General features: G+C 44.2%; 2 protein-coding genes across 5 annotated transcripts; both read left to right on the forward strand.

Moving 5' to 3' along the window:
* The first annotated feature begins 35,942 nt into the window (after positions 1-35,942).
* Positions 35,943-90,141, forward strand: ELOC (elongin C). Of its 4 annotated transcripts, none has more exons than XM_078687137.1 (4): positions 35,943-36,015; positions 51,441-51,496; positions 60,695-60,838; positions 89,617-90,141. In XM_078687137.1, the coding sequence occupies exons 2-4, from the start codon at positions 51,493-51,495 to the stop codon at positions 89,805-89,807; spliced, it is 339 nt and encodes a 112-aa protein (XP_078543263.1). In that variant the 5' UTR covers positions 35,943-36,015; positions 51,441-51,492; the 3' UTR covers positions 89,808-90,141. The 4 variants fall into 4 exon arrangements, with proteins under 4 accessions (XP_078543263.1, XP_078543264.1, XP_078543265.1 ...); XM_078687138.1 differs by having other exon boundaries at positions 35,945-36,015; positions 51,438-51,496; XM_078687139.1 differs by having other exon boundaries at positions 35,992-36,054; positions 51,438-51,496.
* On the forward strand, positions 54,663-56,182 carry LOC144828731 (RNA 3'-terminal phosphate cyclase-like). The gene has a single exon (XM_078687134.1). The coding sequence runs from the start codon at positions 54,778-54,780 to the stop codon at positions 55,873-55,875; it is 1,098 nt and encodes a 365-aa protein (XP_078543260.1). The 5' UTR covers positions 54,663-54,777; the 3' UTR covers positions 55,876-56,182.
* Positions 90,142-144,179: the final 54,038 nt, after the last annotated feature.

Genomic DNA, 144,179 nt, shown 5'->3' on the forward strand with positions numbered 1-144,179 from the left:
ACAAGCACTTTTTACAAATACAAACACATACATATAGAAACAATGCTTGCATACATACACATTGTTAATATATACAGGCAATATCTCACACATACATTACATACCCATAACATCTGCTAATACACACTGAAAATAGTTACACACACATATATTTTTCATACACAAGCACTTCTCATAGACAAGTACATCTTACAAACAGACACTGCACACACACAAACACTGTTTACACACAAGTACTTTGATACATAGACACTACTCACAGACAAGCACTTTTTACACACAAGCACTGTTCACATACATACACTATTTACAAACACATACTATTTACATACAGGTATTTAACACACACAGGTATTGTTCACATATAAGAACTATTCATACATAGGCAGTGTTGACACATAAATGTTGTTAACATACACTAAATGCTAAATAACAGTGAAAGCAAAATAAATACAAAGAAATTGAATGCATAGTAACAATAAGTCCACAATAAATGCAAAGTAACCGTAAATGCAAAGTTAATGCTAACATAGTGACTGTAAAGTGAATGTAAACTTAATGATACTATGTGTAAAGTAAGTACATTGTTACTATGAATGCAGACTGCAACTACAGCAATATGTAATAATAAATGCATTCACAATTAATATGTACATTTACCAGTACTTAATATACTTAAATATATGATTAGTATTTTTACAAAATATATATTTGCAGGTATTGTCTTTAATATTAAAAAAATTATAACTATTGTTTCTACATACATGTTCTATTACATGCTATTGTATAACAAAAAATGTATAAATGCACATATAGACTGAAATATTTATCACACATTACTTTGTCTTACAGGTCCTGCAAAAGAAGAAGAAATCAATAAGGTAAAGATCTCTTCTTATTTCAAAATTATCATTTAAAAGCCAATCTATATATCTGTACTTCCATTGTTATTATTCGTACAAAATTGTAAATATACAATACACCTAGTAAGTACACAACTATTATAAAATATTAACATTTAAATAGTCTTTTCTAAACATAGAAAAATGCATAATATTATACAAGCTCAATACCATCAAGGCCATGAAAAGTTTTCTATACATTCAAGAGGTAAACAATGCCTTCCAAATAGTATCTTTGCTATTATTCACAACCAAAATAAAATAGCGGATATATGGGATGCATAAGATTTACATTATATAATGGATCTTGGAAATGCATTATATTTAGAAATGCATTCTATTAATAAACAAGATTATATGCATCCTGATGATCTGCTTAAATATATTACACATGGAAACAATGTTTATTCAATTAAATTTGGAGAAGTTTATTATGGTAATATATTTACACGTTTTGATTTACTATATCCAGACATACAAGAAGCATTAAATTTAACAATAACAGCTTCTGGAGTATTGCTTTGTATGGATGTTTATGTTATATCTATTTTTAAAAATGAAGATAGCTATTTTGTATTTGATTCACATAGCCGGGATAAGACTGGAATGCCACATCATAATGGCACATGTGTACTACAAAAAAAAAAACTTTTCAAGAAGTGATCCATTATATTAAAAATTTAGCAAATAGCATAAAAGCATTTAATGCAGTAGATGTCCAATTTGAATTAACGCCAATAAATATTCAAAAAATACAAAAAACATCATTTGCACGTGCTTTAAAAATAGAACAGAAAAAATTACAGAAAACAACACATTTTTTTGTACATAAAGCAGACATTTGTGTACAAGAAAATAGCAATAGCAACATAAATGTTGAAGCATCAACATCTATGTTACAAGAAAAACAGACGCACAATAGTACACATACAGAAATAGCAAGTTCATCCTTAAATACATTATCTGAAACTGCTACTTTAATAAAAACACCAACAAAAAGGCATTACACAAAAAATAAAAATTGTAAGCCTTGTAAGAAACAAAAAATTACAACCATTGTTACCGAAGATATAGTACTTACTGAACACTTGCAGAATATTAAAAAAGATAAAAAGAAAATATCAAAAAAGAAAAGTAGTAAACAAGAGTTAATTTTAAAAGAAAAATTGCTATCAAATATATCAACAACTATTAGCAATAGTAAAGTAGAAAATGTTACTGAACAAGATTCTAAAAATACTCAAATACAGCAACTCTCTAACGATGCATTAAATGTTAATGAAATGAGCCTTCTCAATAATGAGCATACAGATAGTAGCAAGTTTATAAAAGTACATAATAGCATTTTAAATACAGAATTTCAAGAAAAAGAAATAAATAGCATATATATTTGCAATCTTGTATTTGTTCTTCTTTACAATAAATTTACATTTATGAAAGACTGGACTCTACAAGACATACATAATGTAATGCAACTTGGAAAAAAAATGTATGAAGACATGCTAACGTTTTATCCTAAACAAAATATAGACATTAAAGACATACCTAATTACATTAAATATAATAATACAACATATTCAATTCATTTTAAAAAATAACAAATACATATAATGTTACAGAATGATAGTTTACAAAAAAGCATAACATTAGCTTTAAAAAATGCATTAACTATACATAAATCTGTCATAATGTACTTGAATAAAATAGTATTTGTTATTGCTAAAACTGATAACAACTATTTTACTTACTATTCATATACAACATCACAGAATAAGAAGACACATGATTGTACAACTATACTTTTACATACTAAAACAATCACACATTTAGTGCAGCATATAACAATGCTTTCGAATAACATTTTACCCCTAAATAATAAATCAATATTACTAAACATTATACCTATTACTATAAATGCAATTCTTACAAGTTCATTTCATAAAGCTCAAAGGAGACTAACTGCACAAAGGAAAAAGAAGGTACTTACACGTATGCCTATACATTATAGTACAATATTAGCCTCTCAAGCTATACCTGTTATATCTGCAGATATTGAACGAAATGTTAGTACCAAGGAATATAATATTAATTTAGAGCAAAAAGATGAAATAGAAAATACCATGAGGCCTAATATTTTAAATAAAAACTCTGAAATAGAAGAACTTACTGTAAGCCAACAAAATATTCATGTTACTTCCATTGAAAATGTTACATTAGATGTAACACAAAATATAAATAGTAATCAATTAAATATAATGTCTATTATAGATCACTTTATGGATCAAATCCATTATGGACCTGAATATATATGCACTATTTGTAACCAAATGTGGCATAAGGAAACAGTTAGAAATATCTGCAATATAATCCACAACAAAACTTTTATATTATGTAATATTAGTAACCAGCAAACTACTTATATATGTAATACATGCAATAAGTACATTATTAAAAATAAAATACCACCATGTTCAGTTTATAATGGCATGAGTTTTCCTGATATACCACCTGAATTACATTTGTATGACTTGGAAGAAAGATTAATATCTCCAAGAATACCTTTTTTGCAAATTAAAACACTGCCACGTGGATTTCAAAAATCATTAACAGGTGCTGTTGTTAATGTTCCAGCCGATGTTATGACCACTATTACAATATTACCAAGACAGATAAGTAATACTATGACAATATCAATTAAATTAAAAAGAAGATTACGCTATAAATCATACACACATTATGAAAATGTGAGACCAAATATAGTTAAAAATGCAGCTTCATGGTTAGCATACAATAGTGATTTGTTTCAAGAATATGGAGTAACTATAAATGCAGATTGGGAATATACTCCAATTGAAACAAGTAGTATACATACATCTGACAGTAGTAATAGTTCAAGTACTACAGATGACATGCCTGTAGGCAATTTAGATACATTATTAAATAATGAAACAATAACAGACGATAACATAAATGTATTAAATTTAGCACCTGCTGAACATAATAAACCACGTGGATTATATGAAGATAAAGATTCTGAATATTTAGCATTTCTCACAATATTTTGTGGCAAACGTAGAACAGCTAATGAAGATAGACATGTATCAGTACATTATAGTACAATATGTAAAGTTGAATTGAGAAGTTATGATAAAAGAGTAGCTAATAATATTACAAATCTGTTTTTCAAATTGAAAAAATTGCAAAGTAAACAAATACAAGATAAAATATTTATATCACTTAGAAAACATTTTACTGATGGTAAAATTATTACAGTGAAAGACATAAAAGAAAATTTACAAACTATATTGCACTTTAATGAGGGATATAAAATATTAAAAACAATATGAAGTTCTCCTCCTTACTGGGAAAACTGCAAACGAGATTTGTTTGCTATGATAAGACAATTAGGAATTCCAACTTTTTTTTTACTTTGTCTGCAGCAGAAACAAAATGGTATCACTTAATTAATATACTTTTACGTATAAAAAAACTTAAAGAATGCACCAAAGAAGAATTCAAAAGTATGTCTTGGGAAAGTAAATGTAGTTTAATTCAACAAGATCCTATAACATGTGCACGACACTTTGATTATCAAGTAAAAAAATTATTTAATTGTATTTTATTGCACAAAAGTAATCCAATAGGTAAAATCGCAGATTTTTTCTACAGAGTTGAATTTCAACAAAGAGGATCACCACATATACATGCATTACTTTGGGTAGATAATGCACCACAGTATGGCATAGATAAAGATGACAAAGTTATTACTTTTATTAACAAGCACATAACATGTCACAAATCAGAAGAAATTTCTTTTGAATGTTTACTTCCACTGCAAAAACATGGGCATACTAAATATTGTCGTATAAAACATTAAAAAAATGCAAATATCAATACCCAAAATATCCTATGCCATGTACTAAAATATTAAAGCCATTACAATTAGATAAAAAAGATACTATTGCAAAGCAACACATAGATATTATCTATTCTACAAAGTCCTCAGAAAGTTTTCCACATTACACATATGAAGAGTTTCTACACAAAATAGAATTAACAGAAGAGCAATATATAAAATGCATACGCTTACACATAAACAAAACAACTATTTTTTTACAAAGAACACCAGCTGAATCTTTTATTAATAATTACAATAGAATAATATTGCAAGCATGGCAAGCTAACATAGATATACAATATGTCTTAGATGCATACGCTTGTGCAGTATATATTGTATCATATATGAGTAAATCTCAGCGGGGATTAAGCAAAATAATAGCACAAGCCGCAAAAGAAGTTTCTCATAATGTAAACATTAAAGAACAATTAAAACATATTGGAAATACATTTTTGAATTGCACTGAAATTAGTGCACAAGAAGCTGCTTATCTTATACTACAAATGCCATTAAGAAAAAGCTCTAGATCATTTTTATTTATCAATACAAGTTTACCAGACAAACAAACTTACTTAATGAAAGACATGAATACAATTAATATGATGCCTGAAACATCAACAAAAGTACAACTTGATAATATAATTAATAAGTATAGCAAACGGCCAATAACATTAGAAAAATGTACTTTAGCTGATTATGCATCCAAATATAATACAGCACCAAAAAGTAACATAAAAAAAGTACAAAACAGTTATGATAATTTACTGTTAGAAACAAACTTTTATAGTTCAGATGATGAAGAACTTATGATAAATGAATTGGTTGGCAGTGAAACAAGTAAAATATACACTTGTCGTAAAAAAACAAAATAATACGATATCGCAAATTTAATAAAGTTAATGAGCCTGAAAACTATTACAGGGAATTATTAATGCTTTATTACCCCTGGAGAATAGAAAGTAATATAATTTCTGACAAAAATACATATTATGAAAGATACCTAGAAGTAAAAATAGAAATTGATAACAACTATTCCTTATATAACAAGCAACATATAATGCCTATTGATGAAGAAGAACATAATGATGACAATATGCTAACATCACCAGCATCACCTACAGCACAAATATCAATAGATGACAAAGAAATACATGCACATAATTATCACCAAGATGCAAACTATGACTTGTCACTAGATTTAGGAGTTAGAAGTATAACAGAAGAAGATTTACTAGTAAATAATTTATTACCAGAAGAAGAGTACAATAACATGATGCAAAATTTAACATCAGAGCAACTAGATTTTGTATATCACCATTTAAATTGGCTGAAAACGCAAACAACAAATTTCTTTACTTTTTGTACTGGTGGTGCAGGAGTAGGTAAAAGTTTTCTTATAACTGCACTTTATCAAACATTACTAAGATACTTCAATACTAAAGCAGGAGAAAATCCAGACAATATTCATATTTTGCTTACAGCACCAACAGGACAAGCAGCACATAATATTAGTGGACAAACGTTACATAGCACATTTAAAATTCCAATCTCACAAACTTTAACATATAAACAATTAACACATGAAAACAGAGCTGCACTACAAAGTAAACTAATGCATTTAAAAGTATTAGTAATAGACGAAATTTCAATGGTAGGTACAAATATGCTCACTTTTATACACAATAGAATGCAAGAAATAAAAGCATCAAACAAGCCTTTTGGAGGAATATCTATATTGGCTATTGGAGACTTTTACCAATTGAAACCAGTTTTCGATTCATATATATTTGAAAACTCTAGGCACATGTATGCACCATTGAGTACAAACTTGTGGCAAACAAATTTCAAATTATATGAACTTACTAAAATAATGCGTCAGATAAATGATTTACCATTTGCAGAAATGCTTAATAGACTAAGAATAGGCGAACATACAAATGATGATGTACAAACATTAAAAACTCGCGAAATAGAACCTGACTCACATATAATAAAATCAATACCATATATATTGGGTACAAATAAAGAAGTTGATGAAGTTAATGATAATGTTTTACAACAACACATACAACACTATCCTATGTACACAACAATAGCAATAGATACAGTAGCAGCAGACCTAAGTGCAATAGCAAAAGAAGCAATAATAGAAAGATTACCTAAAAATGCAACACAAACAATGAACTTGTCAAAAACATTACATATTGCCGTTAAATTGCGTTATGATCTAACTTCAAATATTAATGTTAATGATGGTTTAACTAATGGTGCAACAGGCATAGTTGAATATGTAGATTGTATAGATGATATCCCAATTATTATTTGGATATTTTTTGACAATCACAAAATAGGTACACAAACAAGACAACAAAACAAGCATCTGTACCATACAAATATTTCTAATGCTTGGACACCAATATTACAAATTTCTCGGCAATTTCAATACAGCAAAAAGTGTATAACTATTATACGAAAACAATTTCCACTACGACAATCATCTGCACGTACTATACATAGAACACAAGGACAAACAATAGAACCATTATATATACATTTCAATAACATTAAAACACATCACTTACATTATGTAGCAATTAGCCGAGCAAAATCATTGAAAAGCATATATTTAAAAAATTTCAATGAAAATAAAATAGCAACACACTATAAAGTACATGAAGAAATGCTACGTTTAAAAACATACATGTTATTAGAAATATCTGTGACACAGATAGCACAATATAACCAATATTTCACACTTATAACACATAACATAAGATCATTACAAAAACATTTTAAATCAATGAAAGCTGATAATAACATATTAAGTGCTGACATATTATGCTTAACTAAAATTAATATAACACACAAAACACCTAACAATACATATAATATTGATCATTATAATTGTGCAATATTTGACAATTTTTCCAATAAACAAACAAAACATGGAATTGCAATCTATTACAAAAAACAATTTATAATACATCCAATATTTACAACAACAGAACAAGTTGACATTTTGAAAATAACACAAACAATAAACAACACAAATTACTTAATAGTATTTATATACAAACAACCCAAAGTACCAATAGAAGCCTTTTTAACAATATTGACAACTACATTAAATGCATACCCACATCATACATATATAATAATGGGTGACTTTAATATTGATTTACTAAAAACAACACACAATGCTAAATTGCTTTTGACTTACATGCAAACACATTTCAATTGCGAACAAAAAATAACAACAGCTACAACAGACTACAATTCTTTGTTAGACCACATTTTTACAAATACATGCTTTATAAATTGCGGCACATTAGAATCATATTATAGTGATCACAAACCAATATGGAGAGCTATTTAAATAAATGCATTACATTACTGTCTGTATATATTGTTACCTTTACAACATTATCTACGTTTCTAAAATAATGCATTATATTTTACAGATGATTTCTATTGAAGAACTAAAGAACAACAAAGAAGTTAATGCCAAACCATATCAAAAAGGAGTTCGTGTCAACATTATAAAATGTTCATCAAAGACTTACTATAGAAATGCTAAAAATGAAAATAAAGTATTATACCATATGTCATTAGCAGATGAAACTGGATGTATTAAAGCAACATGTTACAACGAAGAATACTATAATCAAACAAGAGAACAAAATGGATTGATAATTCGAAATTACATTTTCAAAGATGGTATACTATTATTAACAAAAAAAACAAAGATTGCAAGGATGCCTCCACTTTCTATTTCCTCAGCTCATATCCAGGAAGCACAATACATTCTACAGCCAATGGCACCGCCAGTGTCTCCAATAAAGGCTGTACGCGAAGCTGCTGTGAAAACACTACTAAGTGTATCAGGAACAGTAACAGAGGTAAGATGCACTGAATTATTTTGTTAATACTATGACATTTGCCATTTTTAATCCTTTCCAAAAGCAAAAAAAAAGTAACTTAAAACTGAATAACTATACTTAAGTGTTTATTATGCAAATGTACTTAACCATGCTAATATGATACATACCTATAAATAACTTGCACTGTTAAGCTGCTCTTCTGCATGAAATTAATCTATAATATTCACTATGCCTTTTACAACTATTTTTACAAAAAATTCACAAACAAATTATACAAATAGAAGGCAACAATTCACTACCAATTTTAAGGTAAGTAAAGCGCTTTACATATGTTTCTACTTTCTGATAAATATACATTCCAATGAACAAATTGTATTTGCAGTACTCTGCTGCATATATTATTCTACGACGTTCACTATAGCTATTACAACTATTCCTTGCAAAGAATTTTCAAAACAAATTATACAATTCGAGAGCAACAATTCACTGCCAAGTATAAGGTAAGTAAAGCGTTTTACATATGATACTAATTGCTAGTACTATACAATACAATAAACAACTTGCAGTATTCCAGTGCTTTCTGCATAAAATTATTCTATAAAGTACAGAATACCTTTTACAACTATTTTTTACGAACAATTTTCAAAACAAATTATACAAATATACAGCAGCAATTCATTCCAATTATAAGGTAAGTAAAGCTCTTTACATATGATACTACTTGATAATACATATAGAATACAATGAACAACTTGCATTATAACAGTGCTCTCCTATATGAAATTATTCTATACTGTTTACTATAACTATTACACCTACTTTTGCAAACAATTTTAATACGAATTATACAATTAGAAAACAACAATTCACTACCAAGTATAAGGTAAGTAAAATATTTACATATAATACTACTTATTAAAAATTGCTAGCTCAAATATACATGCTATGCTTTTGCAAAAAGTTTAATATTGTACTAATAAACATATGTAAAAACAGTTTTTTTCAATCTAAAAAAAACATATATATGACAGCAATAACACAATAACAAATAATAAATTTTAATATTGCAGGTTGAAGATACAAGAATTATAATCGTCAAAGGACAAGAAACAAAAATAAGGAGCATAACAATAAATGATGCTACTGACTCCGTTAAAATTAGTCTGTGGAGAGAAGCAACAGACTTTACTTTTGAGATTGGAAAGTATGTACAGCTAACGCATCTAACTGTACACGAATTTAGCGAGGAAAAAATATTAAATACGACAAGACATACCATAATGCAAGTAAGTAAAAATTTGTTAATTTATCCATTAAAAAATGCTTTATGTTATAACACTTTATTTAACAGTATAATGTTTTTGAAGCCACCTAAAACAATATCTACAACTGTATTTTTTTTAAGCTACATACAAATTGAAAAACTATGAAAATACAAATATAACAAAAAAAAACAATCGCTTCAAAACAATTAAATATTTACCAATTCAGTAAATACCAATTCAGTAATGCCCATTCATTCCTATAAGCTTTAAAGTACATAAGAATGAATGGGCATTACCAATTCAGTATTTACCAAATCAGTAAATACCAATTTTCAAAAGAGTGCAAGGGGTGTCACTTTGACAACCTTTGGCACCCCCAAAAAAGGCTCAAGTGCCATATGCCAGGCATACATGCCCTAACAGCAAGTCTGCCTGTCACATGGCATAAGTGTGCATGCACACATATGCATGCACACTAGAATCGGTATTTTACAATCAAATTAGATTTAATAGTAAAATACCAATTCCATAAGGCATCTGGGACTCTGAAGACTCCCACCTACATCTGGATGCTTCAGAATCATAAAATTACCTAATTTTTATTTTACCAAATCAATAAAATGACCAAATGAATTTTTACTGATTCAGTAAAATAATGCCCCCTACATACCTGTCACCCATTTACCAATAGATAACAACCAAAAATCGGCCATTACCACTCTGTAAATAACATCAAATGGCCACCTACATGTAGCCCTATGTATAGTAGTAACTTTTCATTTAATGTATGCTGCATAAATATCTAAAATGTATGTAAATGTTTTTTCCTAAGTTAATCTCCTGTATTTATCAATATAATGCATATATTATTAACAAATAACGCAAATGTAATACAATAATTTTTTTTACAACAATTTTTCCATAGGTTGTACAACCTCCAAAAGAAACTATTTTCGTAACATTATATGGAGTTGAAAAAACATTACAAGAAAATACAACAATGACAGCACAAATAGGAACAAATGAAAATTTACAGTCAGTAGACATTGTCAATATAGCTTTAATGGACTATTTAGGAATTGAAACAGATACTGACAACTTTGAAGATGCTTTAATGCCATATCTACCCATCAAATTAAAAGTTTTGTTTTGCAATGGATGCATAACTGATGTCATTGAAGAAATTTAAGTAGAGACCAACAACAAAAAACTTTTCTTGAACTGCAAAGAACTGTTTACTTGCCTGAAAAAAAACCTGACACGTTTTTATTTTGATATTTGTTTTTATTCTTAAAATGTGATTTTATATTACACTAATACTATACAATTAGTGTCTTTAAGCATAACTGTACTTTATATTGTACATTTTATTTAGAGTGTTGTACTTTTACAATCATTTTCTTACAAACCATGTTCTCAAAAAAATACATTGAAAAAACTACAACACTATTGCAATGTTTGCACAATATGTTTGTGATGTTTACAATAATACTATACAATTAGTGTATTTTTACTATGCAGAACTGTACTTTTATATTGTACATTTTATTTAGAGTGTTGTACTTTTACAATCATTTTCTTACAAACCAAGTTCTCAAAAAATACATTGAAAAAACTAAAACACTATTGCAATGTTTGCACAATATATTTGTGATGTTTACAATTACCTCGTTTGCAAATCAAATGTACATATGAAAATTATTTGTATACATCATTAAAATGTTTTTTTTTTATACAAGACATATTTTATATGTACTTTTTTATGCAAAGAAAATTTAAATACTGCATGAATAACTTTTCTACAACACATATTTTATATGTACCTTTTTATGCAAAGAAAATTGAAATACCGTATAAATAAAAACATTGCCATTTACAATACTAATAGCTCAAACTTGACTAATGCGAGACCTATTGCATTGCAAATGCTTGTTTAATAAAGCGTCGGTCTCCTCCCTTTTAAGGAGGAGATTTGAGCACCAAAAACAAATGAAAAACTACAGATTGCAATATTTATGTTAACAGGTTTCCATTGCACACCACATAATTCAACAAGAAACCACATAATACAAATCTACAACACAATTATGTAAAACACCACATATATACAATCCACACCACATAATTCTATATCTCACCACAAAATGCAACAGCACGCAAAATAATTAAACTCAACTACAGAACACTCCACAACACAAAATACCATACCACATAATTACTCTACATAACACACAATCCCACTCCACATAATTCCAATATACTAAATACCATGTAATTACTATCCACATAATTCCACTGCATACCACATACATCCACTCCACAACACATAAGTAAAAAATAATTACATTTACAACGCCAATAGCTCCAACTTTCACAAATTCAAGACTGATTGCATTGCAAATGCTTGTTAAAGGCTGCCACGAGGGCACGAACTTTGATGCACTGATGAGATATACTGCTGCAATTTAATACTGTACGAGATATTTTATCTTTCTAGCTGAGGCATTTTGTGTATTGGTTACATTTTAATTTTAATAGTTATGATGTAAAATGTTCTTATCATTTTCTTTCAGGAATAACTTTTATTGCTGCCACAATGCTACTGAATAAAGTTTTGAATTGATTTTAATTGAATAATGTTGTGTGCAATTAACTGATGGAAGAGTGTGGAATTTTAAAAGAATTGCGAAATGCCCTGTTCCGTTCTATACAAGAAATCATTCTTTGAATAATGAATTGATAATGGATGGTGTGTTGGATGGAAACAGTAGGGACAAGAGGGAAATTGGATACACTGTACCTGAGCATAGTAGCATAGATAAAGAAGATGCACCTATTGTTATTGACTAGGAAATTACTGACAAAGAATTCTCTTTTCAAGAGTGTATTACTTATAAGGCTAGTGAGTCTTCTTCTCAAGAGTGTAACTCTTCTAAGGGAGATTTCAGAGACGAAGATTCTAGAACAAAGAAAGAAACACCACAAGATGAGAGTGTAAAAATACAATGGGATTAGCATGAAGCCAAATATGCGTATCCAATTGAGATGATGTAATATGAATAATTCAATTAATTCAAGATGCAGAATGCAGAGGATCAGAAAGCATGAGTCTAAATGTCCCTGCATCGAAAATTGTTGAAGAAAAAGCATTAATCTATTCCTACACTAACAGTAAGATGGCATCCCTACTTAAGCATCTTCAAGAAGAAAGGTAAAAGATGTTAGCATGTGAAATCTTCCTAAGAAGTCTCTCCACAGTCAATGAGTCATGTAGCATAAAGCTACTGAGACAGATCTGTTCTTAGGTGCTCTCTCTCCGAAGGCAGAAGAAGAAGTGGGCACTTTCCCTACTCCCACCAGCACATTATTCAGAGATAACTTTCCCAAGATTTCTTTGCGGATCGTGGCATCTGCTCTGGGTACAATCCTGAAGGTGTTTTTTCCATGGGACAGCGGTATTCTTTCCATACAACATTTTGTCCTTGGTTTTCAGGCCTTCTCCTGTGTGAAGCACAACGACCTTCCTTTATCGACTCAAGCCACATGATTGTAACTTCTTCTCTCCTTGCCTGACTACCAAACAAAGACATTATTCTAACTAACAAGAGCACTTCTTTCACCTGCAACACAAACATGAGAAAGAACAAATTCCACAATGCACATGATATTTTACTATTAATTCTAAAGCGAGAGTTTCCAGGGAACTGCATTTCAGGCCTACAAGATTCAGCTAAAATGAGAAAGCATCATAAGAACTTTACAAAATTGCATATTTTGTACATGAATAATTGTCCGATTCACAACACAAGTTCTTCACGTTAATGTTTTCTGCTAGTTACATTCACCCTCAACGTTAATTCTCCATGTTACTTTTCAATGGTCTCTCTCTCTGCCTCTCTGTCTCTCAGTCTCTGCCTCTATCTGTCTGTCTGTCTCTGTCTCTGTCTGTCCCTGTCTTCCTCCCTCTGTCTCCCTCTCTGTCTCTGTCTGTCTCTGCCTCTATCAGTCTGCCCCTGTCCCTATCTCTGCCTCTATCTGTCTCTATCTCTATCTCTCTGTCTCCCTCCTTCTCTCTCGCTGTCTCCCTCCCTCTCTCTGTTTCCCTCCCTCTCTCTGTCTCCCTCCCACTCTCTCTATCTCTCTCTCTCTCTCTCTCCCTCTCCCTCTCTGTCTCCCTCGGTCTCACTCACTCTCTCTTTCTGTCTCCCTCTATGTCTCCCTCTCTCACTGTCTCCCTCTCTCTCTGTCTCCCTCTGTCTGTCTATGTGTTCCTTCCTCTGTCTCCCTCCTCCCTCTATCCCCCTCCCTGTCTCCCTCCCACTGTCTCCCTCTGCCTCCCTCTGTCTCTGTCTCCTTCTCTCTGTCTCCCTCTGTTTCCCTCTCTCTCTGTCTCCCTCCCTCTGTCTGTCTCCGTCTGTCTCCCTCTGTCTGTCTTCCTCCCTCTATCTGTCTCCCTCCCTCTATCTGTCTCCCTCCCTCTATCTGTCTCCCTCCTACCTCTGTCTGTCTCCCGCCCTCTGTCTGTCTCCCTGTCTTTTGCCCTCTGTCTCACTCTCTGCCTCCCTCTGTCTCCTTCCCTCTCTCTCCCTCTGTCTCTCTCCCTCTGTTTCTGTCCCTCTGTCTCCCTCTCTGTCTCCCTCTCTCTGTCTCCCTCTCTGTCTCCCTATCTGTCTCCCTCTCTCTCCCTCTCTCTCTCTGTCTCCCTCTGTCTGTCTCTGTCTCCCTCCCTCTGTCTCCCTCCCTCTGTCGGTCACCCTCTGTCACCTCACCCCAGCTTCCCGGGCACACACACAGCCGCACCCGAGTACTTCACAGGTCTTTAAAAGACCATTTACTTGTTAATGAGGCTTCCATTACCGTGTTGTACCCCTCACTGTTTCCTTGCCCCTATCCTTGACAGTATTAGCCTTACATGTAAAGCAGCCCACTTGTCCAGTCCTTACGCTACTCCTGCCCCCTCATACTCCTCATAACCTGCAAAATCATTACTCTGCGCTCATATTTGACATTGCTCCTACTCCCTTGCTCTCTTATGTTGACCCCTCACCTTTCTATACCTCCTCACTGCGCTTATCATTCTGCTTGTATGCTTTACTCATACAAAGTCTGCCAGTACCTTTGTTTTTCCTTTCTCTGCCCCTTCTTGGTACCTCTACCATTTCATTCTGCCTCTGTCCATTCATCTCTATATACACACTGTGCCCCTGTCCTCCCAGCTCTGGCTCTACCTAATGTGTGCCACAACCAATAACTATCTACTGTTCAATTCTGCAGCATAAAAGACCTGATGCTACATCTGTGCAACGACTTAGACTGGTAGAGTTGGTTGACTAAAAAGTAACATACTTTCTAAAGAAATGCACAAAGCAAGCTGAATTGCCTGTAAAAAACGTTAGAAATATTTTCCACAACACAGGCACATAAATGTTTCACTCAGAATCATACAATTTAATAAAGTGGGGAAGCTGGGATTTGTACACAATTATTCTGCTGGGCTGCTTTCGAGGCATGTAACTGTGTATAAACTGCATCTCCCCCAATTTCACCTGTAAACTTTCCGTAGCACCACAGTTGTGAACCGAGAGCCTGTAGCATCCCATTTACCTAAAGTGAAGCCATGCATGAAACAAACGGTTAGGCACAGCCCACGGATCCATGTGAAGACTTTGCTGGATCCTTATTTGATTTATTCTGCTCTGATATCAAGAGGAAGAAAAGTCCGTGCTCGGCGGAAACCATCACCAGGGGCCTTCAAAACATAAATTTAACTACAGAGACTAGCTCTGTTTTAGTGGCACCAATCGAGATATTAAAGAGGCCCCACTGTCTGTGAGCAGTACGTACAAGTAGCACAGCCAAGGTACTCAGTGGCAGGGCGAGCACGTGAAGCCAGAGACGGAGGTGAGGGCGGGGGCTATGGGTGAGCCTGCGAGACACTGTTTATCATCGCATGCCTCTTTTATGCTTTTCTGGGCAAATGCGGCCCCGAGTAATTTCAAGAGGCAGAAATTATGCAATTTCTGTGCCTGCTGATTTCCACGGGGGCCGCATGGAATGGCCTGGCGGGCCGCAAATGGCCCGCGGGCCGTACTTTGAGTACCGCCGGTCTAAGCACATCACATTTCCGAATAATAAATTTCACAATTCTAACATTTCAGGTTAATAAAATGAAGGATTATATGCGGGCGCACTCTACAAGTGTGATTATAATGCAACCCTACAAATCAAATGTGATTTTCGCTACATTATTAGGAATGTAATAGTTTTGAGGGCTATATAAGTATTTAAGAGCCTCCTATATGCATGTTGGATTTCTTGTAGTTTCTCTTCAATTTTTGTTTCATTTTTGTTCCAAGTTTAAAAACAACAACAAAAAACAGGGGAAGGGGGATGTGTTAATAATTAAGTATATAAGTGTATACATTTAATGGACTACTGTAGTAGAATGGGGTGTAAATGCCGACAGATGGTAGAATGTATGACAATGGATGGAATCTGCAGGAGGATGGTTAGTGAGAGGAGTAGATACTTGGAAGATGTTTTAACTGTTTCGTACCTGTCTGCTCCTTATATGATTCAATTCAATTCAATATTTATTAAAGATTTGGAACTCCAAGGAGGTCCACTTAAAAGGATACATACAAAGTATTACATAAAATATAATGAAACATACAGAAATGCATTAATGATATCAACTCCAAGTACAAATTTTTCAACGCGTATCAGTTTCGGGAAATAAAGTTTGGGATCAGCAGCAAGAGGATTGAGATAGCAGAGCATATCCTGAATTGCGCAAAGAGCATTTAGATAGCAGCCAGGTCATGTGCAAAATACAATAAAAAATTCAAGCTTCAGCAGAGAGTTAACTCAGAAAAAACAGTTGTGTTACGGCAGAGTCATATGTAGAAAACAATTCAAAATCCAACTTCAACAGAGAATCAAGTTTCAAAATTTGCAACAAGACAGTGGGCGAAAAACAAAACATATCCCAGTTGTGCAATGAGCAATTAAATAGGAGTCCAAACATGTGCAAAATACATTCGGGAAAAGCAGAGAATACTAAAACTACATAATAGGGCAACAGGCTCAGGGGTAACAGCCCATTTAAAGAATATGTAAAAGCTTAAAATATGTACATGAACTCCTTAAAAAAATTGAATAATTTTACAAAGACTGCTTCATTTTTTGGGCAAAAAAGAAAGTTGCAGGCTGAAGCTACATCCTTAACACCATTTTGTAAAAACATCGGCCGAAGCCAGTGACTTAAGACCAAAGCGGGACAGACAAACAAGACATGATCCAGGTTCTGAATGCTCAGTTCACAAAAATTACAATTTTTTCCATTTTTCATGTTCTGGGACCAGTTTACTGTTAAATCATTTAGAGGTAAAAGAATCATGCGACATAAAGAGAGCCAGCGTCAAATTCCATTTTCTGGGTTCCAGGATAAAAATTTCTGGGAAGTTCTCGGGGAGCTTGTCCTGGCTATTTTCTTTAATCTCTCTTTAGAGTTACAGAACTTAATATCTCTATTAAAGCTGATCTTACCACTTAAGTTTTGTAAGAAGGATTTCAATTCTAATGGTGTGAGGGTAATCACTGATTCTTCCTGTACACAGAAGAGTTTTAGTGCCAGAGAGAAATCACAATATAGGGAATATTCCCCCCCAATACCACCAAAGATTTCTTGACACATGAAACGTCTTAATGAATGGGGTTCGCTACTTTTTTAACTGGTATCCCCAACGTAAAACTCTGGAAACACCTTGGATATAGGTGCTTATCAGGCCAAATTCCAATCTAATAGCAGCTGATGGATCTAACGTGTTAAAATTGCACAATTTACGTAAAATCCGGCCTTCAATCCTATCTAAAAACTCCAGTCCTTTTTCCAGGGATTGATTCAATAGCATAGAGCAGAGTTGGTGGAATTTTTGCTTTAAAACCGTCAGCAGATGGAAAAAGTGCCTTCTGCCCATTGCACTATAAAAAATGTGCAAACCATTAGCGTATGACATAGCTTTACAAGAACTATGTTCGATATGAAGTTTATTCTTCGTATTCCTTGCTATTATTTTTCCTAAATATAGGTATGAATCTACCACCTCCAACTTTTCAGGACCAATTTGCCATTTGAAATTACTTGATTTTCTACTTCTGTTATATTTCATGATTAAAAATTTACTTTTTGATACATTGATCTTCAAGAAATTAGCCATTGTGTAATTCTGTAATGATATCAGCGTTCTATTCAGCCCAATAGGAGTTAGGTCCATCACAACTATATTGTTTGCATAAAGGAGAAATGTGAAAGAACGGCTGCCTATCTTTGGTGCATCTCCCTCTTGCTCAGGTAAATCTGCTATATATAAATAAAATAGTAGCGGTGCTAATAGGCAACCTTGTTTCAGACCATTTTCTATGGGAATTACAGATGTCAAACCTTGGTTTCCTCCCATTAATACCTGGCACCAAGTTTGAGAATGTAATGCGATAATTAAGCATGTCAGGGGAGCAAGCAATCCCATAATATGTAATTTCCTCCATAGTAACAGTCGGTCTACCTTATCAAAGGCCGTTGAAAAATATATTAAGGCCACATAAACATTTGACCTACGAGAAATAGTGTCGTTCTCCTCAATTAGTTTCAACATGGAGATGTTATCCAGAGTGGGATGATTTTTCCTAAAACCTGCTTGTTCTATAGGGAGGACCTTCTTCTCCATCACCCATTCTGTGAGGTGATCGAGAATACTGTGTGGAAATATTTTCCCTGCTGCATCTAATATGGCTATTTGTCGGTTGTTACCCGGATGGGTTCTAGGGCCCTTTTTGTGCAGAGGGATTAAGATGCTTCCAGACCAAGATGGCGGTGTCTTCCCCTGAGAGTAACACAAATTAAACAATGGGGCTAGATAAGTGGCCCACAAACAGGGCCGGACTGGCCGTTGCGGGCACCGGGCAATCCCCCGGTGCGCCGCAAGGGTGGGGCCGGTTTTGGGCCCCTGGGGGCCGTTTTTGTTACAGGGCCGTTTATGCAGCATAGCTGCAAAATCGGCCCTGCAACAAAATCGGCCGAAAACCGGCCCCGGCAAAGAGTTCAGACCTCCTTCCAGGGGGCCGGCCGAGCACTTTGCCGGGGCTGGTTTTAGTTCCCAGTCCGGCCCTGCCCACAAACGTGGCTCCTTTTTGATTACCGTCATGGGGATTTCATCCGGACCCATCGCTCCCGAAGATCTCATTTTTTTAATCCAACCACGTCATTCAATGAATGTACATAGTCGGGTAAACAGTTTCACAGGGGTCAGGTGCAGCGGGGACAAAGCTGGTAGAATTAAAATTTGCAGAGTAGAGTTCTACCAGATGGAGTTTCCAATCCTCTTCTTTAAAAGGAATGGGTAGAGATTTCACTCTTGTACCACAGCAGTCAGACATTATTTCCTAAAACTTTTTGGAATTATTTTTTGAGGTCGCTTCTTTTAACTGCACCCATGCGCCATCTTCCTTTATTTGTTTTAAGGTTCGTTTTTTTCCTCTGCCTTTTCCTCTTTAATAGGTTTATTAAATTACTTCATTCTATAGAGAAATTCAGAAACTGGGCTCTCACTAATTTATTTGTTTCCCTATTTAAGGTGAGCATTGGATTAAAACATGCTCTCCGTTTAATTGGAGCATGCGATTGTAGGAGAGTAGGGTCTGCTTCCTATGGTCACCCCCACTTTTTTGCTTTGCTTTACTGGTTTTAGACTTAGATGTGGCTGTGGGCCTGCTAATCAGACCCACAGCCCAGATGCACTCTCTCTAAATTTACACCATGTACTCTAGGTACATCCACAATTGGTTCACCTTGTCAGCCCCTGTAGAAGTGTAGCCTAGGTACTCAGGGCATAGGTGTAACCAAAGCCTACCAGGGGCTGCAGCATGTATTATGCCACCCCTGACTGGCCACTCAAACTGACACAACTGGCTGATCACTCAGCTGGGGCAAGGTCGTGTAATCACCCCTTGCTTGGGTATAGTATTCCTATATCTACCCTTATACCTAGACACACAGTAACCTATAAGTCACTCCTATGGCAGGCCTTAACAATCCTGGAGTGCTTGGTTATGTGTGAGATGGTGCTCTAGCATGAGCTGAGCCTGTCTGCAGCTTTCGGAACCATGTCCTTATAGCTGTTCTATGATATTGCCATACCATATACTTTTAAGTGCATTATAATCCTTGCGGTTGAATGCTAACTTTGGTTTGGCTTTATCTAAACATGTTGTGTAAGGTGTCATACGCTTTGGAATACTACCCTCTCGCCAATTCTGGCGACGGGGGTAGCATTCCACCCTTCTAGAGGGAAAAGACATGTTGTTGCTGACTATCCCGGTTAAAGTTAACCAGAGCCCCAGCGTCACAAAATGGACGCTGCTGCCACAGACACAAATCTGACCTCCTGCTGCTGGGAGTCCTTCAAGTCATGGAGGTTTGGACAATAGGTTTCCTACCTGGGGAGGTGTGAGCACCACCCCAGACAGGACTTTGTGTATTGGGACAGGGAGGGCTAAATAGATTGAGACACTGCCTGGGGCACACTAGGTGCTCCATGCATACCCCAGTTCAAACCGGTTGCTGGGGCACTCTAGCCCCAGCTCTGGCGCGAAACTGGACAAAGGAAAGGGGGTGTAACCACCCCCCTTCCTGGTCCCACCCATAGGAGGGACCGAGAAAGTAATCCAGCCCCTTTTAGTTGTATAAAGGTAGGAGCTGAGTCCTAGGACTTTAGATTAATCCTGGAATCAAAACTTGACACGAAACTCTGGACCTTCGACGTTCTGCGGAAGCTGAAGACTGAAGAATCTCCCTTGTGGCCAAGGAGTGACCACCCGGGGCAACCAGGCACCACCCAGCAAATCAACGGCTTGCTTTGTTGACGCTCTCGACGGGACCCGAGCACAGAGCCTGACAAGACCCAGACTTCCAGACCTCTCTGACCCTCTCTTCATGACTGCAGCATAGCTGAGATCCGTGGAGGCGACGAGACACGTGGGACCGCACATCTTGAAAAGCCTGAAACTTGCTAACTCTGCAGCTCCTGAGGTATCCTCGAAGCTGTGCACTGGGGATTGAGAAGCCCCGAATCCGAGCTCCACCTGCACCGAAGATCAGCCCTCCACACTCCACGAGTTCGACCCCTCCATTTGCGAGAACCTTCGTGGGACAGCTCGCCTCCAGCACCTGGTCGTCCTCGACACCTCCTGTTCCGCGTGGCTGAAGAGACAAGGTTCAGGACAGCGCCTGATTGCTCCTCGACGTCGTCTGGTTCCTTCCTGGTTCCACCCGGTCACTGGCTAGTGACCCAGACTCTGTCCCCTCTGCTTTCAGGTCCTCTTCATCCTCGATCCACCCTTGGATCCACCCGGACATCTTCCGCCTGGTCACCTGCAGCATCTTTCTTCACAGGCTCCATAGACTTCAACGGCGAAACCCGACACATCTTCACACCTATGCACCCGCCGTCCGTGGGTGAGGTAACGCGAGTACTTCGGTGCTCCCAAGGGTATTTACTATCCAAGTGTCTAGGTTTTTAGTTGTTTCCTTCTAGCTAAACCGGAAGTGTCCTAAATTCTTCTTTATCTAATTTCTAAGTTCCAATTGACTTTACACTGACTCCCGCGTGTGTGTAAAGACACTGCACGCGCCACCTGTGGGCCTCCTACTTCTAAACTAAGGTTCAGATAGTGTAGCCCCAGCGATTCCCTAGGCCCTAGGCCTTTCCTTTTCTCATGACGTGGTATTTATACCACTTTCTTAATATATGGTTTGCTTCGCCCCTAGGGCCTAACTGTAAATTGTGCAACTTAAAGTATTCTGATTAAGTAACTTGTTATGTGCTTTGGCCTCTGATCTCATAAAGAGTTCAGAGGAGTGTGTTAGTAAAGAAATACATATATATTTTATATATATCCTGTGTGGTGTCCTTTCATTTGATATTCAAGGGGTTACATATGGTAAAACAGCTGGCTTTACACGCCCTCAAGAGTCTTTTAGCCTAAGACTGTTCTGTCCACGCTACCACTAGGATAGCTGGTCTATAAGGTTGACTTACAACCATCACCATAAGGGTTGTTTGGACTGGTGCAAGGTGTTCTCTAGAATAGTGAACATCATATACCAGGCCAACTTCTCACAGTGATGAGTTACATAATGTAGCCAACGAACCTACGTTACGGGAAAAGGCTTCCAGTAAATTAAATTGAGGATAGTAACACTCAGCCATTACTAAATGCTGTTGATCTTTTATCAAAGCTGATAAATGTGCTTTTACTTTAGCGGTCGCTTTAATATTCCAGTGAATTCTACCATTTGTTGCATTAAACCCTACTGTGCTGCATTTAAAGTTCCAGGGACTTACCTTAGCACAAGTAGAATTAAATTTGGAGCAAATCAACATATGGTCGCTTAAAATCAGTCCCAAAACTTCCATACTTAGAAATCTGCAGAAACAATTAGATAATCTATCATAGATCTCCCAGTTGGGACTTTATGAGTATAATTTGCTGGAATATAATTTTCTACCCTCCTATTAGCAATTATAAGATCTAAGCCTCTCAGACCTTCGAGTAGTTTAGCTCCTCTTTTATCTGTCCTATTTTTATTTGGGAATTGGGCAGTGGGGATATTTAGAGCTTCGTTTTTAGGTCTCGCCTATTCTATCCCGCAGGGATAAATAGGCGAGATTATAGTAAGCGGAAAAGAAAAGTCTACCTAGCTGCGGATCGCGTACAGTTCATGTGAGCTATGCGCGTGCACATCATCACCAGCCATATCACACACCACCATTTGTCTGTGCCTCTGCATCAGACTTCAAAGGCTGCCGCTCCCCCGCCCCAGCATCAGACTTGAAAGGAATGCACGGCTTTGCTTTTCCTGCCTTTCATCATGGTGCCTCTCACAGCTGCCCCTCCCCCTTCCCCACCACAGAGCGCATCTCACGGCAGTGTCATCGCTTTTACTTGCTTTCACTTTCACGGCCTCTTTCACCGTGTCCCTTTCACCGTGTCTCTTTCACTGTGTCTCTGTCATGGCTTTCACTTTCACTGCCTTTTTCACCGTGCCTCTTTCACGGCCGCGCGGCATGCTTGTTTACATTTATTATTCCTCCCCCGCCTCAGGCTCCTCGGTCCGTCACCTGCCCAGGACGACCTGAGACCTTTCCACCAGCAGCTTTGCGCAGACACTGCTAGTCTCTTTCAAAATTTTGGGCTGATCGTGTTCCGATTTTGTCTGAGCATTTGTTCTGTGCTTGTAAATTTGGATATGTACAATCCTGTTTAGAAATATGTTACTCTGAATATGTGCATGTGCGCGTGCACGCGCAGCCATCTGCTTTGCTTTTGGCCTTCTGCTTTGCTTTTCCTGCCTTTCGTCATGGCGTCTCTCACAGCTGCCCCTCCCCCTTCCCCACCACAGAGCGCGTCTCACGGCCGTGTCATCGCTTTCACTTGCTTTCACTTTCATGGCCTCTTTCACCCTGTCTCTTTCACCGTGTCCCTGTCACAGCTTTCACTTGCTTTCACTTTCACAGCCTCTTTCACCGTGTCTCTGTCACGGCTTTCACTTGCTTTCACTTTCACAGACTCTTTCACCGTGTCTCTTTCACGGCAGCGCGGCATGCTTGTTTATATTTATCATTCCTCCCCGCCTCAGGCTCCTCGGTCCATCACCCGCCCAGGACGACCCAAGACCTTTCCGCCAGCAGCTTCGCGCAGACACTGGTAGTCTCTTTCAAAATTTTGGGCTGATCGTGTTCCGATTTTGTCGGAGCATTTTTTCTGTACTTGTAAAATTGGATATCTACAATCCTGTTTAGAAATATGTTACTCTGAAAATGTGACTACATCCGTTATCTTTACGTACATAGATAATTTTGAATTTCATAGTGCTTTGTGTTTCACCAAAGGTTCCATTACATCAGAGATCGAAAACAGCAGTGATAATGAATAAAGCTTGCAGAAAAGTGAAGTCGAGCGTTCATGCATTACTTTTGTGTCGGTCTCTCTCCGGCCCACACTTTGCTTTTGTCTCGCTCTGGCTCATGCTTTACTTTTGTGTCTCTCTCTCTGGCGGTTACTTTTTCCCCTTCTCTTTTTGGCTTCCGTGTTACTTTTTTTTTCTCTCTGGCTCCAGCGTTACTTTTTTCTCTCTTTCACTGACTCACGCTTTACTTCATTCTCTCTCTGGCTGGCTCACGCTTTACTTTATTCTCTCTCTGGCTGGTTCACGCTTTACTTAATTCTCTCTCAGTCTGTTACTTTATTATCTCTCTCCACTCTTTCGTCGGATCGTGCATTTTTTTCCACACTCTTTCGTCTGCTAGTGCTTTTTTCCCCCACTCTTTTGTCGGCTCGAGTATCTCCTCCCCCACTCTTTTGTCGGCTCGTGCTCCCCCCACTCTTTCTCAGTGCATTTTCCCCCCACTCTTTCTTAGTGCTTGTTTTCCCCTCACCCACCCCCACACCCTCACCCTCACACCCCCTCACCCATACATCCCCTCACCCTCACCCTCACACCCCCTCACCCTCACACCCACTCACCATAACCCTCACACCCCCTCACCCTCACACACCCCCTCACCCTCACACACCCTCTCACCCTCACTCGCCCTCTCACTCACCCTCTCACCCTCCCTCACCCTCACACACCTTCACACACCCGCTCACTCTCACACACCCTCTCACCCTCACACATCCTCTCACCCACCCTCACCCTCACACCCCCTCACCCCCACACCCCCTCACACACCCTCACCCTCACCCCCCTCACACCCACACACTCCCTCACTCCCACACACACCCTCACTCTCACACACCCTCAACTACACACACCCTCACCCTCACACTCCCTCACCCTCTCACACACCCTCTCACCCTCACACACCCTCACCCTCACACCCCTCACCTCACACCTCCTCACACCCTCACCCTCACACACCCTCACCCTCCCACCCCCTCACTCACCCTCACCCTCACACCCCCTCACCCTCACCCCCTCACCTTCACACACCCTCACACCCCCTCACCCTCCCACACCCTCACCCTCACACCCTCACACACCCTCACACACCCTCACCCACCCTCACTCTCACACACCCTCAACCTCACACCTCCTCACCCTCACACCCCTCACCCTCACACACCCTCAACCTCACACCCCCTCAACCTCACACACCCTCACCCACTCTACACCCCTCTCTCTCTACACCCCTCTCTCTACACCCCTCTTTCTACACCCCCTCTCTACACCCCTCTCTCTACACCCCTCTCTCTACACCCCTCTCTCTCTCTACACCCCTCTCTCTCTACACCCCTCTCTCTCTCTACACCCCTTTTTCTCTCTCTACACCCTTCTCTCTCTCTCTACACCCCTCTCTCTCTACACCCCTCTCTCTACACCCCTCTCTCTACACCCCTCTCTCTACACCCCTCTCTCTCTCTACACCCCTCTCTCTCTACACCCCTCTCTCTCTCTACACCCCTCTTTCTCTCTCTACACCCTTCTCTCTCTCTCTACACCCCTCTCTCTACACCCCACTCTCTCTACCCCTCTCTCTCTCTACACCCCTCTCTCTACACCCCTCTCTCTACACCCCTCTCTCTCTACACCCCTCTCTCTCTACACCCCTCTCTCTACACCCCTCTCTCTCTACACCCCTCTCTCTACACCCCTCTCTCTCTACCCCTCTTTCTCTACCCCTCTCTCTACACGCCTCTCCCCTCTCTCTCTACACCCCTCTCTCTCTACATCCCTCTCTCTCTACACCCCTCTCTCTCTACACCCCACTCTCTCTACACCCCACTCTCTCTACACCCCTCTCTCTACCTCTCTTTCTACCTTTCTCTCTACACCTCCATCTATCGCCCTCACTCCTATTTATCTACCTATCTATCTATCTATCTATCTATTTATCTATCTATCTATCTATCTATCTATCTATCTATCTATCTATCTATCTATCTATCTATCTATCTATCTATCTATCTATCTATCTATTTATCTATCTATCTATCTATCGCCCTCACTCTATCTCCCCCACTCTATCTATCTGTCTATCTATCTATCTATCTATCTATCTATCTATCTATCTATCTATCTACCTACCTATCTATCTATCTATCTATCTATCGCCCTCACTCTATCTATCTATCTATCGCCCTCACTCTGTCTGACTATCGCCCTCACTCTGTCTATCTATCTATCGCCCTCACTCTATCTATCTATCGCACTCTATTTATCTATCGCCCTCACTCGATCTTTCTATTGCCCTCACTCTATCTATCTGTCTATGTATCTATCGCCTTCACTCTGTCTATCTATCGCCCTCACTCTGTCTATCTATCTATCGCCCTCACTCTATCTATCTATCGCACTCTATCTATCTATCACCCTCACTCTATCTATCTATCTATCTATCTATCTATCTATCTATCTATCTATCAATCAATCTATCTATCTATCTATCTATAGCCCTCACTCTATCTATCTATCTATCTATCTATCTATCTATTCATCTATCTATCTATCTATCTATCTATCGCCCCCACTCTATCTATTTATCTATCTATCTATCTATCTATCTATCTATCTATCTATCTATCTATCTATCTATCTATCTATCTATCGCCTTCACTCTATCTATCTATCGCCCACACTCTATCTAACTATCGCACTCACTCTATCTATCTACTTATCTATCTATCTATCTATCTATCTATCTATCTATCTATCTATCTATCTATCTATCTATCTATCTATCTATCTATCGCCCTCACTCTATCTATCTATCTATCTATCTATCTATCTATCTATCTATCTATCTCCCTCACTCTATCTATCTATCTATCTATCTATCTATCTATCTATCTATCTATCTATCTATCTATCACCCTCACTCTATCTATCTATCTATCTATCTATCTATCTATCTATCTATCTATCTATCTATCGCCCTCACTCTATCTACCTATCACCCTCACTCTATCTACCTATCACCCTCACTCTATCTATCAGTCTATCTATCGCCCTCACTCTATCTGTCTATCTATCGCACTCACTCTATCGCCATCACTCTATCTGTCTATCGATCGCCCTCACTCTATCTGTCTATCTATCTATATTTCGCCCTCACTCTATCTAGCTATCGCCCTCACTCTATCTATCTGTCTATCTATCGATCGCCATCACTCTATCTATCTATTGCCCTCACTCTATCTGTCTATCTATCGCACTCACTCTAACGCCATCACTCTATCTATCTATTGATCGCCCTCACTCTATCTATCTGTCGCCCTCACTCTATCTCTCTATCTATCTATCGCCCTCACTCTATCTGTCTATCTATCTATCTTTCGCCCTCACTCTATCTATCGCCCTCACTCTATCTATCTGTCTATCTATCTAGCGCCCTCACTCTATCTGTCCATCTATCTATCGCCCTCACTCTATCTATCTATCTATCGCCCTCACTCTAACTGTCTATCTATCGCCCTTACTCTATCTGTCTATATATCTATCTTTCGCCCTCACTCTATCTATCGCCCTCAGTCTATCTATCTGTCTATCTATCTATCGCCCTCACTCTATCTATCTATCTATCGCCCTCACTCTATCTATCTATCGCACTCACTCTATCGCCATCACTCTATCCATCTATCGATCGCTCTCACTCTATCTATCTATCGCCCTCACTCTGTCTATCTATCTATCACCCTCACTCTATCTTTCTATCGCTCTCACTCTATCTATCTAACGCCCTCACTCTATCTATCTTGCCTTGAGACTGTGTTTGACTGGTTTCAGCAAAACAGCCTCAAGTGCAACTCTGATAAATCCGAGGAACTTTTTTTGGGTGTCCCTCTGACCCGAGGTGAAAGTCTTGGTGGCCGGCGGCCATGTGTCCTCCCTCGGCTGACTCTGCGGTGGCTAAAAATCTTGGAGTGCAGATTGATAATAGACTTACCCTGAAATCTCAGGTACTGGTCCTAGTAGGCAAATGCTTTGGCCTCCAAAAAATGCTTAGGAAATTCCTTCCCCTACTATCTTTGGACCACAGAAGAATCACTGTGCAGGCATTGATAGGCTCTCGCCTGGATTACGCCAATGTGCTGTACCTTGGCCTCCCGGAATTCCTCCTAACGCGTTTGCAAACTGCCCAAAACTCGGCCGCGCGTGCCATCTTCGGCCTCCATCGGAGATCTAGTGCCAGTGATCTTTTAAAAACTCTTCACTGGCTTCCAATCAGAAAGCGTATTGCCTTTAAAGCGCTTACTTTGGCCTTTAAGGCTCTTCACGGCACTGGTGCTAAGTACATCAGTAAACGGATAGAGTTCTATCAGCCATCTAGGTCACTTAGGTCATCTTCCTTGGCCTCTGTGCCAGCTATTAGGCGTGCTCGCTGTGGCGGCCGCTCCTTTAAATGTCTGGCACCACAGATGTGGAATGTCCTGCCTCTGTCTCTGAGGACGAATGACAATCTTTTAGCGTTCAGGAAGGACCTTAAATCGTGGCTCTTTGTTCAGTAGATCTATGTCTGCTCTTTTCCACTCTGTACCGCCTTGGGTTTCTAGCGCCGGGACACTTCTCGGATTAGCTGAGCGCTATATAAAACTCATTATAACATAACATAACATAACATAACATATCTATCGCCCTCACTCTATCTATCGCCCTTCCTCACTCTACCGCCCTCCCTCACTCTATCTATCGCCGTCCCTCATTCTATCTATCGCCCTCCCTCTATCTATCTATCGCCCTCCCTCTATCTATCTATCGCCCTCCCTCTATCTATCGCCCTCCCTCTATCTATCGCCCTCCCTCTATCTATCGCCCTCACTCTATCTATCGCATCACCACAGTATCACTCAGCATCACCACAACATCACTACGCGCTACCACAGCATCACTGAACGCCACAGCATCACTCGTCGTCACCACAACATCACCTAGCCACACCACAGCATCAATCTGTGCAACCATTCAACAACAACTGGTTCAAATATGTTCTCTCAATGTTTCAAGCTTCAGTACAAATGTCACAAAAAGATGTTAATATTTCACCTGTTCTTCGATTTTCGTCACAATAAATACACTGAACATAATCTTCACAAAAGTTATTTAAAAGTTTAAGCTATTACCATTATAAATTACAATAACTTTTATTTAAGTATTAATTATTAAAAAAATAAGAGCCATTGTTATTTGTAATATCAATACATCTAAGTCACGTAAATACAACACATATTGCATTACAAATGCTATTGTGTTGTATCTCACCTATGCCACCCCTCCCGTGCCCCTGCGCGTGGTACCTTCCCCTCCCCTGCGCGCGAGCTTCCCCTGTGCCCTCTCCTCCCTGATTGGTTCCCCCACATTCCATCTTCCCTGTCACCACCTGTGACAACAACTGTCATTACTGATGTTCCACTGACCCACGCACCACCACCTGGTGTGGGGCTGTTCTAATAAACTTATGCTGAGGAACTTCTACCGTTTCCTGTCTACTTCGTAACAGTGGCGACGAGCGGAACTACAGCCTCACACCGTGGTACTCTTAAGGAACAGCTAACAGATTGAATGAACTTTAAAAAAGTCTGTAATCAACCTACAGATCGTTACTAATTTTCCTCCTACCTTGCGGAAGCTGTTTCGTATTTGGATTTATGAAGGGACCGCTTGTTCTGGTGCCTTGTCGTCGTAAGTAAGGAGGACGATGGCAATATAACCCTGAGGTGGTTTCCTGGCCTTTTGCTGTTTCGGGGGCTGTGGAAGCGAGTGCCTTGTGCCGTGATTTGAGTGTCCCGGGACGAGTGGTGCCTCGCATGACTCATCGTGAATGAGGGAAGCAAGTCCTTCGTGACGTACAGCTGCAGCGTCGTACAGAGGTAGGGCCGCACGGCACTATGAATTTCCCATTACGAGTGTCGCCTGACGTTGCCTCCGGTCAGCGGTAGTGCTCGCGCGAAACAATTTCATTCAGATGTGTTTGCGCTTTCCGCGCACTTTCACCGAGGAATTCCTGTCAGCTGTCTTCGCGCCTCACACCAACCACATCTGCGCATGCTCGACGACGTGTGACGTCACTGAAACGCAGCGTTGGAGGCCCTTTTAAAAAAAAAATTTAATTTAAATCTTCAGGCTGTTCGAGTGTCAGTGTTCGAGCCTGGTTAACGCTGTGAATTTGTGGAACATCGCTAAATGTGTATACAAAGGGGCCAACAACAATTCAAGTAAAACTGAATGAAGCACATTACAAAGGACTGTTAGTAATGTTGAGCCTTTAAGATGTTATACTAATCCCTATTAAGTGACATGTAATGTGTTTCAAAAGTGACAGCTTCAACACACACTTAAAAAAAATAATAAAAGTAGAGCTTCAGGAACAATTCCTATTGGGCATAAAGTGACATTCACAAGTACATTAGCAACCTGTTCAAGTTATAAAAAAAAAAAAACAATTTTAAAGAGAATTTGTAACCGTGCAAGAAGGTCCTGAGCTAGAAGGTTTTCTATCGCTATGTGTGCTCTTAGCTCCTTGAATCTTTCGCAACCTCAAGCCTTCCTACCACTAAAAGGTGCACCATGCATGCCTTGGAAAGAATGGAAAGAATACTTTATTAATTATATTGAGACTGTGGAAGATGAGGATTTCACGGCGGTGAAGAAGAAGAAAGTACTTTTGTACTGTCTAGGTCCAGGCGGTGTTAAGACCTACAACAACATAGAGAAGAAAGTGAGAACGGGTGATGATGTATATCAGCATGCCTTGGATGATCTGGATGATCACTTCTCGCCTATTGTGTGTGTCGCTGTGGACCGTTACAAATTCTCAAGAAGAAAGCAAGGGAAAGAAAAGAGCATTGAAGATTACGTTGCTGCCTTGAACAACTTAGCCTTGACATGCAGATTTGGAGCACTGCAAGAAGAATTTGTACGTGATCAAATAATTATGCACGCGAGCAACCCCAATATCCAAGACAAACTTTGGGTCAATGGAGAGGCTTCTTTGAAGGAAGTTGTTGCTCTCGTCAAGAAAGCTGAACTTACTGGCAGATGCGCCAAAGCAGTTATGGAAGAACCAGTGGAAATTAAAGCTATTAGATCCTCTAATGCAAGCAAACTAAAACAGAAAGGAAACAAAAGAGAAGTGAGACATGAATATCACAAAAGAAGTGAACCAAGCAAATCAAAACAAAGCAGTGAAAGACGTGTTAACACAAGAGACTATGATCTTCCTGAACTTAAATGTTATCGTTGTGGGTCTCCAACCCATTTAGCTGATTCAAAAAAATGTCCAGCTATACATCAAAAATGCTTGTCATGTGGAATGACTGGACACATCGCTAAGGCATGCAATAGGAAATTTTACAAACAGACCAGACAGGTCCGACAAATTCGAGAAGAAAGTGATTCAACAGAAGATGATTCTGAGTATTCTGACTCCGACAGCGTCAGTTATGTCTTCTCAATTGAATATGACGTGTTAGAAGTCACGCCAACAAAGAAGAAAAAACCCATGTGTGATGTAAAATTGGGTGGAGTGACAGTCAATCTGATGGCGGACTCTGGATCTCCCTTCACGATTATCAACGAGAATGTTTGGAAGCAATTTACGGATAAAATAGGCTCAAATCTTGAAAAATCAAAGGTTGTAGCTAGAAGCTACACAGGAAACAACATAGAATTCTTAGGAACACGTGACCTAGAATTTGAATTCAAAAACAGGAAAGCATTTTGCAAACTTTATGTTGCTAAGAAAGGCCCTTCTGTCCTTGGTTGGAGTGACCAAGCTGATCTCGGTATCATGCTTGATCCCAACAGTGCTGATCCGGTGTTGTCTATTAATGATTCCAGTAAACTGGCAATACATAAAGACTTTCCAGAAGTGTTCTCAGGTAAAGTTGGTCTTCTTAACAGCTTCGAACATAAAATTGAACTAAAAGACTCGGCTGTTCCTTGCATTCACAAGGTAAGACATCTACCAGTGTCAGTGAGGAGTGATGTTCAAGCAGAATTAAACAGACTTGTCAAGGATGGTATCATTGAAGAGGTGGAATCGGCGGAGTGGGTTTCCCCCTTGGTAGTTGTGAAACGTCCCAATGGGAAGATTAGACTCTGCATCGATCTCAGGGACCTCAATAAAAACATTATTGTGGATCAATATCCCCTACCATGAATATGTGAAATGTTTAGTGCCACCAATGATATGTGTGTATTTTCCATTATAGACTTGAAATCCGCGTATCACCAAATTCCACTGCATGTGGACAGTAAAAAATTCACAACCTTTATCACACCCTTTGGTTGTTATCGGTTTACCAGGGTACCATTTGGTTTGGCCTCTGCTGCAGCACTGTTCCAAAGGGTCATGACATCCATTCTGGAAGGTGTTGATGGCATCAGGTTTTTCCAGGATGATATCCTGGTCATGGGCAGCAACCAATCGGAACGTGACACACGCCTTAGGCAAGTTTTTAGCAAACTTAAAATGCATGGTTTAACCGTTGAATTAGACAAATGTAAAATCTCACAAGACAAAGTGATTTACCTTGGGCACACCATCAGCCAAGAAGGCATTAAACCCAAACAAGGTTTAGTGGACGCAATCCTCAATGCTCCGTGTCCCTCAAGCAAAGCTGATGTAAGAGCTTTTCTTGGGTTGACGGAGTATTACTCCAAATTCATTAGGAATTTCTCAGAAAAAACCTACAGTATAAGACAATTACTGACAAAATAAAAACAAATTTGTCTGGTCACCTGACTGTCAGATCACCTTTGATACCATCAAAAAGGAAATCAGCGAGGCACCTTTTCTCAAAGGTTTTGATCCCAAAGCTGAAATCTATCTAACCACCGACGCAAGCAACAAGGGAATTGGTGCTGTGCTAGCACAGAAGGACACATCGAACCAAGAATGGGTTGTAGCCTTTGCCTCCAGGTCACTCACCTCTGCAGAGGAAAAGTACTCAGTAATTGAACGTGAAACGCTGGCTTGTTCATGGGCGCTCAATTACTTCAGAGCCTATGTGTGGGGATACCAAATCCATCTTCGCACAGACCACAAACCATTTATCAAGATACAGTCTGCCTCATGGTCTACAAAATGCTTCACCAAGACTGAGCAAAATGTCAATCAAGTTGTTGGACTACAACTACTCGGTGGAATATTGGCCTGGAGTGAAAAACAAAATTGCTGACTTCCTCAGCAGATTGCCTCTGCCTCACACTGAAAGCATAATCACACAAGAAGATGAGGAGAAAGTGGCTCTGCTCTTCAACACTGACCTGGACGGAATATCTGCGGAAGAATGGGGTCAACACATGTCGAGTGACTCTACGCTACAGGAAGTATGTAAATTCGTTAACACTGCATGGCCCGAAAAGCGCAGCCTAAATGACTATATCAAAGCGTACTGGGAAACAAGAAATGAACTCAGTTGGGAGAACGGTGTGTTGTACAGAATTGGTAAAGCTATTGCCCCTGTCACACTCAGAGACAAAATTCTGAGATTGTGCCACATAGGCCATCTCGGTATCACCAAGACTAAGCAGAGAGTCAGGTCAAGTTACTGGTTGCCGGGCATTGACAAACAAATTGAGGTCCAGGTCAGGAACTGTGTAGAATGCTGTGACTCAGACAAAACCCTCAGAACATCAAAAGTCAGCCTCTCTCCAATTCAACCCCCCCCCCAATGGCATGGGAGAAATTGGGGTTAGACATAGTGGGGCCCATCGAAGGACACGACGGAGAAATCAAGTACATCCTAGTGGCGATAGATCATTTCTCCAAGTGGCCGGAAATAAAAATTGTCGATGAAATTGACAGCTCAAAATTTATTAATTTCTTGGACAAACTATTTTTGAGTGAAGGATTACCCAAATCTGTGCTCACAGACAATGGTCCACAATTCTGCTCAGAGGCATTCAAATCATTTCTAGCAAGGAACTGTATCACTCATCACACCACTTCAATTTACCATCCAGAAGGTAATGGTCTCACTGAACGCTTCAACCGTGTCTTGAAAGGACACATACAACTATCTAGAAACTCAAATCTAAACTGGGAAGATGAAGTATACAAACTCATCTGGGCATTCAGGATATCTCCTTGTGCAAGCACACGCACAGCACCATTTGTTCTCATGAGGAGCAGACAGCCCTTAAGCATAGACCTGGGGTGGATGTCCAAATCTAAGCAAATTGAATGGTCTCCAGAAAACATCAGGAATAACATTATCAAAGCCCAGAAATACTACAAGGAATGGTATGATTCGAAACACAATGCAAAGGAACATGCATTCAAAGTCGGCGACCTTGTGAAAGTCCGTTTGGAAAAAAAAGTAAAGAAAGGAGAAAGCAGATTCACTGCCCCTCTTTACATCGATGAACTGTTTAACAATGCGGCAAGACTCAGCGATGGGAAAGTATGGCACATGAGCAGACTGGCAAAATATCATCCTGGTGGCAAGGCTCACAATCAACAGCAACATGTTACGGTTAGCAATGATCTGTGGGTGGATGTTGATAGGCCATGTGTTGAAGAGAGTAACATGTCTAGAAATGACGTCACACACGATCTCCAACCTGACACTGACTCAGATGATGGTCAAGCGACAGATCGGTTTGTTGGTGTCAATCCAAGCACTTCGACATACAATCGGAGTTGTCGCGATGACTCACATTCTGACTCTGAAGTTGCGTCTGACGGTCACAGGTTCAGTGGTAGGTTCGGCAGAACTAGCTATGATTCCCATTCTGACACTGAATGTACACCTGACTTACCGTCGGTCTCTGGAAGGTTTGGTAGAACCATCCGAAGACCTAAACGCTTGGATGACTTTGTCTGTGACTAATTGTCTACCAGTTTATTCACACCCATGTTAATGTTTACCACCTTTCGTGGCACAGTTGTCTAAACTCTCAAGAGAGGAAGATGTGTTGTATCTCACCTATGCCACCCCTCCCGTGCCCCTGCGCGTGGTACCTTCCCCTCCCCTGCGCGCGAGCTTCCCCTGTGCCCTCTCCTCCCTGATTGGTTCCCCCACATTCCATCTTCCCTGTCACCACCTGTGACAACAACTGTCATTACTGATGTTCCACTGACCCACGCACCACCACCTGGTGTGGGGCTGTTCTAATAAACTTATGCTGAGGAACTTCTACCGTTTCCTGTCTACTTCGTAACATATAGGTGTCACATTTGCGAAAGTTAAAACTATTGGCATTGTAAATGACAAAGCTATTAATTTAGCTATTTTCAAAACCAACACATAAATAAAAAAATTGTCATTTACAAGACCAATAGCTCAAACTTTCCTAATACGAGACCTATTGCATTGCAAATGCTTGTTTTCAGTGTTAGAGAAAATCCTTATATGAATAAATCATTTTAACAACGGAACCAGCCTGGAGATTAATTCGTAGCACTCACTCTCTTCTGATCTTTAGGAGGCAGCACTATGTCGGTCTGACATCTGATTTATGACTTATTTTTGGTTTCCTATTATATTTACATTGTATTCTCAGCTCTATGCTAGAATTTTATCCAGATGACAAATTGATTGACTTCAATTTCGATAATAGCTTAAACCTTTAATAAACCCTTCATTGTTTCACTTTAATATATGCTTCTTTTTCATTGTAAAGCCTAATGTGCTTTACTAATTACAATGTAATTTGCATTCATAGTTGTTGGACAGGTTCTGTTGAGGAGCATAAGAATCCTCGGGGGATGAACACGACTCCCGGTTTGTCTGAAGCACTTTAAATGTTATATTAATACAAAAAGCGTTAAGACATTCAATATGAATGACTCCGAAACTGCGACTAGCAGCATGGTGCCCACTGTTGCCACTTTCAATTACTTTAGCGCCGTTCTAGTCTTTTATGAGCTCCCTGTGGGCTTCGCCTTCTTGCAATTGTCACTTCCGCCGAAGTGAGCTCCTCTCCCTTTGCTCCGGAAGTGCTGTTGGGCTCCGGTTGCTGCACTCCGTTGCTGGGCAGGGTGCAGTCACAGCGGGCGTCACAGGTGAGAGGAGCGAGCGCAGTGTCCGGTCAGCGGGTAAAGGTGCATCCTCGGACGGCGTCGCCCTATACTGTGGCACCGGGGAGGGAGGGGCGGCTCTGCTGGAAGAGGCCTCCAATCTTTGAGATAGCACATCACTGAGGTTCGTAGCGCCCGAATACCGGGCGTAGCTGGGACCCAGAGGGAAAGGAAGGGGTGGGTGGAACGGTACGAATCTAAAAACTACCCCCCTCGTTTGAACAGGACAGACTAAAATAGCGACGGCCCAGTCCGCTTGAACTTGATTGGTGTCAACAGCTGCTGTTCGCTGTCATTAACTGATCGGAAGAGCAGAATGATACTGCAGAACCACCGGAGAACCCTGTCTGTCGGCTTTTCCCCATTCCAACACAGTGCCCAGTGATTAGGTGGAACCGTGAGCATAGCGAGATAGATCTATCTAGGGAAACGTTGAATAGGGAAGCAGTGAGCGTTGAGACAGTATCCTGATATGACCTCTTCCCAGGCAGGTTCATAACAACCAGAGGTATTTTTCATTGTATTTTGCATTTAATTATAATGTTTTATATCCAGAAAACAAAGTCCGGCTTCCAATGAATAATCGAAGCAGAACATTACATGCTTCCCTGCCCGGACACAGCCAAAAATAAATAATCTGGTTTGATCACCTGATCGATTCCCTTTGTTTATGATAACTCATGTACGTTGGGTTATGTTGACAGCAGCTGTCGCCCTCGCGCGGAATCTGTGTTCATGTGAGAACTCGGCTCGGCAACTAGGCTATAGGCTTCATTGATTGCTGCTATTTAGGTGTTAAAACATCGTGACACCGGAACGTTTTGTCCACGGTGAGAGGGGCGGCTCATGGACTAATTCCAAGGAGTATGTTCTTGTGAGGAGATTTAACAAGTCCTCCGCGACACGCTGATCTAACGGGCGACGTATATTTCAACTCCCATGTTGACAACTAGAAAATGCCTAACTGCCTTTTGTGAAAGGGAGGAGCTTCAGGGTATAGCAAGGTATCTTTTTATAGCCGCTTGAAACGTGTTGGCTGTGAATTAGACTATATTTTGTACCTCCGTGGCTGTAAAATGACTTCAAGTAGATCAGCAGCAACACTTCGCTGATATTTCTCACAAACTCAATCACGTTGCATACTTACAGCATTGAATGGATGAAGGTAGGCTTTTTTCATGTTTCCATAATGAATAATGGCGATGTTGTAGTGTGTCCCTTGTGGTTATGGTTTCTTGAATGAGTGATGGTTCTTTGGATTGTCGTGCGATTGAAGGTTCCTTATACTATGTTTTCTAGTACGTGGTCGCCTAGTTGGGCATGCCCATTTTGAATCGTATTAAGGTTTTTTACAACTAAATAAGAAAGTTCCATGTTTATTACAAGAGGCCAAGGACCTTATTACAGTGGTGTGAACTTATTCCACCCGTGCTCAACTATGGTGTTTGAGCCGACAACCGAAAAATCGAAATCTGCTACAGGAGGAGCTAGCCAGCCAACTGTAATCTTTAGCGATCAAGTCAGTGTGGTTGGACCCGACAACTAAAGCGAGAGAGAACTGTCTGGTATGCTGCAAGAGGATTACCACTGCCAGAAAACGAGTCCCCCTCATCCAAGTAAGTTTGCTTCTTAATAGATTTGGTCTGCCTGTGCCCAGTGGCGTAACAAAAGCTCCTCGGCCCCAACTGTGCTGGCGTGCCCCAAGCTCCGGCGACCCCCTCGGACAGTAGCAGGTCCATGATGTGAGAGGTCCGGACTGAATCCGGAGCGTGGGGGATCTCTTGCTGGTACCTTCAGAAGGGCCCCCCTCAAGTTTCGTTACGTCACTGCCTGTGCCGTCAGCGACTTGCGAGCCACGAAGCGAGTCTACTTTAGGAAAATAAATAGAGACCTTCCATCGGAGGAGCTTCGAGCACCCATCCTAGTGTTCTTATCCTTTGTTTCTAGTTCAAATCTGTTTTGTTGAATAAACAAGGATAACACATATTCCCACCTACATCTGCTGGCTGGTGGGTCTGTGAAAGCTGGCTAGGAAGGGGGGGGGGGGGGGAAATGACGGAATGATCAAGGAAAGAGAATAAGAAAGCAAACATGTTCGCTCACCAGCGTGAAAAAAAGCAAACGACAAGTAGGTCGCTTATAGTCCTTTAGACGAGCGTTCTGGTACATCGGTACAAGATAAATAATCCAGGTCCATGAGGCACAGTACTCGCTGGAATTTTGAGCAAGAGAGTTATCGAAATTCGAAGACACAGTTCACGCAGCTCCCCCATTGCTTCTCAAATTGTCGCTGCTGGTGGTTGATGACGGCAGGAGATCTTTACCATACACAGTGTCCGACAGCTTTTTAACCCAGTAGTCCGTGCCCCAATGGGATGTGAGCACCTGCCGGGTGCCACTGAGTGCCTTGCCTCTGGGGGAGCGGAAGGGGTATGTGAGGGCGTTGGGGAGGCCAACGAGGATACCGCTAGAGAGCCAAGGTAGGCCTATATGAAAGATGTTGATGTCTTCCTAGACTGCGTCCCAATAGAGTTTTAGGCAGTGCCATTTTAAGCTCTGGTTCATTGACTGTCACACTAGTTGCTGAGATTTGCGCTATACAGTAGATGTCTGCCCATTCTATATATGGCAGGGTATGTCACAACTCTGATTCCCATCGGAGCTGTGCTGACACACCTCAAGGGGTGGGTGCCCAGAGCAACGTTTTGTAAAGTTCAGATGGCAGCCATATGACGTCTGGCTTAGTAATAAGACATTTTTAAAAATGGGAAATGGGTAATGGGTCTGGCAGTGCGAGGCTTAATGGAGGGCTGGGCGACCCTGTGGCAGATATGAGTATAACACCAGCGTTCAGATTCTGGTATCCCACACTCCAGTCAGTTAATCAAAGGAAATCAGGCACTCCTGGTTAAAGAATTCACCAGTTTGTTTACAGTTGGCTTCCTGCCATGCGAGAAACCCCACGGCCAGAGGTAAGATGGGATTTCCAATCACTGGTGTATGGAGTGATAGCAGGGCGGTTAGGCCTTGAGAGAGAAAAACCCTATCCCAGGCTTCAAGAGTGGCCCGAAGCATTGGCAGAGAATAGGCTCTCCATGGTTGATGGTGTTTGTCCAAACAAGGGCCCTTCCAAATGTTTATTCTGGGAATTGCCTTATATATGAAAGTCCAATGTTTTTCCAAGGTACGCCTGTGCTACTCCAACATGGGAGGTATGTTCGCTTCCGGCCCATGCAAAGTGTTTTACCCTCACATATGAAAGATTCGATCATGCATTATAATTTTGAAGCAAAAAGGGTCTGCGACTGAGCTAGGAGGGTCTGCATGACAAAAATAATTTTGGGCCAATATCATTTTTACAACTGCCCGACAGACCTTGTTGGGGAAAGATCCAATATTTATACTCTGGAGTCTCATCGTACCCGCTGAGAGTCCACTGCGCCAAGGGAGCCACTCACAGCTGAGGTATGGTATGGCACCCCTTGCCAAAGCACTCCCTCTCCCCTTTTAAGGGAAGGATCCAGTATGTAGACCTTGGAGTCTCAGAGACTCCTCTGAGAGAGTCCGCTGCGTAAACGGAGCCCTCCCGCAACAGAGATAGGAAAGTGATACCACTTCCCCTGGGATCACAGCTTACTGGACTTTGGACGTTGCTTTGACTCATCTACTGGTTTGTGTCCCCGTCGCCCTTCCCCTCTTTCCATGCGATGTCCTTCACCCTCTCCTCCTCTTTCCTGCCTTCATTACCTCTCTACTTCCCCAGCTCCTGCCCCCTCCCCTGAATCTTTCACCTTGCTTGCTTTTCCCCTTTCGTATTTGTGCTTATTGTTTATCTTGACCTTACAAGTAACTATGTTGCCATGCTCTAATAACTGTGTAACCTTTGTAACGATGTAACCTGTAACTATGATCTGATGCTCATGTAAAGCGCTCTGATACCGCCGGGCCTAGCCAGCGCTATATAAAACCTTTAAAATAAATGTTGCTACTAGCGCTTTGTAGTTTGCTTCGCTGTGTTAACTACTGAGGATCATCGCATGAGACCCAGGTATGGGACAACATGGGGTACCCAAAAGCGTAAACATGCCTTGTTAAGTGTGGCGATCGTTGGCCGGGGTAGATAGGTTGCGGATCTGGGATTTCTGAACATTGATTTTAAAGCCCCAAACATTCCCACGGAGGCGAAGTTCGTGAGGAAGGGCTTTGATGGAGGTTAAGGAGTACATTAGGGAGACCAAAGCATCGTCTGCATCGAATGCCAGTTTGTGGTCCCGCTCTCCCATCATGATCCCAGCAACTTGCCAATTTAGTCTGATTCTTTCAGCCAGGGGCTTCATGTAAAGAGCAAAAAGGAGGGGCGATAGCGGGCAACCCAACTTGTTCCCTGGTGGACCCAAAAGGGTAGAGAACAGAGGCCATTAACCCGTACTCTGGCTGGGGAGAGAACACAACCGCTCCATATACATCTGCGAAACTATGATCCCCGGCCAAATATTTCTAATGTAGTTTGCAAGAAGGGACAATGCACCCTATCAAACCCCTTCTCGGCGTGGCTATAGACCAGTAGCATGGATCTGCGGGAGCTAGAGCCTTGCCTTGCCTATAAAGTGTAAGATGGGTTTATTGTTATTCCAACAGTTCTTCTCTGGAATGAAGCCCTCTTGGTCGGGGTCCATAAGTCCCTGCATATATGGGTTCAGTTGGCCGCCAAGACCCAGTGAGCAGTTTGGCGTCCACATTCAAAAGGGAACTAGGCAGGTAGGAGGAGCAATAGGTCGGGTCCTTTCCTGACTTTCCGATCACTAAGATCTCTACTTCGTACATAGTGGGTGATAAATGGACCGAGTCACTTATATAATTAAACCGACGGAGAAGAAGTGGGGCCAACTGTGGTCAGCAAGTCTTTTAGAAGGCTCAGGTAAAGCCATCTGGGTGCTGCTCTTTCCCAACCTAAAGGCGAGAGATACTGGAGCTGATCTCTGCCAACTTGATGTCCTCCTCAAGGCAAGCAGCATCTTGGGCGGGAAGGAGTGTAATGGGAACCTCAGAAAGGTACTGAGTTATAGCTGACTGCTCGGAGGAGTAGAAGGTCGAGTAAAAGTGTTGAAATTCCTGAGTGATGACCTCATATGTTTGAGTCTGAGTCTCCTTCCCATTCTATCTAAGGCTCTGCATCACACGCTCCCTGTGACATTTGGCTTGGAATTTGCACACAAGAAGCCGTCCGGCTTTATTACTGCCAGTGTAGTACTTTTTTCGCACTCGCAGCATTGCGAGGGCTTTCAGCTCCTCGCTGGCACCAGACAATTTTTTCCAAACTGAGAGCGCCTAAGTTTGCTTATGAAGGGCCTCTGGATCCTTCAGTCGGATCTCAAGCTTTAAGCATTTTTCTAGCTGGAGAGTGTTGAACCGTGCAGACATGGTGATGAGGGAACTCCGGTGGACTAATTTGAGGCTGTCCCACAGTAGGGAGGGGAAGATGTTGGGCGTATTTTTTGTCTGAAGGAAAAGTGCAAGTTGCCCCCCATATCTCGGCCTGGACTGATTAATGTTGGATTATGGTATCATTAAGTCATCACAAGCGGTTATGTGGGTAGGAGTAGGTGAGTGTTAAGGCAATAGTAATAGGGGAATGATCTGAGGGCAGATACTCCGGTGGCTGCATCTTGGACATAAGGTTGTGGTGAGGAGGAGACCAAGAAATGGTCTAACCGTGCATAGGTTTGCTGCGCGGCAGAGAACTGAGTTTAGTCTTGGTTAAAAGGGTTCAATGCCCTCCAGGTGTCTGTCAAGCCCACCTCAGAGAGCTACCACAGTCCCTCGGCAGAGAAAGCACCCGTCTGCCCACCCCTTTGGGCTGAACAGTCCAAGGTCAGATGTAGAACTATGTTGTAGTCTCCCATCTCCCCCATCAAAAGCAATCTAGCAGACGACGATGCTACCAGCACGAGTGCTTGTTGCAAGGAAATTTCTTGTTGTTCTTTGGGAGCATAATTTGTCGAAACAACAAGGACTATGCCCTCTAGCATGATTTGTAAAGCCAAAAGTTGCTCTGAGATCTCGACGACTGTGTGTAGGACCCAACCCAGGAATTTGTTGGCCAATAAGATTGCTTCTGTTGTATATTTTGTGATCCAGTATGTGTGAAATTGGTGTGTATGCTGTATACCTAAGGCATGGGCAGTTTTTTTGAGGAGGTGAGTTTCCTGGATGCCACATGTCTGTCCCAGCATCTCTGAGCATTCTAAGGGTTGTTGGACTCTTAGCGGAGGCATTGAGACCTCGGGTGTTCAAACGGATATCAAGCATGACCATCTGAAATGGAGAATATGTAGTGTGTGTGAAGGGTGTGCAAGCGTTTTCAAAGGGGGCAGTGAGTAGTGGTACATAAACCAGGCTCAAGTTTTCTGACTGTGTTAGCAGCAGGTGAGGAAGAGCAATGCCAACTAGCAACTGGAATCATGTTTAGAACAGCAGGATTAACTGTATGCAGGCGTAGAAAAATCCACGCAAGTGAGATTTTATCAGGTTGTGCTATTTTTAGCATTTACGCTGTCTTTGCTGGGGAGTTAACTTAAACTGAAAGGAATAGGTGTTCTGTTCATTTAGAAAGTGAATGAGCAATAAAGAGACCTTTAAATCTTGTTTTTGACTTGACAAATTTGCTGTCTGTTCAAGGACAGAGGTCAAATATCAGTTTTGGCTTTTTACTAATTGTAGCTAATTTGTTCCTGGAAAATGGTGTTTAATTTTCTTTCTCTTATTATAGTTAGTGCTTTTTGTCAAGTGAGTTATCTGACAATAATTGTGAAACAAAAGGCTGTAAAATGTCACGTTTTATTTCGAACACAGTATTTAAACAGCTTGTAAGTAAATAAATAATACAAGTATTTCAAAATATATCCGGAATTATGAAAACTTTTTTTTGTAATTTTAATGTAAAATCTACTGATTGCAAATAATAGTGTGCTGCTACTTAATGCGTCAGTTATGTATTTATTAAAAGTGACAGTTTTTAAACATGATTTGAGAAACATTCCTGCCTCCGCACTGATTACAGTGCTGTTAATGAACTGAGGCAAGTCAGCGGTCATTTGTAAATGTAAATGTCATGGTACTTATAGAGCGCACTGTCACCAAACGGTCACCTTGCGGTGTCGCCTATTCGGCTTCCTGGCGCTGATACTCATACCGCTGTGGAACCCCTCCTGGCTTTCCCTGTGAAGAGTCCACTCCTGGGCACCCCCAGGGTGAAGCCAGGCATCCTTAGCGCTGTTGGGGCTGGGGTTTGTATCCTATATGTGACTAGATTTGTATTATGTATGGAGCAAAAGTTTAGTCTTTTAAACCCAACAAAAGAGTTTTCTGTACAGCAGACAGGCTGAACTTGCGTATTTGGAGGTGCTCTCATATGTGATATAGAACAAAATGGCATCTAAATGAATTAAAATACTTGCCACGGATCACATAATTTGAAACCAGCTTGTCAAGAGCATAATACTGAGGTCGAGTAGAATATTTTAATCACTAGAGCTGTAGGTCTGGTAACATTTTAAGGATTTTTCGAGGCCTGCATTCCTATGGTACACTTCAGCAGTTTGGTACTTTTGCATTTTTTAATACCTGTGTAAAAGGCTGTCTGTGTGGACTGAGAGTGAAAACTAGGACTAACTTCAATCGCCTGCATTTGTTACTGGTCTTTATTTGCCTCAGTTGTGCACACCCAAATGTCTTTTTTATTTTTTATTTTTCATATAGAATGAATTACTTTCTATTTTTATTTTTCAGTCCTACAAGTGAAGCACCAGGCAGTATGACCTGTGCCACTCTGAATAACTGTTTCTGGTTGGCTGTACCTTTTGTACTTGGAGTCCATTCGAGAAGCGCATGTCTGACCTGCCTGGTAGTGTGTGTGGGTAAAAAGGGCAGTAGTGCTTGTCTGATGGTGAGGCTTTTGTTAGCATATGTCATTGATACTTTAAATTAGCTACGTCGGAGGCTTTAAATGTGTCATAGATGGTTCATATTTGGTGTCTTTTTTGATCGTGACGATATTAGACAAATGCATTCGCTCTGACTTAGAAGTAGGGGGCCACAAAATGTAAATTACAGTGATGTAACAGGCCTGCTGAGTCAAGGCGGTATACCAGCTCCGTTCGAGCAGCGCAATCATTTGGAACTTGTTCCCCATTTACAGCATTAGCCATTGAGTAGTTGTATAATTTGCGAACTACAGGTAGCAAGAATGGAATTAATCAGATCTGTGGACTTTTATCAGCGGGTGTTTTCCGGATGGGAACGATGTAATTTGACGTGGCTGAATCCATAATACATTTGTAATGGTCATCATCCATTGCCATCTGGTGGTTTGTTCAGTGGTTGATGTGGGTGAAATTAAATTGCCCATATGCTATCATGTAGCACGAAGTCTGCCCAATTTCCCCCCCCCCTTGAGCAAGCCTGCTGTGGGTGCATTTAATGTTGCTTTTTAGGTCTCACACCTGCGACGATCGCGAAGGGATGTCACTGTGAGGCCTATTGTCGGCGGTTCTGCTTACAAGGAGCTAAGGGAGACAAGAGATGTGCACGCGCCGCCTGCCGTAATCGGATCAGGTCGCGCGCGCGTTCACCATCTCCTGTCTCCATTTTAGCTCAATGTAAGCAGACACACACACGCGCACACACAGAGACACACACACGAGCACACCTACACGCACGCACACAGAGACACCCGCCAACTCCCCCCCTCTCCGCCGCCACACACAAGCGCACACACACACACAAGCGTACAGAGACACCCTACAACTAAGCCCCACTCGCCTCATCGGCGCCACTGCGGACTTCTTCAGCCTCCGCAGGGCTCTCCCTCGGGCATGGGAGCCCCGCGTCTCCACTGCTTCTCTGGCCAGGCACTCCGTGGGCACGGGCTTCAGAAGACGGAAGTCCCACCCCACCACAGGTTTCGGTTTCAGGAATGCACGCGCACGTCTTGTTTGTAATTTTGCCTCGTGTTAATCGTCAAAGATGCATAGTTAAGCTACCTAAACGAATACTCGTTAACCCCAATGTTGCAATTATTTCCTATCTTCATTTAAAACTGTTTCAGATGTCCTATGGGATGTTTTTCGGTACTTCTGTAGGAGTATGAGGGTAGCTGTGAGCCTGTGACCATAATTAACAAACAATCTGATTTTGAAAGTATCTGTACTCTGACTATACCGTGAAAGAATGCACCGCCAGCGTCTGCCATGGTTTCCGATCCTGCTAATGGATGGGGCTGGCACTTCCTTCCCCGTTGCCCCGTGTCTTGGCACAGCACGCGGTGCACTCTCCACGCACTGATGACGTGCTGGCGCTCACCCTGGCTGCCACGAGCGCCTTGCGTGCCAGCGCCGTGATGTCTGTGACTGCCTGTCTGTTCGCTCTGTCAGCAGCATGTCCAGATAAGGCCTGGCTTAACCTGAGCCCCGGCCTGCGGACGGCATTCCTGCTGCTGGGAGTCAGCCTGATAAAAGGCCCTGCTTGCCCATGTCTGTGCAGCTGAAAGAAAAACCCCAAAGTATTTGCTGCTGATGTTGCAACTTTTATCGAAACCGCTCCAAAGCCCTCTGCAAGCCTTATTTCGTGTGGTCTTGTGTCGAGACCCTAACATCTCCTATGTCTGGTCTGCCTGTTTTTTAAACTATAACAACCCCACGGCCGAGTAGGTGGAGCATTTCTGTTTTTCTAAAAAGGCAGGTTTGTGCATCAACAATGGATTGAGGACGTAGAGGTAGGGTTGGGCGAGCTAACAGCTATACAGGGTTTGCCGAGCCAGGGGTCTGGCTTGGATCCAAGAGCTCCTGCGCTACCTGAGCCATGAAAACATTTTGCATGTAATACATGCATCAAACATGAAAAACTATGATAAAGTCTTTTCAAACTCAAAAAGTGCATTTCTTTAACACGCTGAAGCGTTTCAAGTTAGCATCACTCAATGCCACATCATCACTCAACGCCACAGCATCACTCAGCACCCCTCCACGCCACAGCACCCCTCCACGCCACAGCACCCCTCCACGCCACAGCACCCCTCCACGCCACAGCACCCCTCCACGCCACAGCACCCCTCCACGCCACAGCACCCCTCCACAGCACCCCTCCACGCCACAGCACCCCTCCACGCCACAGCACCCCTCCACGCCACAGCACCCCTCCACGCCACAGCACCCCTCCACGCCACAGCACCCCTCCACGCCACCGCACCCCTCCACGCCACCGCACCCCTCCACGCCACCCCTCCACGCCACCCCTCCACGCCACCCCTCCACGCCACCCCTCCACGCCACCCCTCCACGCCACCCCTCCACGCCACCCCTCCACGCCACCCCTCCATGCCACGCCACCCCTCCATGCCACGCCACCCCTCCATGCCACGCCACCCCTCCATGCCACGCCACCCCTCCACGCCACCCCTCCACGCCACGCCACCCCTCCACGCCACGCCACCCCTCCACGCCACGCCACCCCTCCACGCCACGCCACCCCTCCACGCCACGCCGCCACGCCACCCCTCCACGCCATCGCTCCACGCCACGCCATCGCTCCACGCCACGCCATCGCTCCACGCCACGCCATCGCTCCACGCCACCCCATCGCTCCACGCCACCCCATCGCTCCACGCCACCCCATCGCTCCACGCCACCCCATCGCTCCACGCCACCCCATCGCTCCACGCCACCCCATCGCTCCACGCCACCCCATCGCTCCACGCCATCGCTCCACGCCACCGCTCCACGCCACCGCTCCACGCCACGCCATCACTCCACGCCATCACTCCACGCCATCACTCCACGCCATCACTCCACGCCATCACTCCACGCCATCCCTCCACGCCACCGCATCCCTCCACGCCACCGCATCCCTCCACGCCACCGCATCCCTCCACGCCACCCCTCCACGCCACCCCTCCACGCCACCCCTCCACGCCACCCCTCCACGCCACCCCTCCACGCCACCCCTCCCCTCCACACCACGACGCCACCCCTCCGCGCCACCCCTCCGCGCCACCCCTCCGCGCCACCCCTCCGCGCCACCCCTCCGCGCCACCCCTCCGCGCCACCCCTCCGCTCCACGCCACCGCTCCACGCCACGCCACGCCACCCCTCCACGCCACCCCTCCACGCCACCCCTTCACGCCACGCCGCCCCTTCACGCCACGCCGCCCCTTCACGCCACGCCACGCCACCCCTCCACGCCACCCCTCCACGCCACCCCTCCACGCCACCCCTCCACGCCACCCCTCCACGCCACCCCTCCACGCCACCCCTCCACGCCACCCCTCCACGCCACCCCTCCACGCCACCCCTCCACGCCACCCCTCCACGCCACCCCTCCACGCCACCCCGCCACGCCACGCCACCCCGCCACGCCACGCCACCCCTCCACGCCACGCCACCCCTCCACGCCACGCCACCCCTCCACGCCACGCCACCCCTCCACGCCACGCCACCCCTCCACGCCACCCCTCCACGCCACGCCACCCCTCCACGCCACGCCACCCCTCCACGCCACGCCACCCCTCCACGCCACGCCACCCCGCCACGCCACGCCACCCCTCCACGCCGCCACGCCACCCCTCCACGCCACCCCTCCACGCCACCCCTCCACGCCACCCCTCCACGCCACCCCTCCACGCCACCCCTCCACGCCACCCCTCCACACCACCCCTCCACGCCACCGCATCACTCCACGCCACCGCATCACTCCACGCCACCGCATCACTCCACGCCACCGCATCACTCCACGCCACCGCATCACTCCACGCCACCGCATCACTCCACGCCACCGCATCACTCCACGCCACCGCATCACTCCACGCCACCGCATCACTCCACGCCACCGCATCACTCCACGCCACAGCATCACTGAAGGCCACAGCATCACTCAGCACCACTGAAGGCCACAGCATCACTCTGTGCAACCATTCAACAACAACTGGTTCTAATATGTTATATCAATGTTTCAAGCTTTATTACAAATGTCACAAAAAGATGTTAATATTTCACTTCTGTTCTTGGATTTTCATCACAATAAAATACACTGAACATAATCTTCCCAAAAGTTATTTACAAAAGTTTAAGCTATTGCCATTATAAATTACAATAACTTTTATTTAAGTATTCATTATTAAAAAAAATTAAAACTATTGTTATTTGTAATATTAATACATCTAAGTCATGTAAATACAACACATATTGCATTACAAATGCTATAGGTGTCACATTTGCGAAAGTTAAAACTATTGGCATTGTAAATGACAAAGCTATTAATTTTGCTATTTTCAAAACCAACACATAAATAAAAAAATTGTCTTTTACAATACCAATAGCTGAAACTTTCCTAATGCGAGACCTATTGCGTTGCAAATGCTTGTTTATGAATGACACCTTAGGTGTTTGTTTTTTGGTTCCCTCCCAGGGAATAGTAGATACTCTAGCCCCCCCCCCCCCCCCCTTTTCCCAAGCACGAGCAGAGATTTTGTACTTTTCTCCATGGTGCAGATTTTGAACTTTCTAATCGATTTCCCAAAAGCTTGCACATGTACAATCACAAATAATCAACTTATTCCATAAAGAGTGTCAGTGTTTTCGTATTTCAGCATAAAGTGATCCAGTTAAAAAACAGAATTTGTACTTGACTTGGACTGCAAATACTGCTTCACACTTCAGAACGTTTTTCGGGTGGTCCTCCTTTCACATGTATTTCCTAGTCTGCTTTCCAGACACAGCCTTTGTGTTATGAGCCCCTCACAACAGGCAGTCTCCAGTCTTGAGCGCCCACAACAGAAACGCAAAGAGATGTGAGGACTCTACACTGAAAGCATGATCAGGTTAGACAAAAGGCTTGGCCTCACCTAAAAGTCCTGTTCAACGTGCAGTTCCACCTCTCCTCGCTCGCAGCATCTACTTAAGGGCAGTGCTTCAGAAAGTTTAACCAGTAGCCATTTCCTAACAAAGTCTTCATCACATTTGTTAAGGGAGCTCTTTCACCAGTCCCACACTCATCAGTGTTTGCATTTCCTGCACTCCAGACACTGGAATGCAGACAGTACACTTCCACTGTCTGGGAAGCTGTCCTTACCTTCCACCTTTTGCCACTGTAAACCAGAGGTACTCTAATGGATCCCTAAAGTTATTGATATATCGCAGCATATGCTTCGAGCCATTATTTTTCACTTTCAACCCTTGAAATGATCAACTGACCTGGCTGGATTAGTGGTCTAGCAGTGAGCAGATGATTTACGTGATTTAAATGCCCAATATCGCATAGTATTCACAATTAAATAGGGGTTCACTCTATATTGTTGCCTCTTTAAACTGCATGCTGTCTCATAAATATTATGTACATTTTCTAAATCCAGCATGATAAACGTACCTTGTAATTAAAACGTCTGACTGGCGCGTCTTTTTTTTTTTAATATATATATATATATATATATACCTTTTTTTCAAATGTTTGCTCCCTTCCATCCTCTACATGCCTCCTTTCTCTGAGCATAACCTACTCTATCACATGCATGTTTTGCTTATTCTTCATTATTGTATTTCGGCAAATTCCCCACAACTCATTTACAAAATCACAATCTCCCCTCCTTCTTCTGAAAGGCATACCTATGCAACCTAACAATACTTAATCTTCTCCAAATCATATATTAATCCACCAACCATGTGCATGAGCTCACATACCTTCCACTAATGACCACAAATAACCAACCTCCTATTAATTTATTCCACCATAAAGAAAATGGAATGGTTTGCTTGAGCACAGAAGACTAATCCTAATAACTAACAGTAACGAATAACACTTAACTAACCACTAACCTTGGATTCTGGAGCAGCGTGCTGCCCAGCATAAATCAGTTCAATGCCTAGTCAGGGGTAGTAAGCGCAATCTAAAAGTGGTTACAATTACAATTTTATCTGCCCTCTATCTTCAGGATAACTGGGATTCATATCAAAGGAGTCACTTTCTTCTTACTGTGTAACTAAATTGATTATATCCCCCAAAGTAAGGCGCACTTTGCCGTAATATCCTCTCTACCAGCACCAAGTAGACACTAAATCAAACGCTGAAAAAATGTATAAATGAAGAAATTACTCTAAGAGCCACTGAATAGCAATTACGAGTTCCAATCTTGTATGCATTCCTATAATCCATATTCTTCCATGTCTCTACTGGTCTTCTTTATTGCTTTGGCTTTGTACAATGATTGGAACCTCATCTCTCCTATGTAGCGATCTGACTGTTCCATTCTCCTTGCTATGTTGATGGTGGTACCAATTGTGTACTTTATTGTTCTTTGTTTAGATCACTTAACACTTGCTCATAAGTTGTTCTCAAAGTCCTACATAGTGACTTCAAATCAGCAACATATTTAATCGGTTATTGCTTCCTTAAATATAACGTGCTCCTCTCCATCACAGTGTTTTACCTTTTAACCATATTATCTGCTTGTCTACGCATTCAAAACTGTCTAGCCTTCCTACTCCTTCTCCTCCTACAGCTGGAAGGAATTTAACTTCCCTAAAAAATCTGTCCACGATAAGAGGGTTGCTCATTAAGCAGACAGGAGAGTGAAGAGAAGCATCAGGTTTATTCCAAACACCTCAGCCTCAGCATGCCCATTCCGGAGCGCGCAGGCCCCTCACTCTACATTCTAGAACTTTGTGACCACAAAGTTCCACTGTTAAATCGAGTCTTTTCTACAGCGTTCTGCTATTTTCTACAGTGCAAGTGACATGGGTCCTTTTCTGAAATTACTTTACTACAAGAACAATCTTAATGGATTCTGTCAGCTTCATTGGGTTATAACTTTTATTTCTTTGCTTTTGTTTTCCTGTATATGGACATTTACCAACTACTTCACGTTAGTTCTCCCTTCCCTATTGCAATTGTCTCAGTACTAGCCATGCCTCCTTATGATTAAGACAATACTGAGGTTCGCCAGAAAGACTGTTTCATCATCTGCATCACGTGCCTGACACGGGATCTAAGAAAGGCTTGGTTTTGGGCCATATTTGAAAGCATTAGCTAGACACCAATTGAACTGCTCTATAATATATTCGACCCCTGGTTTTATGGTGGATTGGCATTAGTTCAGCATAGCACAAAAGCTTGTGAAAGCATTATTGGTAGCTCTGGACACATTTCTTCATTTGACTCTGCTGGTTTAGATTTAAACTAATAACAGTATCCGTTCTGATTTACAAAAATCTGTGACAGAAGGCATAAGGGTGTGGTACATTCTGAAGTGGAAGGTGATCTTTCACCATCTCGCTATTGTGTGTTGATGGCAAGTAAGTGGAAATAATTAATATCAGTGTAGTGTTAATAATTTGAGACATATTTTCTCTTTTATGTTGCAGCAGAATTATATGCTTCAAATCTATTAAGGAAAGGCCAAGAAGCTCTTGAAAGACCATGGGTAAGTGATTTTACATCTAGATGTCTATCGCAAACCTACTTTGAGTCCTCATGATAGCAAACATTCACTGATTTGCAAATCACATCATGCCTTTTGTTTAGTAGTACACACTTGATAGCAGATTATCCAAAACAGACTGAGGGCTCACCCAAATGCTCAAGACTAATATATGTGCTTTTACCAAGCTTCTAAAAGCCTAAGCGTTTCAGTGTTGTTTTTGACATCAAGTAAGAAAGCTGGCAGGAGTATTTGGAAAGTTAGTCGTAAAAGATTGCTATGAGCCTGGAAGTTTTTATACTGAATAAATTGGAGCCTGAAAGTCATTGTAGGTTATGAAGAGGATCCGCCTTAAATCCACAAGTTGGATCTGGAGCCTTGCCTGCAAGGAATTTGTTGATTGTGGGATTATCAGTCAGAGGCCCACGTTTCCGTTATCCATAAAGGCACTATTAATTGTACCATAAGTGAACATATCAACATGCAATAAAAATGGTGTGTGTAGACTGCACCAAAACAGATCACAAACAACACAGTCTGTAAATCCCTAAACAGCAGTGTGATAGAAGGTTTAATCTGATCTGGGAGCCTATTCACTTTTGTGGCAATCAGCTTAATTATTTGTAGTGCTTTGTAAAGTGCTGACTGTTGCTGAATTGTAATGCTCTAGGTTCAAGAACACATAAATAGGATTGCAGTCTTGAGTTAATAGTTGTCCTCTTCTCTTTGACACATCGACCCATAAATGTGTTTTTTGTTTCAAAACAGTAGTTTTTATATTGATACAATGCCGAACTATGATGACACTTCAAACTTATTTTCATTGAGTTTCTAATGTCTGTTTTTTATTTGATCAATCAATCGGGGTGTTTAAAGGGCGCTACTCATCCATGAGGTCTCAAGACTTGGGGGGGGGTGCAGCTCAGGATCAGCCGAAGTGCCAGGTCTTGAGGCTCTTCCTGAAGTTGTGCAGAGTAGGGGAGCGGCTGGTGCGGGATAGGAGCTCGTTCTAGGCTTTGGCTGCGATGTAGGAGAAGGCTCTTCCACCCACTCTGAATCTGCGGATGCGCTGGGTTTCTGTCAGGGTGAGGTTGGCAGAGCGGAGGTTCCTTTTGGGTATGTGGAAGGAAACTCTTTTGTTGAGGTATTTGAGTCCGCTGTTGTGGAGGGATTTGTAGGCGTGGGCGAGTAGCTTGACTGTTAGTCTCTTCTCGACGGAGAGCCAGTGGAGGTCTCTCAGGTGTTGGATGATGTGCTCATTCTGTGGGATGCCGAGGACGAATCTGGCCGCGGTGTTCTGGATGGTCTGGAGTTTGTGTAGCAGGGATTTGTTGATTCCAGTGTAGAGGGTGTTTCCGTAGTCCAGTCTGCTTGTTATGAGTGCATAGGTGATGGTCTTTCTGGCTTCGGGGGGGACCCACTTGAAGGTATTGTGGAGGATGCAGAGGGTGTTGAAGCAGGTAGAGGCGACAGCGTTGATCTGTCGGGTCATGGTGAGGAAGGAGTCAAGTATGATGCAGCGGGTTTGGGCGTGGTCCGCGGGGGAGGGGGGTACATTGTAAAGTAAGATCTTACTTTACCTAACTAGAACGTCACTTTACCCGTTGGAGTTTTTCGGTGAATTTCTGGGTTGTTTTGATCGTATTTGCCCAACTCTCTCACCGAGCATAACTTTTGACCATGCTTGGGTCAACCCCCAGACTGTGTACTGTGGATTTGGTCACAGTGCCGCACCCAATCTCTTGCAGGCACATAGCGCCCATTGCTGGTCAAACCCCCCGCGGTAGGGGGTTCCCGGGACCTCACCCACATGGGTCAGGGTACTCCCCACCCTGCCCCTTATATATTAATGTTGTTTTAACTTCAGTAAATGGGAACATAGTTTCTGTTGATGTTTCCTGAGGCAGTCTGATTCCGAAGCAGCCAGTGGTAAAAAGCTGCTTACCCTCTTGCAGAGTGAGCTCTGGGATTCCCTAGCAATGGCTTACTTGAAAGTTTGTGGCATAATGAAATGCGTGCCACCATTTGTTTGGATACAGACTGTTTAGACATAGTCACTCCTTGTCTTATATGACCATAGTTTATAAAGAGTTGATATGTTTTCCATATATTTTTGGTTTTGTCTAAATAAAAACAAGCATTCCCTATGTCTGTGTATGCAGCAAAGCAATAGAGGGTACACATAAGAATTTAACATTAGTTATAGTACAAAGGAATTCAGAGGGAAGAGGGACAGGAAAGAGCCTGTCGGGAGAAATAAAATAAAACTTTACTTTCTGATTTTTATGTATCGCTGTTGATTTGAAACTGTATTTCTTTTTATCCAAATACAATAACACATTTGAACACAAAAACAAGGAGAGATACAAAATGACAGGAGAATTAAGGACATGAGGGAGATAAAAATAACTGAAAAAAGAGCCCAGCAGGGGAGACAAGAGTGGGAGATAGAGGGGTATTTGTAGACAGAGTGAAAGATAAGAAAAGAGAGAGGGGGGGAAAAGTGAGAGACTGGGGTGAAGGACATAGGTAGAATGAGAAACACCAAGGAGAGTGAAAGAAATATATATGAGAGAAAAAGGAAGAACTAGAGAGAAAAGCAATTTTTTCTATAGAGAATGAGTGATGCAATCAGGAGATAAGAAAGGAGTAGAGAGACCAGAGAAACAAAAGCATTTGGAGTGAATTCCTGCAGCTTTTCCAGACTCAAATCAAGTCTTTACCCACAATACAAAAGATATCCAGTACAAAACTACATGCAATCCCCAAAGACCTCACTTGCAGAGAGGCTCCTGAGTGGCAACCAAAAGAGGAAGAGCCCGGATTCTCTGAGGGTACACAGAAGCCTCCTGACAGGAGTTCTCGGACTCATGGCCTGATATAATGCAGAATATTCAGGGGTTTTTGGGGCGGGGAGGCAGAGATTAAGGGATCAATAGGTGAAAAACACATTCTGGCATCCAAAGTAGAGAAATGTATAGGCCTGAAGATCAGTTGAGGAGACCTGTGGGTCAGCAGCAGTGGAATAATGGTGTTTCTAATGGTGTGTTTAGTCTTGGCCAATGCTACTGACCCCACGAGTTTATAAAGCTTAATTTCTCCCAAAATTATTTCATGAAAGGTCATTATCCTCCGATGTGGACCCCTTTTTAGGTCTCCTGGACGCGCGCAGAGTCTCGGCCAGGACACCGGCGTCAGCCAGAACCTCACCGGCGGAGTCGACAGCTGTCACCGGCCGCAGTCCGAACTTCACTCCGCCCAGGGCCGCCGCCGCAGCAGAGGGCATGGCCGAGTACATGCTGGAGATAGATGGCAGCATCATGGAAGGGGGTGGGCAGATCCTGAGGGTCTCCACATCCCTGAGCTGCATCTTGGGTCTGCCCGTGCGGCTCCACAGTATTCGGGCTGGCAGGAGCACACCAGGTCTCAGGCCTCAGCATCTGTCCGGGCTGGAGATAATACGTGATTTGTGTGAAGGTCAACTGGAAAGAGGTGAAATTGGGTCAACTGAAGTTATTTTCACACCCGGAAAGATCAAAGGGGGAGTCCTCACAGCAGATACAAAAACGGCGGGGAGTGTCTGCCTTCTCATGCAGGTATCCTTGCCCTGTGTACTGTTTGCTGCTTCTCCAACAGAACTCTATTTGAAAGGTGGGACCAATGCTGAGATGGCGCCACAGATTGATTACACAGTGACGGTCTTCAAACCTATTGTGGAAAAATTTTCATTCAAGTTTGGCTGCGATATAAAAACAAGAGGCTATTATCCTAGAGGTGGTGGTGAAGTTGTAGTCCGAACATCACCCGTCAAGAAGTTGACCCCAATAAATTTAACTGACAGAGGCAATGTGACAAAAATATATGGAAGAGCATTTGTTGCTGGTGTGTTGCCATATAAAATAGCAAAGGATATGGCAACAGCTGCTGTTAGGTGCATCAGAAGAGAAATAAAGGATATATATGTGAATGTACAGCCGATTCAAGAACCTAAAGATCAATCTTTTGGAAACGGAAATGGAATAATACTTTTTGCTGAGACCTCAACAGGATGTTTTTTTGCTGGCTCGGCCTTAGGCAAAAGAGGTGTTTCACCAGAGAAGGTTGCAGGGGATGCTGCAGACATGTTGCTTAGAAATTTACGACATGGTGGATGTGTGGATGAATTTCTGCAGGACCAGCTAATTATATTTATGGCGTTAGCTGATGGTGTCTCTAGAGTAAGAACAGGACCTGTCACACTCCATACAAAAACAGCTATACATTTTGCAGAACAGCTAAGTAAGGCTACGTTTACTGTGAAAAAATCGGAAGATCAAACTCCAGATTCAGAAAACTACATTATAGAATGCCAAGGAATTGGTTTGATTAACCCTCATTTATAGCATTTCCCTTATGTCTCACTCTTTCCTTGCACTGCTTTTCAACAGATGAAGTCATAAAAGTATTCCGGGGATACAAAACACACTTATTCGCTTTGGGATCTGACTGCTTGGCATTTTTTGTTTACATAAATGTATTTAAGATTTCATTCAACCATTATATTAATGAACTTGCTGACAGTTCTCAATAAAACTCTGACAGGAACCCATTCTTGAATAGAGTAGATGTTTCCTTATGTACTCTGAATATAAGAGTGCAGATAGTCATGTTCACTTTCCTTTTTCATATCTAATAAACTTGCATCTCTTTCGTGATTTGTCTCATTTTAAGTTTGAATTTGAAAGCAGCGATTCTTTTTTTTGTGCTAATGTGCCAGGTCCTTCAGTCATCTTTTAAAATAAGACCTTTATAAGTACCAGAGGTTTCCTCCTTCTAGCAATATTTATTTCACTTAACAGTATGTTGAATTTAATTGATCAGTTCTCGTTGATAGGCTAGAATTAAATTCCCCAGTATCAATTTGCAATTAATTTGAGTAATTATCACCTCATTCTTGGGTGGTCACTTCATACTGGATTTACTATGTTGATAATGTGTTTAGCCACAAGTTTAGAGTTGCAAATGTTAATCTTTATATATTGTGCTGCTCTGTGGCTGAGGGGATATTCAGTTTCAGTGAACTTAACTGTGTAACTCTCAAAAGCATTTTGGTATACCTGGAAATGTTGAACGAAGTAAGATTGTTGTAGACCGGTTAATTGTATTGCAGATAGTACCTTAGGTTTTTGAATTGGTCGTAATGAAACACAATACTTAATTGTCGCTCCCAAAATGTACTATAGTTATTTTGCTGAAAAGATATTTGAAATCATAAAAGGAAACAAACTAAAAAAAAACAAAAAAAAAAAACGATGAAGCATCAATTGTATTTATTAATAGCAGCCACAGCAGGTCAGCTGCACTCCTATATACCGGCGCGCGCCGCGGGTTCAGGGAGGTACACTGGCAGGGAGAGCTATATCAATATAATACTATACTGCTGACTTTCAAAGGGGCTGCTTCCATTAGGACCGGAGTATCACGGGGTCAACTGGTGGCAATGGAATATTTATATACCTTATATAGCTGCCACCGAGCACTCAGGATGGTTTGCAGTGACTGCTAGGAGTCAGTGAGCTTACAGAGAGCCCCCTTTTCGGTCACAGGCTGCTCTGAAGACAGGCAGTAGCAGTAAAACACACTACTGTGTGTGTCACTACACTGTCCGAACACCGTTATCTTACTGGGTCATGTGGTATAGTAACAGTTATGTATTACACTGGTGGCCAAAGGAGCTAATGTGCCTACTCCAAGGATCTGTGTTTGCTCTCCTATACTCACATGTTCACTTGTTTGATTCCACATGAGTTTACATGGCTTTTCATCCTTCTAAGGTCGATAAAATGAGTACCATTGAACAGAGGATCTTTGACCATTGAATAGCACAACTAAACTTTTCAGTGAGCTTACAGAGAGCGCAGAGTAGTGAATGCAGAGTAGTGAATGGAGAGTAGTGAGTAGTGAGTGCCGAGTAGTGAGTGCAGAGTAGTGAGTGCAGAGTAGTGAGTAGTGAGTGCAGAGTAGTGAGTAGTGAGTGCAAAGTAGTGAGTGCAGAGTAGTGAGTAGTGAGTGCAGAGTAGTGAGCAGTGAGTGCAGAGTAGTGAGTAGTGAGTGCAGAGTAGTGAGTGCAGAGTAGTGAGTGCAGAGTAGTGAGTGCAGAGTAGTGAGTGCAGAGTAGTGAGTGCAGAGTAGTGAGCAGTGAGTGCAGAGTAGTGAGTGCAGAGTAGTGAGTAGTGAGTGCAGAGTAGTGAGTGCAGAGTAGTGAGTAGTGAGTGCAGAGTAGTGAGCAGTGAGTGCCGAGTAGTGAGTAGTGAGTGCAGAGTAGTGAGTAGTGAGTGCAGAGTAGTGAGCAGTGAGTGCAGAGTAGTGAGTGCAGAGTAGTGAGTGCAGAGTAGTGAGTGCAGAGTAGTGAGCTGCCTCAAGTGAAGTACTCTGGTACCCAAGGATGACTAGCAAACAATATTATTCACAACGTTGCTTACTATTCAGCAACATTTGACCGTTTGCAAATCATCTTTATACAACAATTCAGAGTTTGATAACAAGTTAATGTAACACATTGTAATATACAATGCCAATAGCTCAAACTTTAAAGCTGGGAGACCTATTGCATTGTAAATGCTTGTTCTTTTGGTGCCCGGGCCTAATTTTGTTCCCAATTTGACCCTGCTGCTCACCACTGTGTTTGAGGAATAGCTCCACAGCCAAAGCTGCTGCCACACTATGAAAGACTTCCACTCCAAATTGCTGTTCATCTTGGAGATCTGGATATTTAATTGTAGAAGATGGTGAATATATGAAAAGCTAGGCCACATATGACAGTGAATGATAACCGTTCATATTGCTTTAAAAAGTATGTGTAATTTCCTCTCCCTTCTATGCCACCTAAAACCCTTTTTTCTGTCACCGACCAACGCTGAGCACCATTTCTCTACCAGCACGTTCCCTCTAGGAGCAACCTCCTTCTTTCATTTATATCTCATGAATATGATCTGACTTCTTTAAATTTCAAGTATTAAATTACCAGAATAATTGAATTTTTGGTCTGTGTTCTGTTTATCTTTATGTTGATTTTATGTGTACACATTTTTGACTCCAGTATTGAGGAGTTTGTACAACAACCCTTCTGTACTCCACACTCCCCTTAAACTGTAGACAATACTTGACTGTGTCACTGGATTGAATCCCCTTTGTGATTTATGTTCTAGGACCCTTGATTTTTGTATCGCTTAAAGTATCCAGGACCAGTATTGGGTAAACCCCATTTTTGAAATGGTTAACATATGTGGGCAGTTCAAAACCTACAATGCTATGGTGGAGAAGTGTGGCTCAGGGGTTAGAGGCAGCAGACCCGGAAGCTGAGATCGGTCCTGGACCAGGGTTCAATTCCCCGCCTCGGCGGGTCTTGGGCTAAAAATTCCACGGACTCGATAATTCTCGCCCCCGTGCCTCCTCGACTCACGGGTTCACACTCTGCTACTCTGGGCAATAGCTTGCTTAATCTCCACAACGGCCCCTCGCGGCGGGATGCCTGACTTTCACCTTGTGGATACCCTGCTATCTCACAGGGGAATACCAGGAAGGGTTCCCTAAGCAAGCGCCGGGACACCCACTGCGGGTAGCTGTGCGCTATATAAGCTCAACTACATTTACATTTACATTTATGAAAGGTAGCCTACAGGCATACGTTTGTTTTGCTTGCAGTCTCCCTAATACCGCCCACATAGCCACGTACCGCTACACTTAGTAAAACCTGTAAATGCTAAGCGCCCAGTATAATGTGCTGCATGGCTAAAAACTCATAAGGTCCGAAAGGCAAGACCTATTGGCTATGCTAATGCTTCTTTATATTCCTTACTTCACTAACATAGCAAGGCACTGTTTATTTAGAACATTCTTTCCACATCTCATAGCTGACCATCCAGTACCCTGCATTTCCAGCAAAAGTCAGCTAATGATAGTGATCTGTCCTTTTTTGGCACACCTGGTGACCAGACCCTAAGTCAATGAAATATTATTTACCTCCAGTTATACACTCAACAGTCACACTGTACAATATTTGTGTGATCTCTTATGAGTGGTTATAAACTGTGAGTTCTCATTGCCAACCCACCTCCTGTTCCCATATCAAACAGTGGTAAATAGTCTATTTGCAGGTAATAACGAGATCAGACCATATAGGTTAGAAAGTGCATTAGTCTAAAGCATTTTTACTTTTAGATTTTAGTTTCGTATTTGACAAGCAGATTTATCAAATTTCAAGACTTTGCCGTCCAGTTTTGTAGCGGATTTGAGATAGTGCTAGGTGATTTCAGCATTGAAGATCCCTCAATCGACCTCTACACCAGTGATCTTGCTGCACTGACACCCCCTCCCCACTTCATCGTTTTTTGCCTTGTTTGAATGGTATGTTCGGTGCCGCTCCGCAATTACCAAGTCCTGAATGGGTACTGTGTTTTAGATTTCTCTTCCACCACTGCACCATTCAGGTTTCTGTGGACATTTTCTGTTGTAAATTTGTTCTTTGTTTCCCTTGCCATATCATACACCCAACTCTCTACATTCACTCCTTGCTTATGTTTCCAGATAATTGCTTTGCCCTGTTTGGGTTCCTTGTCTGTCCCTTTTTTCATTTTTCTTTGTTCTGTTTTTATATAAACTGCTGCTGAATTGTTTTCCATTTTCTAATGCGGTAAACTCATAGTGGACCTCCCACATTTAATTCCTACATCACAGCTACCAGTATTGTTGCATTTCAGTTCTCCCTTTATATGTCTGCCATGGAAAAGTACCAACATTCACAATCAATATGCAACATTGTCGTGTTTTTAGATTGTTGTCTTCATTTTTCTCTCAGTTTATGAATTAATAGATTGTGTCTCTCCTTTCTGCCCACAAACTGGATGGTATAAGTTACTGACGGTTGGGCAGGTTTACAGATTTGCAAAATACCACGTCATTACATTTACCCAAAGTTTCTGAGGTGTGGTTCACATTGTAATGATTGTAACTTATTGACAAGATTTTTGTGAAATATTTAGTCTTTAAGCAAAATAAAATATCAAGCAGAATATAGTTTTGAAAACACATAAACTGGTGTATTCCAGGTCCTGAATTTGTAAAAGCTTATTTATTTTATTTTATACTATTTTCTACTGATTAATTTGGTTTTATGTTTTAACATTGCAGTCCCCTTATTTTAAATGAGTGCTTTGCTTTTAGATGGAGAAGAGAAGACCTACGGTGGGTGTGAAGGCCCTGATGCTATGTATGTCAAATTGATTTCATCTGATGGACATGAGTTTATTGTGAAAAGAGAGCATGCACTGACATCAGGAACAATAAAAGCTATGTTGAGTGGTCCAGGTAAGCTCAAGTCTTCTATAATTTTGGTCCAGGAAATCCATTGCTTCCGGCATGTTTTCATATTGATTGCCACGACATACCTAAGTGATTTGTACATTTTGTGACTCAATCATTGCAATTTCAAATAAGTTGGCTTTTGTGGAAATGGACACGAGGCCCAGGGAGGCACCTGTTGTTCTGGATCATGGTCTCTAAGCTGTTACGTTTTCACTTCGACTAAGCGAGTGTGCTGCCATAATAAAATATTGTGTTTTTCAATTCTAAGTATATGCATACAAGAACAACTGGACAGTGCTACTGACACTACACTGTTTTGCCTCCGAGGTGTACAGAGGGTACACTGGAACCCCTACCCTTTTGTGAATGTAAAAAAGCAAGTTTGTTGAGTGGGCAGTGTTCTCTGGAACCACAGTCTTAAACAATTTTTATTTAAAAAATTTGTTTTTAATGCAGTACCATTTCTTTAAAGGAAGCCTTAAAAAAAAAACCTTTATTTAAATGTAGTCCGGGGTATGATGGTACGCTGACCAATGCGCTGGGATGCCTAAGGGTAGCCATGCGTGGTATAAATGCGTAATCATTCATTCATAGCAGGCTGTCATCTATGTAATGGCATCCAGTTGAAGTGAGTCTCAGTTTGCAACTTATTTCATGAATGAGGTATGTCGCGTTGCAGCTCACTCTGAATGGTTAATTTGGGAACCAAGATATTAGCATGTAGGTGGTTCACAAAATGTCACTGCACAATTTGCGACTGCTTTTTGAGAAATCAGTTTTGAAACATTGGGCCCCAGGCTGCATATTGAACTGTTTATACGGGTACGGTAAGTCCTTTCAGGGAGGCTGGTTACAAGTCCTTTTCAATAGTCGATATATGAGAGAACTAGGGATTGGACTACTGGTGTGAAGTTGTCTTTCTTGAGGAAATGTTTACATTGTCTGAGGAGTCTGTTGATGAAAGGGGCCTGTGGGTTATTTTTTTACTTGAGATTATTGTTTGAAGTGGTTGGAGAGGCAGTTTTTCATGATATCGAACTTGGAGGCATGGGAAATCGAGAGGGGAAGTAGGGGCATAGAAACTGAACAGAGTTCGTTACGTGTAACATTGAAATCTTGGTTAACAGTGGAGATGTGGATTTAATTTGGTTATCGGTAAAAACACTGTGAAACAAGTGAGGATATAGACCGCTTTAGAGAGCAACGGTGCTTTGGACAAGATAAGGACAACGATGGAGCTATACTTCACAGCAACTCTCCTTCTATGCTACTAGAACTAAAAAGTCACAGGAAAGCACAGCTGTAAATGTAGGGGGGGGGGGGGGGAAGAAGAGTCCAAAATGTGTTTTTCCCATACGGTTTCCCAAAGGGATTTTAGACATGACTACAGCCCAAACCTCTGAATGGAATTACTCCACATTTGCCAGAAAGCTAGATCTTGGTCCAGAAAGACTTATTTTTAGGTCGTGCTTAGCAGATCGCATTCGTTGCTGTGCGAGACTTGGTATATATATTCAGTACATGGGCTTAGTCGGCCCATCGCTTGTTATGTGTTCCCAGTGCCTTTCTAAATCCCTTACTTTTGAATGGTAAATCATGCTCATTTGTCCCTCCTTTTGGTCAGTCGTTATAACGACTGGCCCTGTTACAGTGCCCATATTGCTTCTCTCCATTTCAGTTCATTTCGTTCACTACTTTTTCCGATTGCCTGCTTCTTGTTCTGTAAATGTTGCAAACGTGAGCAGCAGACCAGCATTACTGCTTTCCCCTCCCATCCACTGTTTCTCCATGTGTTCTCCCCTTCGCAGCTTAGCTTTCACTTATGATCTACAGAGTCTGGGTCACTGAAGATCGAGTTGAGCAGTCACAAAGTTAGAATGTAAACAATTTGACTTTACTCGCAAGTTCCCGTTCACCCAATCTTTATTATTGAGCATTAATTATGTTGCACTTGCTTGTAGCTCCGTTTCTGTAAACAGGGCTGTAAATCTTGTTGTTTATCTGGTCACAAATATGACAGCTGTGTCTCTGTTCTCAGTGTTAATTCCTTATTCTTAGTCCTCTAGCCAAGTGCTACAATTGCATCTCTGTTCCCAGTGGTAATTCCTCATTCTTAGTCCTCGAGCCAGCGCTGCAACTGCATTTCTGTTCCCAGTGGTAATTCCTCATTCTTAGTCCTCTAGCCAGTGCTGCTAGCCGTTTCTGTGGTCCCAGTGGTAGTATCTTATTCTTGGTACTGTAATTCCCTGTTTTTAGTCCTCTAGGCAGTGCTGCAGCTGCATCTCTGATCCCAATGTAATTCCTCATTCTTAGTCCTCTAGCCAGTGCTGATAACGGCTTCCCTGGTCCAAGTGGTAATTCCTCATTCTAAGTCTTCTAGACAATGCTGCAGCTGCTCCTGTGGTCCCACTGGCAATTCTGGCCCCACTGATAATTCCTCATTCTTAGTCCTCCAGGCAGTGCTGCTAGCTGCTTTTTTGCTCCAGTCGGTAATTCCTCATTCTAATTCCTCTAGACAGTGCTGCTGGCTGCTACTCAGGGCCCCTCTGTAATTCCTCATTCTAAGTTATCTAGGGAGTGCTGCAGCTATGTCTCTGTTCCCAGTGGTAATTCCTTGTTCTTAGTCCTCTAAGCAGTGTTGCTAGCTGCTTCTCTGGTCCTTTTGATAATTCCCCATTCTAAGTCCTCTAGACAGTGCTGCTAGATTCTTCTCTCGTCCCATCAGTACCTCCCCTTTTCTAAATCCTCTAGGCAGTCCTGCAGCTGTGTTGCTGTTCACACATCCACTGCACTCCAAATCAAAATACAGATAAGACATTGTCATTTACAACCCCAACAGGTCTAAGTCGGACAAAAGCAAGACCTATTGCATTGCCCAATGCTTGTTGTAATTTGATGTAAATCTGTTCAGAAGTTTTGGAGTTAATAAAGTATTCATGTATATCTAGAGACACAGATCCTCAGCAGATCACACACCAATAGCAATGCCCTGATTGGCTGGATGCAACCTGGGATCCAGACCTTAATTTAACAAGCATTTACAATGCAATAGGTCTCGCAGTTGTTAGAGTTTGAGCTATTGGCATTGTAAATGGCAATGTCTTTTATTTATGTGTTGGTTTTTAAAACATAAATAAAAGGCATTGTCATTTACAATGCCAATAGGTTAAACTCTCGCAAATGCGAGACCTATTGCATTGCAAATGCTTTTTTTTAATGTAGTTGTCTGTGAAGTTCCACTTGCAAGTCATGGAGCACGCCCAGGTCAAGCAGAATCTGTGGTGTTTCTAGACAACTGAAACAGCCAATTGTTTTATGGCCATTCCTTGCAGGGGCTTCACAAAAAACAACCACGAGGACTGACAGGGGAGACCCCTCAGCAATCCTGCATATTAATGTTTTAGGAGAAAAGATAGTTGCAAAAAAATACTAGGCGTGACCGTCTGGACAAGATTGGACAATACCAAAGAAAAACAGCAGTCTTTTCCACGTTTGGGGTGTCTTTAAAGCCCTAGCCTAGCAACATTTTAACTGCACTCTGCATCTGCACTCTAAATCTGCACTCTGAATCTTGAATCTGCACGCTGCACTCACACTCTGCACGCTGCACTCACACTCTGCACTCTGCACGCTGCACTCACACGCACTCACACGCTGCACTCACACGCTGCACTCACACGCTGCACTCACACGCTGCACTCACACGCTGCACTCACACGCTGCACTCACACGCTGCACCTGCACTCACACTCTGAATCTGCGCTTACAATCTGCGCTTACAATCTGCGCTTACAATCTGCGCTTACAATCTGCGCTTACAATCTGCACTTACAATCTGCACTTACAATCTGCACTTACAATCTGCACTTACAATCTGCACTTACAATCTGCACTCTGCACTTACAATCTGCACTTACAATCTGCACTTACAATCTGCACTCTGCACTTACAATCTGCACTCTGCACTTACAATCTGCACTCTGCACTTACAATCTGCACTCTGCACTTACAATCTGCACTCTGCACTTACAATCTGCACTCTGCACTTACAATCTGCACTCTGCACTTACAATCTGCACTCTGCACTTACAATCTGCACTCTGCACTTACAATCTGCACTCTGCACTTACAATCTGCACTCTGCACTCTGCACTCTGCACTCTGCACTCTGCACTCTGCACTCTGCACTCTGAAACTGCACTCTGCACTCTGAAACTGCACTCTGCACTCTGAAACTGCACTCTGAAACTGCACTCTGAAACTGCACTCTGAAACTGCACTCTGAAACTGCACTCTGTAAGTGTGCTTACCCCTCTTCTAGTGCACTTCCTCAGAGGTAAGAAGCACTATATACATTCAGCTACAATACAATACACGCCTTTCGCGAAATTATTTTCTTCCTTTGGTTGTCTGCCCTGGACTATATATATATATATATATATATATATATATATATATATATATATATATATATATATATATATATATATACTACGTGTAGAAAACAAAAAAAAGCTTAACGCAAAAAAGAGACAGGACGCTTTATTACAGTTTTATAAACATCAACTTTATCGACTGTTAACACCTCTCTTGGATCCGAAAAACCCAAACAGGAAATCACGATGATCATCACAAAATATGTAATTGCGCAGACAAAGCTTGAGAATACTTTCATCGTTAATAGCCCATAGCCAACAGCAAGAACTCAAATACTCTGTACCCAACAATACCTAGGGTACACTGCTAGATTGATTTAGTATGGCACTGGAAGGGGAGGTGTGTGTACGAGGCCCATCATACTGTCTTCATAAATGTAAAAAGCCTACCTGTTGTGCTGTTCGGTAACTTTGCCCTACGGCTCCGAGAATATTTGCTGAAAGAACAAGCGGGAGGCGGCTCGGGCGCAGCACGTCTTCCGGAGACGTGCGCGTCCTCCGAGCTGAGTCGGCTCGTGCATAGGCCAGTAGCGGCTCGTGCACAGCTCTAGACTCCCTTGCCAGTGAACACGGCGACTATAGAACTCGCTGGCCGGAGCGCTTCGCGCTCCAACGCCAGCTCGACCTAAAAAAGACATACACCCACTAACAGACCTACTAACGCACCTGCTTACACACAATTACTCACACTCCTGCCCATTCACTGGCCCACACACACCTACTTACACACTCATATAGCCACTCGCACACCCACACACAGGCAGTCCTACACTTATAGAAATTGCAGTAGCATATGTTTGTATTAAATGTGTGTTTTAGTATCGAATGTTTTCAGTGTATCCAGCAGACATCATTGTCTGAGGATTCACAACAGATCCTCGTATCCATCAAATTAATTTAAAAAAAAGAAAGACTTGGTGCCTTGCATTTATTGAAAGCCTACATAAGTTACCTTACCTAATTTTTAATATTTGAGTTTTAAAATATACAAGAATGAATGTATGATTACGATTAATTTGTATGAAATATTAATATGAATTATGAATTTTGAGAAAAGAATGATGCTGCTGTTTTCCCCCCCAATACAAATAAAAGAATGAATATATGAATACAATTTATTTATAGCACTGTGAAATTATATATTAGTAAATTGAACTTCAAATCATAATGCAATTTATATTATTAAAAAAACTGAAATTCACTAAAAAAGCAAAAGGTTACATGGACAATAGAATTAAAAAAGCGTAAGCATTTACTGAAAAAAACAAAGGTTATAGTGACATTCTATTTTTTTTTTTGTAAATATCTTTTTATTGCAGCAAATTAGGTGGTACAATCGGCTCATTTGTGCCATTCCCTCCGTTGTCCATTATATATATATATGAATCTCCATTACATGCGTCACACAGCCATTTAGCTCACACCCCGGAGGTCGAGCGGCGTAGCACCGGAGAAAGTTCTGTGCCGGAGAATACAGCATGGCTCAGCGATGACCAGTCATTCGGGAAATGGCAGGGCTGCTTTTCGGTCCTCGCATTCCCACCCATGTACGCAATGTCTCAACAGACCCAGTAGGCCCTCTTCCCTATACCTGAACAACAACCCCCTTCCCGCCCATCCCACCCAAACCCTCCTACCCCCCTCCCCTCGACCTACTCCCCCACCCCTATCTCTGCCCCCCACCCCCCCAGGCGTGTCAGAGTACCACCAGTGCGAGTTTGCATACATCCCGACTAATCCATACCCGAAGCAGACCATCAGGAGCAATCAACAAAAAACTGCCAGTCATCACGTAGGAAGTAGGGAAACAAGGGTGGGAGACTAGGCCACCATCCCCCCAGGCGGTGGTTCTGCCGGAGCAGGGCTATGCGCAGGGGTGTCTTCTTCATCCAGGTCCAAAAGTGTGAGGTCTAAGACCAATCTCTCCCACGCCCTGGCCCTCTGCAGAGCCGCGTCATTGCCTGCCCGAAGCGCAGACTGCATACGGAGCTCCCCCTCACATCGGGCCCATTTGTGAAGCTCAGCCTTCCATCTCTCCACAGAGGGGCCCCTATTCGCCTTCCATTGGGATGTTATGGCACGCTTCGCTAAAAGTAGACCCAGGTCCAGAAACTTGCTAGTAATTTTGTTCTTTGATGTGTGTGGGAACCAGTGTAGGATGCAGTGTGCCATGGTGAATTGCAAGTCCCTCTCCGTGACCTCCCTCAGGTTATCCACTACCTCCCGCCAAAAGGAACACAACTCTGGGCAGGACCAGAACATGTGCTGGAAATCAGCCAAGTCCGCCGGGCATCGCGGGCAGGCCGCCGGATGGGTCGGGAAATATTTATGCAATTTGTCAGGGGTCAGGTAGGCCCTGTGCAGGACATAAAAGTGCACCAGCTGAAACCTAGCGTTGCGTGTCCCGTTCCGGGCCCGTTCCACTATGCTAGCCCACGCCTCCTCAGGGATCTCCGTCGTCAGGTCAGCCTCCCATCTCGCCTTCAGGGACAACAGTGGGGCGACAGTCTCCGAGACCATGCGCCTATATAGGCACGTGACTGCCTTGACCGTCCCCGCCATCATCACCACGTACTGGCAGCCCAGAGACAGTGGCGGCTCCGTCATGCCCGACCTCCAGTGCTTGCGGATCGCCGTCGTTAGTGCCGCATGAAGGAGGAAGTCCCCCCCCGCCAGTTCAAAGCGGTCTCTCAAGAGGTCAAAAGGCAGCAGCACCCCGTTCTCATAGAGGTCCCCCATGGATGTCAGCCCCTGCAGCTCCCAACTTTCCAGCTGGTGCCATGAACCTCCATGCGGTAGTGCGCCGCACCGTTTGAGCGGGATCTCAGGTGCATATGGGACTGCAATACGGCCCCTCCAGCGATATCTATTCCAGCATTTCCGAGCCGTCGCAAATTCCTGGGTGAGGTGGAAATCTCCCACCGGGAGCCCCAGAACAATCCGGGATAACACCTGAACCGGTCCCGCCGGCTCCCCCGATCCGTCCTCCCCTTTCCTGGCTCTCGCGACCCATTGTGTCAGCCATTGCAGCTGAGCCGCCAGGTAGTATAGTTCATAGTCTGGCACCGCTAGTCCTCCTCCTGCTCTAGGACGGAGAAGTGTATTGTGCGCCACCCTGCGCCTGCCCGCCCCCCATAGGAAGCCGATCACCATCGACCTCAGCCGCCGGAAGTAGCTCGCAGGGATCCAGACCGGGAGGGTCCTGAAAAAATAAAGCAGTCGCGGCAGGGTCATCATCTTAAGGAGCGCCACTCTCCCCATTAGTGACAATGGGAGCGTGCTCCAAAAGTCGAAGTTCACCTTAGTGAGCCTGATTGCCGACCCAATATTTCCCTCAAGGATATCTGCCTTATCATGGAAGATCGAGGTACCTAGGTAGCGAAGACTCCTCACCTCCCACGTCACCCCCTCCGTGGACTGTGGGCATATTCTGTGTGGGCAGGTCGGGAACAGGTAGGACTTCGCCCAGTTCACCCGGAGGCCTGACACCCTGCTCAATGATTGAAGGAGGGACTTAGCCCCACGCAGGGAGTCAGTCGAGTCTGCCAAGAACATCAGCAGGTCATCTGCATACAATGCGATGTGGTGTATCTGTCCATAGACATCCAGCCCCTGATATGCCTGTCCCAGCCGGGCTCGCACCGCGAGGGGTTCGACGGCTATGACAAACAATAGGGGGGAGAGAGGGCACCCCTGGCGGGTGCCCCTGGCGGGTGCCCCTGCCCACCGCACACATCTCAGAGATAATTCTTCCAGTTCTGACCCTCGCCGTCGCGTTCCGGTAGAGCAGTGCCGTCCAATCCACGAAGTCCCCGCCCAGGCCCAGCGTGCGCTTGACATGGAAGAGGTAAGGCCATTCCAGGCTGTCAAAGGCCTTCTCCATGTCGACTGCAAACACTACCGCCTCATCGCCGTCATAGGTGGCAGCCTCCAACACATGTAGGAGCCGTCGTACGTTGAGCGCCGTGTTGCGGGCCGGGAAAAAGCCGGACTGGTCCGCGTGGATCAACGTGGACATATGGGGGAGCAAGCGCGTCGCCAAGATTTTACTCAGAATCTTATAGTCCAGATTGAGCATGGACAGTGGACGATACGCCGCCCTGTCCCACGGCTGTTTACCCGGTTTTAATAGTGGGACGATAAGCGCTTCACCAGTGGTCATCGGCAGGCTGCCCAGCCGTTTCGCCTCGTTGTAAAGCCACGTCAGACGGGGCGCAAGGAGGTCGGCATAGGTGAGATAGAATTCCATTGGGAGCCCGTCGGAGTCCGGCGTCTTGTTCCTTGCCATACCCTTGATGGCGACTCTCACCTCCCTCTCCTCAATTTTGCTCCCGAGCAGCTTCGCGTCCTCCTCCCCCAGCTCCGGCAAATCTAGACCCTCCAGGAAACCCTGGAAATCGTCCACAGAAGGCAGAACCCTGCTACGGTATAGCTCCGTGTAGTAATCATAGAATGTCTCATTGATCCCCTGCTGGTGAAACGCGCCACTCCCGAGTGATCTCTGAGCTCGAGGATGACCGAGCTCCAGCGAGCCAGATTGGCCAGCCAGGCCAAAAGAGCTCCTGTCTTATCGTGCTCCGAGTGCGCACGTGTGAGATAGGCCTTGTAGTCGAAGCACCGGAGGCGCTCCACTGTCGCCGCCACCATTTCCCGCGCCTCAAGTAGGGCCTCATGTGTGTCCGGTCGCTCAGGCCTTGCTCTCTCCAGCACCCGTAGTTTCTCATCCTCCCTTGTGATGTCCTCTAGCAAGGTCCTCCTAACGCCCGACGTCGTTGCAATGCATTGCCCCCGCACCACTGATTTGAGGGCGTCCCATTTGATTGCGGCTGAGCCCGCGGTGCCCGCATTGACCTGAAAGTACGCCTCGATGTTTGAGGCTATTGTGGACTGGAAGAGCTGATCATCCAGCGCCTCTGGGCGCAGCTTCCAGGCAGGGATTCGCGGGCGGCACTGCGACCAGCGCAGCTGCACAAGTAGCGGGTTATGATCGGAGATCGTGCGCGTGAGAAACTCACTGTGGCACACCTCTGCATGCACATCCTGGGAGCACAGGAAGGCATCGATGCTGACGTGTAACTCATGGAGGGCGGAGAACAACGAATAGTCTCTGTCTGACGGATGGATAGCCCTCCATGAGTCGACCAGATCCCATTGGCGTTGCCAGGCAGAACGCGCAAGTGCCAGTTTGCCAGCCGGTGCATTAGGTAGGGGGGGGTGCGACCTGTCCAGGGCAGTGTCAGTCACGCTATTAAAGTCCCCGCCAAGGAGCAAGGGTTCCACTAAAAACGGGGCCAACTTGTTGGACAGCAAAGAGAGAAATGCAGGTTGTTCTACATTCGGGGCGTACAGACAACCCAATGTCAGGTCCCTCCCATCCAGCTTGCCTCTCACCATAACGTACCTCCCCTCTGGGTCAATTAATTGCTGTGTGCATTGGAATGGTACACCCGCCCGTATCCAAATGGCCACCCCCCTAGCATATGCGGAGTAACCAGTGTGGTAGACCTGCCCCCTCCATCTCCGTTGCAGCGCCTTCCCCTCTTTAGCTAGTAGGTGTGATTACTGGAGGAAGGCGAAGTGAATGCCTCGCCTAACTAGATAGGAGTGGATCTTGTGGCGTCTATGCATTGTATGCATCCCTCTTACATTCCACGTGAGACATTTGTAGCCTAAGTCGGGTCCCATTGCAGAGCCCATCGTGCTTCGCCCATTCTCTCAGCGATCTCCCCGACACGCCCGGGTCCCACCCCCAACCCTCCCCAACCTGATCAATTAAACTCCCCCAACTCCCACACCCCAGGACAGACAACCAACGTGGAATCCCCATCCAAACTCAAGTCGTGAAAGTGTATCGCAACAAAAAAGGGCTAGGGTGGCCAGGACGCCGACCCAAACAGGCCCGAAGCCCCCCGCCCCCGCCTCTCCCCCCCATGAACATTCAGAAGGAGCCCCCCGGCCCATCCCCCTCATAACGCAGCGATAAGACCCAGGATGCAGCCACATCTCTCCGCTCAGCATCCGAAGGCAGCCTCAACTCACAACCCAGTACCTTACAAGTGTGACCAGTGTCCCTCAGTCCGCATCAGCCAAGGATTCCGTCCGCTGTTTGGGGAGTCACCACCGGCAGATCCGTCTCCGAAAGATCGTGCACACTACTGGAGCCAGGACTGGGAGCACTGATCTTCGACTGCTCCGATGCACTACTGGAAGGGCTGGCGTCTCCCTGGCTGATGGCCACCACTGCCAGCACCGCCTTAGCTCTTTCCTGCTGCCATCCCGACGGGGAACCAGACGTCGGCGTCGTCTCAGTAGAGCGCCTCCCAGGCGAGGTCTCCGGAGGGACATCTGCGCCCGACTCCCCCGGGCATCCAACCAGCTCCAAGCCTCCTGCGGCGTGAGAAAAAAGTGGGTGTGCCCTCCAGCGATGACCCTCAGCCGGGAACAACATGGCATAGGGCAGCTGCAGCGACCTCAATTTCCGCTTGACCACCATGAAAGAGGCCCGTTGTCTTTGTACGTCTCTGGTGAAGTCCGGGAAAACCAAGACCTTGCTGTTATCAATTCTCAGGTCCGGCAGGTCCCTGGCCTTCCGAAGGATGTGGTCTCGATCTCGGAAGCGCAGGAGGCGCATCACTATCGGCCGCGGTGGTCCTCCCGGTTTGGGCGGGCGCGCCGGGACTCTGTGGGCCCGCTCTAGGGCAAAAAACGGGGAAAGTCCTTCCGGAGCCACCTCAGTCCGCAACCATCCCTCCAGGTAGGAGACCGCATCCCGGCCCTCCACTTTTTCTGGGACCCCCACGAGGCGGAGGTTGTTACGTCTGGAGCGCCCTTCGCTGTCCTCGGCCCTGAGTTCTAGCACCCGGACTTTCTGCGCCACCTCCGCCAATGATGCTCTCAGAGTAGCCACATCTTCAGGCAGATCTTTCAAGATTACCTCCGAGGTCGTCACACGCTCCTTCAGCTTCCTGTGGTCGTCCTTCAATAGGGTCAGGTCAGATCCAATGGTGTCTATTCGCTTTTCAAGAGCTTCCCGCGACGCTACTATCGCCTGCATGATATCTCCCAAGGATGGATCTTGTGGGCGGGTCGAGCTTCCCGCTCCAGGCGCCGGCACATCCTCCTCGACGAGATGGCCCGGGTCATCCAGTTTCAGCGCGTCAAAGCCCTTCTTCTTGCCTCCTCGCGCCATTCTGCCGGGTGGCAAGACTTGCGTGCCTCTGCTGTGGCCTCCAGTGATTCAAAGCACCCCTGAACGCCACTCCGGTCCCGCTGCAGTCGCTCAGCACCTCCGGGCCCTTATCAGGCGGGGCACCAGACCGTCGACCAACTCAGGGAGCAGGCCTCACTCCACCAGGGTGATGGGGTACCAGGGTCCCCGCTCCAGGCGCAGGGTGAGTCCCCCCCTCTCCGGGGCGTCACAGACTTTTTCGCGCCTCCGATCGCCATGCCCAGGGTAGACTCTGGCGCGTGGGCGCCCAGTGGTCCTCCGCCCCTGGCCAGGAAGCAGCCCCTCACTGCTATCAGCTCGGACGCCTCTCTGAAGTGGATGGCAGGCCCCTCCGCCTCCGTGTGCCCCACCGCTTAAGCCCGCTCACCGCCAGCCTGTAGACAATGCAGGCGCCACTCTTCTCAGGGCGAGGGGCACCAGGGTTTCCACCGCAGCAGTAGGGCGGGTCCACCACACCACGAGGCCTCAGGATCTCCGCTGCCGACAGCTAGGGCAGCCTCCGTCCCGCGGGCGGCGCCATCTTGGGGTCAGGCAGCCTGCCAGCCCTTCGCTCTCCAGTCTCACCAGCGCCGCGATGCCAGGCGATGTCTCCTACCTCCCTCAGCGCCGGGGGACCTCCGCTGCCGTGTGGGCGATTCTCCTTGCTCTCCTGGGCTCCCCGCCGCTGTTAGTTCCTCGCCGTCAGGCGTAGCAGGCAGGGACAGCGGCCTCCATTTTGTGCGCCCACTACTCCGGACACTCCACCTCACGAAAATTGCTCGCTTTAGGTAGCTGCCGTGACTTCTGGGCCGCCAGGTTCGCCCCCTGTGCGCCCTAGACCCTCCTATATGTGCTTGGGGGTCCGGGGTTCGAGCCGGGGTTCAGGATATGCTTCGGTGAGAGGCGGGCGCGGAGGAGCTCCGGAGTCCCGCTTCCACCTACATCGGCGCCTAAGCCACGCCCCGTTATAGTGACATTCTAGTTAGGCAATGTATATATTTTTTAAATCATAGAAAGTCACTAAAACCCAAAGATTACAGGGACGTTATGATTGGGTTAGGATTTTGGAACCACAAAACCATAGACATTTAGAAGTTATAGTTGTCTCAAGTAACTGTAACTCTCCTTCGCTATGCATGGCCAATTGCCCCACATATTAAATCAGTCATGACCTATTCTGTGACATCTTTAATAATATCACCTCAGCATTTGCGGTGATGAGATAACTGCGCATTGCGAGGGTGCGAGTTATAGTTACTTGAGATAACTATAACTGCTGAATTTCTATGATTTTATGTGTGTAAAATATGAATTATAACATTCCTGTAACCTTTGGGGTTATTTTCAGTGAATGTCTAAGGTTTTTAAAAATTCTATTTCCTAACTATCACGTCCCTGTAATCTTGTTTTTTTCTTTTCCAGTGAAAGAATGTGTGTGTGGATATGGATATGTGTGTATATATATATATATATATATATATTACCTACTGGCGGTCGCCAGTAGGTATATATAGTTAGGATTTTTTCTCTATGGGTTTTTTGAAAATTCTATGTCTAATAACTTTGGCGTTTGTGGACGGAATTGGCTGAAATTTTCAGGAAAATGGCACATTTTGTTTCTGAGCAGCCCCTGAAAATTTTGGGGGGGTTCGTCAAGGGGGGGCCGAGAAAAAAGGGGGGTCCCAAAACGCGTTTTTCCCATGTTAATTTCCATAGGGCGGTTGGCCTCACTTTTAGCCCGAACGGCTGAATGGATTTGCACGAAACTTGGCAAAATTGTAGGGACTGGTAGCCCGATGTGCCTTTTGTAGGTCTCAATATATGTGCTTCAGTGGATTTTGAGAAATTAATGTTCAAAAAAAGATATATATCTGTAACAGCGGACTGGGCAGCGCTCCGCTACGCGTACTTTTCGCGCAACGGAGCTTTGTGAAGCGAAGCTGATTGGTTCTCCGGCGTCTGTCAACATTCCAAACAGTCCGTAGCGGCCGCCATCTTGTCTCTCGGTAGGATCGAGAGACAAGAGGAGGCCAAAGCGAAGGGGCAAATGACCATAAGGGGGCATAGTACATTGTCGCTCACCCCCTAGGTTTGATGTGGAGGTTTTAAAAGGGCCCCGCGGGGCAAAAAAAAATAAAAATAATAATAATCGAACAGCTGAATGGATTTGCACGAAACTTGGCAAAATTGTAGGGACTGGTAGCCCGATGTGCCTTTGCTAGATCTCAATATATGTGCTCCAGTGGATTTTGAGAAATTAACGTTCAAAAAAAGGTATATATCTGTAACAGCGCACCGCTTCGCGTACTTTTCGCGTTACGGAGCTTTGCGAAGCGAAGCTGATTGGCTCTCCGGTGTCTGTAAACATTCCAAACAGTCCGTAGCGGCCGCCATCTTGTCTCTCGGTAGGATCGAACAGCTGAATGGATTTGCACGAAACTTGGCAAAATTGTAGGGACTGGTAGCCCGATGTGCCTTTGCTAGGTCTCAATATATGTGCTTCAGTGCATTTTGAGAAATTAACGTTCAGAAACAAGATATATATCTGTAACAGCGCTCCGCTTCGCGGAGATAAAATTATATGTGTATTACCTAGCTGTTGCTAACACCAGTTAGCGACGGCTAGTAGAAGATAGCGACCATCTTGGGCCCCACTTTGCATGTGAGTGATATTTATCACTAATGACATGCAAAGTGGGCATGCCAAGATGTTAGCGACTGGAAACGGTCGCTAACATCGCTATCTCCTATTATCAACTTTTGGAAATATTCGAGATAAGGGCGAATATCTCCAAAAGCTACCACCTGCCCTGAGCAGTTCTTAGCCATGTTATCCAATGGGAGGTGGATAACATGGCTAAGAGCATTAGCTCGGTAATGCATGAATATCGCTGAGTTTTCAGCGATATTAATGCATTGCGGTCGTTTTTTATCGTATTTCCGATAAACCTTGATAATAGCAAGGTTTATCTGCGATAATTTCTGACGGTAAAAAAATCGTTGCTAAGCATCGTTAGGGATAAATATCGCTTAACTTTGGTAATATGCCCCAACGTCTGTTAACGTTCGATTCGAAGGAAATCAGGAAGTGTTGAAAAACATTGTCTGTGCCATCTTGTCTTTTTTCAAATGCCACACTTTTGTCGTGCACGGCAGCCATTTTAGATGCCTTGACCAGACCCACTCTGTGCACGCTGTCGATCCTTAGCATGGCTCCCCACCCTCGCAAGCATCTCCCCCAGGCAGTGGTCACCCCCGCTCTCTGTCTTATGCATGGGTAATAAACCTCCCCCATCTGCGCTGCTGTTCCCTGAGAATCACACCCTGTGCCCGCCCGACACCTCCCTTTCGCCCTATTCACTACCTTTTCCTCTGTGTCCGATTGTCCAGGCTGGTCCTAGGGTATCAGCTAGCCCTGCAGATGTAGTTTATGGCCACAGCTGTAAAGAATCACCCCTCTTCAAAGGAGTTATAGTAGATCAAGGCCCACACTCGATGAGATCCGTCACAGCAGAAGCGTTGCTATTATCTGAAAACCATCCTGTATTGTGATTGGGGAGGGGACCGAGCCTGAAGCGGAAGATTCCAGGGATGACTGTTTGTACATCAAAGTTTTTACAATTATGTGTCACATTAAAAATATATAGCACTCCGACAAAGTAGTAAGATTATAAAACTTTAATAATTTATAAATATATACAAGAAAACAAAAATAGTAATAACATATAAACATTTTTAGGGAAAAACAACGAAGTAGCGGTCGGCTGTGCGAATAGTCCCAATGCAGCACAACGTCCAGATTTCCGGCGTGGGGCGTCGCGGGGGGTGGGTCATCAGTAGCAAACTGTTGTGCGAATAGTTCCAAGGCAGCAGAACGCGCCGAAATCTAAATGACACGAAAGTGATGTCTAGTAAGTTGCCACCCAGCAAATAACGGCATGGGGCGTCGCGGGGGGTGGGTCATCAGTAGCAAACTGTTGCGCGAATAGTTCCAAGGCAGCAGAACGATGGCACCAAGATGATGTCCAGTAAGTTGCCGCACTGGTTTTGGTATCCTACAATGCTGCTCCGAATAACGGCGTGGAGCGCCCCGGGGGAGGCGGCGTGAACGGGCCTCTCCAGGTGGAGTGTCATCTGTTGTAGTGGGGCGCCCCTTTACCGTTTCAGTTGCCATTCCGTCCGTTTTTGGTCCACTGTGTCAAAAGCCGCAATTCAGCTGAGTTGCGCCCACTCTTGCGGTGCAGCGATAGGCGGCTGTCACAGGACTCTCAAAATGGCGGCAGGCTGTTTCCTTTTTGGGCCTGGTCCATTGAAATGGCCCTGGGACACCTTGGAAATCGGACGCTTGTCTGCTAGGTCTTGGACCCCATTCTCGAAAGTGTCCCCTCCGCCTTGAGAATTCATCAAAAGTTTTGGGGGCTCCGACTCCTGCAGGCTTCTGGTGGGGAGCGGCTGCCATGATTGCTCGCGGAATGACCACGACTGAGCTACGAGATGGTGGTGCTTTCATGCTGACGCCAGCTTCAGTCTGAAACATCCAGAAACAAGGTGGGGCTTTCATCGTTTGGGAAAAAAAAAAAGTTTTCATCCTATGAAAAGTGTTGTTTTTAGGTCACATGATCAAGCCTTCCATCATTAGGAAACCAAAAGTAAAATGAACCAATGAAAAGTTTTATAAACAAGTCACATGACCTGTTATGCGGCATAGGGTGTAAAATGCGGAGAAAATACGTTGGCACGTGAGGCGGCGTCAGTAGCGGACCGATGTGCGAATAGGCCGAAGGCAACACAACGCGCCAAGATCCGGATGGCACCGAGGTGGTGTCCAGCAAGTTGCAGCACTGGTGTGGCCATCCTACAATGCTGAAAGTCGGCGTGGGGCGCCCCGTTGGCCTGTGAGTTTGCGTCAGTAGCGGACCGATGTGCGAATAGGCCGAAGGCAGCACAACGCGCCAAGATCCGGATGGCACCGAGGTGGTGTCTAGTAAGTTGCCGCACTGGTGTGGCTATCCAACAATGCTGAAAGTCGGCGTGGGGCGCCCCGTTGGCCTGTGAGTTTGCGTCAGTAGCGGACCGATGTGCGAATAGGCCGAAGGCAGCACAACGCGCCAAGATCCGGATGGCACTGAGGTGGTGTCTAGTAAGTTGCCGCACTGGTGTGGCCATCCAACAATGCTGAAAGTCGGCGTGGGGCGCCCCGTTGGCCTGTGAGTTTGCGTCAGTAGCGGACCGATGTGCGAATAGGCCGAAGGCAGCACAACGCGCCAAGATCCGGATGGCACCGAGGTGGTGTCTAGTAAGTTGCCGCACTGGTGTGGCCATCCTACAATGCTGAAAGTCGGCGTGGGGCGCCCCGTTGGCCTGTGAGTTTGAGTCAGTAGCGGACCGATGTGCGAATAGGCCGAAGGCAGCACAACGCGCCAAGATCCGGATGGCACCGAGGTGGTGTCTAGTAAGTTGCCGCACTGGTGTGGCCATCCTACAATGCTGAAAGTCGGCGTGGGGCGCCCCGTTGGCCTGTGAGATGGCGTCAGTAGCGGACCGATGTGCGAATGGGGCCAAAGGCAGCGCAACAATATTTTCTGATTTGAAGACACCACAAGGCGCTGAGATGCCAAGATCCGGATGGCACCGAGGTGGTGTCTAGCAAGTTGTGGCACTGGTGTGGCCATCGTACAATGGTAAAAGTCGGCGTGGGGCGCCCTGTTGGCCTGTGAGATGGTGTCACTAGCGGACTGATGTGTGAATGGGGCCAAAGGCAGCGCAACAATATTTTCTACTATATTTTCGGAGTAGAAGACACCACAAGGCGCTGAGATGCCAAGATCCGGATGGCACCGAGGTGATGTCTAAGTTGCGGACTGATGTGCGAATGGGGCCAAAGGCAGCGTAACAATATTTTTTGTATGGAAGATACCACTAGGCGTTGAGATGCCAAGATTCGGATGGCACCGAGGTGATGTCTAGCAAGTTGCTGTACTGGTGTGGTCATCCTACAATGCTGAAACTCGGCGTGGGTCGCCCCATTAGCCTGTGAGATGGCGTCAGTAGCGGACCGATGTGCGAATAGGCCGAAGGCAGCACAACGCGCCAAGATCCGGATGTCACCGTGGTGGTTTCATAGTTGAGAGGCACTTCATCTGCAGTGGGGCGCCGAGATCCGGATGGCACCGAGGTGATGTCTAGCAAGTTGCTGTACTGGTGTGGTCATTCTACAATGCTGAAAGTCGGCGTGGGTCGCCCCATTAGCCTGTGAGATGGCTGTTCTTTGGATTTGGGCCTGGTCCACTAAAATGGCCCTGGGACACCTTAGAACTCGGACGCTCGATTTTTTTTTTCCTTTCCTGTACATGCAAAAAAAGGTAAATGCCCGGTACGTTACACGCTTCATCTGCCACGATGAACTCTCCAGAGGAACCGAAAAAAAATATAGTTGTGGTAACTATACCATGCATCGTCATATGGAGAGGTGGCACCAATTAATTATAGTGCTGCATAAAAGAGATTTGGAGGAGAACCCCTGACCTGCTAGTACATTCATCAAAGAAGTGGCACTGAGAGCTTCAGAGGCAAGGGAAACGGTCCCAAATATTTAGAAGAACTTTGGAAAGATTAAAATGACATGTTTAGATTGTGGTAAATTAATTTCATGTGGGCAGATGAGTGTTACTCTAATAAATACAGCATATGAACATCATCATAGTCGATGGTTGGTAGAGACATTTTGACTATATCCTGGACCTGCCCGTCCTCGCCCAAAATGGCGCCGGAATAAATGGGACTCGTAACTCCTTGTTGTGTACTGGTTGCAGAACCTTGAAATCACGAGATACGTATGCAGTTTTGAAGCACATGGCGGGCGGGGACGAGAATTGATTGAATATTTCGACATCCCTATTGATATTAAGTTCTGATGTGTTATTGATTACTGTACTGTTGAAAATTCGAATTAACGTCACCCATGGTACTTGCCCGCAAATGTATATCTAGATAATTTTATTGTAACTGGCCCTGTCGTATTTTAATTATAAAATGTACGTCCACCGATTCCGTAACTGTTAGACACCTTAGTTTTTGCAACCTAATGGCCCGCCCGTTACGTTCCTCTACAGTGTAAATGTCTATTCATCATATACGATTACAGTTTGCTCCGTGGCAGGCCCACGTGGTTATAGGCTCGTATTTGTATAATGAAATTTTCACAATAAAGGTTTTTAAAAGAAAACATGGTGGTAGTGTATACATTGGTAAAGTTTTTAATAATAGTCACTGTTTTAGAATCATTAAAAGGCAAGTGAAATAAAGCAGACCAATTACATGAAGGGTAAAAGGTATAATACGAAGGAACGCAGTAAAGATAAATGGTCAAGGGCTGTTGTGTTTTCTATTCCTGCAACATAAAGTGATCGATAAGAATCTCATATTCAGGCGTATCGGCGACTAAGACAGCAGGTCGACCCTCTTTTGCTCAACGGCTCCGTCATGGGACGAAGAAAAGCTCTTTTTCTCGAAAAAAGAATATATTTTACTTGCAGGACAGTTGTAAAATTTCCGGGAAAGTACATTAGCCTGGAACATTATAACATATATTTAAGAGAAAATAATGTTCGGAAGTAATTAAAAGCGTAATTTTTAGGTGATATGACCAAGGCTTTCATCATTAGAATAAGAAAAGTAAAATGAACCAATGAAAAGTTTTATTAACAAGTCACATGACTTGTTATGCTTACGTTACGCGCTGCGCGCCCCGGATGACTTCCGGATGCGCTAACGCGGCGCGTCATATGACGCATTACGCGACAACGCAGGTCCAGAATATAGTCAAAATGTCTCCACCAACCAGCGGTCGAAACACAACCCCTTTCAGCAGGCTAAATAGTTCTGTTAAATGACAACAGAAGGGACAGGCAACAAGAACCATCAGTCAAAGAGGGGAGGGCTAGTTCTTCTCTACCGGGTTACATTGGGGCGCTACCGGAACTGATCGAATTGGTAGTCTACAGTGTTTCTGGATGTTTCAGACCGAAGTTGGGGTTAGCATGAGAGCAGCACCATTTCGTAGCTCCGTTGTGGCCATTCCGCAACCAATCATGGCAGCCGCTCTTTATCGTTATTTTGGGCGGGGTGGGTGGCGGAGCCGAGCTGTTTTGCAGCCATCATTGTGTGGAGTTCAGTTCATCTCACTAGTTTTGTATTTGTCATGAGGGGTTGTTCCTAATGTTTCTATTTTAGCGAGGTCAAAAAGAGATCCCATTAGTGGCCTACTGATTTTGCTCGATTCCTTTTCTTTTTTTTACACGATTTTTCGTTATCTGCAAAGACTAAACAGAGTATTGCGACTCTGTGTTTGTTTGTAAATAGAGAATGAACCAAAGAGAACTAATTCTAAAACAGTAAATACTTGGATAACAATCAATCAAATGGAGAGAGAAGCAGGCACGACGGATTACAACGGGGGCAAAGGCCTGCGTTAACTACCTTTCACTATCTGCAAAGAGAGAGTACTCCTAATAGAAATGAGGGGGGGGGGGCACCATTCAAAGCAGATCAGTGTGCATAAACACGAAAATGTTTTCACTTACCACGTACTTGACATTCGACAGCTTATGATATTTGCTATTAAAAAACCATTGAAATTCACTGAAAAAACCATAGGTTATAGACCATATATAGTTAGGAATTAGCATTTACAAAACCTTGAAAATTCACTGAAAAAACCATAGGTTATAGACCATATATAGTTAGGAATTAGCATTTAAAAAACCTTATTTTACTCACACAAAACCATTGAAATTCCATATATAGTTAGTTGCACTAACTATATATCGCGCACCCGCAATCCACTGCTGATCATGTCACATATTACATCATTCATGACATGGTCAGTGACATCACTGATGACATCTCAAATGACATCACTGATGACATCTCATTTGACATCAATGACCACATCACTGATGATATCATTCATGTGACAATACAATGCATCTCCTCACATTTTAATATAACCTCTGTTTCACCCAGTGTTAAATACAGAGTATAATTTTTGAAACCATTGACACACCAATACTAGTTACTACATACGTACTCACTGATTCCTACGTCTACACACACATTCACTCATTCACCCATACAATCATTCATACATACAATCACTCATCTTTACAACACTATCATGTGCACTCATACACCTATACAGACACTCACACTCTGCCACTCATCCATGGAGTTACTCACACACCTAGTCAGTCCTGTAAAGAATCAATCACACTTCCATTTTCTTGTCTATACAGTTAAACATAGAGCACCTTACATTTTCAAACATATACTAACACATACTTACTTTCTTATACAATCATTGATACAAGTACACATTGATCTGCACAGTCACACACCTCCCAGCCAGCCACACACACACTCAGTCTCCCATACAAATACTTGGACAATCAATCAATAACCCATATAGTTAATCATATAGCTACTGATCAACACATGCAGCAGTTTACAGAACAACAGACATAATGATGCACAAATTAAGACAGTTTAGTCACTAACCCATGCACTCAGTGAGACACATTTAATCACTCACTCATACATTCAGTCATGCACCTACTAAATCCTTCGTCCAGACACTTATACATCTACTCATTCTTCAATATGTAAAACATATTTAAACTTTACAGAAACACAGTCACTGGATGACGTCATCAGTGATCTCATCAGTGATGTCATTTGAGATGTCATCAGTGATGTCATCAGTGATGTCACTGACCATGTCATGAATGATGTAATATGTGACATGATCAGCAGTGGATTGCGGGTGCGCGATATATAGTTAGTGCAACTAACTATATATGGAATTTCAATGGTTTTGTGTGAGTAAAATAAGGTTTTTTAAATGCTAATTCCTAACTATATATGGTCTATAACCTATGGTTTTTTCAGTGAATATATGTATATGTGTATATGTATATGTATATGTATATATATTACCTACTGGCGGTCGCCAGTAGGTATATATAGTTAGGATTTTTTCTCTATGGGTTTTTTGAAAATTCTATGTCTAATAACTTTGGCGTTTGTGGACGGAATTGACTGAAATTTTCAGGAAAATGGCACATTTTGTTTCTGAGCAGCCCTTGAAAATTTGGGGGGGGTTCGTCAAGGGGGGGGCCGAGAAAAAAGGGGGGTCCCAAAACGTGTTTTTAACATTGAGTTTTGATAGGGCGGTTGGCCTCACTTTTAGCCCGAACGGCTGAATGGATTTGCACGAAACTTGGCAAAATTGTAGGGACTGGTAGCCCGATGTGCCTTTTGTAGGTCTCAATATATGTGCTCCAGTGGATTTTGAGAAATTAACGTTTAAAAAAAGATATATATCTGTAACAGCGGACCTGGGAGCGTCCCAGGACGCGTACTTTACGCGCAACGGAGCTTTGTGAAGCGAAGCTGATTGGTTCTCCGGCGTCTGTCAACATTCCAAACAGTCCGTAGCGGCCGCCATCTTGTCTCTCGGTAGGATCGAGAGACAAGAGGAGGCCAAAGCGAAGGGGCAAATGACCATAAGGGGGCATAGTACATTGTCGCTCACCCCCTAGGTTTGATGTGGAGGTTTTAAAAGGACCCCGCGGGGCAAAAAAAAATAAAAATAATAATAATCGAACAGCTGAATGGATTTGCACGAAACTTGGCAAAATTGTAGGGACTGGTAGCCCGATGTGCCTTTGCTAGATCTCAATATATGTGCTCCAGTGGATTTTGAGAAATTAACGTTAAAAAAAAATATATATCTGTAACAGCGCACCGCTTCGCGTACTTTTCGCGTTACGGAGCTTTGCGAAGCGAAGCTGATTGGCTCTCCGGTGTCTGTAAACATTCCAAACAGTCCGTAGCGGCCGCCATCTTGTCTCTCGGTAGGATCGAACAGCTGAATGGATTTGCACGAAACTTGGCAAAATTGTAGGGACTGGTAGCCCGATGTGCCTTTGCTAGGTCTCAATATATGTGCTTCAGTGCATTTTGAGAAATTAACGTTCAGAAACAAGATATATATCTGTAACAGCGCTCCGCTTCGCGGAGATAAAATTATATGTGTATTACCTAGCTGTTGCTAACACCAGTTAGCGACGGCTAGTAGAATATAGCGACCATCTTGGGCCCCACTTTGCATGTGAGTGATATTTATCACTAATGACATGCAAAGTGGGCATGCCAAGATGTTAGCGACTGGAAACAGTCGCTAACATCGCTATCTCCTATTATCAACTTTTGGAAATATTCGAGATAAGCGCGAATATCTCCAAAAGCTACCACCTGCCCTGAGCAGTTCTTAGCCATGTTATCCAATGGGAGGTGGATAACACGGCTAAGAGCATTAGCTCGGTAATGCATGAATATCGCTGAGTTTTCAGCGATATTAATGCATTGCGGTCGTTTTTTATCGTATTTCCGATAAACCTTGATAATAGCAAGGTTTATCTGCGATAATTTCTTACGGTAAAAAAATCGTTGCTAAGCATCGTTAGGGATAAATATCGCTTAACTTTGGTAATATGCCCCAACGTCTGTTAACGTTCGATTCAAAGGAAATCAGGAAGTGTTGAAAAACATTGTCTGCGCCATCTTGTCTTTTTTCAAATGCCACACTTTTGTCGTGCACGGCAGCCATTTTAGATGCCTTGACCAGACCCACTCTGTGCACGCTGTCGATCCTTAGCATGGCTCCCCACCCTCGCAAGCATCTCCCCCAGGCAGTGGTCACCCCCGCTCTCTGTCTTATGCATGGGTAATAAACTTCCCCCCATCTGCGCTGCTCTTCCCTGAGAATCACACCCTGTGCCCGCCCGACACCTCCCTTTCGCCCTATTCACTACCGCACCCTCTGACACTCCTTTTCCTCTGTGTCCGATTGTCCAGGCTGGTCCTAGGGTATCAGCTAGCCCTGCAGATGTAGTTTATGGCCACAGCTGTAAAGAATCACCCCTCTTCAAAGGAGTTATAGTAGATCAAGGCCCATACTCGATGAGATCCGTCACAGCAGAAGCGTTGCTATTATCTGAAAACCATCCTGTATTGTGATTGGGGAGGGGACCGAGCCTGAAGCGGAAGATTCCAGGGATGACTCTTTGTACATCAAAGTTTTTACAATTATGTGTCACATTAAAAATATATAGCACTCCGACAAAGTAGTAAGATTATAAAACTTTAATAATTTATAAATATATACAAGAAAACAAAAATAGTAATAACATATAAACATTTTTAGGGAAAAACAACGAAGTAGCGGTCGGCTGTGCGAATAGTCCCAACGCAGCACAACGTCCAGATTTCCGGCGTGGGGCGTCGCGGGGGGTGGGTCATCAGTAGCAAACTGTTGTGCGAATAGTTCCAAGGCAGCAGAACGCGCTGAAATCTAGATGACACTAAAGTGATGTCTAGTAAGTTGCCACCCAGCAAATAACGGCATGGGGCGTCGCGGGGGGTGGGTCATCAGTAGCAAACTGTTGCGCGAATAGTTCCAAGGCAGCAGAACGATGGCACCAAGGTGATGTCCAGTAAGTTGCCGCACTGGTTTTGGTATCCTACAATGCTGCTCCGAATAACGGCGCGGGGCGCCCCGGTGGAGGCGGCGTGAACGGGCCTCTCCAGGTGGAGTGTCATCTGTTGTAGTGGGGCGCCCCTTTACCGTTTCAGTTGCCATTCCGTCCGTTTTTGGTCCACTGTGTCAAAAGCCGCAATTTAGCTGAGTTGCGCCCACTCTTGCGGTGCAGCGATAGGCGGCTGTCACAGGACTCTCAAAATGGCGGCAGGCTGTTTCCTTTTTGGGCCTGGTCCACTGAAATGGCCCTGGGACACCTTGGAAATCGGACGCTTGTCTGCTAGGTCTTGGACCCCATTCTCGAAAGCGTCCCCTCCGCCTTGAGAATTCATCAAAAGTTTTGGGGGCTCCGACTCCTGCAGGCTTCTGGTGGGGAGCGGCTGCCATGATTGCTCGCGGAATGACCACGACTGAGCTACGAGATGGTGGTGCTCTCATGCTGACGCCAGCTTCAGTCTGAAACATCCAGAAACAAGGTGGGGCTTTCATCGTTTGGGAAAAAAAAAAAGTTTTCATCCAATGAAAAGTGTTGTTTTTAGGTCACATGATCAAGCCTTCCATCATTAGGAAACCAAAAGTAAAATGAACCAATGAAAAGTTTTATAAACAAGTCACATGACCTGTTATGCGGCATAGGGTGTAAAATGCGGAGAAAATACGTTGGCACGTGAGGCGGCGTCAGTAGCGGACCGATGTGCGAATAGGCCGAAGGCAACACAACGCGCCAAGATCCGGATGGCACCGGGGTGGTGTCCAGCAAGTTGCAGCACTGGTGTGGCCATCCTACAATGCTGAAAGTCGGCGTGGGGCGCCCCGTTGGCACGTGAGGCGGCGTCAGTAGCGGACCGATGTGCGAATAGGCCGAAGGCAACACAACGCGCCAAGATCCGGATGGCACCGAGGTGGTGTCCAGCAAGTTGCAGCACTGGTGTGGCCATCCTACAATGCTGAAAGTCGGCGTGGGGCGCCCCGTTGGCACGTGAGGCGGCGTCAGTAGCGGACCGATGTGCGAATAGGCCGAAGGCAACACAATGCGCCAAGATCCGGATGGCACCGAGGTGGTGTCTAGTAAGTTGCCGCACTGGTGTGGCCATCCAACAATGCTGAAAGTCGGCGTGGGGCGCCCCGTTGGCCTGTGAGTTTGCGTCAGTAGCGGACCGATGTGCGAATAGGCCGAAGGCAGCACAACGCGCCAAGATCCGGATGGCACCGAGGTGGTGTCTAGTAAGTTGCCGCACTGGTGTGGCCATCCAACAATGCTGAAAGTCGGCGTGGGGCGCCCCGTTGGCCTGTGAGTTTGCGTCAGTAGCGGACCGATGTGCGAATAGGCCGAAGGCAGCACAACGCGCCAAGATCCGGATGGCACCGAGGTGGTGTCTAGTAAGTTGCCGCACTGGTGTGGCCATCCTACAATGCTGAAAGTCGGCGTGGGGCGCCCCGTTGGACTGTGAGATGGCGTCAGTAGCGGACCGATGTGTGAATGGGGCCGAAGGCAGCGCAACAATATTTTCGGAATAGAAGACACCACTAGGCGCTGAGATTCCAAGATCCGGATGGCACCGAGGTGGTGTGTAGCAAGTTGCCGCACTGGTGTGGCCATCCTACAATGCTGAAAGTCGGCGTGGGGCGCCCCGTTGGCCTGTGAGTTTGCGTCAGTAGCGGACCGATGTGCGAATAGGCCGAAGGCAGCACAACGCGCCAAGATCCGGATGGCACCGAGGTGGTGTCTAGTAAGTTGTCGCACTTCTGTGGCCATCCTACAATGTTGAAAGTCGGCGTGGGGCGCCCCGTTGGCCTGTGAGATGGCGTCAGTAGCGGACCGATGTGCGAATGGGGCCTAAGGCAGCGCAACAATATTTTCTGATTTGAAGACACCACAAGGCGCTGAGATGCCAAGATCCGGATGGCACCGAGGTGGTGTCTAGCAAGTTGTGGCACTGGTGTGGCCATCGTACAATGGTAAAAGTCGGCGTGGGGCGCCCTGTTGGCCTGTGAGATGGTGTCAGTAGCGGACTGATGTGTGAATGGGGCCAAAGGCAGCGCAACAATATTTTCTACAATATTTTCGGAGTAGAAGACACCACAAGGCGCTGAGATGCCAAGATCCGGATGGCACCGAGGTGATGTCTAAGTTGCGGACCGATGTGCGAATGGGGCCAAAGGTAGCGTAACAAGATTTTCTGTATGGAAGATACCACTAGGCGTTGAGATGCCAAGATTCGGATGGCACCGAGGTGATGTCTAGCAAGTTGTGCCACTGGTGTGGCCATCGTACAATGGTAAAAGTCGGCGTGGGGCGCCCTATTGGCCTGTGAGATGGTGTCAGTAGCGGACTGATGTGCGAATGGGGCCAAAGGCAGCGCAACAATATTTTCTGACTGACACCACAAGGCGCTGAGATGCCAAGATCCGGATGGCACCGAGGTGATGTCTAAGTTGCGGACTGATGTGCGAATGGGGCCAAAGGCAGCGTAACAATATTTTCTGTATGGAAGATACCACTAGGCGTTGAGATGCCAAGATTCGGATGGCACCGAGGTGATGTCTAGCAAGTTGGTGTGGTCATCCTACAATGCTGAAACTCGGCGTGGGTCACCCCATTAGCCTGTGAGATGGCGTCAGTAGCGGACCGATGTGCGAATAGGCCGAAGGCAGCACAACGCGCCAAGATCCGGATGTCACCGTGGTGGTTTCATAGTTGAGAGGCACTTCATCTGCAGTGGGGCGCCGAGATCCGGATGGCACCGAGGTGATGTCTAGCAAGTTGCTGTACTGGTGTGGTCATCCTACAATGCTGAAATGTAGTGGGGCGCCCATTTACCGTTTCAGTTGCCATTCAGCTGAGTTTCGGCTGCTCTTGATGCTACAGCGACAGGCGGCTGCAAGAGGACTCTCAAAATGGCGGCCTGTTCTTTGGATTTGGGCCTGGTCCACTAAAATGGCCCTGGGACACCTTAGAACTTGGACGCTCGATTTTTTTTTTCCTTTCCTGTACATGCAAAAAAAGGTAAATGCCCGGTACGTTACACGCTTCATCTGCCACGATGAACTCTCCAGAGGAACCGAAAAAAAATATAGTTGTGGTAACTATACCATGCATCGTCATATGGAGAGGTGGCACCAATTAATTATAGTGCTGCATAAAAGAGAGATTTGGAGGAGAACCCCTGACCTGCTAGTACATTCATCAAAGAAGTGGCACTGAGAGCTTCAGAGGCAAGGGAAACGGTCCCAAATATTTAGAAGAACTTTGGAAAGATTAAAATGACATGTTTAGATTGTGGTAAATTAATTTCATGTGGACAGATGAGTGTTACTCTAATAAATACAGCATATGAACATCATCATAGTCGATGGTTGGTAGAGACATTTTGACTATATCCTGGACCTGCCCGTCCTCGCCCAAAATGGCGCCGGAATAAATGGGACTCGTAACTCCTTGTTGTGTACTGGTTGCAGAACCTTGAAATCACGAGATACGTATGCAGTTTTGAAGCACATGGCGGGCGGGGACGAGAATTGATTGAATATTTCGACATCCCTATTGATATTAAGTTCTGATGTGTTATTGATTACTGTACTATTGAAAGTTCGAATTAACGTCACCCATGGTACTTGCCCGCAAATGTATATCTAGATAATTTTATTGTAACTGGCCCTGTCGTATTTTAATTATAAAATTATAAAATGTACGTCCACCGATTCCGTAACTGTTAGACACCTTAGTTCTTGCAACCTAATGGCCCGCCCGTTACGTTCCTCTACAGTGTAAATGTCTATTCATCATATACGATTACAGTTTGCTCCGTGGCAGGCCCACGTGGTTATAGGCTCGTATTTGTATAATGAAATTTTCACAATAAAGGTTTTTAAAAGAAAACATGGTAGTAGTATATACATTGGTAAAGTTTTTAATAATAGTCACTGTTTTAGAATCATTAAAAGGCAAGTGAAATAAAGCAGACATCAGTGATGTCATTTGAGATGTCATCAGTGATGTCATCAGTGATGTCACTGACCATGTCATGAATGATGTAATATGTGACATGATCAGCAGTGGATTGCGGGTGCGCGATATATAGTTAGTGCAACTAACTATATATGGAATTTCAATGGTTTTGTGTGAGTAAAATAAGGTTTTTTAAATGCTAATTCCTAACTATATATATGGTCTATAACCTATGGTTTTTTCAGTGAATATATATATATATATATATATATTTGATGACATGCACATAGCTTCTTGATGTCACAGAGCACTTCACTTGGAGCACAAGTTTATTATGAGTGCTTCATAAAACATTGTTCACAGGAGTGTAATTGAAGCATAGTAGAGTTTTGTAACTCTTTTTGTAGGTCACATTTGTAAAGCAATGCAACTTTCTAATCATACATTGCCTAGAACATTTCTAGGTCCTGTATAATCAAAACATGGGCGTATTTTTAGTTTAGTGTTAGTCTGCATAAGAAAAATGTTTCAGAATGTTGCAGTTGTTGGATTCAAACAGACATTTTAACGTCATCTTGTTTTGTTTTTCAGGGCAATTTGCTGAAAATGAAACCAATGAAGTAAATTTTAGAGAGATTCCTTCCCATGTGCTATCTAAAGTGTGTATGTATTTTACCTATAAAGTGCGCTACACTAACAGTTCCACAGAAATACCAGAATTCCCAATTGCACCTGAAATTGCACTGGAGCTGCTGATGGCCGCAAACTTTCTAGACTGTTAAAATAAAGATTTTTAAAACAAATTTTTTCTGTATATAATACTTGTGCTTTGGTTAACACTTTTATTTCTTACCTCGTGGTATGTGGTGCATATGTATTTGCCAAGTGTAATATACATCACAGAACATGGTATTTCTTTGTCCATTTGCAATAGTCATTTGTTTTGCGTCTTAAAAAAGACAAATATTTAAATGGTTGATATTAATAAACTGAGAACATTTAGATAGGTATGATTTGCTGTATCTATTAGTCACTTTTTGCGTAATGACATGTTGGACACGAACACCTGCTTGAAACGGAGACTTTAAAGTATGATATTAAAGCTTGGTAACCTCACCGGGGCCTTCTTCTTTCTTTATTGGTTGAAATGTGTGAAATAGACCACTTGATCCTTATTTGGGAGGTCCTGTAAGGAATTTGTAGCAAAGGCAATGGTAACATTTTTTATTTAGGTTTTTATTAAGTGTAAAATGTAGTGTCCTGTGGCCTCTTAAATGCACCTAGGCTCACAAAATATCCCTGGGAAAAGACTTCTGTTTAGAGATGAAGAGTAGGACATGTGCTGGTGTCCCATCCCGGTGCTCTGTGTCCTGAGTATGCTGATTTTGCGGCATTAACCCCTTTCAGGAGGGGTTGTCCCAGTGGTTACCCGGTGTGAGTTGGAGACTTTGGAAAAAGGTGTTTTTCAGAACTCTTGTGGTTGTTCAAGTGTGTTACCCTAATGTTTTGATGGTTGTTCAATCTGTACATCTTGAAGATATTCCTGGAATGGAAGATCAAGCTTTCCTTACTGCTTCTCAGTTAGCGACTTGTAATGTAATGGAAGGTAAGGACCGGGCGATGGCTGTAGGTATTCATCCCCATTTCCCTCTAAACAGCGAATATGATGCACATTATCTTGAAATGTATCATTTGGTCCACTAGCGTCAGTACAGGTTTGTTCAGGGCTAGGACAATTTTGTTGAGGAAAAGTGTAGCTGCGTGATTTTTTCCTCCTGAAATGTTGAGCATTTCTTTCCCTGGCACAAAGAATGTTTCAGTAAGTTATTCAAAAAAAGAACCAAGTACCTGGTGATGTCAATTCAGCAATGTTATACAATAGTGGAAATCCAATTTTCAGCAACGTACATTGAGGAAGATGAGACAGGTGTCCATGACATTCATTCTTGGAAAACTGACTTGCGCAAGAATGTCGTGGTACTTTATCCTCCTGGTACTCTATCCTCCTGGTGTTGTCAGTTAGCCCCAAGAGAAGCTCCCGCTTAGGTCGGTCCTTCTCACTCTGCATTAAGGCTGTCTCAGACACCAAGATGCTGAAGTTAGTGGTTTGGCTACCACTTCTTTCGCCTCACACTTTAGGGATTTGTAAGCGGTGAACCATATAACTTTTAAAACCCATAACTACACTTGTCTCCAGGGCTTACTCTAGTTCCATGCTATCAACCCACACATGTACTCTCTGTAACTCTATATGTATACAACTGATATAGTCAGCGATATAATTTGAGATGTCATCAGTGATGTCTTCAATGATGTCATTGAACAGGTCATGACTGGTGCAATATTTGAGGTACTAAGTAGTGCATGGCAGGGGTTCAAGTTATAGTTTGCTCAGTAAACTATAAATGGTGAATTCTAGAGGTTTTTAAGCATTCGTTTTTACCTTATTTCAGCACCTAAATATAAAGTTACTTTATTCTTTTTCAGTGAAATATGTGTTAATATGGTCATTTTGTTTGTTTTTCTGTACACACACCCACACACACTGTTTCTCTATCAACTTTGCCACATAATTATCAAATTTCACAAAAACGTTTCAAGTATAAGTGGATGGCATTTCTACCTGAGAATGTGGTGCATAATTCATATTTTTGCAGCATTTTTTAAATAACCGAACAGCATAATTTGATGCATAATTCTAGTAGCCATTATACAGGTATGCAGAGTGGTTTTAGTGAGCTTCATTTTGATGATGAAATACATATTTCACAGGAGACATTAAAATATTTTTTTTTGTCCGCTGTTACTTGTGAAATAGTCTTGCACTACATTTTGTGTAATGAAGCCAACCAAACATGATATGTTTATGGTTAGGTCAGGGTGTGCATTGAAAAGCAGTCTTTCGTTTTCTTATTAATTTATGCAGAATTCTGCTAACCTGCACGACGCATTCCCAAAACGAAAAAGTAATACAATTTGGGTTCACATGCCAAGTTTTGTGCAGCTCAGTCAGGGGAGTGGGATGGAGCAGTGACCTTTGATGTTTTAACTCCCATAGTATTTGTTGGCTTCCTCTACAGAAAATATTTCTGAAGGGAGTTGCATCAATCTTTGCCTGAAAGTAGAACTGTACTAAAGTAAGTGAATTTGCTTGTTTTGGTATGAATCCATTTTTGTAACTTTGGAGAAAACAATTAGGCTTCTAAAAATGTGTTGATTACTTAAAAAGTTAGGATATCTGAACTACTAGTGCACAACACGACATCACAGTACATTAAAATCCACAAACGATCCTCTTCTCCTATTACATGTTGACGTATGCTTGTTTTTTTGGTGTGTTTGTGAGGGTATCTCCTGACCTCATAAATTGTTCTTTACAAAATTCAGTATTGATCCATTCCATATCTCCATTGTGTCACACTGGGTGCAGTTACATGTCTCCAGTACTGCACTATGTCCCTCTTGCCCGATGTGAAGCTCGGTCTTTTCTCAGCCCTCCTGAAACTATTTTCATTAAGGTGTTCAGCAGGGCTATTTTCGGGCGCCATCATTGACCTACCCAGTACTTTCAGTGTCCCAAATATCCCTTCTGAAAAGGGCTTTAAGAGTGGATAAAACCAAACTATACAATAAAAGTTCCCTGGCATGTCCCCACAGCGTGGGCACTCAACGACTGAGCCCTGAAAAATCTTCTGTAGCCTCTCAGAAGTTAAATAAAATGTATGTAAGTATTTGAATTTGATGAGGCAGCGTCTGTTTCAAAGTGCAGACTCATGAGGGGCCAGCAAGAGGAACGTCCAGTAATCGTCTTCCAGCTGCCCAGTCTCTCCTTCCCATGTAGAAGTGGTGTAACATTAGCCCCGCAGTCCCCACGGTGTGGGTGGTTCTGAGCTCCAGCTTGGCCACCTCTGGCAGTGTGCACAGGCGGCGGGCTCCTGCCATGAGAACAACTGACTGGCTCTGGGGTGAGACCCTCCATCAACTTTGCACGGGGCCCCCCTCAGGCTTCACCGCAGGTTACACCACTGTCATGTAGCCCTGATGCATGCAAATGTATCATGGATATTTATCACCAGGTTTCTATAAATATGTGTGACCTTCCCAGTGTAGAGAGCCTGGACATTATCAGCTTGGCCTTCATGGGATTAAACTCTGACATTTCTACATCACTCTGGTAATGGGTGATGGCATAACTAAGTCGAAAGGTATGTTTATAGAATTGTGTGAATGAGCACAAATTCATCCTTAAGTTCAAATAAGGCCATGCCATTTTTATTCCTACATATATCTCCATGCATTGGGACAGTCCCAACTAGCAAATCCCTCTAGTGCAGCCACCTATGACAGCATAGACCCCTCATGCAAGGGAGTCTGCCCAGTCGCCTTCCCCAACATTCCCATGTGTCTATTCACCGCCCTTCATGCGGCAATGACCACCTTTGTCGCTTGGGATGTCCCAGTTGAAAGCTTTTCTCAGTATAGAAATTGTGTTCAGAATTGATCCAAGATGGCTGCCTGGTAGGAGCTCCTGTAAAGAGCTCCCGGTGCTAGGGATCCCAATTCGGGCCTTATCCCTGCTAAGCACTCACCAGCCTCAAGGAACTGCAATACCAAAAGTAACTGGATGAAGAATGTAACTGGATTGAAAAGTAACTGGTTTTTCACGCTTACCTGCATGGCGGAGATCGGGAACCTGAGAAGACCTGTGATCTGCTCCTGGACGCTCGCCTGCAGACAACCCCCAATCATCCGCCGAGACTGGGCAGCTGGAGCTCGGGGACGGAGGATTGATTGGTGAGTCGGTGCGGAGGCAGCTGCAGCCTGCGGAGCTCTGAGAGATCCACACACGACCGAGCGGTCGCAGCTGAATCTGCCCCGCCACGCCTGGCTGCTGCGCCCCTACACAGGACCTGCAACGGTGGTCCGGAGCCCACCAGTCTTCGGGCGATGCACACGGACTAAGGAGGAAGGGGTCAGAGGCGTGGATGAGGAGCTGCAACAGGCGCAGGCACCGTGAGCCGCCGTGTGCGCCTTCAGGCACCCCCACCGCGCTGCTGGACTGAGGCTCAAGACCCGGGAGCCTGACGATCCTGCACTAAGCCAGCGACCGGATCGCGCCACAACAGAAGAACACCCTGCGGCGTCGGGGGGGCTAAGAGAGTGCCCCATCCGCTTCATGGCAGAGGACGCAGGCTGCGACGCCGGGAGCCCGACCGCTCCGCAGCACCGGAGCACTTGCGAGATAGTGCTGGGCTGAGCGGTCGGGGCTGTCCAGGAGCCGGCCTGCAGACCTATGGTTGTGTTGCCGGGACGAGGCCACGACGACGACGGCCCCCCTCCCGCCAGTTCCAGAGCACCGGAGGGCTGAGAGAGGCCCCCCCCTCCCGCCCGCTTCGAGGCGCAGGTCGCTAGGCAGTGACGAGTCTACAAAGACGGACCCTTCCCGCCCGCTCCACAGCACCGGAGGGCCGAGAGAGGCCCCCCCTCCCGCCCGCTTCAAGGCGCTGGTCGATGGGTGTTTTGCCGGGGCGAGGCGACGACGACGCCCTCCCCCCCCCTCTCGCCCGCTCCGCTCCACAGCACCGGAGGGCTGAGAGAGGCTACGTCTACAGGGTAATGCAGGCCTGGAGCTCTGACTTGAGATCACGCACATAAAATTCATGTTTACAATTTGCAATTCTCATATATCAAGGAATCTGAAGGTATTGAGCCAATCTTGTTTTAAATCAATGCTGAAAACACTGCTGGCAGACTCAACAGGCACACAGAGACTTAAGGTATTTATTTCCCCCACCCGCCTGATCACTTTTAAAAAAAACAACTACCTCCTTTGTTCAAAATGGCTGGGGCCATAAAACTGTAGCAATAAATCCCCTACGATATACCTCTGATGTCCACGAGGCTCCTCAGCTTAACTCCCCCACACCGAGATAAGAATTCCTCCCAGCTAGTCTTGAGCATTGCTTGCTCAAACAGAAAACGAAATCCCCTCCCCTATGCTCCCTGCCTGCATGATTGAAGGGAAACTGCTCCTCTCTGCTATCTAAGCAACAGCAACAAACAGAGGACTACTGGCTCTATTACACCTATTTGGCGGCCATGTTAGATTAGACTAATCTCTCTCAGGGCGGCCATCCTGGACTAGTCATTTTCATCATTACCTGATCACACACTAAGAACTTATCATCTTTGACTAAGCTCAACTACCGAGTACTGTGCTCAGTTATGTATCTAGACCTTCTTGTGAAAGAATGTTGGCCTATTATTGCAGTATTATATTTCTACCTAAATTTTGAACATTTGCAATGCACAGATTGCTACCTCCTATATGAAAGAATGTCTGCTTATTAGTGCAGTATTATGTATATACCTGTATTTTGAACTTTTGTACCTATACCTATTATTGCAGTATTATTCTGCTACCTGTATTTTTGACTGATATTAGCAGTAATTTGTTTGCACATCTATTGGATTCATTAATTCATTAGTAGTTTAGCCCTATTTTTATACTGTATATGTGGTAAGCTGCACCTATCTCACCTCCATCACTATCACTCACTGTTCGCTACCTCATTTATTTGGTTCTTCGATGTAAGGTACTTCATGTTGTTGCACTGATCATTACTACCTCATTCACTTCGTTTAGTCATGTAAGCTGCACCCTGCCACTTTCTACACCTAGACTACACCGCTGCTACCTCTTACACTCTGATGTGTAAATTTGATTCCACCTAACCGGTTCTACCTCTCATATTTTGTACATGGTGTAAGCTGACTGCTACCTCGCACATAGGATACATTACGTAAGCTGCACCTACGCACTGTTTGTTCCTGGATTGCACTGACTTCTACCTCTTATTCTTTTGGTCACTCACTAGTGTCACCCCTTTGCCCTGTAACCAACGGCTGACAGTTTTTATTGTCGTCCTATCTCCTACACCCAACATCACAGCCTTTCTAAAATGGAGCTCAACGGCAAGCACACTTTTAGAATCAACTACCCTTCCACCCTCACCAAAAAAGCCACTAAACGTTTTAAACATAACTTCTTGAGGTCGCACCCTGAAACACCCTTTGCCGACACCTACTTCTCACCGGGCAATGGAGCCCTGAATACTGATATCATCTTCCACACCTCACGCAGAGCCCAATGGAGAAAAGCGTTCCTAACCCTACTCACCGTCTCCATCACCAGGAAAACAACTCATGGCCTAACTCTCTCTATCACACCTTCCCACCTCCTCCCTGGCAGGGCTACCATTACTATCTACAATAACGGGATTGTCCTAATTCAATCCACGGACAAGAACCTGGAACTACTAGACAACCTGTTCCCCAAGTTCAAAGAGCACCATGCCAAGCTGCGGACCCCCACCCAGAACTCCACCAGCACTATCACCCCTGACGTCGCAGCCCCCGCCTACAACACCTCTACCCCCAGCACCCCAGTAAATGGCCCACCTGCTGTTAACGCCCCACACTCCCCAAGCACAGTCACAAATCTCTCAACCTCATATACTAGCCGCCCCTCTAACATGACCCCGTTTACCCCCACTCATACCCCCCATCCCTCTCCCCCCTGACATAACAACCCCCACCCACAACACGCCACCATCTGAACACACCACCGCTCGGAGTTTATCCACCCCCCCTCCCATCCCCCCCACGGCAGACCCCTCTCCCTCCCCACTCTCACCCACGACACTCTCACACCTGACACAACATCTCTCACCCACAACACGCCACCATCTGTACACACCACCATTCGGAGTTTATTCACCCCCCCTCCCAGCCCCCCCACGGCGGACACCTCTCCCTCCCCAGCTCCCTCCCCACTCCCACCCACGACACTCTCACCCTCCCAACAAAACATACAGAACATACCGCCTCCCCTACCTTAGCACCCCCCTCTCTCCCACCTCCTATTCTCAGCCCTCACTACCCTCCTGTCTCCCCCACTGTATTCAGCCTTCACTCTCTCTTCTACTCTCCGGCACCGTCTCCCACTGACGGCACTACCTATGCCTCCCACCCACCGCCCTCACCTACTTCACCCACACCCCTCGCCCACAAACACGCCCACACTTTGAATGCCTTCCCACTTATTAGCACCACAGAACCTTCCAACAACGCTAGTATATCCCCCCCTCGATACCCTGCCCGCTTTCCAGCTCACTACTCAACCATTCACCAATGGCTCTCACCACCAACCCCATCCCCAATCCTCCTCCTGACCTGACTCTAGCCACCCTCCAACAAGTCAAAGAGGATATTCTACAAATCAAAAAAGATGTCCACGCAATCAAAGACCTTCTCTCCTCACAGCCCAGTCTACCTCCCACCATCCCTCTACCCTACAAACGATGCACCCTCCCTACATACCCTCGCCTCCAACGACACCCGCGCTGGCCGACTACCCCCGTTCGCAATAACTCCCACCGCCCCTGTCGTGTCCTCAACCCACTGTCGGACCGCGACCTATGCTCTCTCCTACGCTCTTATGGCCCAGGTCCGGTAAAACACATATCCAACACACACATCCCCATACCCACAATTCTTACAAACCCTCTGAGGCTCCCAACACTCAACAACAGAGGTTCCGTCCCTAACAACCTCAGAAAAATTCCCCTCACACTAGAAAGCTCGACCACCCTTCTCTCTCCCAAAGTCAAATGCATCCTACTCAATTGCAGATCGGTCCAGAGACACTCCTCCGACATCGCTGATCTCGTCTCAGCTATGGATCTAGACCTAGCCATTCTAACGGAAACGTGGCTTACTGAAGCCTCTACCCCGATTATGGACATACTAGTCCCCCCAATTATCACATCATCAGGCTGGACAGATCTCCTGGCAAGACGGGCGGGGGAATTGCATGCATTTTTAGGAGCAACCTCTCCGTTACGAAAGTCAACTCCCCCTCCCTTTCCTCCTGTGAACTCCTCTGCCTCGACATCACCAGCGAGGGCAAACAAGTTTGTGCTTTGCATCTCATCTATCACCCGCCTGGTGACAATCTCATATTCACCCAACAACTCATGGACATGATCACTTCCAATGCCGGTCGGCAGACCACCCAAGTCTACCTGGGTGACTTCAATCTCCACTGGAGCGATCAGAAAGACACAGTGGTGAATAGTCTCAAAACTTTCCTTAATGCGCTTGACCTCACCCAAATATGCGATAGACCAACACACGACAAAGGCTCGATACTCGATCTCATCATTGCCAAAGAGAACTCTACACAACTGGAGGCGATACAACGCTGCGACTGGTCAGATCACCACATTATCACCTTCTTTATCAATGAAAAAGTTAAACCTAACCTGGCTCAACCAATCAAATCCAAAACATGGAAAAGGGACATGAAGAATCTTAACCCCTCTACCCTGCCTCCTTCCCCCTTCAGGAACCTCGGATGTTCACTCACTGATAGACCACTACCATGACTCTATGAATACAATAGTCAATGAAGTCGCCCCACTGCAACTGAAGAGAGTCTCCACCAAAATCTCTAACCCCTGGTATGATGATAGACTCAATGACGACAGGCGTACTATGCGAATGGCAGAGCGCACATGGAGATCGGACCCTTCAGCACTGCACCTCAAAAGGCTTAAGAACAAGAGAAATGCCTACTTCAGGAAAATAAAGCGCAAAAAGTCGGACTTCTTCAGCTGCCAGTTGGACCAAGCAAAAAACAGGCCAAGAAAGCTGTTCGAACTAATCAAGTCCCAAACAAAGACACAACCCTTACAATCAAACAGCACAACAAGCGACACCCCACACTGTGAAGCCTTCTCTGCTTTCTTTAAGCTAAAGACTGACAACATAAGAAATGACCTCATCATGGATGTAGGCCGATTCCCCAACCACATCAGAATGTCTAACACTCAACCTAAAAACAAGGCATCCTGGCTGTACTTCGATACCTACTCGGAAGAAGCAATACACAAACTGCTCTGCACCTTGAAGCCCTCTAATCACCTCACAGACCCTCTACCTGCTAATGCTGTAAAATACTTCATCCCCTTGCTCCTCCCTCTCTGGACCAAAATCATCAACAGCTCCCTACAACAAGGCCTCATTCCAGACTCCCTCAAGGTGGGGCAAGTCACGCCTATACTCAAGAAACCTACAGCTGATCCGTCTGACCTAAACAATTACCGGCCCATCACTAATATCCCCACCCTGGCCAAACTGCTGGAGAAATGTGTCCAACTCCAACTAACAAAACACATTGATCAATTTGACCTCCTCAACCCTCATCAATCAGGCTTCCGAGCGAAACATAGCACAGAAACAGCTATGACACACATAATTGATGACGCCCTCCAAATTCTTGATCGCAATGAGTCCTGCCTCCTCATCCTTCTTGACCTCTCTTCAGCATTTGACACGGTCAAACATGAGAACTTGCTGGAGCTGCTAAGCACTAGAATGGGTCTATCGGGAACTGTCCTCAAATGGTTTTCGTCCTTCCTTCACAACCGGTCTCAGAAGTTCAAGATCAACAATGTGCTATCTACACCCGTGCCTGCAGATCTAGGTGTTCCACAAGGATCCTCCCTCTCCCCCACACTGTTCAACCTCGTCATGGAACCGCTCGCCACCCTGCTCCAAGCCTCCAATGTCCAATTCCATATGTACGCTGACGACACACAACTTTACCTAAAGCTACAATCCCCGGAAGATATCAAACATCTGAATTCCACGCTTATCAACACTCAATCTTGGCTGGCCGATAATCACCTCTAACTAAATGCTCTGAAAACTGAGTTCCTACTCATCTCACCCCCGGCCAAAATTTCCACCACCCAAACCTGGCTCAATAACCTAACAGCACTCAATGTCCATCCTACCATCGTGGACTCGGCGAAATCCCTAGGCATCACACTCGACGCCAAGCTCAACATGCAGCAGCACGTTAGCAAAGCCACAAAAGGAGCTAATTTCCAAATTAACACACTGAGGAAAATTAAACCCTTCCTCCCTGCCGATGACTTCCGAACTGCTGTACAAGCTTTAGTCATCCCACGAATAGACTACGGAAAAGAGCCTCCCTGAACGCTGCCGCGAGACTCATTACTGGCTCAAGAAAACATTTGCATATATCCCCAGAATTAAAGTCTCTAAAATGGCTGCCTTTTGAAGCCAGAATACAGCTAAAAATTGCAGTTATGACACACGCGGCCGTGCACCACAATGCACCCAACTACCTCGCTCAAAAGTTGTCTATATCAGGAGGCTCAAGATCCAATAGAAGTGCAAAAAATCTACTCCTGAAACCTCATAGATTCCGGAAAGAGAAAACATACAAGCGCTCCTTCTCAGGAATGGCACCTAGGATCTGGAATGCGCTCCCTCCTGAAACCAGGCTTATCTCCTCCACTGCACTCTTCAAGAAAGAGGTGAAAACCATCCTTCTGGCCAAGATCTCCTGAACCTTATAGGGGCTGGATCAGAGACTCTGCATTGCTTTGTATCACTGCTCACCTTGTCCTTTGGCACTATACTTCTACTTGGTGGGGACACTACTACGTTACTCTCTTACTACCGACCAATATATGATACACTTTGGTTTACTGATTCACTCTCCCGATGCCCCCACTCAGTGTTCTCTATATACTAGGACTTTGGTATAAGCCACTCACACACCCAAGGTGTACCTGAACACCTCTGTAGTGGGATCAATGACTTGTGCCGTCTTATATTACTTGTTTACCTGATTGTATATTGAGAAGTTTTATGTATGTTATTATTATCCTACCATGTTAGTGACTATTATACTGCTCCCACTATCTCTGTTCATTCCTACTGCCCCTGCCCTGTCTTTGTGAAGCGCTCTGATATCTGTAAGGATCTTGTTCGCGCTATATAAAACTTTGAATAAATAAAATAAAATAAATTCCACAGTACCAACATGGACGATAAGTAATTGACATAACTTGAGAGAGATCTGACACCAATTTATAGAAATAGTTTATTTTATCTTAATTTAGACACCGAAACTAATGGAATAGCATACATATAACCTGAGTTACAGATTTTTGAAGCAGTATAAAATTAGTCCTTAGTAATGCAGTGAAACATAATCATTATGGTAAAGTTGTGTGGTACTCTTACAGGGTAAAGTGATGCAGGTTCCACGACCAAGCCACGACAGTCAGTTACATTTTACCTGACCCGTGGAGCCTGAGTGCAGAGTTGTTCCGGCTGTCCCTGGTGCTGAACGGGAGCTGTGGGAGTGCTGCTTTTACTGATGAAACGGTGTTGCAGGGGCTAAAGATGGAAAACTATGACAACTAAGTGGTTGCAGAATTCGGTCAAATGTTTGATGGAGTTCCCTCTTGATGCAGTGTCGAGTGAAGGGGTCGGTTGCCAAACTGGTGACCAACAAGCCTTGGCAGCAATAAGTAAAGCAGAAAGTAACTTCAACGTCCAGGGGAATGTGGTAGCTGCCTGTAACTTTGTTTAAGGCAGGACTACAGTTTCCACCATGCATAAGACCATCTCGATTTGAGTGATCCCTCGGCAGGCCCTATGCCTAACGATTCTTCAGGTCTAGAGCAGCGTATTACCTGCAGTTCGCAAACGACTAGGGACACCAGTCCATGCGAGTCTGAGGGTGATTCAACTTCCACAGGGGTCCCTCTGCCTGGGGAAACCGAGAGAGAGCTTAGGGCTACACTCAATCAGGTAGTTCCACAAACGTTGCCACAGATGCAGGGTATCCCTCTTATGCTTTGTGCAAGTCTTGTTGTCGCTGACACAGGTCTCTTCTTCTGTCCTCTATGGTGGAGGTTGTTCAGAACTGAGGTTCTTGTGTCAGGTGGGCCCCTTATATCCTAGATTTAGGGTGTAGGAGCTTGTAGCCAATGGACAGCTAGTTAGCCCCTGAGGTGACCACATCTAACCGGATTCCTCTATTTTGCCACTCCTAAAGAGGGCAGTATTCTAGTTTTAGTGTACAGACCAGGGTGCCTACTTTGGAGGTGTGGCTAGCCTTCTGGGGTTGTATACCTCCTTAAATAACTAATTACCCACCTGCCAGGATGCTAATGTGCCTGGGGCAGGGGGAGAGCTTTTTCCTCCACTGTGAGTCAGCCCTGATTCATACCAGAACTTTTGAAGCTCACCGCCTTGATGTGCCCCATCACTAGCCTGCTTGAGAGGTGGTAGGTGTACCTGCCCGAGCCTTTGTTCCTGTGATTCTTTCTCATAGGTTCTGGGTGCATTTTTAGGTTTCTCCTTTTGTCACTCTGCAGCTAATGCGACTTGCTTTGCACAAAAGCCTCAGATCACTGCTGATCATCAGGACTGGGATGATTGACAAGCTGAGAACCTTACCAGCCTCCATTGTGCCTACCTTTTTACTTGGAACTTTGTAAAACCTTTTCCTAACTCACCTAAGCCTTTTAAATGTACTATTGAAAAGGTGGGGGTACGGGAGATTATTCTAACAAGAGGCCTAACAATTTAATTTTAAAAAATCAAAAAGATTCTGCAAAAATTATTTTGGTGTTAGTCAATTAAGTGGATTTCGCGTGCAAAATCACTTATAGCCAAGTGGTACTGCGAAATACAGGTTTACGATCACCACTGTAACTAGGCCTGTGTGTGAAATTCTGCTTGCTGCGTTTGTGGAGTTTTTCCCACTCTGTGGAGCAGAGTTTTTTTTTTTCTTGCTCTTGCTTGCCAGCATTAAGTTGGCGTTCGAGAAAAATCTTACTCCAGACCACCTCCCGGCGAGATTTCTCAACATGGGTAGTCACGGATGGTCTCTACTGCTTACGGTAAGTAACCTTTCTGTTCAAGTTGAGGAAGCTGCTGCTCAAGTAGAACATCTACTGAGTGGTGCAGAGAAGCTGCACCCTCTTGCGCTGCATGTGGTGCAGTTCATGCTGAACAAACACCTGGTGCTAAAAGTCTGCACGAAGGATCAAATCGTAATGCACTACGCTGCTTGCTGAACCTTGCGTACGCTGCAATGTTTTTTTAACACTTTGTGAAGTTCTTTGTAATGGAACTCCGCCCAGGTCTAGCTGTAACTCCATGTAGGAAAGTGGAGTATTATGTGGTGTGGGGGCTAGTCCTCACCATGTAATTCTATCACAATACCTCAAAGATGGTCCTTGGATTCACACTAATAAATCCTTAGGTTAGTTCTGGTAGCGCGGCACAGAGCAGTCAGGCTTTACTACAAGAATATGAGTTAAGCATTTCAGATTAACAATATGGACTATAATTAATTGACACGACTCCAGAGAAATCTGACACCAATTTATAAAAATAGTCTATTTTTATCTTAATTTAGACCCCAAAATGAATTGATTAGCATACATTTAACCGGAGTTAAAGATTTTTGAAGCAATATAAAATCAGTTCAAAATAATATAGTGAAACGTTACCGTTTCGTACATTGGGGAAAAACCACTAGTCAGACCCTCCAGGATATCGCGATTTCGCGGTTTCCCGCGAAATCGGCCCTTTTGTAAAAATGCCGCGATTTTTACAAAAGTGCCTGCGAAATCGGCACTTTTGTAGAAATCGCGCGGCGTTTTTACAAAAGCCGCTATATCCTGGGGGGGGGTCTGAATATTGCATTTCTTTATGGCCATTTGTTTTAACAACGCTGTTGGGGGATATTTATTAGTTTATCTCGTAAAAACATATCTGGAACATCGAAGCACGTTTAAAGTTTAGATAATTATATTACAGAGCATCATCTTAATACGTTCTCTTCAGCCGCTTCAGTAGAAATTTCAAGGTGATCAATTAATCATGTCATCTTTAATGCTGTTTAAGTAGTCTTTGCTTATTATCCGTCACTGCCATGCTAGCTCACTGGCAAAGTCGGCGACCCTGCAATCTGTGCTGCAAACATTTTGATAAAGTAATGTGCCGAATCATTTCCTTTGTCGGGTAGCTGATAGGTAGTAATTTATCCGGAAACTCTTCCATTTTTACAAGACTCTGCACCTTCACGTGGGCGAAATATGTGTATAGTATTGTTATTATTAATGCCCTCCAGTACTCTTGTCATTTACAAAATGTGGCCTAGTTCTAATTATATCCTTTTGTTCATTTTTCGATGTTCTTTGAGTTTACTTCTACTGCTCTAGCTCTTGTTTTGTTTTTACGTTCCCTTTTGTCAGTGTTCCAGTTTGTGTTTGAGTATAATCCACTCAGTTGATGAGGTGAGCAATTTCTACAGCAGTAACCGTGTGCTTGGCTTTAATCTCAACCAAGTTTGATTTACTTCTCTGAAACATTTCATATGAGTGAGGTGTGCACCACTGCATCCAAGTTGGGTCACGTTTAATGTACAAATGCAAGTTTATCCAATTTCGGACCGTTCATGCTTTACAATTTTCCTACATTTGGCAGTGACTTGCTGTGTTTTCACAGGCAGAGATCATGCAGGTTTTCAATGTTTTTGAGGTCTCCAGCATGAATGTATCTGTAAAATAAATGAAGACTTCCTGATGTTGGTGAAGTGCCTATGGCCGTCCGCTCGTTACCAACTATTCTAAATGATCATGTCGTTTATTTCACTTGTGAAGCACATGACGATGCTGGGGGCAGAGTCTCGAGGATACAGTGTAGCATACTCTGTATTCAAAGGTATCCAACATCGCTGTCTTCCCAAGAGAGCACAAGTTGGAACATATGCTTTCTCTTACTGTATGACTTCTCAGTAATGGAGCTAGTGAGCACCATATTATGCAGCGACGTTTGACTAAATTATGGGGCACAAATAGGTAAATTACATGCACCAATGCAGCACATTTGGTCACAGTAGTACTTCATTACTTTGTCAACTATACACAAATTGGCACTGTCCTTGCATTTGCCTCATTATTAACAATGCAACTCTTGAATAAATCAATCAACAAATAAAATCGTAAAATTATGCACCAGAAAATGGATTTTGAGGTAAGTGCTACAAATCCATAATTACGTGGAATACTCAGCAGCCTTAAAATCGCGTATCCCAGTGCCCCTGAATAAAGGCTTGTTAAAGTCCATGGTTCTAGAAAATGTATAGAATATATTGCCAAATGTTGTTGGAAATCTTAAGCAGTAATATTTCCTTAGGTTGAAGGATATAAAGTGGCCCGAAACACCGGGCTAAAGTTATCACTCTGAGTCTGCAGAACAAGATAAGGTACTTGAATAACCTTTCCAGTCACTCCTAGCATTCCTCACTGCTAGGCTGTGACTCTGCGAGGGCTACCACCAAGGCCTGTTCTACCGCCAACCCTGTTTCTGCTTTGTCTGTGCGGCAGACGGCCTCATGTCTTTCGGGCTCCATTTTAATGTTTACCTTTTTTAAGACCACCCACCTTCCCCGGAAGTTCACATTCATGGTTCTCCATAATAAAGCATAACTGTTTAGCCTGGAAATACCGTGGAATCAGGGGAAGCCCCCTGCCTCCCTCCGATTTGGGTCGGATAAGTTGTTGGTGAAGACGCAGATTCGAATGCCTTTCCAGATGAACCAGTTAATGACGAGTTGTAGGTTACCGAGGATCGCTGGCATTGGGGTTAATGGTAGGGTCTGAAATATAAAAAGAATGTGCAGCAGCCCATAATTGTGAAGCACACGCTTGAGGGAAACAAAGTGTCTACATTGTAAATAAACCAAATATACATAGCTTCATGTTGTTAAATAACTAAAAACACTAAGATATCTGTGTTTGTTGTAGGAAAAATGGCCACATAAATTGCCGCGAAATTTCCATATTTGTGCCGTGAAATTTCAATTTTTGTGCCGCTAAATTTGCTAATCCATGCCGCTATATCCTGGGGAGTCTGACAAGTGACAATCGGTCACTTGCAGGTCGAGTTGCGTGGTACCCTTCCAGGGTAAAGGTGATGTGGGTCTTAGGACCAAGCCTCGACACTCAGTTCAATTTTACCTGGCTCATTGAGCCTGGGTGCAGAGTTGCCCTAGCTGTCTCTGGTGCTGAACAGGAGCCGCAGGAGAACCGTTTTTACCACTGAAGCGGTGCTTTGGTGGAAGAGAAACCCAAATACAACACCGGAGGGCTTGCTGATATCAGTTGATGGTCAGATAGAGCTCCCGCTTGATGCGTTGAGTAAAGGAGTCATTTCCTTGACTGGTGACCAACAAGCCTTAGCAGCGGTAAGTAAAGCTGAAAGTAACTTTGAAGTCCGGTGGTCCATGGGAATGATTTAGCTGCCTGTAACTTTGTGGAATGCAGGACTACAGTTCCCACAATGCACTAGACCATCAGGATTTCAGCAATCCCTCTAAGGGCCCGGTGGCAAACTATTCTTCGGATCCAGAAGCATTGTTTTACTTGCAGTCTGCAGGGGATTAGTGCTAGTAGTCCAGGGGAGTCGGGATGCTTAAACAGGGGACCCTGTGCCTGGGAGAACCGATAGATAGCCTAGGACGAGACTCAATCAGACAATTCCAAGAACTTTGCCACAGATGTAGTGTGTATCTCTTTTGCTTTGCTCAAGTCTTGTCGCTGGCACAGGACTCTTCTGTCCTCTTTGTTGCAGGTTGTTCAGAATTGAGGTTTTGGCGTCGGGGGAGGGGAGAGGGGGGTCCCTTATATCCTGAAGTTAGGGGTGCAGACGCTAGCAACCAATGGACACCTAGTCCAAACTGCTTGTCTGCCCCTGAAGTGACCGCATCTGGGGGTGTGGGCCACCTTTTCTACCCAGAACCCTCTATTTTGCCATTCCTAAAGATTGCAGAGATCTCAATTTTATATACAGATCAGGCTACCCACCCTGGAGCTATGGCTAGCCTTCCGGAAGTGTACACCTCCTTAAGTAAGTAATTTCCTGCTTGCAAATGTGACTGGGGCAGGAGGAGGGCTGTTTACTCCATTGGGAGTCTGCTCTGATGCATATCAGAAGCGGTGCAGCCTTTGAAGCTCTCTGCCTCGATGTGCCACTTCTCTAGCCTACTTGGGCAGGAAGGAGTTCACAGCTCCTTTGTCCTAAGTCTTTGTTCCTGACTCACGGGAGTGATCACACTGCTGGGCAGAAGGTTAGAATCCTGTCTTGGAAGCAAACGCTGTAGGTGCCGCTTGCTGGCCAGAGCACAGAAAAGCTGGGGCAACCTCTATGGTAGCCATCTGGTTGCATATCACCTGACCTAAGAAACTAGATTTGTGTCAGGGTGAGAAGGGATGTTGTTTAATACAAAACATGACATATTGGCAGTACCGTAATAGAGCTGCCAACCTCGAATTCCTGGGTGACAACCCATGTTATCCTATAGATTGTTAACACATAGTAGTTTCCAATGGGGAACGTCCCTGTAGGGACATTTAGGGGTGCATTTATTTGCCCTCACCTTTAACATAATAGAAGGGCTCATGAGGCCTTCCTTAGGGGTGCCTGAACTATATTAAAATAGTGTATTGACTGTGCCACACATGATAAGGGCACATAAGGAAGTTGGAGCACTTCCAATGCTTCTGCAGTGTGCAATAGCAGGTCTGTTGTCAGTAGTTTACTTTGGTCACTCGGGGCAGCATAAAACTGTGTTGTAGCCCTGGGACCCATTTACCAGCTATGCAGTGGGTACCCCTTGTACCAGATACTAGAGACTTATAAGGGGGTAAAGTCTTAGCCAAATTTGGATTGGCAAGTTGAACATAAGTTTTGGGAGAGCGCACAGGCACTGTGGTCTGGGCAGCAGACTCTAGTAGTGCACCATCAGTCATAACCATCGACATTTGGAGCAAAAGAAAGAGGGATCTTTCCACTTACCTGTCAAATTAAGGGTGGTAAAAGATCTTCTAATGGTATGTCTGTTTGCCCGGTGGGGCTTGAATACATTGATGTGGGACCTCCCTATGGCATACGGAGGTCACCATATCTCAGAACGCCCTTGCCCTATTGGCATGGTGAAGTTCTTCATGTCTAACCCCTCCTGGCATACAGGGTTGCCGTCTGCAATTGCACAAGGCTAAGTCTTTACTGCACGGCAGTCTTTTTTCACAGCAGCACCTCTTGGCATATGGGGTCACTGACTCAGCCCGTCAAATGGGTTCTGCCCGCAATCAGGTGCGATGCAGCTCAATTCATGGCAGCCCTATCCTGGCCTAGAGGCAGCTGACTCAGCACTACACATTGTGCTCCGGCTACATCGGCTCCGTGCTCCGCACAGCTCAGTTTCACGCCTCCACTCTCCTAGCATATACGATTTGCCAGCTCTGTTAAGCACTTCGGCAACGACTCGATCAGTGCAGCAGCCTGGTGCTCCAGGGCAGGTGTTATTGATTTCCCTGGGTGTTTAACAGGCCTTGGCCCCCAGTCCTGATCACAGGCAGCCATCTTGCGGAGCCTCCCCTCCCCGCACAGCCTGTCTAGTTGCTTAACAGATTACCGTTTTTGGGGTCTCAACCTCCCCTTCTTATAGTCTATTTCTGGACACTAAATGTGATTTAGGGTCTGAGACTTTGAAGTATTATGTTGGGGTTCTGCTTCTTTTGAAGTACCCACTCCTCTGTTCTCTCTTCCTCTTGAAAAGAAGTCTGTCACAGCAGGAGCGACTCCAATGCTGATCGTTCTACAGCGCAGGCCATGGGATTGACTATTGTTCACACATGGATGTCACCCACAATGATAGGTGCATCAGGTTAGCACAGGGCTACTCCTTATATGTCTCTTATCAGCCCCATCGCCTTGCTGAAATATGCCCAGGTCCCTTCCTTGTGACCTCTCACTGAATTAAGGAGCACCCTATGAAATGTACAGGGGTAGCCTGGCTCTTTTCTACCCAGTGTGCATCCCACCCAGCTTAAAGAAATGCAGCAATACACCAATCTGTCTGGGTTTGGGGGGAGCAAGGGTGGAGGAGTACTGTACCTTCTCATGTTTTCAACATATAGCCCTGGGTGTCCCAAAAAGGGGCCCATGGTCCTCCATGCAATGGAACATTTGCAGGCACATTTATACCCAGTGTATGTATGTATCTTACACACATTGCATAGCACTGTACCCTCCATGCACTGTACCACTCAACCACCCACACACCTAGCTCTCACACTTACCATTCATGCACTGTATCCTTCATATATTGTGATGCTAATGGGCACACCTACATCCAGCACATACATTTGGAATGCACACACTACCTAGCACTATCCCTTGTGCATTGTAGCCCTACTAGGACCACATGCACTCAGCATATGCATCTAGCATGCACACCCTGCACAGTACTACATCCTTCCTTTATTGTACCTTTCAAAGGTACACGCACCCATCATATGCATTCGGTATGCACACACTGCACAGCACTACATCCATGCATTGTACCATTCACTGGCACACCTAGACACAACACATGTATTTGACATGTGCGCATTGCTTAGTACTTCATGATCCTTGTACTGTACTCATACGCCCATCGCAAATGCACCACTCATGCCCAGCACTACATACCAAACCGATGTAAGCCAAGGGGGTGAGTAAAGCACGCATCAGCAGAACTTAAAAAATGAGTGAGCTGTTAGGCCTCACTCCAGTGACCCAGGCTAAAAAGGACCTGTTCACTCCTACTGATCACTAAATGGTATGCAACCACCGCCATGCTTGTGCTGCTTAACTTCTGGTGAGGGCAGCTGCCTTCCAACACAATGATGCAAGCTCTTTGGGCAGACCTCCCAGTCCAACAAGACCACAATAAGTGAGACAGGCCTATGTCATGGTGCACATGCATGGTTGGTGTTTTGTCTATGACAACAAAAATCTGCATTAGGGATCCAGACATCAGTACATTTGGTCACTCAGGGCAGGGGTGCATGTTCATGACCATGCAGAGGTCTTTTCATTCACAACAGACCTCATAATATACCAAAATCAAGGACTGGATCGGAAATGTGCCAGGTCTGCAGACAGCGAGATGAATATGGTGGTGGTAGATGGACATTTTGCTTGTAAAATTCTACATCGGCCTATATACAAATTATTTACATGTAGGTCAGTAAAAATGGGGAACAATAAAAAAAAAAAGAGCAGTCCCTGCCATCAGTTATGTGTCCCTGGCAGACTTGGTGAACTCTTGCTTGTCAGGTATCAGATACAATTCTGCAATATATCTAGTTGGGAATTGTACTATTAACCTTTCTCAGGATTGTTAGTGGCTAGCGGAGCAAAGGTGGATTTTATCCTCGACGGCTGTGAATCCAGAAACGGTCGCAAATCCAAGTAACCCAAATGTACAATGGTACCACTAATGTCTATGTGAAAAGTTATGATGCCTCTGAGCTAGTTCACAAACATTTCAGGCTCCTGGGGGTGCAGTAGTTTGTGTCCACAATGGAACACTGTTCAGCAATGTCCATAATGGTTCAAACTGATTTTTCAGGCACAGTGTAGCACAGGACCTACTGACCCGATGCAGTCAGAATTTGTTTGTGATATATCAATTGACCAATGACTGGTAGAAACTGGCAGTAGCCCACAGCAACTATGGGTGGGAGTTAAACTTTGGGTGCACTAACTGGCCAGTAGAACTTTGCATTCTACTGGTCAATATCGCAAAAACATGGAACTTGTCTAGTGGATTCAGGTTGTTGAGTCCATTGAGGGGAAAGCAAGACTGAAAGGCGAGCAATATGGTAGTTAACACAGCATTCTTAGCCATATTTGTGCGTTTGTGTTTTGCTGACCCCGGCCCTCATTTTGTGGCCCAGTATAACGTTAAATAACTTTTTAAACAATAGTGTAAAAACCTTCTTTTATTTTAATTCTGTGGTTGTACATATTAATATATATACAAACTTCATTTAGTCTTCAGCAAGTTGTACAGTTAGATAAATCTTGCCACAGGTGACATGTACACATTTCATTGCGAACCAATTGTTAACATTTTTAAATCTACAAAGTCTATATTCACTTCTCCAGGGTCAACTATGGATCTATCATGAATTAGGCACTGATTGCAGCACAGCAATATGCCAATTTGAGAGCAGAAGTGCTTATCCTGTTCTTGCCTTTTTGCTGAAATTAATTTATTTTCTGCATCTAAATTCTATACACTTAATACAAGTAATGTTCAATGCTGCATTGATAATGCAAAATAAGATTAGGGAAAAGAGTTGGAAATGTAGATTCCGAAAGAAAAGCATCATGCCCACCTAAGTAGGGTGACTTACATTGGTCCAAATGTTTGCATAATTTTAAGTAGCAATTAATTATGATTTGTAACTACAGGGACACCATTACGATTGCTTATGCTCTTCTATAATTTGTTGTATTCATTTATGTAGTAACCTGTACATGGTAAGACCTGATGCTGCTGTAGGTTGGTAGGTCCTGTATGTTTACTTGAGACCTATATAAAGCTCTGAGTATACTGTGGAAGCAACTCCGAACCCAGTAATAAGAGAGGAAAACATTTTGTTTCAGAGGAACTGCCATCATAGAAAGTTTGCATTTCTGCTATTACCTTGGAACTGTGAGCATTGGGAAGTTGAAATTAGATGTACATAAGCACAGTCAAGGGGGTATGAACAGATCAGCCTGCAGGAGGTGCCCAAGAGAAGTTTAAGCAGAGGAGGAAGGCCCGCTATCAGGGCCCTTTGACATTTCAGAAATAACCTTCTAGTTTGAAATGTAATGGAACCTCATATCAGAGATTGGAGTATAGGCTTACTAACACCAATCACCAAATCTGTAGCTAGTTTGACGTACGGCAAATAAGTTCTTGAAGTACATCTTATGACACATGGTTGGTAGGTATGCTTAGAAAACCTTGAATATGTAGGCAGGAGAGGAGGCATTGAGTGCTCTTTGGACTTTGTGCAGTCTTGTACTGAATCTGCCCTTTAGTTGTAAGCCAAAGTAAAGCCTTTGAGGCAGGTGTGATTTATTCAAATGGGGGAAGAAATTACCGAGATCTAGAATGGACACCCACCACGAAGGATGAAAGCGATTTTGCCAAACTTCCAAGGAGTTGAGGCGAGGCACAAGATAGCGCCTCTAAACGGAAACCGCCAACCACGGGATCAAAAGACTGAGAGCAGCAGGAACAACGGAGCGCCTACACCCGCGGCAACTCACCGACATTTAAGGTCAGACGAACAAAACCCCCCGCTGCACCCCCATGGAGAACCTGCGTAGCCCACCGGCAGAGAAGCAGCCCGCAGGCAAAGTAAAAAGCTAGACTGCATAGGTAAACAGCGGCTGCTGCAACTGCGGCGACATATGTGCAGGGGGGTACAAGTGCCACGGGACAACGGCACAAAGGTCCATTAAAACCTTCTCAGTGCGCTCGAACACCAGAGCCTAACCGAAACTAAATTCCCGAAGAGAGTCCCACCCAGAGACGTGGCTGCCATCTTAGGGGAGAACCTGCGTAGCCCGTCGGCAGGGAAGCAACCCGTGAGGGAAACATATGTAAACAGCAGCTGTGGCAACTGCAGCAGCAAATGTGCAGTGGAGTAGAAGCGCCGCGGGACAATGGCATGTAAAAACTTCCTCAGTGCGCTCAAACACCGCAGCCTAAGCGAAACCGAAACAAAATTCCCTAAGAGAGACCCACCCAGAGACAAGGCTGCCATTTTAGGGGTGGTGCCCTCGCGTCCTGACCCTGCATCACAGATCGGTAAACCCACCGCACTGAAAGAGCTTCGACAGAGTGGGGAGGAGAGCAACAGAACACCCCATCTGTGTGGGACAGAAGAGAACCGCGCCGCACACCCTTGCAGCGCTGCAGCCAAAGAGCACGACAGGAGGTATGGCGCACAAGCAAATTGCTAGCGGGAAACGAGCGACCCCAGGGCAACAAAGAGCATTGTGAGAAAGGGAAAGAGGACCCCCCAGCAGCTAGGGTGCACCAGCCAGCACGGGCTGTATGGAGCAGCACACCAACAACCCCGTAACTCGCCAGCCCAAGTCTTTCAAAAGCCACAACCACCAGGCAGAAAGCACAATCAAAACGGCCAGCGGGGGGACAGGTGAAGTCAGCATGGCGAATTGGAGGGGCACAACCCGTTACAACCCCAAAACAGACTCGGCCAACAAAACCAGCGAGCCTACCCAGCCGGGAAAACAAAACTGAAACCGGGGCAGCCATCTTGGGGGAGGGAGGGAGGCACCGCAACTCCAAGCGCTGCCTACTGCCCTAACCTAAGAGAGGCACATAGCGCTAGCGGCGAGGCCGCGGCCAATGAGAGAGCGAAGGCACACAGGATAAGCGATGAAGGGAAGCTGATGTGAAGGCGCTGGGGAACAATGCAGGCATAAGCAACCCTCTGGGAGAAGCACAGGGAGTACAAAGAGGGCAAGGAGAAAACGAGTGGCCACCGCGCACAGTAGGAGTGACCACAAGACACTGTCACAAGTTAGCAATACCAGGCTCCAGAGTGGCACACCTGCCCTAGACAGTACCACCAACAGGAGGGGTGGCATCAGAACGCGCACCCCAGCACCTCGCCAATCAATAGGTAAACCAACCTCACCCTGGAGGGAGCCAGCATATCGGCCCCACAGAACACAACACCCTCCACCCCCGCGAGGGAGCGCACCAACCTGCGCTAAAGGAGAAACCCAAACGGGGTCAACGACCACAACGAGGGCCCGCACAGGATTAGAAATACCAACCTGTGCCCCAAAGAAGAGGGGGGAGATTTGAGCTACACCAAACGAAGAGAGGGCTGACAGCCATGGCTGGGAACGAAGGGAAAATTCAGCAGAAGATAAAAAAAGAACAGGGGGACACACTAACAGACTCTCCTATTAAGCAAAAACCTGATATCAACAGCACACTGGAGATGATACTTTAAAAAACTGGCCGAGGTCCATGACCTAGGCAAAACCACAAAACAAATTACGGATGCAATCCAACTGGAAACTAGCAGCAGTAAGAGCGGACACCCCTGCGGCAAACAACAGATTGACAATGGCGGAACAGAGAATAAGCGACATAGAGGACGCGGACCAACATATCAATAAAGACCTTAAGGCCCTAAATAAGACCACAGTAGCACTTCAGAATCAGACGGAATTGGAAGACCGGAACAGGAGGGGAAACATAAGAATTCTAGTAGTGCTGGAAGGAGAGGAGGATAAGGCAGGCTCCTGGCTGGCCTTCATCGAGGAAATGATCCCAAAAATCACATACCTCAAATTTCACCACCCCTTCCAACTAGACAGAGCCTATAGAGTCCCAGCCTTCAAAGAAGCTACAAGGGTGGGACCTCGCTTTGATATGCAAGCCGCTAAGAGCACAGCAAACAGAAGCCATATTCGGGTTTGCAAGGAAAAAACTAAATATTGTGTGGAATGGGCAGAGGATAATCCTCACACAAGACTACTCCAAGCCCACAGTGGACATAAGAAAGGGCTTCCTGGCCCTGCGAGACAAAATGAGGAAGAAAAGCATCATATTCTCTTTCACGGGCCCCACAAGATTCTGGATAAACGACAAAGGAAGGACACATATCTCCGACAACCCGAGAGATCTAAGGGTATACTTAGAAGGCCCAACGCAACAAGAGATGGAAACATCACAAACAGGAACAGGCAAGAGAAGAGCTTCACCAGATCTAACAGTAGAGTGAACATGATGAGAAACATGGAGAAAGATGGAATACTCAGGAATAACAACCCTATCTACCTCAGAAAATGTAGAAGCCCGTCCTTACAACTTCTAAGCAAGCTAGCAAGGCCCGGCGATCAACCGTATCTACCTCAAGAACAAAGCTACCTCAAGGCGCTAGGAAATGGTCCAGAACAAAGCCAAGCACCAAGCCGCAGCAAACAGAGACGGACTATATATCCTTTTATATTTTATATGATATTTGTTGTGGAACATGTGGGAGGATGGGAACAGGAGGGTACTCCATATACAAATGAACAACAAAAACGCACATATACTATACCGAGAAAGCTGTAGGACACTTGGGGGGGCGAGGGGTGGGGCAAAACAGTCTCATACTAGAACAATGGCTCCCAGGGAGACGGAACGGCGATCTTGTCGTCACACGTTCAGAATACGAGTTTTTGTAACAGGGGGAGGGGTTGTCTGTCTTGTCTTTCTATCCTCAATCTAGCCACAGTCTTCTATACTATCTACACCCTTCTATTTATACAGCTACATACAAGAAGCAGCAATAGGACCAGATAAAGTATGGGGAACAGCAGAATCAGCCCAAGGGACTGCAGGTACCAACCACCACCACTACTGGAAGGGCTCTCAGGCGGGTGGGGAATGCACGCACCGAACGTAAGAAGGGGAAAAGGAACGGGCGAACAAAGCCCCCATACTATAAACAATGACCCAAACCTACAAGTTTACCCTGGCGGATAACCTAAAGGTAGTCTCCCTCAATGTCGAGGGACTCAATCACCCAGTCAAGAGGAAAAAGATACCCGACTACCTGGCTAAGACCAAAGGCAATGTGATCCTGCTGCAGGAGACCAAACTATCTCTGGAAGACTCCAAGTGAGTGAAAGCAACTCGATAGGCCAGACTGTCAGCTCTCCGGCAGTAGGGAAGAAGCGTGGAGTAATTACCTTGGTAAATAGGAACTCCAAGTTAACAATAGAGGCACACCACCACGATGAGGCAGGGAAAGTCCTGATAACACACCTGAAAAGGGGGGAAGAGAATATCCATGTTGCGAATATATATGGCCCTAACATAGATTACCCTGCTTTTTGGGAGGGGGGTCTCACGCAAGTTAGAACTCATCCCCCAGATTGACCTTACAGTAGTGGCCGGGGACTTTAACAATGCTTTAGACCACATACTAGATTGGCGATTACAATGCCACTCCCTTCTCTCAAGTGCCCACAACATCCTAAAGAACATGTGCTCCAGATTCAACCTCAAAGACCCATGGCGGCTCCAACACCCGGACACTAGAATCTATACCTTCTACTCCAAACCGTACAACTCATACAGCAGGATAGACTACATACTAATCACAGGTCCACACACACATCTAATAGAACACACTGACATTGCACCTAGACTACTCTCAGACCACTCGTGCATTACCCTACAGCTGATCGGGTGCCATAACGAAGACATTACCCGCAGGTGGAGGTTTAATAGTGACATCCTGTCAGACCAAGGGAACAAAACCAAAATAGAGGAGGCCATAAAGTAGTACCTTATGCATAACGACACACAAGACACTAACTCCCAAGATTTTATGGGACGCACTTAAGGCACAGTCAGAGGTACAATAATAGGAATAGAGGCCAAAATCAATAAAAACGCTAACCAGCAACTGACCCAACTCCAACAAGACATCAAAAGACTGGAGGCTAACCACACCAGTGGCGCACAGAACACTAGCACCCTAACAGAGCTCACTAAGAAAAAATATGAGTACAACAAAATACTAAGCGAAAGGGCTGGGCTGTGACTGAACAAGTATAAGGCCATTACTCTCTGTGAGGCAAATAGAGCGGGGAAGCTCCTAGCCTCCTACCTAAAACACAAACAAAGTCAATTCATCATTTCATCAATCACTGACTCCCACAACAACACGCACACAAGACATAAAGAAATCCTAAGAACTTTCCAAGAGTTCTATCAAGAACTCTACAAAAAAAAAATCAGACCTTAGACCAGGAAGGGTGTGCTAAATACCTAGACAGAATAGACCGCCCAAAGATAACGAATAAAGAAGAGCAGAAGCTAAGACAGGAAATAAGCTCGGCAGAGATCTAGATGGCGGTCAAGTCCCTAAAAGATAACAAAGAACCAGGCCTAGACGGGTATATGACCACGTTCTACAAAACTTTCCTAACACACCTCGAACCAACCATGGCAAAGGTGTTCAACCACTGTGCTGAAGAGGGATTAGTTTCCCAATCCATGTCAGAGGCGAACATAATAGTAATCCCAAAGGAAGGGAAAGACGCGCTACTACCCAAAAACTACAGACCCATATCATTAATCAATGTGGACTGCAAAATATACGCTAAAATCCTGGCCTCAAGACTAAACACCGTACTACCAAGACTAATAAGCAACTCACAGGTAGGGTTCCTAAAGACCCGTATGTCACACGACAACACCAGACTCCTATGCCACATCCTAGAATGCACCTCCAAAATAGACGTGCCAGCGGTGGCTATCACACTAGATGCAGAGAAAGCCTTCAACAAGGTATCTTGGGACTTTCTGGAGCATTGCATGCGGGCTTTTAACCTTGGAGAAACATACACACGGAAGGTAATGGCACTATACGGGGACCCCAAAGCACGAGTGGTAGTTAATGGGTCGGTCTCAGACCCCTTTGCTCTACAACGTGGAACAACACAGGGCTGCCCCTTGTCCCCCTCGTTCCTGCTGGCCTTGGCACCCCTGATCAGGGACATCAAGGCTAGCGAGGATGTGAGGGGAATCCGCATCAACGGGGTAGAAGTCAAATTAGCCGCATATGCGGACAACATCCTCATAGTGACAGAGCAACCCACAACCTCCATCGCGGCCCTCATAGAAACTATAGAAACATACTCAATTAACTCAGGGTATAAACTTAACAAGGACAAGTCTGAGTGCAAACCCCTCAACATCCATACCACTAAGGACACATTGGGAGAATCGGGCCTGGCATGGCAATCAGGATTCATCAAATACCTAGGAGTACACTTCGGCAACAACCTTAAATCCACACGACCAAAATGAGAAACTACTGTTGGAGAAGACAAAGACACTTCTAGAGTCCTGGTCCCCCAAATTTATAACATGGTGGGGTAGAATAGAAACAGTCAAGATGATGATCACCCCGATGATCAACTACCTGCTGAGCATGCGTCCACTCCTACTCACTGACGACTTCCACAGCAAGATAGACAAAATGATTAACAAGTTTCTATGGCAGGGCAAAAAAAGTGAGAATAAGCATTAAAAAACTAAGACTAGACAAAAAACTGGGCGGACTAAACCTAGCAGACTACAGAGCCTTCCAAACCGCATTTCTAGCAAAACAAGGAGCCTACTGGTTGGCACCCCTTCAGGGGTACATGCTGGTATGGCTATTAATCGTACTAGCCATCCTAAATAACCTAGCGCCACTGGTGCTCCTCACGGCCAATCAACACACACACACACTTCCAACCCAATATACGAAAACCCAAAAATGGCCCTGCTCAAAATAAACGAGAAAATGGAGCACAGTGTAAAGAATTCGAAATGGGAATCATTGTGGGCAAACATCAAGATTAAGTATAAGGGGAAACCCCTATCCTAGACAAGGAAAGCAATAGGAATCTCCTACCCAGCGCAACTGGAAGATGCGGCAACCCCATCGCGTTCACCACGCTAAAAGAGAAACATAGGCTACCAGACATTGAGCTATACAACTTCCTGAAAATCAGATCAGCCCTTACAAAAGCAAAGTTAGCGCAATACAATCCATCAATCATACAATACATGACGAAACTCAACAGAATAGGCCATCGGGTATCACATCTCTACAAACTTCTGCGTCCTACTGCCACCAAAATTAACGATAAATCGGCGACATACTGGGGAAAACAACTTGACACCACACTTAGTGAGCGCAAACTAAATCTCCTATAGGCCTCCCCCTCAAGAAACAAAATCTACCCAGTACTAGCACAAACAAAATTCTGGCTACTACATAAGACTTACTGGACCCCGGCTCGCCTTGTGTGCACACTAAAACCAGAATTCTCTACCCTGGCTACCGCATTCATGACCGCTGAACTAGACTCACAGCACGGCAGGGACCTGTTAGATCTCCTTTTGACAGCAGCAGTGAAAATGGTACTTTCCAAATGGAAGGATACAGCTAAGGCGACATTCAAGGGTTGGCTCAACTGGGTGACGTACCTCAGAGGCGCGGACAGTACCGCCCTGCGGAACTCACCCTGGAGACCAGCAACCAGGGGAATGTGGGCATCACTGGACGAATACCTGGAACCCTACTAACCCCCGTGAACTTAGCTGAGAAGGGCGCTAGCCCATAAGTATATCCCCACAAGCCCAGATCAGACCCATGACTGAAGTAATCTTCTTGTATACTATTGTTTCCTTTCTTTTTATTCTCCGTCTTTCCCCTTTTCACCCACTCTTATTCCTTTTGCAAGACAGTGGGAAAGCCAAACATATATAACACTTACCACTATCCTTGAAAAGAACAGCCAGTTTGGGCTGTTACCCTGTAATGGTAAAGCGATGATAAATGTATGTATACAAATTTAATAAAATACTTTGAAATAAAAAAAAGTGTTTAAAGGAAGAGGACTTCTCTCGGAGCAAAAAGTGATATGCGCACATGCGGATTGCATTTATTTGAGGAGTGAAGGAAAGATCACCGTCCAAGATCAAAAGTTTATGAGCTAATTTAGTGGGCTTTGCTGTTGAGTTGACACATGAGAAAGGGAAAGGTGATGGGTCGATAGATCCAGTGAGCAGCAATTCAGATTGTTCTTGATTGAGTTAGAGACAGTTTTTCTGAAACCAGGTCTGCACTTCTTGAAAACAATTTGTGGATGTTGGCACATACTGCCCAGCAGCGTTAATGTGCAGAATAGATCTTCCTCTTGTATTTTCAATTTATTTTGGATCTGATCATTACACCTGATCCACCTAAAACTAAATGTTGAGCACAAACTGTGCAATTTGGCCAATTTTACGTGTTTTTTTCCTGTGCAAATTGCACTTGATTTAGGGTTGTATAAACGTCGCCTACGCTCCCTCAAGCCCATTCTGGGCTTCTTTGAACCCCTCACTCGCCAGATGATTGTCCAAGCCTTGGTCCTATCCCACTTAGACTATTGTAATGTCCTCATGCTCGGTTCTAACCTGACAGCTATAAACAGACTTCAAAGGGCCCAGAATGCCGCCGCCCGCATTCTGTTAGCACTACCAAAACACTGTCACACCTCTCAGATTTTGCGTCGGTTACACTGGCTGCCTGTAAAACAACGCATTCAATTCAAAACCCTTTGCTTAATCCATAACACTCTTTATTGTCTTGGCCCCCAAATCCTGCAGGGACTTTGGGCCCGATGTAGGTTGGTCGGTAATGGCCGAAAATCGGTATTTTCGGCCGTTACCGATCGGAATTGAGCCATCGGGATGTAGGAGGCCGAAATCCGACAAAATCGGTGAAATTACCGAATCGGAAAGTCGCCGAGTCGGTAAAATCCCGAATCGGAAAAAATAAGGAATCAGAAAAATATCCGATTCGGTAGAATACCGAATCGGAGATTTTTCAGAATCCTTATTTTTTCCGAATCGGTATTCGACCGAATCGGAGATTTTACAGAATCCTTATTTTTTCCGAATCGGTATTCGACCGAATCGGAGATTTTACAGAATCGTGAACGTACCGATTCGGTATAATTACCGAATCGGTGATAATCCGATTCGTTGTGAAAAGCTGAAGATTGAGATGTAGGTAAGCACTGAAATACCGAATTTGCCTCAAATTCGGTATGTCAGATTCGTTAATTACCATGGATTGGAATCAGGTGGTAACCAGGTGCAACCTATAAAAAAGGACCCAAAATGCAGTTCTACTTGCAACATGGCAGCTTTCTATGTCATAGCAAGACGGCTACGGCTACAGCAGGAAGGAGAGAGGGAATGGCAGAGAGAGGAGCAGGTGTACAGACAGAGGATCACCCTGTCCATGCTCACTGATGCAGAGATCCTACAGAGGTACAGGCTGGACCCAGAGACCATCAGAGACCTCATTAGGGACCTCAAACCCCTGTTGCAGCACCCCACCCCAAGGGCACACGCAATCCCTGTGCATGTGCAGGTGCTATGCTGCCTACACCTGCTGGCGTCTGGCAGCTATCAAAGTGTAGTTGCTGTGGCAGGAGGGGTGACCCAGAGCAGCCTGTCAAGGTTCTTCCACAAGTTCCTTGACGCCATGATCCAGAGGATGGACCAGTACATTTCCTTCCCTGCAACCTATGCAGAACTGGTACAGACTAAAGCTGACTTCTACCAGATGGCAGGATTCCCCCACATCATTGGCTGCATAGATGGCACACACATTCCGATTTGCCCCCCTGCTGACACGGAATACGTATACCGCAATCGGAAGTCACGGCACACCATAAATGTCCAGGTGATTTGCAATGCCAAGGGTGTCATCACTGACCTGGTGGCAAAGTTTCCGGGGAGTACCCACGACTCCTATATCTTCCAGAATAGCGGAATTTATGCACGGCTGATGGCAGGGGAATTTGGTGAAGGATACCTCCTAGGTAAGACACAGTGTCAGACCCCCATAACGTAAATAGCAGTATGAAGTACATGTATGCATGTGAGTAATGTCACCCCTTTTCCTTCTAGGCGACAGTGCATATGCCCTCCGCTCGTTCATTCTCACCCCCTACCTGAACCCCTCAACACCCAGCCAAAGGAGGTATAACCGTGCCCACAAAAGCACGAGGAATGTAGTGGAAAGGACCTTTGGCATCTGGAAGAGCAGGTTCAGATGCCTGCACAAGAGCGGAGGTGCTAGACAATATACCCCCATCACCTGCTGCAAAATAATTGCTGTCTGTGCAATGTTGCACAACCTTGCAGTCAGGAAAGGCACTGAGGTTGAGTTGTCCGACTACGAGGACCCTGACGATGACAATGCTGTGCCACTACCACTACCTGCTGGAGTGTCTGCACCAAGTGACGGCAGATACAGGCGTGAGGAGATAACAGCCAACTATTTCTGAGTGAGTACAGATGCACAGACAGGTCAATGTATGTTTTCAAAAAATAAATTTAATAATGTTGCAACAACGTTACTGCACTGATGTGCAACAAAAAAAAAGTAAACAAGATGTGGTCAAATGTCAATTGTCCGGGTTGCCTCACCCGCCCTGGCAGTCTTATTTCTTGCTGCGCTTAGCAGCCCCACTAGGATGTGGCTCACCCCCTTCTGTATGACCAGCAGCCTCAGCTGAGCGCCTGCTGCTCCGGCGTGGCTCAGACACTGCGCTGGCCGGGCTGCTGCGGCTGCTGCTGTCCCCAGCCTCGCCCAGGCACAGGGCGGGATTAACAACTGCGTTGGATAACAGTAATGTCTCCATTGCGTTGGTAATGCGGGCCATGCCCCTAGTCACCTCTGCCATGTTCTGGGTGAGGCTGCCCTCCATGTTTGCCCCACGTTGGCATAGCTGGGCGGTTGCACCAGCAAGGCGGTTCATAGACCTATTCAGCATGCGGGCATCCCTGCGGCGACAGTGCTCGTGTTCATCCATTTTATTGCAGAGCTGGGTGATGGCAGTGGTCATTCGCCCTATACCTGTTGCAATGTCCTTGTTGCTATCAACAAATGTTTTGAATCCCTGTGCCATCTCCCCCATCTGCAGGTTGTGCAGCCGCAACTGGCGATGGCAGGCCAAGATTGATTTTGCCTGCATTCTCTGGATTCTCACCATACTGCCCTCCAGCCCTCGGAACACGCTGTCCTCCTGTGCTGGATGTGCACTGCTGGATGCACGTGGCTTCCGGGGATTGCTGCTGCCCTGCTGTGTGTGCTGGGGTGACACAGGTGTTACAGGGTTTTGTGCTGGAGCCTGACCCGCTGCTCCCTCCATGAGGTTTAATGGTGCAACAATTCTCCTCCTGGCAGGAGATGTGGCCGATGCAGGGTGGGTCTGTGGTGGTGAGTTCTCCGGGGAGAAATGCAATGGGGGCGTCTGAGACAGAGACAGTCTGTGTTGAGGAGTCCTGCGAGACTCTTCTGACGTTTCCTCTCGAGCTGCAAACTCCCAACTCCCTCAAGGATCAACCAACACAATCAGGACTTGGACACTGACTGAATTGACTTCTCCCCCAGGGAAAGGGGAAGTGGACAGAGAGACGCACAACAAATTATACAAGATTAAATCTTCGGTTGTGTCTCTCTTAGGAAGTGCTCCAGGCCGAGGACCTTCTGTTAGGTAAATTCTGCGCTGTCTTCAAGCAATACTGCGATGCAATATGAACAATATGAACAACAATTACCTTGCTGACAACTTCTTAACTAACCAAAACTATTTATTAAACATAGTGCTTACTGACCATAGATCCGTCTGACCCTTGTTCGCACTTTACTGAAGTTTTAACTCAGGTCCTAAATCTCGACACCTTTTGAGTAAACACAACATGTCAACATAGCTTGGCACTTTAACTGAATGAACAAACCGGTATAATTAGTGTGGTTAGTTTAAACAGAACTCAAAAAACTCATGCAAGATCATACCTGAGTCTTTAAAATAATTCTTCTGTAAAGAGACTCTGCAATTGGGAGACAGAGAAATACAGGGAAATACAGCCTGTCTAAATTCACTTTATCACCTAAGATTGTAATTCCAATCTAAACTTGTAAATATGTTAACTTTTTCTTACTACACTCAGAAAATAAGTCAACATTACACAGCATTGTCCATATAGGTTCAGATTGCCTATTTAACACTATTGTATTTACAAAGACTTATTTATTTCTTCCAGTTCGCTTTTAAGCGCTTAACTCTTCTCAGGGATTGGCTCTCTTCAATAGTAGTCATTAATCCCTTTTTAATCCTTGCTTAAGGATCTCTTCATGTAACTAGCGCTAAGTCTTTGAACAAAGTTCCAATGCAGTTTTTTCAGAGTAAGTTTGCCTTTATCAAGGCTTGTTTAAAGATCAGCTCTCCTCGACGCGTTATGTCTCTTAAGCGTCTTGAGAGCTTCAAAGTTAATCACCTTTGCCACTTTCAATTTCAATTTAAAAAATATTCATGGCTCATTACTAGCAAAAGAAACCTCTTACTGTTCTTCTCCGCAATAGCCGGTAACGGGGAACAGGAGACTCGATCTGACAGCCGAGGAGGAGAGCAGCGGGGAAACAAACCTCCCGGCTGCCACAGAGAGACGCCGGAAACCTGTCACGTCGTCTTCCAGTATAAATCAAAGACGCTGACAGCCAGGGCTTCCGAAGTCACGGGAGACGATTAAAATGAAGGGAATGAATATCGGGGCTCTGGCAGAACAGGCGGATAAACAAGATATCTGGATTCAGGAAATTCCTACGTAGGGACAGAAGCTCTCGCTAGCACAACGAGAGACGAAGCGTTTGGCAGTTGGCTGAAGCTAGTATTTATAGCTTCAGCCACGAGACCAGCGCGAGGCTCGCACTTCATGACTCCAAGCGCGAGGGCAGACACGAGCCTGTCTTCACATGAGCGCACAATCTAGGAAACAGCACACAACCAATAAAAATAACAAACAAGCATTGCTAAAGGCAATTGCTACTGATGACCTTTCTATAAAGAGTTTTAATTAAACTTAACATTGAAATAATACTCTAAATGAAATCAATAAACTAAATCAACTCTTTTGATTCAATATATATACACTGAAACCATTCTAGGTCCGAACCTAATTAAGACGACCTGTAACACCCCTAACAGTTCCTCCCCCCAAAGGTCGTCTTACAGGTCTAGGTTTATCAGGATGCAAAGCATGAAAAGATCTAACAAGTCTAGGAGCATGAACATTTTTCTCAGGTTCCCAAGATCTCTCAGAAGGATCATAACCCTTCCAGTCAACCAAATAAAACAAGGCACCCCGAATCCTTTTGGAATCTAGAATGGATTTAACCTCGTACTCAACATGGTCACCGACAATTACTGGCGGTGGTGGGTTATCAGCACGAGTAGAAGGTTCAAAAGGTTTCAACAGAGAAACATGAAAAACAGGATGAATAGCATATTCCTCAGGTAAAACTAATTTCACAGATACAGGGTTCAAAACTTTCTTAACTTCAAAAGGCCCAATATATCTAGGCTTCAACTTCCTGGGACCCTCCAACTGAATGTTTCTAGTGGATAACCATACCAACTGACCTTCCTTATACAAAGGAGCAGCTTTACGATGAGAATCAGCAGTCTTTTTCATAGATAACTTACTTTTGACCCATTGTTTTCTAGCCTTATCTTGGATATCCAACAGATGAGTCAACCTATCAGTAACTGCTGGCATAGACAATTGTTCATCAGGTAAGAGAATAGGAATAGATCTTGGGTGTTGACCAGTGAGGAAATAAAAAGGAGAACAACCCAAAGCTGAATGAGTGGTGTTATTATAGGAAAATTCAGCCCACGGTAACACTTCATCCCAAGGGTGAGAGAAGGTAGTTAACAAACATCTTAAACCCTGTTCAACATGCTGATTCAATCTCTCCGTCTGACCATCCGTCTGTGGATGAAAAGAGGAAGACAGAGCCAACTCGATTCCCAAAAGTTTGCTGAGTTGTGACCAGAATTTAGAAATGAACTGAGGGCCCCTGTCCGAAATAATCTTTGAGGGCAGACCATGAAGTTTCACAATATTAGATAAAAATACAGCACTGAATTCAGTTGCCGAGGGAATCTTATGTAACGGGATAAAATGTCCCATTTTGGATAACAGATCCACCACCACAAGAACTGTAGTAAACCCATTAGACTTAGGGAGATCAGTAATAAAATCTAAACTGATTGTATGCCAAGGGTGAGGAGGAATAGTCATAGGACGAAGCAAACCCATTGGAACCTCATGTAAAGCCTTTTGACGAGAACAAACTGGACAAGTTTTCACAAATTGTTGAATAATAGAAAACATTTTTTCCCACCAAAAATGACGTTGACACAAATCCAGGGTTTTGTTAATACCTGGATGTGCAGCAATCGCCAAATCATGATTCCATTGCATGACCTTCTCCTGTAAATCTCTTGTGGGAATAAACAATTTGTCATTGTGATAGAAAAACCCATCTCTAATGGAATTACCTTTCTTTAATAACCATTCATGAACATCAAAATTTTTTAATTCCATCTTAACAGAATCCAAAAAACTTTCTGAATGGATTTCAGCAGCAATTTTTTCTAAAGGCAAAATACTGGGGGGATCCTTAACAGAATTTAAATCCTTTTCACATACTAATCGTGAAAGTGTGTCAGATAACAACTGCTTTTTTCCAGGTCGATACATAATTAAAAAGTCAAATTCGCTAAAGAACTGTCACCACCTCATCTGTCTAGGAGTAAAAGCCTTAACAGTGGAATAAAATTGTAAATTTTTATGGTCAGAATAAACAGTAATAGTGTGTTTAGCCCCCAAGAGGTGATGTCTCCATTCTTGAAACACATCTTTAATGGCTAACAATTCACGTTCCGCAATCGTATAATTTTGCTCCGCTAAAAGCAATTTCCTAGAGAAAAAGGCAATAGGATGGAAGTGACCAGTATTTGCATCCTTTTGAAGCAACACCCCACCAATAGCAGTCTGTGAAGCATCTGCTTCCACAAAGAAAGGCCTATCAGGATCAGGATGAACCAAAATGGGAGCAGAGGTAAAAGCCTTCTTCAACAATGAAAACGCTTGATCAGCTTCTTCAGTCCAAGAGAAGACCTTCCCTTTTTTCAATAACTGAGTAATGGGAGTGACAATATCTGAAAACTTAGAAATGAATCGCCTATAAAAATTAGCAAATCCAAGAATTCTCTGCGTGTCTTTAATTGAAGTAGGAATTGGCCAGGTTAGAATTGCTTCGACTTTCTTTGGATCCATATGAATCCCCTCAGGAGATAAACAATAGCCGAGAAATTCCACTTGAGAAGCATTGAAAACACATTTTTCCAATTTAGCATATAAAGAATGATCTCTTAATTTCTGTAACACTAACTGAACATGTTGTACATGTTCTTCCATATTTTTAGAATAAATTAAAATGTCATCAATATAAACGATGCAACAGACATCCAACAGATCATGCAAGACCTCATTAATAAAATATTGAAAGGCCGCTGGAGCGTTGCAAAGACCAAATGGCATAACCGTATACTCAAAAAGACCAAATTTCGTACGAAAAGCGGTCTTCCACTCATCTCCTTCTTTGACTCTAATCAAATGATATGCTCCTCTAAGATCCAGTTTGGTGTAAACACTAGAACCCTTAATTTGATTAAGAAGCACTGGAATCAAAGGCAATGGATACCTATTCTTAATGGTTGCTTTATTAACCTTTCTGTAATCAATACAAGCCCTCAGATCCCCAGACTTCTTCGAAACGAAGAAAAGAGGAGACGAAACAGGAGAAGTAGAATGTCGAATGAAACCTAACTCCAAAAGCTCATCCAAATAGTTCCTTAAATAAACATTTTCAGGTTCGGTTAAAGCATAAATTCTACTACATGGTAGAATAGCACCAGGAACTAAATCAATTCTGCAATCAAAAATTCTGTGCGGTGGTAATTTGGTTGCTTCAACAGGATCAAAAACCTTAGAAAAATTTCTATACTCAACTGGAAGCCTATTATCTTCCGCAGTTAGAGCAGCACAAAAAAGGGGCATCACCGGATCTTTGGTTTCTTGATAACAGTGTAACTTACAAAAAGAAGACTCTAAAGTAACAGTCCTTTTAATCCAATCAATATTTGGATTATGTAATTCCAACCAAGGAATGCCTAGGATGACCCCAAAACTTGGGGCATCAATAAGATCAAAAACCACTTTCTCCGTATGCCCATTATCTGCTACCAAAGTTAATGGTTCGGTGTTAAACTGAATCATACCAGAAGATAAAACCGAACCATCAACTGCTCTCACAGACTCAGGTTCCTCCTTAGTAACAAATTTCAGATTCAATTTATGGGCAAACCCAATATCAAAAAAATTCCCAGTAGCCCCAGAATCCAAAAGTACAGGAATGCTATGTCTTTGAAGAGTAGTTAAGATAAAGACCATCCGAATAGTAAAATGTTTGGGAATATGTGTAGTTACATTGGTGACAAATTTGGAGATCTTAGAAGAAGATTTGCTCGAGGAAACGATCTCTGCTTTCCTCGAGTATTTTAGTTTTCCGACGGCTTAATAGGAAGAGTTTCAACAACTAAAACTTTCTTTTTTGCGGGTTTCACAGAACAATCCTTGGCAAAATGCCCAGGTTTGCCACAGTATAAACATAAATTGCCCTTACGCCTCCGTTCCTTTTCTTCAGGAGTTAAAGGCCCTTTGAACCCACCCGGTAAAACAGATTCAACAAAAACATTCTTAACCTCAGACTCTTTTTTCTCAACTTTAACTAGAGGACTTCTAAAGTCACTCCTAGTTTTTTCATTTCTACGTTCACCCAATCTGTGATCAAGTCTAACCACTAGATCCTGAAATTCCTTAAACCCATCAGGTAAATCCACTATGTGCGCAAGGGAGTCTTTTAAATCATCTTTTAGACCTCTATAAAATAAAGAAATCCTCTTCTCCTCTGGCCAATGAGTTTCAGACAGAAGTCTATTAAAGGTAGTTATATAGGATACAAGGTCCTTGGTCCCTTGACGAAGATTCAATAACTCATTATCAGAAGATTGGATTAAGGTATGTTTGGCGAATAGACTGGACATGGCCAATTTAAAATTCTGCAAATTGTGAAGCAAAGGGTCATTATTATCTACTAAAGGCATGGCCCAATTAGCAGCCATCCCTCCCAGGTAAGAAATTATAAAAGCCACCTTAGCAGAATCAGAAGAAAAAATTTGAGGTTTACACATGAAATGCAATTGACATTGACTAAAAAATGTTGCAAATCTGCTATTATCTCCAGTAAACCTTTCAGGATTAGCCAACGGGACAGGTGTAGGAGTAACAACAGTAACTTGAACTGGCTGTTTTTCTGACTGAACTTCTGAGGTATGAGGCTGAATAACCTCAACTCCAAATCTAGCTGGCGCTAAAACCGGTTTCTTCTCCTTAGAAGAATCCCTCCAAGACGAGAATCCAACCCTAGACTCATCTAGCTCCTGACGAAGCGATTGATTCTCTAAACGTAAATTTTCCATCTCCACTGTCATCTTCTGGACTAACTGTGACAACTGTGAAGCATCCATGAGGGTGAGTTTGCAGACTTGAAAGGAAACGATTTTTAAATAGGGAAGTTAGGCTTCGTCTACTGTTGAGGAGTCCTGCGAGACTCTTCTGACGTTTCCTCTCGAGCTGCAAACTCCCAACTCCCTCAAGGATCAACCAACACAATCAGGACTTGGACACTGACTGAATTGACTTCTCCCCCAGGGAAAGGGGAAGTGGACAGAGAGACGCACAACAAATTATACAAGATTAAATCTTCGGTTGTGTCTCTCTTAGGAAGTGCTCCAGGCCGAGGACCTTCTGTTAGGTAAATTCTGCGCTGTCTTCAAGCAATACTGCGATGCAATATGAACAATATGAACAACAATTACCTTGCTGACAACTTCTTAACTAACCAAAACTATTTATTAAACATAGTGCTTACTGACCATAGATCCGTCTGACCCTTGTTCGCACTTTACTGAAGTTTTAACTCAGGTTCTAAATCTCGACACCTTTTGAGTAAACACAACATGTCAACATAGCTTGGCACTTTAACTGAATGAACAAACCGGTATAATTAGTGTGGTTAGTTTAAACAGAACTCAAAAAACTCATGCAAGATCATACCTGAGTCTTTAAAATAATTCTTCTGTAAAGAGACTCTGCAATTGGGAGACAGAGAAATACAGGGAAATACAGCCTGTCTAAATTCACTTTATCACCTAAGATTGTAATTCCAATCTAAACTTGTAAATATGTTAACTTTTTCTTACTACACTCAGAAAATAAGTCAACATTACACAGCATTGTCCATATAGGTTCAGATTGCCTATTTAACACTATTGTATTTACAAAGACTTATTTATTTCTTCCAGTTCGCTTTTAAGCGCTTAACTCTTCTCAGGGATTGGCTCTCTTCAATAGTAGTCATTAATCCCTTTTTAATCCTTGCTTAAGGATCTCTTCATGTAACTAGCGCTAAGTCTTTGAACAAAGTTCCAATGCAGTTTTTTCAGAGTAAGTTTGCCTTTATCAAGGCTTGTTTAAAGATCAGCTCTCCTCGACGCGTTATGTCTCTTAAGCGTCTTGAGAGCTTCAAAGTTAATCACCTTTGCCACTTTCAATTTCAATTTAAAAAATATTCATGGCTCATTACTAGCAAAAGAAACCTCTTACTGTTCTTCTCCGCAATAGCCGGTAACGGGGAACAGGAGACTCGATCTGACAGCCGAGGAGGAGAGCAGCGGGGAAACAAACCTCCCGGCTGCCACAGAGAGACGCCGGAAACCTGTCACGTCGTCTTCCAGTATAAATCAAAGACGCTGACAGCCAGGGCTTCCGAAGTCACGGGAGACGATTAAAATGAAGGGAATGAATATCGGGGCTCTGGCAGAACAGGCGGATAAACAAGATATCTGGATTCAGGAAATTCCTACGTAGGGACAGAAGCTCTCGCTAGCACAACGAGAGACGAAGCGTTTGGCAGTTGGCTGAAGCTAGTATTTATAGCTTCAGCCACGAGACCAGCGCGAGGCTCGCACTTCATGACTCCAAGCGCGAGGGCAGACACGAGCCTGTCTTCACATGAGCGCACAATCTAGGAAACAGCACACAACCAATAAAAATAACAAACAAGCATTGCTAAAGGCAATTGCTTCTGATGACCTTTCTATAAAGAGTTTTAATTAAACTTAACATTGAAATAATACTCTAAATGAAATCAATAAACTAAATCAACTCTTTTGATTCAATATATATACACTGAAACCATTCTAGGTCCGAACCTAATTAAGACGACCTGTAACACCCCTAACAGTCTGGGGGAGTGTGGTAATGTGAGGGAATGTCCAGTGTCTTCCTCATTGCCCAGGGCGCTGCTGTTGTCCTCCTCCTGTACATGTACACTGGTGCTTGGCACTGCCACCGCACTGGCTGATGGTGCTGGAGCTGGTGCTTGAGTAGCTGCTGCTCCCCCGCCTGATGGTGCCCCTAGGTATAAAGAGGCATTTGTCAACTGATTGCTAATGTATTACATTCACTACTATTAAAACATTGCACATCTCATTACTAATACTTTGATGCAGTATTACAGTTCTTTTTATTACGCTTCTGCAGTGGCATTTTAGGGTACTTTTGCTGACTGCATTTAGCATGATGCATTGATCATGTCTGTTGCTAGCAGTACTGGGCTGGGGTTTGGCTGTGCATTGGGTCTAAAGGGGAGATGTCTGGTATGGTGTGTGAAGTTGTGCATGCTTCTTACCTGTAGCTGTAGCTCGGGATGAGCTATCCAGGTCCCCAATTCCCACAACACTCGCGCGCTCAATGGTATTCGCCACAAGTTCCTCCAGCTCAGTGAGGGGTGGCGCCCGGTTCTTGCCTCCACCAGTTAGTCCAGCCTGCTTGTGCAGCTCGGCAAGTTTCCTTTTAGTGACGCCGCGGATGTCGTAGAACCTCTTTTTGAGGTCGTCCAGGCTCCTGTGGGTGACACCGACAGCGTTTACTCTTTCCCCAATTTCAATCCACAGCTTCCTCTTAGTGCTCTCTGGAACAGTGAGGGACAGCCTTCCATACAGCTGGCTGTGTACCCTCACCACCTCCTCCACCAACACTTGCAGCTCCATGGTGCTGAATTTGCTCTTCCGCTTGTGCTCTGCCTTCTGCCTCTCAGAGCTGCTTGCCATGTTTTACAGGGATCTGGATACTGCTGCTCACTGTGGCTGCTCAGCTCAGGCTGCCTCTCCAGAAAGTTCTGATGAGTTGCACCTGCCTGGCTTGCCACACCCTGTGGGGGAGGGTGCTTCCACCCTATTGGCTGATGGCTTTAGTTTCAGTTTCCTTGCTCGACAAATCGGCATTTACCGATTCGGTAATTGCCGATTCGGAATATACCGATTCGGTAAGTGCCGAATCGGTAAATGCCGATTCGGTATTTATAATGCATTCCTATTGGCCTTTTGGCCCAAGGGGTGTATTGCTATTACCGATTCGGTATTTTCCGATTCGGTGGTGGCAGATTCTGTTTATACCGAATCGGAACTTGCCGAATCGGTACGTATCGACTCACGATACCGATTGCTACCGATTCGGAAAATTTCCGATTTTTTTTATCTACATATCATTTACCGATTTTGAAATACCGATTCGGTACGATTCGGTATTTTAAAATCGGTAAATGCGTTTTACCTACATCGGGCACATGGTTCCTTCTATGTCCCTACGCGTGCTCTTCGCTCTGCGGACCTTCATCTTGCCCGTACCATCAAGATCCGGAGGAGCAGAGCTGGGGGCCGTTCATTCATGTGTCTGGCCCCCGAAACTTTGGAACTCTATCCCCTTAAGAGCACGTGCTACCACGAACCACCTGCTCTTTCGAAAACAAATGAAAACCTGATTGTTTTCCTCCATCTAGGGTACCTTCGGGGTTTGGCACTCTTCACTGTTCATGCTGTTTTCGTCATTAGGCACGTCTGCAAGCGCTGGGACGCCCCGTTGCTGGGGTAGCCATGCGCTATACAAATCAGATTAACATAACATAACATAACATAACGTGTGTTTTGTTTAAGGCAAAACCTTGCGGTAAGGGAAATACTGGCTGTTTCTACATGGTGTTCCTCATTGCTAAGGGCACTTGTAATTGAATGCATAAACCAACCCAAAACCATATGGTACCAGTATTGCCCCAGTTTTTTGTATGTGATTATTGCACTCTGAATGAGGCCATAGGCTCTGCTTGACTTCACTAGAATTTCACCTATTGATGAATAGAAGACCAAGTTGAAAGAGTTGTTTTGTATGTAACTGCAGTTTACAACAAACTGAGCGACATTTGTTTTTATTATTCCTTTAGTGACCTCTGAGCTGTGTGGAAAAAGCATCACAACATACATACCATGTGGCCTTCTTTTCTCCCTATGATACCCTTTGCAGTACTGAGTACCTTTCTCTCCTTCAATTTCCAAGTTACCGTGTCTGGACAAAAAGTAGCCCAACACAGTCCCAGAACATATGAAGCAAATATATATTGGCATGCATTCAATCACAGATCATGCTTTTTGAACTGACTGCTCCTGACTTCCATTATTACCACGAAATCTTTACCCCTCACTCCCATCCTCAATCCAACATTGTGTCAAACCATCCTTGCGTTCAAGATGCCAGTGCACTCACAAGTGAATCATCAAAACCTTTTTCCCTCACTTCATTCACTCGCTCTTCTACGCAGGAACCTCTGACTGCTTCAAGGCCTTAAGACACGGAATAACCCTCGCAAACGTTATGCTAGATTTGTCTAAGACTCAGTAGCCCTTGAGCCACTTCCCACCACTATCACCTTTCCCCCTTAACACTAAGAACTTGGTAGTGCTGTAGATCTTTGTCATCTCTGTCTCCACAGCTCCAGGGCTACAACCAACCGCCACCTCTTAACTATACCCAAAACTGATTCACATCCTTCAAGTTTAAATTGCTAAAGCTCCTAACCTCCCTCCTTCGGAAAACTATCACTATTCTCTGTTCTTTTGAGCATTTTATTTTTGCATAATTACTTCCCAGATACGAATCCAAGACACAAACCTACAGTGGTACGTTCCTTTTGATCTATGGCTCTCATGCAGAGCTTTCCAAATCTCATAACCCACTGCTATTACATAGCAACAGTTAATAACAAAACTGGTTACCCACTGTTGTAATGTCATAAAGGCCTTCCAGGCCAGTCTGGCAAGGCTCTCTGAGAGCCTATCAGTGCAGCTCTGCTTGCCTGCTTTGACTGAAAGGAGAAGGAACAGCTCTCGGAGGGAGAAGGAAGGCAGGGAAGGTGGAGGGGTTTGGTCAAGTATGGCTGGGAATTTGTTATTTATTTATTTTGTTTTCTCTTTTTATATTATTATTTTCTTTCATTTTATACAAACCTTTGGGACAAGGATACAAAATGGACACCATGTTATATATGGCTCCCCCATTACGCCTCTACATAGCAGTTGAAAGCGGAGCAGATGATTTGGAAACCATATATAGCATTAAATTATAGATGGATAAAAAGTGAATTATGGGGATTTTTTTCAACTCTGGCTCAAGCTTCGCCCTCGTCTATTTGATGTCACTCAGAACCCCTCAGTGAAAAACATCCCTGTAATTCGCTGTTACTCATCTATAATTCTGTATGTTATACATTACACCAATGTGAAAAGAAAGTGTGATCAGTTGAAAACTGACAACATCCCTTAGGGCACTCCAGTATTATAGGTGAAATCCTCCTCTGTTATTCAAGAAACAGTATAGACAGTTTTAAAGCATTTATTCTCTCCTTTCGTTTGAATAAAGCATATAGTTTTCAAAAGTTGATAAAGTTTTCCATTGCAAACATATATTCCATTCCATTTCATATATGATTGGCTCTGCTCCAATGCATTTCGGGCATTGCCCTTCGTCGGGGAGCATCTAAAACAAAAACGACATATAATGTTCTAAATATGATATCACACATATGCATTAAATAAGGATTGTAAGGATAACAGTCTAAACTAAATTAAATAACACGATTGATTATCATCATTGTGACAGGATGCAGTTAAAGTGGATTAAAAACGATATGTGATTAATACAGTTTAAAAATGAAAAATCCCCTCGAGAGTCACATGGGATATGCACCGTCTGGTTACAAGTTTAAATAGTGGAAAATGAAGGAACAATATCATGCGGTTAAAAGAAGCGGTGAGTGAAAAACCCAATTTAGCCTAGGTGAACGCTACGAGGATGATGTGTACGCCAGAACGCGCTAAGATGACTAAACAGGTTATGACCGGCTCGTGGTGGCCAAGTATGTCAAACGGTCACCTGATCGATCAAACCGAACGAAGGGCAATGCCCGAAATGCATTGGAGCGGAGCCAATCATATATGAAATGGAATGGAATATATGTTTGCAATGGAAAACTTTATCAACTTTTGAAAACTATATGCTTTATTCAAACGAAAGGAGAGAATAAATGCTTTAAAAGGGACCGGTGTTAGTGCAGGGTTCGGGGACTCGAGGATACAGGGACCGGGAGTGAGGGTAACCACGTGCACACAGTGATTATATACAAAAGTAGTGAAGGGGTGCTCGTTCTGTGCGGGGTAACGGGGACTTGGACTGTACAGGGGACTATACCAGTTTTACAGGCTACACAGTAGGATGGACTCGACGTCCCACCCAGCCCGCCACTCTGCCCCGTACCTGTTGTAGCCACGCTCCTCCCGTGGGCGCGTGGCGGGGCGACTCGTGGGAACGGTGGCCTCCTGGCTTCTCCGACTTCCCTCGGGTCTTCAGGTCTTGTTCGGTTCCGTCCTCGTCTGCCGTCTTCTCTTCCGCTCTCGGGTAAACTCCTTGCTCCTCCGGGGATACGACGTCCGTCGCTTCCTGGATTCTCTCCGCTTTTGGCGTCGTGACGATTGATAGGGGCGGGGCTTCGGTTGATGTATACTCCCACTTAAAGGGAACCGGCTCCTCTGGTTACTTTTCCTGCCACCATCTGTCCATGTCTCGTTCTGTCCACTCCTCGTGCAAGCTGGATGCGGGTTGCTGAAACGAGGGAAGGGAAGGTAAAAACGGGGTGGCGGACCACCAGTCTCTTTCCGTAGTCTGTACTCCCATTGGGGTACCCGCCCCGTCACAGTCATACAATGGGTGGTAGGTTCCAAGCATATCCTATAAAAGCTGCAGAAATATAATTTAATTACATGGATTTGTTTCATGTTATTCTTATTTTGCATGGGGTAAGGGGTTAATGACTACCTGGGGATTTCTAAATTATGATTAGACTGAACGGCAGAGTCATTCTAAATTTCACCCGAGGATTCACTATTTTAACACCCACACTCAATGTATTTTTAAAAATGTATCTTGCTCAGTGGTGTATTAGTACTTGTTATTGGAGTTTTCTCTGCTTTGTGCGCAGTTTGGAGACAATGGTCCTTTCAGTAAACTTAATGTGTAACAAGCAGCAGGGTTGCATAAACGCATACCAACTTGACTTTTCTGAGACAACATAGGCAGGGCTGGACTGGAAACACAAACTGGCCCTGGCAATTAAGTCCGACCGGCCGCGGGGGTGGGGGGCATCATCCTGTTGGGAAACGCTGCTTTTGGTACAGAGGGCTGATATTGCAGCACTGCTGCAAATCCGGCCCCCTGTACCAAAAACGGCCCCCACAGGTCCACAACTGCCCCCCTCCCCCCTTTTACGGTCTACCGGCAAAACATCCGGGGCCTGCTTTGGCCACCAATATATATTGTTACATGGCACATTGTTCTATTCCCCTGCACGAACAGACTTCTGGCTGCCATGCGCCAATGCAAACACCCTTGCGCCATGGTCCAGTGCTGTATGCATTCTGTAAATCATAGGTTTTGTACTGAAAGGGGGCCCATCAAGTACAAAAACTATCTATTAACCCCTCCCTGAGCTCGTCATAACGGCCGCATCGCTCGCACGCGGGGCCAATTCCCCCGCTGTGCTGAGTGTTCTAAAGAAACGGGTGTGGCCGTGACGAGCTCAGCTCGTCATGAGCACCGGGGCGCAAAGCGCCCCCCCCAGCACAGCGGGGGAATTAACCCCATAGGCAAGGGGTTAATACTTTCTCCATTTTGTATGTTTGATATACAATGCAGAGCAAACAAAACTGCCTACCCTGAATTGCTTTTTTGAGGGTGCTCAGTCTAAATAATCAAATAATTTGCACAGAGTGAAACAAAAATAAGCTCATATCATGTCTCTTTAATATATTTTGTTGCATCTATAGTTTAATCAAAGTACTAGGCCTCTTTGTAATATTCCACATACAATACGCAAAGTACAACATAAGTACATTTTCTATAGTATGAATACACAAAAAAGGGAATAAGCCCACCCAAACCAACAAAATGATTATACAACATTAAAATTCAATCATTCATGCACTTTCAACCGCAAGTACACACCACTAGCGGCTGGGAACAAGAGTTGAGGGGCGTGTAGTGGGGGGAGAGGGGGCGGGGGGGAACGTGTGCGGGGGTATTATAAAATAAAGAAAAACCACGCCGAGTCTGCAGCCACCTCTCCTCCATTGTGTTGTCTCTAGTCATCTCTCTGGAACCAGGAAGCACATAGGCTCCCTCCCTTGACCAATCACAACCCTGCATTTCAACTTTGTGATTGGTCTGAGCACCGTGGATTGGCGCTCAGACTGACACTGGGAGGCTTTGCATGTTCCTCACCAGGCTGTGTAATGCAGCCTGGTGGGGGACATGCAGAGTCCGAAAAAGCTGGCCAAGCAGTCTTACGCACTTAAGGAGTACAAACCACTTCTCCTACTGGATGTCATGGAAGTGCTGGTCCCACCCAACCTGGCCCAAAAAAAACAAAATGATTATAACAGAAATAACTTCTATCAATTTTTTTTTACACTGCTCCTCGAGCAGTAGGTCGAAGCTCCTCCGCCTATGCGGAGAAGCCGTCACTGCACAACACACTGTAAAACTACTTGAGACCCTGTGTAACTAATAGAATAAAATCATTAATCTTGTCTCACTATACACATACGTAATGTCTCATTTACTTATAACAATGATTTTTTTCATTTGGTTGTAATTACTACTTTTGTCCGTTGATGCACTTTTTGGTGCACAGTGGACAAAAGGCTGCTCGCCTTCAGGACACCACTAAAATTAAAAAGACTTGAACAATAAACTTGAAGAGAGAGTGCAGGAAATGTTAGAGCACATAAGACATACATTTGTACCAATAAAAAGGCTGTGCAACACTAGCACCATAACAAAACTGAATACACAACTACATTACTGATCCATGTATGCAACCATTCCACCAAAGAAACTTGTGACCGATGAAACCACCACCACATGGTATGAAGTGGATAAGGTAGTAAACAAAGTGCCACAAAACCCTCTTCCCTACCACCAACACTATACCTCCATTCACAAAATATGCCTTTTGTCCCTATCTTTCCCAGTGAATGCACAGTAATGCCCAAGACGGACTACATGCAACGTTAGTGCTTCATACAGAGATCTCACAGGTAAGGCCACCTCGATCACCTCAATAAGTGCTTGCTGGGTTTTAGAGGGTAGGAACACATACGTAAAGCTCACAGGACTAGATGGCCAGTTCCTGCAAAGAAAATGATATAACTATACATCATGTGTTAAGACTGCATCCTCCCTAGTACTACTGGGGCTACAAGTAACCCCAGTACACAGCCTCTGAGAAATATTCAGAAATACAGATCAACGGCATTAAGCAGGGGGCATCATTTGGATAGTAGTGGAATAGGTTGGACAAGTATGAGTGTCCAAACACTTAAGGCCACATGTATGACGGAATTTTATTTTATGAGTCGGTAATAGGCTCGCAAAATAATATTAGTACATGTGATAGGGCTCTTTAGCAGTCGCCATTGGCCCTATCCTTTGTTTGCAGCTACTCAAACCTGTCGTACATTTGGCCCTTTGTTACAAAAATTTCACCAACGAGAAAGAAGACCACTAAGAAATCTCAGTCTATTATTCCATCGTACCTCATAATAAGGCCTCTGAAAATGTTTCAGAAGTCCTAAGCAACACGCCCCACTCCTAGAGTACATAAAGATCAAAATGCCCAATCCAGACGGTCTTTCACACTTAAGTATTGTATTTATTCGAACCTGCTGTTTGTTATTAATTTTTTTTTTTTACTTTCTTCACAGCTGTATCATAGGAGATATACCATTACAGTAGATATTCGCATTACTTCAGCCGGTATTTTGTATTTTCACCCCTGTACAGAACTCCCATCTCACAATATCGTTTCCAACATAAACCTTCAATGGTACTGATATCCTGTACAGTCTGCATATTCCTGCAAGTACCTACATTATGGGAGTAAACAATAAAACTGTCCAATCTTCCCCTCACCCACCCACCACCCACACCCTCTTGTTATGATGTTTGTTATTCATAGAGTTTCCTTACACGCCAGGGGCGTGTGTATGACTTCCTTCAAAACTTTCTGTTCCTCGTAGCATCCCTCTCAATGGCAAAACACATCTACGGAGGCCAATTCACACTTATTTGATGGCTTTGATCAACTGTCCCACTCATTTGTGGTTTATGTTTGAAGAAATCTGCCAGTCATCCATGGTTCAGAAGTTAGCAAAGTCATCGGGCCCAACACCACACCAGCCCTGCTGGAAGGCAAGCTCACTTCACACCGTCACCATCCTGTTGGCAAATCCATAGAAACAATGGAAATGCAGCGAGCCTCAATGTATGTACAATTGCTGGAAAACCGTTAGCTGTCAGTCCCGAACTTTTGACTTGTTTACGTGACTGTTAAACCTGATAACATGAGTTTTTCATTAATAGTGACCACTGAATGCCATTGTACCTATGGTACAACTATGATCCTTAACACATTCCCAACTCGTCAGACAAATGGAGGAATGAGCAGTAGCGGCTAACGGGGGTATATGTAGTACCTGAATTGGCGCCTGGTGAAGTCATTCACACTATGTAACTGCGTTATTGAATGAAGGTGTGCGTATGGTAGCAGTGGTCTAGTTTCGACAAGTTCTTTCTTGCTAGGATGAGCAGTAAGCGAACCTGCGCTTCTCAACTGGCCTGGCTGGTTGTGTGTGTTATGCTCTTGGATTCTTGCCTCATTCTAATTACCCATTTGTGAGTTCTTGAGCAAGGGGGTGATAGCTGCAGAAATAAGGTAAGAATTCATATCGTTTGATGTTTCTATTGCAATATTTGGATTCAACAGTCTTTAAGTGTTTTCCTTTTAATGTGACACGGTTCATGTTATTTTGGAACTTTGGTGCCTACTACTCAACATATTTGTGTAACTTTCTGCGGATATTCTTTTTGGTTGTGACCCAACAAACATTATCTTTGGGAGATCTCCAAATTCTGTGAGCTATGAAACAATAATTTCTGTGACGTGACACTCATATTCAGAACGAAATATTGTCTTGTTCACATGGTATGTAGTGTTCGTGTAACACACTTCTATGAATGCCTCAAACGTGTAGAATAGAAATCATAATAACCTTATGTAGCTATTTTTTTGTATAGAATATAACACAATTATTTTATAGAAAGTAGTAAGCCGAGATAAGCTCTGGATATCTGAAGGTGTGTACTAAAAGTGCAATTTAAATAAAACAAATTACATTTATATTCAACCCAGAAGAGAAATATAATTGTTTTACTTTATTTAAGAAAATATAAATAAGAAATTGGACAGAAGTTCTCCAGAGCTCTCTTTCTCTCTCCCCATCCCCATGGAACTCTCTCCCTATCAGACTGTAAGAAAGGGATGAGTTTTGGGAGAACGAGTTCATCTACCTTAATGGAGGTTCTGTGGTACAGATTGGTACTTTGGGCCTGATTATGACTTTGGCGGTGCTGCGCTGGCTTTGCCCCATGCACAGCAGCACCAAAGCCGTGCTTTGTCTGCCCGCCAGATTAAGAGTTCAACTCGTGCTTGGTGGACTTTACTTTTGCAGTTCCCACAGCGGTGCCCTGAAAATGGGCACTGCAATGGGAATGCAAAAGCAGTTCAATCTCAGCATGGACTGTTTAGTCCATGCCGTGCTGAAACTTGGGGTGCATGCCAAGAGGGGGCACAAGTTGTGCCCCTCCCCTAAATGCATCCCCATGACGTTGGGGGCATAGAGGCCCTGTAGGGACCTCTTTGTTTCCCCCACTGCCAGCCTTATCTTGACAGGCTCACCGCAACAAAAAGGCTAGCGGTAGTAAAACTCATAATATGCTCGGCGGGCCACTGCGGTTCCGCCTTTCATATTGTATACCCCTGTCTGCTGCGCCATCGCCAGGGAACGATGGGCTCTAAGTTATTCTGCCAAGAGTTATATATTTCTCTCCATTGTGCGAGCAAATGTGGAACCCTAGGAAATTACATGTTCTTACATTAGACAATAAGCTATTGAAATTAAATCTGAGAATTTTACTTAGTAAGTTATATTACTTTCATTGCTCGTCTAGTGATTGAAACTGGCTGACCTAAAGAGAAGAAGTCTACTTTACTTTATAAATGATTAGGAAAGTAATCAGGTAGTCAGTCATATGAATTGTGAAGAACATATAGACCTAGTGGTGCAATTAGATCATCATCGAGCTGAGCAACGCTCTGAGGAAAAATAAAAATTATACTAAAATGTTTGTTGTACATGCTAAATTTGAAGAGATCAAAAACACTAACATTCTGGACCCCCTGCAGTTAGGTAGTATAAAAAGGTCTGCGTCCTAAAGAAGAAATATAAAGATGATGTGCTCAGAAACTGGGTATGTATCATGGTCTCTCTTGACAATCTGTAAAAGTTTGTCAGAGTAAACTCAAATTCTCTAAGAGCCAAAGAGTAGCGACTTCACAGTCACAAAAAGTACAGCTGTCACAAAACTGGGTTCCTTGACCATAAAGGGAGCTGCTTGTTGAGTAAAGAACATAAGACAGTTCTAACTTATATACTATGCAGCATTCATTTGTTCATATGGTAATTCCCATGGAAATGACCTTGCCTAATGGACAAGGAAAGGTTATTTTAGGCCTTTTAGATTAAAAAAATTACATGGGCATTAAATTTGCTCAATCCTTACAGTTTCTGATGATTACAAAACAAGCTCCCAAATAGCCCAGTCCTCTAGATGGTTGAATGTTATCTTCAGGGCCTGCCTGGTTTCATATACACATGATTTCTTTGGTATGTTTTGTAGTCACCATGAAACGATTTGTTTCGATTTGATTGATGCATCTCAATGTAGAGTGATCTGGGGAAGAGCATGGTCGACCCTGGTTAATCCTCACTTTGAATAGCCAGCTAGGATCTTACAAGTGAATGTTGATTATTGTAGCAACCATTGTCTATCTAACAATGAATCACATCACCCAATTGTCACCTTTTTAATGCACCAGCAGGGAATCTAATATCTTATGTCTTTAGATGTGCAATTTTCATATCTAGCTATTACAATTTTTATGATATATTTGATAAAAAGAGAGCAAGTATATTACCTCGACATACGGACTATGATGGGTCTAATGAATTCTATACTGCCTGTCTAAAAACAAAATATAGAGTGTGAAAATGTCACTGGTTGTTGAGGGTGGTTGGCTGTCATCCAGGAGCCTCTGTCCTGACAGTTTTGTACTGCACTTGAAAGATAAGATTGCTCTTAATAAAGAAGATTAAGTTTCTTCTGGCATTGCGTGCATCCTTTCAGTTGATCTGCGGGACCTTGAAGTTGTATTCTGGCCAATTTGTTTTCTTGCTGCACACCATTGTTGATTTCAAAGCGGAGCAGGAGCTCCAACCCTGCATCTTTGGAGTGGGAGAATCCATGTTAGTGTGCTTTGTGCTGCGGTTAACTGCAGATGAAAATCATTTCCAAGCAGATACCTCACCCTTCCCACTTCCAAACAGCCATTTTCTATTGAGAGTAAAACCAAAAATGATCATGAAACTTCAAAAATAAACAAAAACCTTTTTTCAATAGTAAGCATTTCTTTGAAAGCGATAATCAAAATAAACTTCAAAAGATGGAATTGTTTTCAGATTTCAGTTCATGCTTTCTAAAGATGGTTCTCTTTTTCTAAATTTCTTAGTATTTGACCAGTCTTTTTTAAGAATTTCTAGGTGGTTGTTTATGCTCACTTTCAGAATCATTTTCAAAGGTCTGTTGGCAATAATTTGTTGAACAGTATATCTCTGTTTAAGTCTCTTCTTCATATACTGATGCTGTATACACCCACTCAGTTGAAGCATGTTCTCTATCCAGAGTTATCTTTTTTGTCTTTTAACAGCTTGTGATTCACTTTCACTATTTTCTGAGTCACCTTCAATTACTCATCTTCTGATGCTCATCAAAACACGAGGATGAACAAATGGACTTTTCAAACCAGTGGCAGCACATACTTTAAACTGTTTATTCTTTATGGTTACAATAATTCTTTCAACTGCTCTAGAAGATTGAGGATGATAGCTACAATGGAACCTCATCAATTTGGAGAGCTGTACAAATGAATTGCAAAATCTTATTTTAAAAATGTGAGCAATGATCTGTTTCAATAGAAGTTGGCAGGATATATCTTGGTATGAACTCCCTCAACAAAAGTTTGATAACTATTTGGTTGTCTGATCTCCATGTGGGATAGGCCTCGACCATATAGGAATCAAGCAGATGATCGCATGAATATACTTAAGGCCATTGTAAACCTGCGTCTCCACAAAGTTCACTTTGAGTCTAGGCCCTCTGATTTGCCAATGTAACTCATCAAAAAGTTTGCATTACAGCCTTGATTATTATTTTTTTTTTACATATGGGACTTCAGCTGCACAAATCTTCAGCAACTTGGCTAAACGATTCCTCATCCCCATGCCTAGACCTCTTAGTTCCTCCCAACTATAGCATTGCTAGGCTGGACAGACAACTTAGCAAGAAAGGAGGGGGCATCGCATGCATCTTATCGCTCTAACCTTCTTGTCACGGAACTTCTGGCGGATACCACCCACTCCTGCGAATACCTCGCCCTCTCAATTTGCAGTAACTCCACCCAACTGTGCAACCTGCATATCTTTTACCACCCCCCAGGCATGAACGACTCCTTCACTGACCACCTCATGGAAATTCTCACACCAAAGAGTTCCTCCAAAGCTAAAGACATTTTCCTCGGCGATTTCAACCTGCACTGGAACGATCCCAAGGATCCTCATGTCAACGCCAATAAAGACCTCCTGGCTGATCAAGCCCTGACCCAATCTTGTTCACTCCCAACTCACTCGAAAAGGGCCACTCTTGACTGGATCATCTCTAAAGAAGCCACCATCAAGCTTATCTCTATAGACCCCTGTGACTGGTCTGACCACCACGCCATTGCCTTCCTACTACCTGGCACCCACAAGACAAGGGCACCACAGCCGGTGCTTCCTAAACGCTGGATCAGAGACACCAAGAACCTAGACCACAAGGAACTCAAGGCTCGGTGCCAATCTGACCCCCCCTCCCGCATATCACGACGGTCAGTGACCTCAATGATCACTATTCTGCAACTATGTCAAACATTCTGAATGACCTAGCCCCACTAAAACTAAAAAGAACTCAAATCAAAGATAGAAACCCCTGGTTCACTGGATCCCTCAACGAGGAGAGGAAATCCCTCTGACAATCCGAAAGAATCTGGAGACAGCACCCCGCTGCCGCTCACCTAAAACTACTCTGCCAGGCCAGAAATACATACAACCGGAACATCCTCAACTTAAAAAAAGAATTCTTCAGATCGGAACTGGGGAACGCCCAGAACAGACCCCGCAAACTCTTCGAA

The sequence above is a fragment of the Lissotriton helveticus genome, chromosome 4_1, assembly GCF_964261635.1.
Source record: "Lissotriton helveticus chromosome 4_1, aLisHel1.1, whole genome shotgun sequence".
NCBI lineage: Eukaryota > Metazoa > Chordata > Amphibia > Caudata > Salamandridae > Lissotriton > Lissotriton helveticus.

Coding starts and splice junctions, on each gene's coding strand:
- LOC144828731 (XM_078687134.1), top strand. CDS start 54,778: ATGGCCGAGTACATGCTGGAGATAGATGGCAGCATCATGGAAGGGGGT.
- ELOC (XM_078687137.1), top strand. Junction 60,839..89,616: donor AGCTATGTTGAGTGGTCCAG/GTAAGCTCAAGT, acceptor TTTGTTTTTCAG/GGCAATTTGCTGAAAATGAA.